Consider the following 144,179-nt stretch of genomic DNA (forward strand, 5'->3'; position numbering starts at 1 on the left):
CATGACCAAAAAGAATAATAAAGAACAACCATCCAAGAAAAAAAAGTCTTTAAAATCTGTAAAAACCCCAGGCTGTTCTCAGCATAACTTGTTCATTTTGAGGCTTTATGACAAACTGTGAAAAGGACAAATAAAGTGATGCTGGTAGTATCCCAGCTCTGCCTATCAATAGCCACTGTTGTGCCATGGTTAGCCACTCTGTGCTTCTCCTGATGTGTAAGGAAATGCAAAACCAGTTTGAGACACTGGTTTTCCCACAGAAATTGTGGAGTGACATATCCAGATTGCAAACAGTTGTTGCTGGCAGGTGAAACAGGAAAACAAGGCTTAGAGAAACAAGGCACAACCTCTGAAGCAGAGCCAGGTCTTCATTTTGAGAGAAAGAATTTCCCCGGGCATGATATAAAACAAATTGAAATAATCAGAAACCATATTAGAGCTCTCCAGCCAACTGATCCCATCCAGCAGTCCCACTTTTCAAAGAAGTCACTGTTTTGTTACTTTATCAAGACTAAACATCTCCAACTGAATTGGACTTTATGGACACTTGTCAACACCATGGGCTGCGGCTGCATTTGCCCTTGTTGTGTAATGAAGCTGTGACAGGACATGGAATTCAAAATGCATTACTCAGTGTACATAAAAATTGCCATCCTATAAAAGGTCATGACTTAAAACTGTGGTGTCAGGGCTGGAATGCTCAACAAGAAATGTACCTGTACAACTTGCTGTGTTGAGAGTACATACTGAGATAAACTGTCATCTTTTTAATGTGTTTTCCATCCACAAAGCATACCCAGTGTTCAAGCATCAGGGTGAATCACTGAATTAGTTTTCTACCCTTCTTTTAGCAAGGCAGTAAAACAAAAGCTTAAAAAAAAAATTGGGCTTTATTTTAAGTGTTGATATTCTAGAATATTTGCAGTTAATAATTTCCAATGCTATTTTTTCAACTAAAAATTCTTTGCACAGGATTTGGGCTAACTGTAATTATCCCAGGAAAATGTGAGCAGAAAAAGGATGCAAAATGAGATCAATTTGATCTGATTAAGTCTGTGTTATATTTTGCTTTCATGCAGTTTGGACACCTGTTTGTAACTGTAAGACATCAAATAATAGTGAATCCCAAATGACACCCAGTATGTGCTGACACAGAGATGGAGACATGAAGAAACACTTTGTTCAGTGTGTATTATGAATGCCCATTCTTCTTTTCTGAATTCTTCATGTTTCCAGACATCTTCTGATACGTATGTACCAGAAAAATACCTTATTTGCTTTAAAACAGTTCATGAAGTGCCTGTTGCTAGGCTAGCTGTACCTATTTCAGATATATTTGTAAGGATGGAAGCTTCCTCCCTCTTTGGTTTTTCAAAAGCAGTTAAAAAATGACGACTCTTGTCCTCAGCACACAAAGGGGTGTGCACAGCATTGAATAAAATATCACAAGCCTTAGAATGTTATCAAGTCTGACTTGGTGTATCTTCATTGCAACATGCAGCCAAGTACTGATCTGGCTGAAAGTATGTATTTAACCATCCGAATTTTTAAACTTAATTTGAAATATTTGGGACCTCAAGACCTTAGGCAGTGATCTAATTCTGCTTTTACATTCATTCTCTGTTTTACATTGTTGGGATCTATGTGCTTTGGTGCTCTTCCCTCCATATGGCCCCTCCCTTGGACACCATTTTTTAACAAAAGATGTTTGTACAACCTCTCCTCAAACTTATGTGCAATGGTAGGTCTTGTGCAGCCATTTCTATGTTTCCTACCACCTTTATGAGCTGATTCCATCAAAAGCTGGTTGAAAAACTGAATATGTGGCAACTTGAAAAAAATACTATTTGAGTTCATGCTAAAGGAAAAAAAATGTTTTAGGGCTTGTGTCTTTGTGTTGTCCAGTTTTGTGAGTGTGAAGTGATGGATGATAAGATTCACAAGAGCTGTTTGAAATTGCCTAAAAGAGATTTGTTTCTTGGACTGTTAAATGAAGACATAAATATATATAACTCATATTCCACCTCAACATTCTTGCTGCTGCTTCATCTCAGGGTTAGCTACACAACCAATGACTGTGGGGCCAAGAGTCACAAATTCTCACCTTCTCTTAGCAGTGCTTATTCTGAGACATATTTTTTCCTTGTTTAGTTTAAGTTCTGGGCTTCTGAACTGCTTGTTTACATGAACTATATTTCACGTTTTGTGGTTTGTGTTAGGCAAAGGTTGTTTTTCTTGTTGAATGTCATTTTCCATGGTCCTTGCATTTTCTGTGTGTGTGTGAACAGGGATGTCACTTAACTGACTTGCTAAGGTAGCATGTGTTTTTAAAAAATGACCAAGCCTTGTCACCAAGCTGTGACCTAACCATTCCTTGGAAATTACAGGAAAAATAATAAGAGCCTGACAAAAGCCCGGAATTTTATCCATCCAGATCTATAAAAAGCCTAACCTTACCACTCTGCTTGTGCTGCTCTACTATGTCAGATTTCCCACTCTACATGTAATGGAGTCAGGTTCTTCCCTGCTCCAGCCTGCTCTGCAGCCAAACACGGGTGCTGGCATAGCCTCCCAGTCCTGGGTGCCAGGAATACACCTGAGCCTTTTACAGTATCTCCCTTTAGAGCCATGGAAACAGGCAGGTGGGAAAGCCCCTCTGGAGATCATTTAGTCCAACCTCCTGGGCAAAGCATTCAGAGGTGGATTAGAGCCTTGCCTAGGCAAGTCCTGAAAAGCTCCGGGTTTAGAGTCTCCAAATCAGTCATCCAAGTAGTTTTCCATGGAACCTGAAGTGCAGTGTTACTGTGGCTAAACAGCCCAACCTCACCCAGCACCACTGACTCACTATTGATTTTGAGGAGCAGAGCTTCCATCCCTTCATTTCAGGTGGAGTGCTGAGGATTGACCTCCACAGGGCAGTGAGATGTGTTTCTCAAGGCTGATCAGCCTTCCAGATCTTTCTCCATCATCCTCTGTGATGGGGCTGGGTCTGCAAATGTGGAGATGGGGTGAGTAGGGGGAAGGAAATAGTCCCCAGCCCTTGGAAGACCCATGGGAGGTCTTGCTGGCTTTGTTCTGTACAGCAAATTGAGAAGAAAGTGCTTTCTCCTTCACTTCACCCACAGCTTGGTCTCCTTCCAATGCCACTGTCATGACCCAGTCCCAAACTAAGTTTGCCTTTTGTCCTTTTCTTGGTGTTTTTGTTTGTTTGGTTTGGTTTGGTTTTGGGGTTTTGTTTGTTCATGTGTGTGTGTATGTGACAGGACTGGTGGTGGTTTTGTTTTGGCTTTTTCACAGTTTCTTTAATTTTTGAGTTATATGGCCTTCTTAAACCTCCTATGTCTCTTAAAAAATAGCCTTCAGCTATTTCCTTCCCTGCTGCTTACCCCTACATCTTTTCCTCTCAGCTTCCCTTAGCATCCCCTTTCCTTCTTGAGCATCCTCTCCTGCTGCTGGTTCAAAGCCTTCTGCAGAAGGCAGTGAGGATGCCCCAAAACAGCCAGGCTGTTTTTTAAAGTTGTCTTCTGATGTCAGACTGATGGTGTCTGTGGGGGAGCCAGGCCAGGGGTGGACACTTCTGGGCTGCACCCATGGGACAGCTGTGCACTGTGTCCCATACTGTGTGTCCCAAGCTGTGTGCTCCTTATTGTATACATCACTGTGCCCTGCACTGTGTGTCCCTGTCGTGATTTGAAAGCAAAATGAGTGAGAGGCTCCAAGTCAGAAACACAATTTAATAAGAAGAAAGGTAAAAAGGTAAAAATAAAATAAATGCAATAACACAAAGGACCACTGACAGAGTCAGAATACAACTTGAGCAGGGTGGTAGAAGCAGTCCAGATGAGGTGGTCTTCCTGAAGCAGTGATCCTGTAGAAAGGTCTGGTAGCTCTGCTCCTCTGGGAATCCAGTAGGTAAGGGCTGATTGTCCCAAACCCCAGATTATATCCAGGTGAGAATGCTTGGCTCCTCCCCCTGGGCAGAGCATCTCACAATGGGATGATGAGTTGTGAAGTGGGTCCTTGATGGCCCATTAAACAGAGATAACTCCTGGAGGGAGTTACCTGTGACTCATGGGCAAGGCATTGATGGGCCATTAGCAGAAGAGAGTCCAAAGGCAGGGGCTTGGGAACACTAGAACACTGCCCCACTTGGTTTAACAGTTCATGAGGATGATGATAGAATAAATACTTTGTGTACATCCTACACTACAACCCAGGACAGTCCCTCACCATGTCCCGTGCTCTTTGTCCCCGACTCCCAGCATGCAGCCCAGAGCAGGCAGGCATGAGCAGGGTGTGGAGCAAAGTGACTCCTCCTGCAGTCCTTTCCCATCTGTAAAACATTTCCAGATTTCCAGCGGGACGAAAAGCAGGAGGAAGTGAAGTGCTGGATTATATATAGGCACAAGAGAACAGGTCTCTCTGGCATAATGGGGAGATTAGGATTCTTCCAAGCCTGCTCCAAGAACTTCTGCTGGGCTTCACACAGTAAAAGGGCTCCACAGTAAAACCCCGTGCTGGAGCTCTGCTAGCATCTTAGATGATAGTGATCAACCAGGCACAGGATTAACATTTCTTTCAGACTATTACATTCATTGTCACCGTTACTTGTGTCCTCACTCACTGTTTTTTGTGTCCTTCTTCCTTGTTTTATTCCACTCCCATCTTTTTCTCTGTCCTCAGGAACAGTATTAACCCTTTTAGACTCCACATGTGAAGTGATAATGTGCAGTGTGAAGCATCCCTTCTGTGATATGTCAGACCTTCTGAACCTGTTCTTGACGGTTGCTTTTTCTCAGTAAAGCCATTTATTCTCTCAAGATACTGGCAAACACTAGTAGGAGCTGCTGTTTACATGCTTTCATGACCTCATTCATTAAACATGCACACTGTGCAAGTACAAAGCAGCGTCAGGGAGAGAGTCTGTGGTTCTCTGTTACTGCCCTGTTTGTATTTATGGAGAGTTGTTTTTAGTCTGTGGTTCTAACATAAATTTTTCTGGTAGCAACTCGTTGCTAATACACGACAGCTGAGTCTGGCAGTTCACCTTGGAGATAAAACTAAGAGATAATAGAAAAAGAATGAGGAGCAGCTCCACTGAACTCTTAAATCTCCATACATTATAAAATTACTGGAATGGCTGCTAGGGATTGCACTGGTGCTCGTTCATTTCAGTAACTGAGCTCTGGATCAGCCCTTCTTCACTTTTTGTCCCATTTGAAATGTTTTGCTGCCTTGTATTTACCTTCCATGTTGATGGGTTTAAGCTACACCTGAGCCACCAACACCCCACTGTGCAACTGATCTTTTTGGAAACAAAAGGCAGGGCACTATAGTCAGCTCAGCCTCCACAGGGGGTGATACCAGGCTGAACAACTCAGCAGGTATTTTTGCCCACTGTTTTCAGTGTCTTCAGCTTTGCAACAGAATAGGTGATGATAAAAATAAAATTTAAAATGTTTATCCTATAATGTAACAGTAAAAAGCCACCTCAGTGGCACCTTTCCTCCCAGACCACCTTAAAAACAAAAGAAACCCGTTCCCTTCAAAGACGCCGGGCACCGCGCTGCCCCCGCACCCCAGGTCGGAGACGGGGCGAGGGAGCCGCAGCGGAGCCGCCGGCTCTGCCACTGACAGAGAGAAAAGAAAGAGCTGGCTGCCCCCCCCCCCCGCCCGGTTCGGAGCGGAGAAAAGCCCTGTCCGCCCGCAGCCGCGGAGCAGCCTCTCCCCAGCCCCAGCCGTTCCCCGTGCCAGAGCTGAAAAGAGCCCCGGCCGTCCAGCCGCCATGCAGCCCGCCCACAGTCAGCCGCCGCCGGTTTGGCGTGGAGAAACCCCGGCCGCGCCCCCCCGGTTCGGCGCGGAAAAGAGCCCCGGCCGCCCCGTCCACCCGCAGCCGCCATGCGGTCAGCCGCCGCGGCCAGATGGCGCGTCCCCGAGCCGGCCGGACCGCTGCCCTGTTTCAAGAGAAAAAAAAAAAAACAAAACCCCACACCCGCCACGTTCCACCTCCCACCGCACAAGCCCCGGCACAAACCCCCGCAAAACAGTGCCGCCGCTGTGAAGCGGCATGAGACCCCGAGACGCCATTACTGCGGCAGAACTACCACGTGGCCGCAAGAGCTCCAAGCGCCCGCCCCGGCTGATCCCGCATGCAAATTAAGGACTCCGAGAGGGTCTCGGGATGAAATTTAACATCAAAAAAATCCTTATCAAATAAAAACCAAGTAAAATTAAAACGAATAAGAACTAATACTCAGCCGTGTGGACCCTGGGGAATCAGAAGAGCTAATTTCTCCGGTTTTGCTTACTAGCCGTAAGTTTAAAAGACTAAACCAGAGATGAGACCACAGGAGAAAACAAAGAACTGTCAGGACTCTGGGGTTGCTTCCCAGCGAGGGTTAGTCCTCCAGCTCTGTTGAATTGCCTGCAGCAGAGCTGATAAGACCCTCCTCCTCCACGGCGACCACGGGCAGCCAAAAACCCCTCGGGCGAATATTAAAAGCTGATCAATAAAGGCGTTTATGGAGATTAATATTTTCTCCGCCCATTTTTATTCATAACAGGTGAGAACCCCATGTGCCTGTTACAGCTTCGACCCTGCCACATCTGGGGGGGTTGATGGAGTGGGTGTGGGGTGAAGCCATGACAGACTTCTCCCTTTCTGAGCTGAGAGCAGCTGGAGGAGAGGGACAGGTCTCCAGCTGTGTCTCTGACAGTGCAGCCTCTGATCCTCCCTGTTAAGGTGATTATGAAAAATGTTCACAAAATATAACAGGCCTATAGAGATAGGGGCAAGGGGGAAAACCTCATGGAATTGTGTGTTGTACCACACACAGTTGCAAAGGGGTTTATGGAGAAAGAAGGATGAGAGAGGGGGGAGCAGAGGAAAAGAGCTGCTTGTGTTAGGAAATCGTCTTTCAAACTATGCTACCCATTAACAAAAACATGTTTTTACAGTCTGGTAAATTAATGCATCAACTTTAAATAATTAATTCCATAATAATGTGTATAAATATATCCACTACGTCCAAAAACTGTGGTCTTGCATTCTCCTAATGAAGATATCTACTTTGCATAAAGGATATTATTATAGCCGTGGTGTAATACAATGAATTAAAGCTATTTTCATATGTTAGCTACATGTTCACCACTCATTCCCAATACAATTACAGCAGGAATTAATGAAGTCCAAAGGGACCAAACTTTCCATTTTTTGCAGTGCTGCATTGTAAGCAATAAAAGACTAAAAGAGAACAAAATCAAATCTTCAGGAAGGAAACAGCTTTTTTTTGGCTTTATCCTACAGAATTACTGCTTGAGTAGGTTTTGATTCAGTCCTATTTGCTCATCTCTAATTAATAACTACAGTCATTTTTTCCTCTGATCATCTGACATCATTGTGGTGGTTTTAATTATCTGTTTCACATGGATAATTCACTGCATTCACCTTAAGATTGAACATCTCATCATATTTATCAAACCTACACTTACAAAATCAAGGGAGCAATTGTCAGAGCAACAGAAAAAAAGTAGCAGCTTTTCACAGAAATGTGTCTTTTGCTTAAATTCTCTGGTATCTAACAAGGCACAAATTCTCATCCAAGTTTCTCCTCTATTTTATGGTGTCTGTCATGGTTTTTCCCTGTATTTTTTTCCTGATGCCCTTGTTCCAAACTTACTCCATTCCAGACTCATCTGTAACCTTCTGTCCTTTATGTACATACTTGTAATACTTGCCAGGCTTAATTTATTTGAGATTGATAACCTGTCTGTCAAACGTATCAAAAGTTCATTAAAGCCTCTGAGAATTACTGAGGTTGAACACAGGAACAGAAGAGGCACAAGCCTCACTCCTTTTTGATATCAGAATGAAAATCACCAGGCTAAGTTCTAATTTGGTACAGGCCCCATAGAAGGCATTCCTGCATCTTTTGCCATAGACTCATCCTAATTCTAACAAAAACTACTCTCTGGTTCTCCTCTACTGCATTTCCAGTTCTACTGTTTGTTCTACTTTTAAATATAGATGAGTAAATGATTTTGTGATTCACTGTTGGCATTAAAGAGCAAACAGGCCCAGAAAGATTAACTGAAGTGAAATAAAAAACCAGCTGTTTTCAAAACTTTTATGAAGCTCAGAAGCTAAGAAAAAATAGATTTACATTTTCAACTGTGGAACATTATTCTTTTCTGAATTACTAAAAATTCTTCAGCATTTTGAGATGACAGTATGCAACTGCTGATTTATTTTTTTCCCAACAAAAGTGCTTTACTAGGATTGAAAAAATTTGAAAGTTGTTTCAGTCATTCTGGTTATATTTGTTTCTACACAAAATGTTCCTAGAAATCACTTTATTCAGCTATAGCAGTATATATTCTGTGCAATGCTCCCATCTATTGATAGGTGTAGTATGTGCAATAAATCAGGGTATAAACCAATTTTCCACTGTCTTTGCATAATGGGTCACACAACACGGAGCCAGGAGTATCAAATAGCATATTGTATTCTTATGTTTGAACTAACAGCTTTCAGTCTGCTCCATGTTATATTCAAACAACCAGCCACCCCAGCTGACCATCTCAGACTGACAGAAACATTTCCTAACTTTTTGCCACGTTCTAGTAAAGACACCACTGGGCTCACAACTCCCATCTCCCACATGGTGAACTCACATCTTCTACCTTGGTTACAGGGATCAACACCAAACAGCTGAGCACACCTGGTTAGTCAAACACCAGATGCTTACACGCTTTTTAGTATAATTCAGTTTTTCTTTGCTGGTTAGGAAGAAGTTACCAAGCTGTACATCAGTTAAGGATCTGGACTCAGAAGACTCACATTGATCTGATGTTCTCCCTCCATACTTGGGGAGCTGTTGGACTGTGCTTGGTCTGGACTCATCCTGATAATGCATGAGCTAAGAGTTGCTGTCCCTGACACTCTTTTTCTGTTACTTTTTTTTCTAAGATTTTGTTGAGTTTTTAATTCATCAAGGAAAAAATGTGCTTAGCTCTCAATTTCTTTGCAGTACCAAGTGAATCAACCCACTTCCCAGATCCTAGATTATCATGCTGAACCCACGGAGAATTTCATTACAGATACACCAAACTGCCTGTTGGGGATCAAGGTACTTAGGTGACATGAGTAATTTTCACAGCTAGGAAGAATTTGCATTAAACATTATTGGAAATATAGTATCCTAATGAGTAAATTAATATCCTCGTGTTGCATTTCTTCTGAGCATAAAATGCTGGTATTGTGCTAAATTATGAAAAATCTTTCTATTACAAATTTAAATGAATATCCTGAAATGCTGTCTGATCATTTGTTACTTTCTGCCCTAGAATAATAGACAAACAAACATATTCTTTATGAAAAAGGTCTATTCAGGGTCATGGTAGAATGAGTATTTATTCTCCTGTCTTGAGGTTCTCTAGAGACACAAACAGATGACAAAAATTGGTTTTACATAGGAACTAGGAAGTTCTGTCCTTAAAGTAAAACTATGAGATCTGTGAGATCTTAAACTCATAACCACCAAAGACAAGAGCTCTGCTTTAATCTTTTAGACAATTATGTTTTTCATTTGTTTCAAATATTGGATCTCTTCTACAGGAAATTTGTTAATGCCTATAACATAGTGTCCTCATAGAATCTGAACCCTAAAGAATGAGATTCCAGCATAATTTTTAAAATTTTTAAAATTATTTTAATATTTTATATAAAATATTATTAAATTATTTTAATAATTGTAATTATAATCTAAATTTTTTCCATAATCACAGAAGACTTTCTGTGGTGTTTTTTTTAAATAAGGGCAACAGTTTTAACCCAAAATATATATATGAAATAAAGCCAACTTTGACAGTATAAGTTTTCTTCTCTGAAATTATGCATTATCAAATAGCATTAATAGATGTGTTTAAAGGATGAAAAGACATGATAAAAGCTAGAAGAATTCCCAGGTTCTGCTGATACATTTTGAATGAAAACTGGATTTCACACCAGCTTCTCATCAATCTTTGTACTGATAACTGCATGGCCCGGGGTCAGATAAACAGATTCAACAGAACTGGGTACTCACTTGCTCCTGTACCACTCTGTGTTTTTCCTTATTGAGCTGCACCTCCTCTTTCTTCAGATCACCTTCAGTGATAATTACAGATTAGCTGAGAGTCCCTTAAGAAGTGAAGTTGAAGGGAATGCAAATAATTAAGTGATAAAAAACCCCATAAACACAGTCTTCCTCATCCATTTTTAATTTTTGTTTTGGGCAATCTTTCTATATTTATTCTGGAAAATTTTCTGCTCCTTCATAAGGCTCTTGTACACTTTATCTCCACCCAAGCTGATAGAAATTAGAGGAAAAAAAGAGCAGCCCTCTTAAAGTTCTTCCAGCCTCCTTTGCCACATGATCCCAGATCTGTCTCAACAAACCACAGTATCCAGTGACCTTGTTGACAGGCAAGAGATAAACCAAATTTCCCATGTGAGCCAGCTGATTGCTTAAAGCCATTTTTCATATTTTTTGTAACAATTTTTTTTCCAGTACAAGTAAATAAAAGATTCCTTATCACTTGCCTTGAGCCAATATCAGTCCAAGACGAAGACTAAAAGAAAAGAAATGTGATACAAAACCCCTCACCTTTGAAACACGATTTAGACTCTCATGAAGATTAAAAGCCCTTAAATCAGATAGCATTTGCCAGACACAGTTATGATCTCCAACTCATCATAAGCCCTAAACCACATAGGCATGTCTGGAAAACCCACCCAGGATTTCAGCAGTAGTTCAGTGTTCTTCATTGACAGACAACAAAAAATAAATTAGAAAGAAGGATCCCTGCCTTGGGAAATGAGATTTATCTCACAGAAGATAGGTTTGGTTCCCTCACAATCTTAACTTACAAAAGGTTCTTCCAGGTGCAAGTTTCTCCCACAAACCAAACACTTACCCACATGTCCACTATGTCAGCACAAAAACATAGCTATGTGGCACAGCAGGTGTAGGACAATAAATTCTAGTTGACCACAATTGCTACAGTATTTAACCATGTCAAGTGTAAATCTCCCAAACACTTTTGGAGCTGATCATGCCAGTAGCTGGTTACAAACTTTAAAAGCCAGCCTCTGGATGGTAATAAAGGAATTACCAATGATGGCTTCTCTTCCCAAAAAATGCAGCCTTGGAAATATTTGTAAGGGCTCTGTGCTCCATCAGAAGTGGCCACTGAGTAAAGAATCCAACTTAACTGTGATTTTTTATGAACCCTGAGTACAGGAGGTAGTAGACTATTGTCCTGGATTTGTGAGATAAGAATGTATTCTATTTGCCATCTGTTGGAGGTGGGGGGCAGTTATCTTATCTCTTCCAAGAACAATGTCTCCCTCCGGGGAGATGTCTCCTGCTAATGGGCCATTAAGTGACTCACTGCATGACTGATAAGGTACATCATCCCATTGTGAGATGCTCCACCCAGAAGGAGGAACCAAGCATTCCTACCTGCATAAAATAAGCTTGGTCTAAGCCATCAGCCCAGTTTTTCTTCACTGGATTCCCAGAGGAGCAGCCATCTTCGCTGGATTCCCAGAGAAGCAGCTTCTTCCCTGCTGGATTCCCAGAGGAGGACCAGGCCCATCTACTCTATCACCAGACCTTCACAGAGAACTATACCCTTCTACAGGATCTCTGCTTCAGCAGCATTTCATCTGCCACTGCAGGAGGCACAGCCACCATCCAACTGGACTTTTACCAACACCCTGACTCCTCAGGGTGTCAGGTTTTCTGACTGTAACAGTAGTTTTGTTTGTACTAATTACATTTGTTGTTCTTTTTTTTTTTATTTTTAGTTTTTTCTAGTAAATAACTATTATTCCCATTCCCATACCTTTGCCTGAGAGCTGTTTTTTTTTTTTATTTTGAAATTGTGGTAATTCGGAGGGAGGGAGGGGGTTTACCTTTTCCACTTCACAGGAGGCTTTTGCCTTCCTTTACAGACTCCTGTCTTTTCAAACTAAGACAGATCTTGGCGCCCAACGTGGGGCTCGAGGGCATTGAAAGGAAAAAGGGAATAATAGTTCTTAAGTAATCTAATTGTGTGTACTGATATAGAAACATCTTTGAGTGTCACCATGTGGTCTAGCTTACCTTGGTTTGGGTGGCACGTGATCGTGGCTGTATTTCTCCCATTTGCAGGCCCTTATCTAGATATGGGTCCTATAACTAAGGCTACTGTGGCTGTTATCCAGTTTGGCTTATGGGTTAATAAGGTGAGGAATTCATGGATCTTTAACTTCCTCTGGAAGGCAGGTACATGGATTCAGAGCTATCATACACTAACTGTGTGTTTTTGGGGTTACCTTAATAATGGTACCTATTGTGAAGAAATGACACCAGGGGAGATTTTCTCCCAACCTTTTAACCATCTTTTTGGGTCTGCTCCACCAGTTTTTGAAGGGTTAAGATCCACTCTGAATGCTAATGATGTCATACAATGGGTGGTGTTGTTGATATGCCTGTTATATTTAGCACTCAGAGATAAGGGAAGATTAACATGGAGAACTACCCTGACACCTGCCCCAGAGACTAGAGATGCTGCTGTTCCAGAGCCTGACCCTGCCCCACAGTCTGTCTCAGAAATGAACCACCCAGATTGGGTGGGGGTTCTGGTTAAGGAGATGAGTCAGATGCTGAAGGAGTGCATTTCCCCAGCTATTGAGAAACCCTCACTTTGCCTTCAAGAGGGACAGCCAAATAGTACAGCAGTGGAACCCACAGGTGTTACAACTGTCCAGGGTCCAGCCGAACCACAAAGGCAGTCACAGCCAGCAGCAGTTGCCCCGGTAGAAACAAGGAGGTCTAAGATGAAAGCTGAGCACCCAGATAAGGATAGGAATGGAGGAACCTCACAACCCACAGGAGAGCCAGAGGTTGCAATCATCACCGAGTCCCTGAGGTACGAAAGTCTCCGTAACCTGCACAAAGACATTGTGCGACGGGGACGTGAGGCTTATACTACCTGGTTACTCCGGGTCTGGGATCTTATGGGTACAGGCGTGCAGCTGGATGGTGGTGAGGCAAGGAACTTGGGACCCTTGACCCAGGACTCAGGTATGAATCAGATTTTTGTAAGGGAGCCAGGGTCTCTTTCTCTCTGGGAGCGGCTTTTAATGAGTGTCAGAGAGAGGTTTGTCCACAGGGAAAGAATGCAGGAGCACCACCATAGGATGCGCTGGAAGACCCTTGAGGAAGGGATCCAACAGCTGAGGGAAGTAGCAATATTGGAGGTACTCTTCGGGAGGGATGGACAGCATGACAATGACCCCGACAAAGTCAGGTGCACAGGGCAAATGCTGTGGAGCCTAGCAAACCTTGGGCCATCTCAATACACCACTTTTATTGCAACAATTGATGCAGATACTAACCGAGAGACCGTGGGTTCTGTTGCCAACAAGCTGAGGAATTATGAGAGCATGATCAATGGCCCAATGCAGGCTCATATCTCAGCTGTGATTAAGGAGTTCAAAGAGGAGATGAGGGAGATGAGGGAGGAGATGAAGAAAGTTAATGCAGCCCCTGTGCGAGTTACAGGCCCCAAATTCAGTGCCCAACATTCCCCAGCTAGAGACAGAGGGTACACCCCAAGGGCCAATTTGTGGTCCTTCCTGCGTGACCATGGGGAAGACATGGGTAGGTGGGATGGGAAACCCACTTCTGTCCTGGCAGCACGGGTGCGTCAGCTCAAAGAGGGAAACTCTAATCGAGGAACTTCCACCAAGGTGAAGGTAGCCTCGACCTCCCATGACCGAGCTGCCGGGTATGATGTGTCAGATCCCCTTGAAGGAACCTCTAGTATGTATGCCCAGGAAGGGAATAATAACCAGTGTTAGAGGTGCCCTGTCTCTAGCCAGGGAGAGGCACGGGAAAACCGGATCTTCTGGACAGTGTGGATCCGATGGCCTGGCACATCAGAGCCACAAAAATATGATGCTTTAGTTGATACTGGTGCACAGTGTACTTTAATACCATCGGGACAGGTGGGGGCAGAGGCTGTTTCCATTGCTGGTGTGACAGGGGGATCTCAGCAACTGACCCTGGTGGAGGCCGAGGTGAGCCTGACCGGGAAGGAGTGGAAGAAACATTCTATTGTGACCGGCCCAGACGCTCCATGTATTCTAGGCATAGACTTTCTCCGGAACGGCTATTACAAAGACCCAAAGGGACTCAGGTGGGCTTTTGGAATAGCTGCTGTAGAGGCAGAGAACATTAAGCAGTTGAACACCTTGCCTGGATTATCAGAGAACCCGTCTGCAGTAGGACTCCTGAGGGTGGAAGAGCAACGTGTGCCAATTGCGACCTCGACAGTGCACCGCCGGCAATATCGGACAGATCGAGATGCTGTGATCCCCATCCACCGGATGATTCGTGAGCTGGAGAGCCAAGGGGTGGTCAGCAAAACTCACTCACCCTTCAACAGCCCCATCTGGCCTGTGCGCAAATCCGACAGAGAATGGAGATTGACTGTGGACTACCGTGGCTTGAATGAAGTGACTCCACCGCTGAGCGCTGCCGTGCCGGACATGCTGGAACTCCAGTACGAGCTGGAGTCCAAAGCAGCAAAGTGGTATGCCACTATTGACATTGCTAACGCGTTTTTCTCCATTCCTCTGGCAGCAGAATGCAGGCCTCAGTTTGCTTTCACGTGGAGAGGTGTGCAGTACACCTGGAACCGACTGCCCCAGGGGTGGAAACACAGCCCCACCATCTGCCATGGACTGATCCAGACTGCACTGGAAAAGGGTGAGGCTCCAGAACACCTGCAATACATCGATGACATCATTGTGTGGGGGAGCACAGTGGCAGAGGTGTTTGAGAAAGGAGAAAAAATCATCCAGATTCTCCTGAAAGCCGGTTTCGCCATTAAGAAGAGCAAAGTCAAAGGACCTGCCCGAGAGATCCAGTTCCTTGGAGTGAAATGGCAAGATGGACGCCGCCAGATTCCCACTGAGGTCATCAACAAGATCACGGCGATGTCTCCACCGACCAACAAAAAGGAAACACAAGCTTTCCTGGGTGCCATAGGATTTTGGAGAATGCACATTCCCGAGTATAGCCAGATTGTGAGCCCTCTCTACCTGGTTACCCGCAAGAAGAACGATTTCCACTGGGGCCCTGAACAGCAGCAAGCCTTCACCCAGATCAAGCAGGAGATTGCTCATGCGGTAGCCCTTGGCCCAGTCAGGACGGGACCAGAGGTGAAGAACGTGCTCTACTCTGCAGCCGGGAACAATGGCTTGTCCTGGAGCCTTTGGCAGAAGGTGCCTGGTGAGACTCGAGGCCGACCCTTGGGATTCTGGAGCCGAGGTTACAGAGGGTCCGAAGCCAACTACACCCCAACAGAGAAAGAAATCTTGGCTGCCTATGAAGGAGTTCAAGCCGCCTCGGAGGTGATTGGCACGGAAGCACAACTCCTCCTGGCACCCCGACTCCCGGTGCTGGGCTGGATGTTCAAAGGAAAGGTTCCCACTACCCACCATGCCACTGATGCTACATGGAGCAAATGGATTGCCCTTATCACCCAGCGTGCCCGTATTGGAAATCCGAATCGCCCTGGGATTTTGGAGATAATTACGAACTGGCCGGAAGGTGAAAACTTCGGTCTCACTGATGATGAGGAACAGGAACAAGTGACAAGGGCTGAAGAAGCGCCACCATATAACCAACTACCAGCAGAGGAAACATGCTACGCTCTTTTCACTGACGGTTCTTGTCGCATCATAGGGATAAACCGAAAGTGGAAAGCAGCCGTATGGAGCCCCACACGACAGGTTGCACAGGCTACCGAAGGAGAAGGTGGATCGAGCCAACTTGCTGAGCTCAAGGCTGTTCAGCTGGCCCTGGACATTGCTGAAAGGGAGAAGTGGCCAAGGCTCTACCTTTACACCGATTCGTGGATGGTAGCCAATGCTCTGTGGGGGTGGCTGGGAAGGTGGAGAAAGGCCAACTGGCAGCGCAGAGGAAAACCCATCTGGGCTGCTGATATATGGAAAGACATTGCCTCTCGGGTGGAGAAACTAACAGTGAAAGTCCGTCATGTAGATGCCCATGTCCCCAAAAGTCGGGCTAATGAGGAGCACCGAAACAACGAGCAAGTAGATCAGGCAGCAAGAATAGAGGTGTCAAAGATAGACCTAGATTGGCACCATAAGGGGGAGTTGTTCCTGGCTCGATGGGCCCATGATGCGTCAGGTCATCAGGGCAGAGATGCCACCTACAAGTGGGCACGAGACCGAGGGGTGGACCTAACCATGGACAGCATTTCTCAGGTTATCCATGACTGTGAGACGTGTGCTGCCATCAAACAGGCCAAGCGGGTGAAGCCCCTATGGTATGGTGGACGGTGGTCCAAGTACAAGTATGGGGAGGCCTGGCAGATAGACTACATCACACTGCCCCAGACACGCCAAGGCAAGCGCTACGTGCTGACCATGGTGGAAGCCACCACTGGATGGCTGGAGACCTACCCTGTGCCTCATGCCACCGCCCGGAACACCATCTTAGGCCTGGAAAAGCAAGTCCTGTGGAGACATGGCACCCCTGAGAGAATAGAGTCGGACAACGGAACCCATTTCAAGAACGGCCTTATCAACACCTGGGCCAGAGAACATGGTATCGAATGGATATATCATATTCCCTATCATGCTCCAGCTGCCGGCAAAGTTGAACGGTGCAACGGACTCCTTAAGACCACCCTGAAGGCACTTGGTGGTGGAACTTTTAGAAACTGGGAAATGAACCTGGCAAAAGCAACCTGGATGGTCAACACCCGAGGGTCCATCAATCGAGCTGGTCCTGCCCAGTCTGAACCCGTGCACACAGTAGATGGAGATAAAGTCCCTGTGGTACATATGAAAGGTATTTTAGGAAAAACTGTTTGGATTAATCCCACCTCAGGCAAAGACAAACCCATCCGTGGGATTGTTTTTGCTCAAGGACCTGGTTATACTTGGTGGGTAATGCAGAAAGATGGAGAAACCCGTTGTGTACCACAAGGAAACCTAGTCTTAAGTGAGAAATGGGTGTAAGATTTCATTGTGATGCAGATGGAAATAGAATAAGGGGTGGATAATGTCCTGGATTTGTGAGATAAGAATGTATTCTATTTGCCATCTGTTGGAGGTGGGGGGCAGTTATCTTATCTCTTCCAAGAACAATGTCTCCCTCCGGGGAGATGTCTCCTGCTAATGGGCCATTAAGTGACTCACTGCATGACTGATAAGGTACATCATCCCATTGTGAGATGCTCCACCCAGAAGGAGGAACCAAGCATTCCTACCTGCATAAAATAAGCTTGGTCTAAGCCATCAGCCCAGTTTTTCTTCACTGGATTCCCAGAGGAGCAGCCATCTTCGCTGGATTCCCAGAGAAGCAGCTTCTTCCCTGCTGGATTCCCAGAGGAGGACCAGGCCCATCTACTCTATCACCAGACCTTCACAGAGAACTATACCCTTCTACAGGATCTCTGCTTCAGCAGCATTTCATCTGCCACTGCAGGAGGCACAGCCACCATCCAACTGGACTTTTACCAACACCCTGACTCCTCAGGGTGTCAGGTTTTCTGACTGTAACAGTAGTTTTGTTTGTACTAATTACATTTGTTGTTCTTTTTTTTTTTATTTTTAGTTTTTTCTAGTAAATAACTATTATTCCCATTCCCATACCTTTGCCTGAGAGCTGTTTTTTTTTTTATTTTGAAATTGTGGTAATTCGGAGGGAGGGAGGGGGTTTACCTTTTCCACTTCACAGGAGGCTTTTGCCTTCCTTTACAGACTCCTGTCTTTTCAAACTAAGACAACTATGAAATTGCCTTTTTTTTTTTTTTTTTCTTTTTTTTTTTTTCTTTTTTTTTTTTTTTCAGTTGTTTAGCAAAACAGAAAAGGCCCACTGGAGAAGTGATCTAAGTTAGAGAAACAGAATTAACAATAATTGGTAACTAGTGGAGTAAACCGTTCCACTTCAGTGTGCACTTAATGCTATCAGACAGTTTGTTATGGGTTAGTTGTGATTCAAGTGAGCAGAGACACATTTTAATTGAGACAAATGGGAAAACAATTTGGACAAGAATACTGTTGGCTACGTGTGCATAGAACAGGTGGTGCCAACATGCCTTTTCCTCTCCCTCCTGCCCCAACAGTTGTACTAACAGAAATGCATTGGCAAAAGTGAGCACATTTCCAGGGCTTGTTTTTCTACTTGGTGTTGTTGACTTGCAAAGCTGCTTTTATCCTCATTTCTACACACAATGTCAACTGATGCTGCACCAACAGATATAGGTATAAAATGGAGTAACAGATATGCAGTAAAGGTTTCACACCAATCTCTGGTCCTTTTGCTGTCAGAATTTCCCTGGCACAGCTGCTGGGCCTGCATGTATTCTTGCTGAACTGCTTTTGAAACTAGCCAGCATATATTGAGAATTGCATTAACAAAGCATCAGCTGGGAGAAAAGATTGGTCTTTTACTGATTCCCAGATTCTGTATCTGATCTCTGACTGATAATCATGTTGAAAGGATAATTTGATTGTATCAGGCAAAGTGCATCATATGATGTTTCAGTGAAATCCACAGCACCAGATGCTCTAATTACACAGAATATCTATTTCCAGTCTTGAAATTCCTTCTGCAATTACTGCAAGTTTTACAGAAATATTGTAGGTTGTGGAAGTATTTTATGAAAGGGGAAATGTTTCCTTTTGTTAATACTGATTGTATGTTAATGTTTCAGTATGTTAATACTGATAGTATTTGCATAAAATACTGACTTTTTGATAAAATATTAAAATTTTGATTTTGATAAAATCCTCTGAATGCCTGATGTTGATTTACTTCCTTATAGCCATACAGTGACAACTCTATACCTTTTTCACTACCAGAATGCAACACTTGCATTCACTGATAAAAAGTCATAAAAAGTGACCAAGACAAGGCAGTCTATCCTATCTCTGACACAGACCAGTAGCAGATCCAGAAGAATGAGGCAAGCATCAGATAATACATCTTACACATCTTCCAGAGCTCCAATATTTACTTCAAACTGCTGGCCTTTTAGATACTCCACAGCTTCTCTGCATGCCATGTCCTCAGCCATTAGTTCCCGTGCTGCAAACACTTATATGCTCTCAGACCTGCTGATTCTCAGGCCAAATCAGAACATACACATTGCCTACATAAGCTAGCAAGAAACATGAGTAGCAAGACTTCATGTGACAGAAAGACATCAGTCACTCCTTAAAGAGAAATCAGTCTATGGAGGTGCCAAAAACTTGGAATTCAGCTGAGGTCTTTGAGGATTGAGTATTTTATCCACAGTGCCATCTCACTCAGTTTGCTGGATGGAGTCTCTGATTCAGTGCTGTGTTTGATCCCTGCTGGGTCCCTGAATGCTGGCACTGACTCTGTGATCTCTCAGTCCTGGGCTCCCTCGTGGTGCATTTTATGCCATGGGCTTGAACATCTGTGACTATCCCCACTACACACAGCTTTAAAAGCATGGATTCCTAAGGGGAAATCTGTCCATTTTGAAGGACAAAATGCTGTGGAGTATAAAGGGGCTAGAAGGAATATTTTTTGTGACACCCAGGCATTACACTAGTGTTGACCTTCTTCTCTTTCAGCTGTGTCCAAAATAACAGCATCTGCAGATGGTACAGAGAACAATCAAAATTATATGTTTCTCTGATACACTGTTGGTCAAGTAATCAGCAACCTGCATTTTCCCACAGGCCACTGCAAGACCACTGGCAAAACAATCTAATTGTTTTCACCCCTGTTGCTTAATCTATTCAACAGATAAAATGATATTTGCTTTAGTTCATTAGGTATTTTTGGATCTACAGATTAAAAGTATGTGAACACAATAGGAATGTGAAAAGGCAAATGGAATAAAATGACTGGAAAACTTAACTGAGTGGCTTCAAACCTCTGGAATTGTTTGAGTCTGATTTTCAGCTCTGATCCAAGTGGTAGTCTCTTTTTGTCACCATTTGTTGTTTAAGTCTACTTAAAATACATTTGCAAACATGTGCCAGAGCTAAATACTGCAGTCTGTTTTGAAATCCAAGATGCCTTTCCTTGGTTGGGCAACATTTTATTTTGTTGAACCCTTCCAGGGCAAATAGCAAGAGCAATTGCCCAAAATGCAGAAAAATAAGGGGTTTTACGACAAATTTGCACTTCAAACTTTAAACATGACAATATAAGGAGAAATGGTGGGCTGAGGGACTGTGATTGGGCATTGACAAGGACACTTTCACAGAGCCTTACAGAAGGGTTTGCTATTGTTTCTCTCACTAAGGCATTTTGATAGCAAGTGAGACAGGAAAATGCAGTCTCCATATGCAGCTGGGCCACTGAATTGGTGAGGTTCCATCTGCACTGCTCAAAACAGTTATTTCCACCAGCCTTTGATTCATCTGTGGTTTTACACAACCTGACTGACCCGTGGAGGAGTTTATTCAACCAGAGGAGAATCTACATTGAGGAAAGGGTGGTAGACTGGTGACACTGTGTGTGTTATGTACGTGCCCCTGTGTGTGACTGATCTCGTTAAGAGTCAATTTGTGTTGTGATCAGTTTATTGTTGCTCTGCTGCAATTCAAAAAAAAGAATTGAAAGGACTCAGGAGTGATGAGAGCTGTAGCAATAGAAGCTTTGAACAGAGTTTTCTATTAAGAAAAAAAAAAAAACCTACATTTTTTTCCTGCTATTTTCAAAAGCTGGGATGCATTCGTTTCTGTAAAGCTCTGAAGAAACTACTACAGCTCCTTGCAAAGCAGGAGGCAGATGTAAATCGCTTTTACTTCCACAATAGCACGGCGGCAGACAGAATTTTAAAAATCAGTGCAATTTTGCTGCCAGTCCGCTCTCCTTTGTTTGCCGATGTGGATCAATGTGATCGATGCTGTCATGACAGCTGTCTGAGAGCAGAGAGGGAGAGAGCAGCGTGAAGCAGAAAAAGTTCTCAGATCCCTCTGGTTTCACCTGCTGCTGCTGCTGCTGTCTCCACCCTCGGGGGCTGCGGCTCCTCCTGGCAAGCGGCGCTGCTGGAGAGCTCTGCCCTGGACCAGCTCAGCGCGGGGATGCTCAGCAGCTGCCAGGGCAGGGGGGCTTTGTTCCCTCACCTCCACAGGCTGCCTTTTTCATGAATGCTTCAAACCAGCTGTGGGAAAACAGCCTTTTAGCCTCTGCAAGTGAGCTGGAGTCTTAAAGGGATTAACCCATCTGATAGTTGACTTTTCAAAGACTGAAAAGTGCTTTAGGGGGAGTGGAGGACGGTGCAGGAATGGGACTGTGACTACATGGAGAATGTGTTCTGGGGCTGCAGCTCACCCACACTCTGCTCCACTGACCCTTTTGCAGGGCACCATGGAGAGCAGGTGCTGAGATCAAATGCTCGGCAGAAGCAGGAGCGGGCTGGTGAAGATGGAGAATGGCACAGGAGACGAGCAGAACCAGACTGGGCTGCCACTGTCAAGCCAGGAGAGCATTACAGCTGAATACCAAGTGGTTACCATCCTCTTGGTCCTCCTCATTTGCGGGCTGGGCATTGTGGGCAACATCATGGTGGTTCTGGTGGTCCTCAGAACCAAGCACATGAGAACTCCCACCAACTGCTATCTAGTGAGCCTGGCCGTGGCAGATCTCATGGTGCTTGTGGCTGCAGGACTACCCAACATCACAGAGAGCCTGTACAGATCCTGGGTGTATGGCTACGTGGGGTGCCTCTGCATCACTTACCTGCAGTACCTGGGCATCAACGCTTCTTCTTTCTCCATCGCTGCCTTCACCATTGAGAGGTACATTGCCATCTGCCACCCAATCAAAGCTCAACTCCTCTGCACTTTTTCAAGAGCCAAAAAGATAATTATTTTCGTTTGGGCTTTCACCTCCATATACTGTATGCTCTGGTTTTTCTTGCTAGACCTTAACACAGTAGCCTACAAAGAGATGACTGTTGTGTCCTGTGGCTACAAGGTCTCCAGGAGCTATTACTCTCCTATCTACATGATGGACTTTGGTATATTTTATGTGGTGCCAATGGTATTGGCGACTGTCCTCTATGGCCTGATTGCTAGAATACTGTTCCTGAACCCCATCCCTTCGGACCCAAAAGAAAACTCTAAGACCTGGAGGAATGATGTAGCTCACCAAAACAAGCCTGTGAATTCCAAGATGATTAACAGGAGTTTCAATAGCACTATTGCTTCTCGAAGGCAGGTAGGATAAGAATTTGAAATGTCTTTCTGAAACCACTTGTTTTATAGCTCACTTGCCTGAAGCTGTGGAAGGAGGTAAAATATATTCTTCTCATTTTCTAAGCAGTCAAGTTTAAAACCAGTGATACACATATATATAAAAATATGTGGTTTTTTTCTTGCCTGTACATTATTACCTACTGCAAGGACCAAAAAAAGAAACAGTCTTTTATTTGCTATATCAAAAAGCAATTAGGAAGTGTCAATTATGGATGAAACATTTTTAACTATTGTTTTTTTATATTACGGCTTGTTAGTAATCTCATCAAATATACAAAGTGACTCTCGACTTATTTTTGAGATTTGAAGGGAAGGAACTATCCTGGGAGTTTGAGAGACTTGAGGTTGAGTCCCACCTAAGGCACTATGTCACTCAGCAAATGCAGTCAAGCTGTAAATTTTCCTGTCTCTAACTCTCCTGTGAAAAGTCTGTTTAAGGAAGGATGTATATAAATTGCTTAGTAAATGCTAAATGTCTTTGTTACTCTGTCTCTCAAAAAATTTTTTTTATGTATTGATGGCTCAATATGGAGTCATATGTTTTTCTGTTGAATATGTGTGCTGCTGTGTGTAGTAATACCAGTGGGATATAGTTAGTAGATTAATTTCTGGCTATTTACAGTAAACCACATGGTGTGCAGCAGGTAGCACAGCTGGTGCAGTGATGGGAAACACAGGGTGCATCCTTTGCAGCTGGTTCTGGGGATATTCTTTTTATTCTTTATATTCTTCTTATTTTCTGTCAATTTCTACTGTTTATGAGAGGAACCATGTTCTCTTATCACAGAGATGGAAAAGACCTCAAAAGTTAACTGAGCTGCCTGCTAGAGCACCGAGCCTTCAGAGTGCACTAGAGCTATGCTTGGAAACACACAACAGAAATATGTGGGCTAGGTTAGAGTTAATTATGTTGCCAATTATACTTAATAGTCAGATAAGAAGTGTTTAATGTTGTTTTTCTTTGTCCATTAATTAGTAGAAGATAATCTGCACGTGAAGTTCTTAATATCACTTTATGCTTGATTACATGTGCTTAGTATCACTTGAAAAACAGACAAATCTTCTACATTGAACACTGATTAATAAGGATAGTTATATTGTGAAACCAAAAAGTAAAGATTATAACGTGATATCTTTTATGTTTTGTAAACACAGCAAGACTTTCTCTAAAAGCCTAAGCAACTTGATTGCTAAAGCAGCCTCATTATAAGTAAAGACAGAATTTGCATGTAGTAAAACACAGGAAGGAAAGCAAGGATAGCATGGCATAATCACTAATATTTTTTGTATAATAGCAATGTGCACAAGATAGGTAGTGGCATAAAATGAGAAAAAAACAAGTACATATTCAAAAAAATCTAGAATCTCAACAGTTAGTAAGACACAAAAGGGAAAGTTTCCTGTCATGCTGACAAGGACATGTATAGCTGACAATACAGTCTGGCCTGGCAGTGAGTCCTGCTGAAATGTGAAATTCTGTCTTCTCAGACCTGTGTTTGCATTAGAGGGATTGAGTAGTGTACAATACCCAGCCCATGATCTGTAGAAAAGGTGACTGAAAATGTGGCATACACTTCCTACTTCTGTAGCAGTTCTCATATTTATCCAAGAACATGTCTATAAAATCAAATGTATGCATTTTTCTGTAGGGGGGTTGGCTCCAGCTGAGAAGGGGGGACAAAATGGGAAATGCTCTAATTCTTCATGATCCAAGATAAGGACAGGCAGACAAACTATCAGTTATTGTCATGGGCAGTGCAGACTCAACTTGGCAAAAATTAATATTGCCAATTTATTGCCTGTTGTAATAGCCACAAGTTACACTCAGCTCCTTCCCTATGGCAGCCAGCAGTGTGAGGGCAGAGAGTGTTGCAGTCAGGTTGCAGAGGTTGGTCTCTTATCACTTCTTCCTTTTCACCCTTTCCCTCTGTTTCAGTGAGGGTTCTGCAGCTCACAGATCCCAGATTTTTTTACTTTCCATTCATAATGTTCATACTGAATAACATATTTGCATGTAGGTTTCATACTTTCCCCAAAGGAATTCCTACTTCCTCAGATATCAAGGTGACTGAGAAAAATAAATGCAGCCTTACATAGCAAACATGTTGGTTTATACTTGGGATGGAATCCAGCTCGCTTAACAGTATGTCTATCTCCCATTGTTAGTTGATTAGTCCAATCAAATCACCCAAGGTCGTCATGGCCATCATGGTCAGTTATAACAAGTAGATTGCCCTCTAGAGAGAGCCCTCTCTTAGCCATTGTTGCAGTCTGTGGTGACCCGCTCACCAGAGAAATCCCTGTTCTCTCACAGCAGAGCAAGCACAGATTCCAGCTTGCAGTGCAAGATAAGTTTTGCACTGCTTACTTGAAATCCTCAATCTTATCACTTGGTTTCACTTGTGGTGTTAGTATATCAAGACCTTAATCCTTCTATTTATTTAATCCTCTACCTCCTCCTCATTGCACAATTTCTTTCTGATTACAAAATCATGGGCTGGGATATACAATCTCTATGTGTTGTAATGAACATGACCAGACACAAGAAGAAAGATGTTATTACGTGGCTTTAAAACACCAGAGTGACTATTGCTTTTACCTATCAGTGTAAGAAAGATTAGTACTCAAAGGAGAAGGAAGCAACACTAAACCCTTTGTACCAGGATAATGAAAATGTTTAATAAAAACACTTCCTTAGAATAAGAAGCTTTTGGAGCAGGAAGGAAAAGGAGAATACTAGTTCAGAATTAACATATTGGGACTCTGTTTAGTAAAATATATTTTAAATATTTTTTAGAACATCCTCAGAACTAAAAAGATAGGGCTTGACCAATATTTATGTGCAGCCAGGACCATATTCAATCTTAAGCACTTTTTATCATTCAAACTACACTTGAAATTTAGACTAAGCTGAAATTGCTCAAAGTCTTTTTACCATGTTTTCAATTTCCCTATCTAAGAATAACGATTTGTACCCTGAGCATAGGACATACAGTGCACATCCACAAGAAAAGAGCAATCAGTGTATGCTTGCCTTCACTCAAGCACTGAAGGTGAGGATGTAGTGCTGCTGCTTTCAGGGAGCTTTGGTGTATGCTTACAGGTAATAAACAAAATGTTCTTTTAAAATTTGTCCTCTTAGCACTCCACTGATGTCAAATAATTAGCCTTCTCCCAATATATGTCTAGCTCTGTTTCATATGAAGTGATTTGAAAAAGGATATGACATTTTACTTAAACAAAGAGGACCAAACTTTCCTCTAAACGATTTGTGTTCAGCAATAAGTGATGTGTGGATAAGAATGCAGCTTTGTCCTCAGTCATGTATTTAGATAATGGGTTCACCTACAAAGCAAATTGGGGTGACTTTGTGTCAGAAGGCCTGAGTGGTGCCTCACCCTGCAGTGGGGTGACAACCCCCATTCTGGGATGAAGAAAGCCTTGCCAGAGCACCTCCTGAGAGCTGCTATTATTTGCACACAGGTCATGGTCTGAGGTGGCTGAGCATCAAGAACCACTCCAGAACCAGCTTAAGGAGGATTTACCAATGAGTAAATAACTACCTGAACTCAGGGCCTCATCATGTGTCTCACAACTGGTCAGATGGATCAAGAAACTGAATTTCTGACAGGCAATAGAGATCTTGTAAGAGGTTTGCTATTTTTGGCAGCTTTGGAAGGACATGTACTGCAGACAGTTTAAAATTATAGTGAATTCTCCTCATTGTCCTGCATGGACTGAACCACCAAGAGGTGCCACCAAAGAGATGCCAACCATGGGTTCTATCTCTTCTCCTCCACTGAATGAGGACTCTGTGGAGGCACATGAATACATGAGTTGATTCATTGACCTGAGCAAAATGAAAACCAGCTCTACTGAGTGCTTAGTTTCCAGCAGTGGAGGCTTATGGTGTTAGAAAGAAAATGAATGTCCAAATGCCAATATACATAAACTCAGCTAATAATTTGCACACTACATACATATATACATACATACATACATACATACATACATACATATATGTATATATATATTTGTGGTATATGAGATACAGTCACTTGAGGAGTGACAGTCTTTTTTCTTTGCTGTACAGTGTTAATTGTGTGACTCTGAATTACCCCCTCTTTGACAGTAAGAATAGATTATTTCTAGTTCAGATTCAAGCTGATAGCTGCAACACTGCAAATGATCCTCTGAGCAATTTTTCCTGAAAGAAATGTAAATTGCCAATGACTGGTAGGTACCATAATGGAGTGCCCTGCTGAGCTTCTGGTAGCAAAGTACTCTGATGCCTGTGTAGGCTGTTATGCACTGAATGCCTGAGCTGATGGAATACATCTGTTGGTTTGGCTCTGTCCCATTGTTCACCCAGGCTCCACAACTGGTGGCTTTTTTCCTTTAAATGTGGATTATTTTCTACAGTGAATGATTGTTCTCCACTGAATGGATTTGCTCAGTGTGGAGGCACAGACTGGAGCTGAACTAAAGGGATGAGAGCCAGAGTGGGTCAGTACTGGGTCAACTCTCTCCTTGCCACCATGTTCAAAGAAATGGCCCTTTCAGAAGTGGAGATAAGGAGAGATCATCCTTTTAGTTACCTGGAACATTCACATTTGTATTTTGCTCTATTACAAAGACTGTGCACAGAAAATTAGGGAAAAAAACCCAACAGTCTAGAAGTCATAATGAAATGTACCAGTCAAGTGACAAATAAGGAAATAATATTTCTCAGTCTTATTTTTTACTTCCACTGAACACAGCTGTAGAGAAATCAATAGTAAGGGTGAAGGGAGGAGAACTATAAGATAAAATTGCAGTCTTTGAATATGTACATTTAAAGACTGATAAATAGATAAAGATACATCAATTTGTAGAGTAACTTTGATTTTCATCACATTCTTTATTATAATACCTATAACAAACAAATAAATTGGTTTAAAAATGTGTCTTTCCAGTAGGTAGGAGAAAATACATTCATTAGACAATGTGATGGCAGGTTTTTATATAATGAGTTTATCTGTTCAGAAGACAAGAGAATTATATACTCAGTTCAAAGTAAAACCCACTTCTAAAACTAGTATGTGTTTGTGAATGATCTTAGTGAAGTTTTCTGCTCTTGAAATTCTTATCAATCTACGATCAAAGGAAGGAGTTGTAGCCCACCAAAATGTGTGCCAATACTTTCTATTTCACACAGTTAACCAAGTCATCTCCTGACCTCCATGAGGCTGTGCCACCGTATCGTCCCATGTCACATTTGTGTACTTTCTACCTTCTTTATTAATATCTTTCAAACTTTCTTTAATGTAGAGACTACTGAATGCTGCCTACATTACAATTAAATTATTTACAAAAGAAAGACTCGTTTTAAAGTGGGTTTAAATAATATTTTATTATTTCTTGTTCATTTCAGCTACCTAGGTATCCCCAAAAGTTGTTATTTTCTTTTTATAAAAGAAAATTACATAAAAGAAAAAAGTTCTTTTCTTAACAATCAAGTTTTACTGATATTCCTTTTTTTCCTGGCTCTAAACTTTATTTGATTTTTCAGAGTAAACATCAAATAATGAAGATCTAATTAAATATTGAGGATTTGAGGAATAGAAATTAATCTAATTGTTCTCATTTTTCCCTTCTTTTTGGCTTTGGGAAATAGTTTTAGACTGACTGTTAAACCAGATAACCTAAAAAGGCTTCATGTTCAATTACTCTACAGGCTATATCAGTCTAAAGGAAGAGATCTAGTGTGTCTGGGAAAAAATACTTTCTATCCTTTTTTTGCCATTTGAATCAACATCCCTTTCCAGCATAAGAAGTGGAAGTGGTCTACAACAGTTAGTTTACTGGGGTATCATCTGGAGACAGTAATTTAGCAAAAACTAGGAAGAATTTGAAACTGAGATTTTTGTACTTCCTACTGTGGAAAACCTTTCTGAATCAAATATTGATCAGAAATTCCTACTGAAGGATCTGTCCAGAGTCTTGGTTTGGCCCTAGAGGTGTAAGAATGCATGTGTTCATCCCAAGGGGAGTACTAACCTTCTGCCTCTCTTCTGTCTCCTCTGTGTTCCCTCAGGTTACCAAGATGCTGGCCGTGGTTGTGATCCTATTTGCATTCCTATGGATGCCCTACCGCACCCTGGTTGTGGTCAACTCCTTTCTCTCCAGACCCTTCCAAGAAAACTGGTTCCTGCTATTTTGCAGAATCTGTATTTATTTAAATAGTGCCATCAATCCCGTAATTTATAACCTCATGTCCCAGAAATTCAGAGCAGCCTTCAGGAAACTGTGCAACTACCAGCAGAAACAGGAGAAGAAACCTGCCAGTTACAGCATGGCCCTAAATTATAATGTCATCAAGGATTCTGATCATTTCAGCACTGAGCTAGAAGATATTACCAATACCTACCTGTCCTCTGCAAAATTGTCCATTGGTGATACGTGTTTGTCATCCAAGGTAACAGTTAATACATTTCAATGTCTGCTGTGGAGTCCTGCAGAAGCAGAGTGTGTTGCTGGGCATGGGGCTGTGCTGGGGGAGCTTTCAGCCAGGGCAGCCCTGCAGAGGGCTGGGAGGGCTGACAGTGACAGGGCATGCACCCAACAGGGCACAGCAGGGAGGGACAACTGCCCAGCTCTGGAGAGCTGTTTTCAAAGTGCCTTGTGCCCAGCATGATGGTATTTGGAGTGTCTGAGGCGTGGGGAAGGATGGGGAGAAATAATCAGATTAAGCCTTCTTTTCTGAGTGGGCTCTAGTGGAGCATCAGAAAGTGGTTCTTGGGCATGGTGCCTCGTACACATCTGGCAGGAGGGTGATGTTGGTGTCTGAGCTCAGTGATCCCTCTGGGCATGCTCTGGCTGGCTGCAGGGAGGGCAATGGGGCATTTTCTTGTGCCTGTTCCCTTGACTCCAGCCAAGGGTTAACTAACCTGGTGCCACCACAGAGCTGGTGCTCACACACCTGCACTCTTGTTCTGAGACTGCTGAAAGGCCCCTGCATTTCTGTGCTACCTGCAAGCATCCCCATGCATGTAGCACATCTCTTTAACCCAATTTTTTGATGATGCATGTTACTATTTTCATGATGCTTTTTTTTACACAATACTACCTAAATTCTGTCTGTGAACCCATACATTTAAGATCTTAAACATATAGATGATCTACAAAGAGGCTTATTTTTCATTTGTTTTTGCAGCTGAAATAAGAATGTAAAATATTTTTTTCTCAGTTTGCTTTTTCTCTCCTCATTTTCAGGCCTGAGGCCCACCTGGTTTTGAGTATGCAGCCATGTAAGACATTTGGATGCTCTATTCCCACCAGTTGTATGAATTGTAAGGACATTTCTGCTCACAGAATTCCAGAAGCTACCATAAATCTTTACATAACTGCCTTTGCCCTACAAGAAAATGCCTTGTCTTGGGGAGTGAAGAGTATATTACTGAGGGTAACTGAATGAAGTAGTTAACACAACCTAACTTTAGGCAGGTGAGTTGGCTTTGGTAGAATACGTAAATCCTTCTTTCCATTAACTGAAGAGTGGTTTGTAATCTCAGAACAAGCAAGGCTTGCCAGGACATGTCCATGGACACAGAGCAGACAGTGGATGATAGTCCCTGTGACGGTGAGAGGGGAGGAGAGGAGCTGCTCTGATGTGTGGCTGCACTGGGCAGTACCCGGGGGACCTTCCAACAGCAGCCAAAATTGCTGCTTGTAGCAGTAATTACCTGCCAGTGACTTCCTCATCCCACTTCCGTGCAAATATCATTGCAGCCATCATAGCATGCTTCAGTAAACAGGTATCTGGTGGCAAAGAGCACAAAATCTTTCTTTTCTTTGGTTTAATTTTACCTTGAGCAGTGTGAAATAGGAATATCGTTCGATGAATTTGCAGCAGGGAACAAACAAAATAAAAGGCAGTAGGAAGCACTTAAAATATCTTATTTTTTTCAGCAATCATGTTTATAGATGTACCACTTTAAATGTAAGTCAGCTATTACTGAATCCTGTTGGTGCCTGACAGGTATTGAAGAAGGTGCAACAGGCTTTTACCAGCTCCTTTTATCTTGGTTCAATACCAATTGTGTTTAAGAGCGCTAGAAGGGGTTTAGAGCTTTAATATTGATAATATCTGGGAAAAATAGGAAAATTCAGAGGAAAATGTCACTTTTAAAATGTTTTGTCTCAAGTTTTATCTATTAGAATACTTTAGGACATAAAATGTTGTTGGAAGAGAAGTTAGGTCTTTTTATTTCCCAGCATAGCCCCTTCCCTGCCCCTCCCACACAGGCCCATGATAAGCAGCCTGGGACTGCAGTCTCCCTGATGTAGCTGCACACAAAACATCATGTATTGCTTTGGCTTTGCTCTAGACCAGTTCTTGGTCTTGCTAGAAGCACACTTTCTCACTTCAGTGCAGCAGAAGCCCAGGAAAGTGCCTGTGTATTCCTGTTTGTCATGGACATTTTGCATAGCTTTTGTACATGACATTTTAAAACCTGATCCACAGAATAAGCTGGTTTGGAAGTGACCCACAAGGATCATCAAGTCCAACTCCCAGCCCTGCACAGCCCCATCCCAAGAGTCACAAACCTGCCCAGTGCGAGTGAAAGAAGTGGCCTCTACAGCATTGTAAGGCTTTCCTATCCAGTATTCTTTTGCCTACACAGCCACTTCCCTAATTCCAGCCACCTTCACTAATATTCAACTATATTTGCAAACGTAAAGAGAACTAAAAATACCCTGATAGACCTCAGATTTGAATGTTAAGATGGTGAACCTGTGTCTAATGCATTCAAAGGACTCTATTGGGCATTCTGTACATGGCAAGGAGGAAGCAAACAAATTGCCTAGAGAGGTTGTGGAGTCTCCCTCATTGGATGTATTCAAGAACTGTCAGGACTCAGTCCTGTGCCCTGGGTTGGCCCTGCTTGAGCAGATGACCCACTGTGGGCCCTTCCAACCTTACTCTGTGATTCTGTGATTTTGCAAACAGTCTGTATCCTGCTCTGTCTGCATCCTTGCTTTATCTCCTGTTCTACCTTTGCAGAGCTACACAGGCTCTTTCCAGCTTGGCAGAGTGATGGCAGAGAATGGCAGGGACCAACAGTAAGGAGGTTTTAACCAGCAATGTAGGTGTGACAAAATTCCAGAAGCTGGCAGAGCTTTGTCTGGAGCAGAGCCAGCAATGGGATCCATGTTGCAATCTTTCCCAAATCATCTGCATTTCCCAGCTTGCCAGGTTGTCTATCTGAGCAGCACAGGCCACCAGGCAGGCACATGCAGTGGAGTCTATTCCTGGGTGATGTCTGAACCCCCACAGGACTGGAAGGGCAATGTCCAGACTGCTTTGAAAATAATAAGGAAGAACTAAAATGACAAATTCGTGTCAGCCAAGTAAGCAAAATTGGCTGGGGCTCAAGGGTCAGAGAGAAGGATACCAATGTATTCTCAAATTAGTAGCTAGCAATTAATTAATCTCATAAATACAATTCTGTAGCTGTGATATACACTTTGGGCAAACCTTTCCTTTGCAGAGCTTGATGTGAAAATATGGAGCTCTACAGCATTTTACTGCTTACATTTGCTTAAAGCTACACTTTGCTTTAAGGAAAAAGTCAAGGAGAGGTACCACAACCTGTTTAACATTTCCTCCAAAGCACCAGTCACAGAGAAATTAAATTACCTGTGAACCTTACACAGGAATGTATGGTTGTTTAGCCAAGAGACATTCAAAGCAAAGACCAGTTCCTGTGTGTGACTGAGCAAAGCCTTTGTCTGACTTGGCAAACCCTGGTGATGAAGCCAGCGCCTCTTGCAGCTGCCCAGAGCTGATTCCCTGTCTGAGCCGCAGGGAGAGGCTGCAGGGGTGGCCACATGGGGGAGCTGATGCCTGGAAATCCTTTTGCCCTTCATACGCTGTTTTCAGCCAGGCACCTCATCGGTGCTTTCAGAGAAGGCACTTTCCAGAGTTTCTCAAGAGGTGCTAGAACCAGTTGCTTTTCATACTTAAAAAGCGAGATGTGCAGGACTAGCAGCAGGCAAAGAGAGCATTCTGTGGAAATTTGGCTGTCTGGTGAGGAGCACAACTGGCTGGGTAAAAACTGAGCTCAGTTTTTGTAAAATAACAGTAATACAAACTTACATTTTTATCTTAACAGTTTTAGAGCACAGACTGAATTACAGCTTTTATAGACCAACAGTTCCAGAAGCAGATTCTCTCCTTTATTTGCCTTTTTGCTCAAAAAGTAACTCTCTGCTTTCTCAGCCTCTGCTCCACCAGATGCTCAGGTGAGGTATTTGAGCCCACATTCTTTGTGATGCTTCATCAAGGGCTAAAATCTGTGTTGGTAACTTTGCATTCACCATCACTGGGAATAACAAAAATGAAATTATTTCATTCTCATATTTATTTGTGCTAACAGAAATAATTATGATTGCAAAATTGTGTGTAAAAATGCAATATTTAAAATTGTGTATTTAAGTTAAGGTGTGATTTTAGCTGATAATGTGATGTGACTGTGTCTTTATAGATGTTAGTTGTGAAATCCATGCTAATTTTATACTGACATACAGCTAACACTACAAAACCTTTTCAGACACCATGCTAATATGACTGTTTCTGTTTTCCCTCCTGTTTAGAACAGCAATCTTTTTTCTTGTACTCAGATGTTGTAAATCATATATGTGAGCATGTATTTTTTTAAAACATTGTGTGGTTTTAAATGTATTGATAATTATATTAAATTCTATTTTCTAGAAGTGAAAGTGGCTGGATGTCAACTACTGACTGCAGTAATATAACCATCTTTGCAGATTTATTTTGTGGACAGCAAACTTTTGGAACATTTAGTCTGAAAGATTTGTCTGGTTGGTAGCAATATTGAAATCCATGTCTATATCCTTATTTAACATCTTTTGTGTGAGGTATAGGATTCTTATTGGACTTTTATTTAGAAGTTTATCCAGAATGTGACAGAAGAGGTGCTGCTTTTGCATCTGGCTTGGGGAGCTATGCTGCTTCCTTTCTGAAATCCTGAGATTTCAGAACCTTCAGTGAAGGTAAATTGTGGAGCTGAGGAAGGTCAGGTGTATTTGTAACTTTGGTTCAAATTATTGAACGACCTCCCTGAATTCAGACTAAAGGATCGACCAAAGAAGCTCCAATGTGCTGTACAAGGATTTATGATGCTCCTGTGGAAATGAGTGACACAAGTCAAATTATAAAGATCTCACTAACATCCCTGCAAAAAAAATTATCCAGCAAAATGGACTGAAAGACTGATTCTACATCAGGAGCTGCTGCAGTACCTCTCCAGCTACACGGCAAAGGCTTGGATCGGTCACTTTGGAAATTAACTTTAAAAAAAACCCAAACCAGCTATTCTAAAAATAAATAAATAACACACTCACACATCCCCAGATCTGAGCACTGTCACCATGGAAAAAAATATTATTTCAATAATGTGGAAAGATAATTTGTTCTTTCAACAATTATGTCTGTGTTTATTTATTTCTCTGAGATTTGTATATACAGTTGTTTCTTTTGCTACAAACTCCAGTGAAATTCTTTCATTACTACTAGGATACAGTGACACAGCAAATGCCAATGAATTGTCTCAGTCAAAGCGATTTAGACTCCTGAATTAATTAATTTGGGAGCTGAATCTTGGAAATTTGAATTCAAACAAACTATGTAAGACCAACTGATTATGAGGGAATTTCTTCTTCATCTACCCAGAGTAATTCCACTTTCATTCTGTCACTTCATGTGGTTTATATGTTTATTTATTATAAATATTGTGGAATTGTTCAGAGAAATGTACTATTGATAGATGGAGAACAATTTTTGTTCAAAAGAAGCATTTTGTAATTCTTGGATGCATGCTACTGTGGGGATTAATTTCTAATGGATTTTTGTTGCTACTCTAATAAAATGTTGAGCAAGACAATTATACTGCAATTTAATTTTTTTTTAACAACCACTTAAATACACACCTTTTGCCTTGCTGTCCTTAACAACATCCTTTTTCATCTGTAGGAGAATGAGATCCTGAAAGTGCAGTCATTTTTCTGAAGGAAGAGCAGTGTGCCAATAGTTACAGTGCTTAAAAGGGAGGGGATTCGTATGAATCCTTGTCCCTGCTACAAGGATTATTTATGTATTTTACATTAGACAGCTTTAAGCAAAATAAACAAACAAATAATAAAGGAACAAACCCCCCACACATCTTGGGAGGGGCAAAGACCGGAAGCCATTTGGTTCTTTGGTCCCTGCAATCAGCATAGTTGGTTCCTGCACTCCATGGGTACTGCATGGCTTCCTGGTGATGTCAGCCCCATGTGCTTGAACGCAGCCTCAACAGGATGAGTGAAATTACTTGATCTGCTCTGATTTTCCTCAAGGTAATGTATAGGAAACTCAGCTTCCTGAGGATCAGGAGATAAAGAAAGGCTAAGCTTCCTAGAACTAGACTAAAGCCCAATTCTTGCCTCTCATTTCTTAGGCAGATGCTCTATCTCTAGTCATAAAGACAAGGGGCTCAATCTCCAGTCAGGTCTTGCTGATTTTTGTGCACTCCAGGTAGTAGGTTTCTTAATCTCTTCATTGGAACCCCACCCAAGTTATCTACATGGGGCTGGATGACCCCACACACTGGTAGGTGGTGGGGACTGATCTCAGAGCAGCTCTGGGGACACGTGGCACTGTGGATCCTGGTAGACACATTGACCACAAGGCAGCAAAAACCACCTGCAGCAAAGACAGCTGCATGATCCTCTTGAGCTATATTAGACAGAACATTGTCAGCAGGCCAAGGAAGGTGATCCTTGGCCTCTGCTCATCCCTGGGGAATTCTATCTGGAATACTGTGCTGGGGCCTCTCAGTACCTGAGACAGGGACGTGATGGGATAAGTCTAGTGCAGGGCCACAGAGGCTGTGAAGGAACTGCAGCATCTGACATATGAGAACAGGCTGAGAGAGTTGGGATTTTTCAACCTGGAGAAGAGCAGGTTCAGGAAATCTTATCAGCATGTATAAATACTGGATAGAGAGAAGCTCCAAGGCTCTTTTCAGTGATGCTCAGTGAGAGGGCAAGAGGCAGTGGGCACAGATTGAAATACAGCAAATTTCACCTAAGCATTAGGAAAAAGCCTTTTACTGTAAGTGTGGTCAAACACTGGAGTAGATGTCCCAGAAGTGTTATCCAGTTGTCTTGGTTTAGAAAGACAGGTATCTGCCAGGGAAAGCTGGAGCTTCCCTTGGAATGCAGAATGTAAACACCCTCACTCCAAATTATTATTATAATTTTGCAATTAAGGGGCTTTCAGGCAAACAAGATAAGGGAATAGGAATAACAGTTCTTCACTAGGAATATTAAAAAATACAAATGTAGTAGTACAAAAAAACCCAAGCAAACAAAAAAAATGCTAGAAACACTAACAGAGTCAGAATATGACCTGACACCCTCTTGGTCAGGGTGTTGAGAGCAGTCCAAAATGAGTCCTCCTGCAGTGACAATTGTGGTTCTGTTGGAGCAGAGATGATCCTGTAGAAGAGTCCAGTGGTGGTGAGATGGGTCCAGTCTTCCTCTGGGAATCCAGTGGAAAAGGCTTTCCTAGTGTTCTGAATCTCAGGTTTTAGCCAGGTAGGAATTCTTGGCTCCTCCCACTGGGTGGAACATCTCACAACGGGAGGATGTAATTGTATCAGTCATGCAGTGAGCCTTAATGGCCCATTAACAGCAGATATCCCCCAGAGGGAGAATGGGTTGTGGAAGAGATAAAGAAACACTGTCCCACCCGGTTTTAACAGCTGGCTCATTAACAGAAGGCACCTGTTATAACCCGGAGTTATGAGGAATGGGTCATAGAAGAGATAAAGAAAAAACACTTCTCCAACCAGTTACAGCAGATGGCAATAGAATACATACTTTTGGTTACATATTGCAACCCAAGACACAAGTCAAACTTAAGTTCTTCCCTACAAACTTCACTCTTTCAGCTTTCCCTAACAGCTCTTTTTTTTTTCCACTGAGATAAATTAGTTGTTTGGTAAGCATGTATAATTGTCCTATTCGTCCTGCATTTCTCTCCTACTTCAAATGAAAAAAAATATTTTTTTAATAGTTTCTATGAAGTTTATAATATGTGTGCTCTTATTGATGGTTTAATGTATAGAGTTAAGCAGGACACTGCAGAGGCCACATTCTGGTCTCAGCTGAAGGTGCTGGGCTGATGGTGGGGAGGAAATGCTTGTGGGGCAGGGCACTGGTGTCTGGCAGAGCATCAGCCCAAAGCAGGGCCCAGAGGGACCCAGCACCCTTCAGCCATGTGGAACTCCACCTCACTGAGCCTCCCTCCTGAAATACATGTGCTTGCACCTACCACTGGATATGGTTTCCAAAAGCAATATTGTGATATGATACAACACCCAACACTCTACAGAAATGCACCAGGGCAGCACTGACAAACACTTATTAGACCTGCCAGATGGACCATTCCTCTTTCATCAGAACTCAATTCTCTTCAGGCTTATGTTGGCATTCAGAGTCGCTCTCAGCACTTGATTTCAGTGGGGAAAAGTTAAGGGAAAACAAAGTTGCATCTGTGCTGAGAGAGCTGTAGCCTGAGTGCACAGTGTTCCATCAGACAGGGAGGTATTTCTGCCCTGCACATGTTTTGGATCCAAACAGGTAGAAGAGAAAAGTTCCTGGTCTGCCAAGGCCAAAGTGTGGGACAACAAAGAAAGTACAAGAAGCCATGGAAAATAATGTCAATCTCATATGATAAACTTCTGTTTTGTATAGAGGAGATAAATGCTTCTTCTCATTGTTAACAACCATTTATACCCTATAGGTGGGTTGTATACAAATATGGAAGAATGAAAATAAGATTGTAGTAATAGTCTTTCACCCAAAATCTTCACTTAACTCATAGCTTCTAATAAAAGCACAGAAAACAGTTAGTGTCTAAAAGAAGTGTCACCTATCCAAAACAAGACAATTTTTGAGATGAAGTCTATCTGTGATGGGCATACCTTGAGCTTATATTAATTTCAGAATGTAATTATGCAACTCTTCTGCCAGCTCCACAGCAGAAAGAGGTCTTGTAACAATGGATCAAATCCCTGTTGATCACAAACAGGTTCTTTTTTCAAGTTTTAGACAATAACTGTATGAAAGAAAACAAGCAACAACGCGATGCAGTTCACAGTGTCTGGGGAAAGTACAGACAGTAAATTGAGATAACAGATTTGTCTCATATGCCACTGATTTATATCTGAAATACAGCAAAGCACATTTAGAAGGTAATTATGGAAAGATCCAGGGTATCTTGAAAGGCAGGCTGTATTATGTTCAGGCAGACATTGTCATTCAGGAGAACAGGGAGCAGAAATTACAAAGGATTAATAAGTTATTTAGCACATTGGAAACACATTTAGGAAGGAAATGGGAAATGACAGCTGTGATGGGAGGAAGCAACTTCAAAAATTGACTCTTTATAATGTAAACATGATAATTTAAAATGTTACATTGTATCCTACCCTGTTTATGCAGAAGAATTAAGAGAGTGAACAAGGCTGTGAGAGGATACAGCAAATGTGTGGGAGAGGCAGATGGCCGTGTCTACTGCAGTGAGAGCAGGTTAGTGTAATTTTATAGAGTTCATATCTAGTAACAAGTTGCACATCAAAGAAACTTCATGAGCTGTTGCTGTTACACTAAAATAGCATGTGACAAGATGCTTGAAAGAGACTGTTGTGTCTGATGTACTAGAAAACATAAGGGACCACGGACTGAGCTTGCATAATAAGACTGCATTTTTCTAAATTACAAAATCTAGTTTCTTTTCCTCAGTGCTATGACATTCTGGACTGTCAGATTGAAGTTCAATAGGCTACTTCTATTATGACTTCTTAAAATAAATATTTTGGTCATAAGGAATACTATTCTACAGGTGATAATTGCCCATAGGGAATAGTAGTGGATGAAGCAGCAGCTCAGGCTGGGCACTGTCCTGCTGCCACCAACAGTGTTCTCTTGGGTTCAGTGCAAGATGTATTCTATTTCCCATCTGTCGAAACTGTTTGGGGAGGTGTTTTTTTCCTCATGGCTCTGGGGGGAAGGGATGGGTGCTTTCTGTTAATGGCCCAGCTGTTAAAACCAGGTAAGACAGTGTTTCTTTATCTCTTCCAGAACCCATCCTCCTCCCGGAGGATATCTGCTGTTAATGGGCCATTAAAGCTCACCAATGATTGATAAAATTACATCATCCCATTGTGAGATGCTCCACCCAGGGGGAGGAGCCAAGCATTCCTACCTGGATAAAACCTGAGATTCAGAAAACCAGGACAGTCTGCATTCACAGAGGGAAGACTGGACCCATCTCACCACCACTGGACCCTTCTACAGGACCATCTCTGCTCCAACAGAACCACATTTGTCACTCCAGGAGGATTCAATTTGGACTGCTCCCAACACCCTGACCAAGAGGGTGTCAGGTCATATTCTGACTCCATTAGTGTTTCTAGCATTTTTTTTGTTTGCTTGGGTTTTTTTGTACTACTACATTTGTATTTTTTAATATTCCTAGTAAAGAACTGTTATTCCTATTCCCTTATCTTCTTTGCCTGAAAGGCCCTTAATTGCAAAATCATAATAATTTGGAGTGAGGGTGTTTACATTCTCCATTTCAAGGGAAGCTCCAGCTTTCCCTGGCAGACACCTGCCTTGCCAAACCAAGACAGCTGTCAAACTGTTGTTCAGTCCCTGGAGTACATCTAGTCATCAGCAAAGTGACACTCTCACAGGGAGAAAGCCTGGCCTGGCAATATTCCCAATAAGCAGTTTGGGTGTTGCCACCCTCTTTGTGAGGGTAAAGGAATTTATATGATGCAGACACAGACCGTGTGGTGTGTGTTGGGTCTAGAGCTGGCAAGCAGATGGTGGTCTAGTCTGAGTGTTAGCATAAGCACAGCCACTCTACCTCATGGGAACTAAAGGACTTTACCATCCTTTATTTGTGATCCTCCTCTTCCCCAGTCTCCATAAAGAAGTTAAACTTAGAGCACTTGTTTTGTTCTGTTCCAGCAGTTTCATCCTTCACATCCAGATCTGAGACTGACTTGTGCACTGTTTCCTGCCTGGAATGACACCACAGGAGATAAAAGATACTACTACTACCTAAAAATATTATTCTTCTATTATAAACAAGAATAAGGAAATAAATGTCACTATAATATGGAATTAGGTTTTTCACAGAAAAATTGTTTTATAGTGTTTGTAGATTGTGTGGTTGTTCACCAGAGGCTAATGAAAGGACACAAGAAGTATTATGATGCAAAGAAAGACCAACCAGACATGGTTAAAAAACAGTGTTGAAGGGATAAATGCCATCTAATTACAGCACTAAATAATTACAGTTTTGTAAGTGCCTGTCTCAAAGATTCTGACTTTATGCTGAAGCGCTATTAAAATTCTCTCTACCACCAAATTCATCAAACACAAATATACTCTTGGTGACCTCTGTGTGCTTAAAAGCTTTTCAGAACAGCATTGGCTAATTAATTACAAATTTATTTTTAAATAAGAAGACATTGGAATGGATTTTCTTTTCCCACTTAATGAGAACTGTCTAAAGCTAGATTTTTCTGATTTTGATTTCAGCAAAGTAGCTGGACTTGTGTCAGTATTTCAGAAATCTTATCTCTAAGACAGTGTCAGGAGCAGCAAGTCTACATGAGCATATTAAATGCACAGTGGGGAATAAAAGACTGCATCAAAAAAATACCTCAAATGGGAAACACATTCTTTTAATTCTTTCTACTTCAATTCTCAAAAGACACTCTTTGAAGGGATATCCCTCAGTAAACCCAAGTGAACACCGTGGATATGTAGGACAGCTGCCATCAGCAAAGCAGCTAAATGTAAATTTAGAATGTATATCTCATGAGGCTAACAACCAAAACCTTGATTATTAACAGTGGGTGTAATCCACACACATTGACATCAGTAAGAGAAATGAAAAACAGGTCATCTCTGAGCTCTGCAGCATGGATTCCATCTCCAGACTTCTGGGTGAAGATATTTTTCTCTCTAATTTGTTCAGAAGGATTTATTTTTTATTTTTCCCCCAAAGGATACTATCTCATGCATCCTTTCCCTTTTGCTCTAGGCCATTTATGATCCCTAATTGTGTTGTTCATGCTCCAAATCTCATTTAATGGTTTTTGGCTGGGAGGAAGTCAAAGTTTGATTTCTGACTTCGGTTGGTTTCCTTTGTTCACTAACACAAAATATTGGAACTCTTGGGACACATTAAAATCCACACAAGCCCCCACAATCCAAGTGTCTTTTCTGCTCTCCAGAACATCTGCTTTGTGGAGCTGCTATTTTAAGAGACTGACTTTGCACAAGGCTTACCCTTGACAGGTACATATCTCTGGTAAATCCTGTGCCTCAGTTTCATGAAAGATGCTGCCCTCTTAATTCTGGCATCAGTGAGGACATCATAGGGGCATTATCCTGCAGCCAGTGCTCTCCATCATAATGGTTTTAAGAATCAATGAGTCTTTATGGGGATGCCCATGCAAAAATGTCTTGGAGCATTCATTTCCACGAGTGCTGCTCTGATGTTTTGTAACATGTTTATCACAATTTCTGGGAAGCTCATGATCTGTGCTGTAATTATTGCCACAGCACAGGCAGAGAGGGGCTGAGACTGTGCCCATGATGAAGGCATAATACATTTATAAACACAGAATCACAGAATAAGCTGAGTTGGAAGGAACCCACAATGATCATTGAGTCAAAATGCTGGCTCTGCCAGGACCATCTCCAAGACTCACACCATGTGCCCAAGAACATTGTTGAAACACTTATTGAATTCTGTCAGGTTTGATGCTGTGACCACTTCCCTGGGGAGCCTGTTTCCAGTGCCCAGTCACCCTCTGGGTGAAGAAATTTTTTCTAAAATCCAAACAAAACCTCCCCTGATGCAGCTTCAGTTCCTGTCACTGCTCACTGCAAAGCAGGGATCAGTTCCTGCCCCCCTTCTTTCTCTCATGAGGAAGTTGTAATTGCAATGAGGTGTCCCCTCAGTCTCCTCCAGGCTGAGCAGACCAAGTTCCTTTGGACACTCTCTAATAGTTTGATATCTCTCTTTTATTGTGGCACTGAAAACTGCCCCCAGCACTGGAGGTGAGGCTGCCCCAGAGCAGAGCAGGACAATCCCCTCCCTTGCCTGGCTGGTGATGCTGTGCCTGATGCCCCCCAGAAAAGGGTTGGCCCTCCTGGCTGCCAGGCACAGCCAGGCAGCTTCCTGCATCTGTGCTCAGCCCAAATTGGATCAACCAGAGGGAAATTTCTAATTCAGAGGCTGCCCCTCAGACCTGCTGCAGGGCCGGGTCTGCTGCTGAGGCATTGGCACAGCTCTGCACGGTGGGGTAAGTAAGGGGAGCCCTGCTGTGCAAGAAACAAATGTTTTGGAGAATTTTCCTGATGCCGGATGAGGCGTTGTATTGGAACACAAATTATTCTTGCAGTTAAAAGTTTCAATCTTCTTAATGTCTTGGGATTGTTTCCAATATAAATTTTCTCCCAGTTTGTTTATTCATTTTCAGGAAAGTTTCTGCTACTTGGAGTGGATCTATAGAGCATTTCTTTATGTCCTGGGTTCTATTTAACTTTTTTTTCTACAATTGTTTAGTTGTCGTTTCCCCAGTAACGTGTCTGGAATAGGCCAATGTATGAATTGCAAAATGTGTGGCTAAGCAACAGGTTCTTTGCATTACCGGGGACTGTGTCCTCATGAGGTTTGAGTACTTAAAGTTTGCAAAGTTCATTTGGCAAAGGATCAATAGAAGTCATGTTCAGATCCACCTGCTCCAGGGAGCTCTGTAAATGACAAACAAGTTCTGAGGGGGAAAGGGGAAATTTTCTCATTAATAAAATTATAAACCACTGTAATGTTTGCAGTGGTGTGTTACTGTGGCGTCTTTTACAGAATAACTAAGGGGTTCAAAACCTAATTTTTGTGACATGGAGAGAGAATGTCACATGAATCATTCCTTGTCAGCCTGACTAGGAGCTGTGCCAAACTAATCCATCATTGCTCCAATCTTCAGAATGTCATTTTCCATAGCCCATCATTTGAGAAAATTAATTGAAAATTAATTAGAATTAATTGAAAATTGCTGTCATGTTTTACTGATCAGGAATGGAAGGACAAGGCAAAGACACCTTCTGCTTCTACATCTGTTACCATCAATAAATAGAAATACATCAAAAATTTGTTGGTTTTTTTTTCAAATTGGTTGGAATCTAGAGTATTAATTAATTCTGCATAGAATAATTACTCTCAGTGTTGATCCAGCTGGTAATAAAAATGAAAGAAAGCACTGAAAAGCTTGTGTAGCACAGAATTTGCCTTTCAGGATGAGTAGTTTCAGAATTGCAGTGTTGGACCAAGGAACACCACAAGATTGCACTACACTGTATCTCCTTTAATAATGCCACATGAAATTGGAGAATAAAGATTGGTAAAATATATTTTTAATCTGAATTTTAGATCAAGAACTTGGTTCAGAACTTGCAAATTGAGGAGACAAGTATGTGAACCAGAGATAAAGACATCAGATAAGATTAAAGATACCAGAATCCATCACAACATGTACCACTTCCAGCTCCTTTTCCCTCCCTTCAGCTGCCACTGCTTCTTGAATAAATCAGCATGAGGACTGATCAAGGAACATCCTTGACTTTACATAAGTTAGTTGTTTTCAAAGAAAATATTTGCTAAGATTCCTGCAAATATAATCTTTCTGTATTAAAACTAAACTATTCCTAACTGGATGAGTAATCAAAGCTGCAAAATGCTTATGTTTTGGTGGCTAATCAGAGCTGTAAACTGTCTCATTGCTTAGAGCTAGACACACTTTCATGTTAAGCTGAATAATTAAAATTGAATATTTTCCTGTGCAAAATGAGATACTCAAGGCCTAATTTGCAAAATATTTTAGTGTTAGCAGCTTGAATCCTCTGTGAAGCTAGAGAGGAAGAACTAAAGAGCCCTGTAAGTATCTAGGCTTTGAATTAAGATTTATTTTCTGTCAGTAAAAGTTCAGCTTTTCAAAGTAATCAAAGCTGGGGGAAGAGATCTCTTTAACAGTGGCTGTCTCAGGGATTCCATCTGTTTCAGCTAGGAAACATTAAAAATAAATCCATACAATTAATAATCCATACATTAAAATTAAATCCATACAATTAAGCAGTGCACCTGCTTCAGTCACAGTAACTATTAGAGTAATGGAGGACTTGGGAATTTTTGTCACCAGTGCCTGGTACTTGAGGGAGTGCTTTTCAGTTCTAGACATTTCAGACACAAAACAGGGTCACCAGGCAGGGTGGGTGCATGTGAGGAAGGGACCTTCAAAGCAGTTCAATGGATCATCCAAGACCTATAGGATAAAGCATGCAACATCCAGATATGAAGTTACAGAAAACAGATATGAGCAGCATGGAAGGAAAAAAACCCAACAAACCATCAACAGGCATCTGGGTCAGGACTTGAAAAGGCAGAGGTTTAATTAATTCAAACCCAGATAATTTAGCTATATTTTTAGCTATGATAACTTGGAGTGTAATTTGTGATGTCTTCCCGTCATCACTGCTGAAAGTGAGCTTAAACAAATCCACTCTCTCTAAGAAAATAAAGGGAATCCATCTAAATGAGCAATGAGTACTTGTGTTCTGCAGCTCTCCTTCACTACATTTAGCCAAGTACTAACTGAAGCCAAGGTAGTCTTGTTCTCCAGTCCTAATCTCATCTGAAAATCCCCTTGTATATCAGATGTGCCAGCACAGATGAAGGGGAGACAGAATTCCATCTGTATGATGGTGGTTCTGCCTGTGTGTTGCAGTGTGCATTTTGGGTTTTCTAAAGTTCTGTATGATTTTTGTTTTTGAGTTTCTGTAAAAGTTCATCCATCCTCACCCCTCTTTCCTTAATCCCTGTTGGTATACCACTCAACAGGCCTAGCCCTCTCCATTGTATGTCGCTTCAATAGCCCTCTCTCAGTCTATTGTACCTTCTATTGTATTTTATCAATAGACACACCTAGTACTTGATGGCCTTGGCTAAGCCAGAGGCTCAGCCAAGGCTTCAGGTACCCCCCCATCCCTTTTGCCCCAAAATGGCAATGTCAATGCCCCCTGTACCTAAGTCACTCCCCCTCATTTCCATCAGTAACGCCCCTGTTCATAAAGGCAAGTAAGAGCCCAAATCAAGACTCACACTCTCTCGCACACACTCACACTCACGAATAAACACCTTCTTTACCACCAAGTGTGAGTCCGCTCCTTTTTCCAAGCAAGGTCACGTCTCTGTCTGAAATCTGGACCCAAAGGAATAACTCGTTTATATGGTATCTGAAGAGCAGAGCTAGCTGGAGAGACAAGCTCGGAAGAACCATACCTGTGTAAATTATTCCCCTCTCTGTGCTCAGTGTTACAGAGCACATGCAGGTCTCTGTCCAGCTGCGTTCACTCCCAGTGCTGCCTGTGACAAGAACAAACGGGGCATTTCATGCAGGGAGGTCCAACTCCTTGGGCAAGACTGGGCCTAGGGATACCACATCTGAAGTTAAGTTTCTAAAATTTCCACAAGCAGCCTGATTGCAAAGGCTGGTTATAGCAAATCTTCACCATCATCCTGTTTAAAACTCTCTTCCAGGTCCATGCTGTCCAGCAGTCTGGTGTCCTTTCCATCCCCATGCACTTTCATGCTGTCTCTGCAATTCAGACTCCAGACTGGACACAGATTACACCTATGTGTATTTAAGTGCTTAGTTAATAATATGCACACTCTTTGGAACAAATTGTTGCACAATTATTAAAAAGAGAGAAGTCAATCCTGTTTCTTAGAAATTTCTTTAAGGGACTTCCTGACACTGGTGCAAAAGAAAAGTAGCTCTGACTAAAGATGTCAGACCTTTGCCTTGGCTGTGGCATTACTAGGGTTTCTTTCTTCTTCTCAGTATCTTATTTTGGGAAAATTTATAGAAAACGTACTTTGTAGAGTTCTTCATGTCACTGTTGAACTGGGTTGAAATCAATCAATGTAGAAAACCAAGTAAAAACTAAGCTAATTTTTCATTTAGTAAGAATGTATATTTTTTTTAATTTAGTAAGAATATATGGGTTTTAATTTAGTTGAGAGCACAATCAAGCTGAGAGCAGCCTTTGCACTTAGTGAAAAATATATCTCTTCCAAAAATTCAGTGCGTAACAATTGTAAATGGCACTTGAATGCCATGGCATAGCAAAGGATCAAAGATTTCTCCCACAGAGGATGAATGGCTGGTGTGCAACATGCTAGACATAGTCTTTTGTGGTGTCCCCTTTGTGGTGAGCATACCACAGAAAGCACAGCAATTTCCTTCTGTGGATAAAAAGATGAAAAAAGAGAGAGGATAAACCAGGCTGCCAAGATCCATCTTTTTTTGATGTAGTGAAAACAAACCCCTGTCAACTAGAGTCTCTCCACGTGTCACAGAAAGAAAGGTAATAGGTTTATTCCTACAGAGGTGATGCTTCTAGGACATAAAAGATCTCTCTTTTGTGCTTCTTTTCAGGTTCAGACTGATTTTTTTTTTCCTTCTCCCCTCAAGTCTTTCTAGTAGCCCACTGCAGGTATAAACCTCCTCAAGCAGACAAAAAACAATCTCCCATGGCCTGGCTTGCTGCCCCTAAAGGCACATGAAAACCACAAAAATGATGTCTCAGTTTTGACTGTCTTCAATATTTTGTTCTGTTCTGGCAGCAGAAAAGGAAAAATTCTCTGAGGAATTATCCCTCAGAATGAATGCACACCTGGTGGTCTCTGAGTGAGGGTCTCAGAGGGCAGGACAGAGCTGGGAATGGCAGCAGGGACAGGTCAGAATCCATGGAGGGAGAACAACACACTAAAAAGGAGAGCTTTCCAGAATAATTGAATTGTCAGATTTCAAATAAAATACTAAAAAAAAAACCCCAAAGGTTCTTGTTGTGGTTTGAAAGCAAAACGAATGAGAGGCTCCAAGTCAGAGATATAATTTAATAAGAAGAATGGTAAAAAAGTAAATGTAAAATAAATGCAATAACACAAAGGACCACTGACAGAGTCAGAATACAACCTGAGCAGGGTGGTGGAAGCAGTCCAGGTGAGGTGGTCTTCCTGAAGCAGTGATCCTGTAGAAAGGTCTGGGAGCTCTGCTCCTCTGGGAATCCAGTGGGTCAGGGCTGCTTGCACTGTCCCACATACCAGCTTATATCCAGGTGAGAATGCTTGGCTCCTCCCCCTGGGCAGAGCATCTCACAGTGGGATGATGAGTTGTGAAGTGGGTCCTGGATGGCCCATTAAACAGAGATAACCCCTGGAGGGAGTTACCTGTGACTCATGGGCCAGGCGTTGATGGGCCATTAGCAGAAGACAGCCCAAAGGCGTTAATGGGCCATTAGCAGAAGAGGCAGGGGGCTTGGGAAAACACTAGCCCACCTGGTTTCAACAGTTCATGAAGATGGTGAGAGAATAAATACTTTGTGTACATCCTACACTGCAACCCAGGACAGTTCTAAATGTGCTGCTCAACTCCTCTCACAACGAAACTTTGCTGTGAGCTTCCAGGGCTTTCTAGGAGAATACCACCATTTCTTTTCAGCTACTTAACTGAGGAGCAATCATATAGCATTTGAGGCCAAGGGAAAATCCAGCACAATACAATTTAGCATGAGAGCCGCAGCCAAACAGGCATCATCTGAGCCACGCCTGCCAGCAGAAAAAATCTGTCATGGTTTCACATACCTGTGTTTAAAATCTTAAAATGAGAATAGACAAAGAAGCTCTGCCAAGCAAGATACCAAATTCATGTTATCAGCAAGCACCATAAATAAATGGCTCTACATAAATAGGAATCATTAAATCTTCTACTTTAGGCAACCAGTTGGGAAGCAGTGTGAAAATGTAATTCATTCTAAGTATTAATCCTCAATAAGTGGTAGCTAAATAATTTCTATCATTTGTATATAGAGCTAGGTGTACAGAGTACTTTACAAATACATGGATCCCAAACAGCTGATGATGTGAAAGTCTGAACTTGCCAATATTTACTTTCTGGCATGCAAATGAAAGCCAGCAGAAAAAAGAAGTGAGATCCATATGGAGAATAAGAATTGAACCAAGTAATTGATGATTCATGTCATATCTTTACAAGCAAGAGCTTTCAACCCATACTGAAATTTGACCTATGGTTTCCCACTCTTAACCTGAAGATTTCTAACAGACTTTGACTCTTTAGTTCATTGAGGAAATCACTTGTGAGGACAGGTTATTGACAGTCACATCAGCAATGGATCTGAGCAATGTGTTGAGACTAGAGCACATTCTTTACATTCACCACTTAGGCACGAGTCTATCCAGGCCAAACTGGAGCTGGCAGAGAGGCTCAGCAAGCCACTCTCCATCATTTACCAGCAATTCTGAGTAATCCAGGGCATCCCAGTTGGCTAGAGGTCAGCAAGTGTGACAGCCAGGGACAAAAGGGTGAGAAAGAGGATCCAGGGAACTACAGGCAAGTCGTGGAGCAGATCATCTTGAGTGGCATCACATGGCACAACAAAACAACCAGGGGATCACATTCAGCAGGTGTGGGTTTGTGAGAGGCAGGTCCTGCTTGGCTGACCTGATCTCCTGTGACAAGGTGACCTGCTTGGGGGATGGGGGAAAGACTGTGGATTTTGTCTGCCTGAACTTTAGAAAAGCCTTTGACATGACTTCCAATAGCACTCCCTAGGAAAAGCTGGCTGCTCATGGCTTGGACTTCTTCAGGTTACTGGAGACATTGAATGCTGCTGGTTGTCTGTTAATTAATATCTGATTAACATCTCCTTATAAGTTTAGTGATACCACTCTCCAGTCTCACATGAATATGATGTGATTTTTAATATTCCTTCAGAGTAAAACTACACAAACAGTGTGATGCTCTGTCACTGTTTACCACGCCTGTTCCTTTTCTTTCCTAGGAAAGCACAACATTAAGAAGTCCCATCATGTGGGTTAGGGCATATAGACCTTGCAAGGTGTCAACCTCAGTGCAAAGAAACATTACTGAGCAGCTTTGCTGGTCTGTTTATATTCTGCTGTGGAGATTTTACCTTTGTGCAGTTCCCAGTGCATGTCTTTCCTGATAAATGTTTCGTCTTCTGAAAACAACAGAGGAAAGGAAGGAATCTTGTATACAAAATTTTATCATTTTTTATGAAGGTGGAAAGCCTGTATTTTGACTAAAAGTGATTGATGCCTCTGAAGGATTCTTTTAATTACTCCATTTCAGTAATTAAAGAAGTTAATATTGATGTAAATACAATATTTTTAGAGGCTAAGACAAAAATCCTGTAAACAGCAGGAAACATACTTAGTCTGTATAGTAGCTAAAGAACAGCAAAATATGTAAAAATAAACAAGCTCATTTTAATCTTATGTGTGTTTCAGTCTTAGCAGAAGCCCCAACCTTTTTTCTAAGTCCTTTTAAAGTGTATCTTCTCTGAATTTTTACACTGGATCCTAGGTGAGTGTTTTGTCTTTCAAATGTTTTTTTATGGATTCAGCTGGTTTCTTAAAGCACCAGCATGAGAACATCTGAACCCCAGCAGGCTCATATATATCAAAGCTTAGAGTTATTAATTTCCCTGAGCAGTAGAGCCACTTGTAACCCACTGCCATATGGCTCTCTTCTCCCCCCATCTTCCATGCACATTTGCATGCATATAAACACATATGATACTCAATCTATTTAAAATACACCCTTGTCTTCCTCTGAATAATTTTCTTAGTTGGCAGTAATCATATATTCTGTTTCCATTCAATTTTAATGAGAAAAATTTAAAACAGCTTAAAAGACAATGTAGCTTCCTTGGCCTAGCTTTTGAAGAATTTCCCTGAATATGGGCTCTGTGCTGTAATCACAGGAACTCTAACCCACACCACAGCTAAAGGCACAAAAGTTGCCACCATTAAAATAGAGAAGGTAGTGAATTGGCTCAAAAGGGACATTAAAGCAGCACAGCCTAGCCATGGCTCTAAAAACTGCACTGTCTCTCACAGAAACCCTTTGGACCAGACCTGCTCATACCTATCATGCTGCCTTTAAACTCATCTTCTTACAACTATCCCCATTCCCAACATCTTTTAGCCTTCACTCCCCTGTCGCTGGAAACATGTTTAGAGTTTACCTGTGCATGTAGATGGGGAAATCCTCCAGCAATCCCCAGTGGGCAATTCAGCAGTTCCCTCTGGGCTGTTCAAGCACACACCCATTGATTGCCCGGGTGTGCCTGGGGTGCACAGAGCCATTGCCTGAAGCCCAGGAGGGCTCAGTTTTGCCATTGTCCTGGTTTTGGCTGGAATAGAGTTAATTTTCTTCCTAGTTGTTCGTGCTGTGGTTTGGATTTAGGATAATAATAATTTTAATAACACACTGATGTTTTAGTTGCTGATGAGCAGTGCTGACACTAAGGCAAGAACTTTTCAGCTTCTCACCCTATCCCGACACTAAGGAGGCTGGGGGTGCCCAAAAGGCTGGGAGGGGACACAACAGGGACAAATGAGCCCAAATGGCCAAAAGAATATTCCATATCATATGGTATCATGCTCAGCATATAAAGCAGGGGGAAATCTGACAGGGGACCACTGCTCAGGAACTGGTTGAGCATTGGTCAGTGGGTGGTGAGCAATTGCATTTTGCATCACTCATTCTGTAAAACAACAACAACAAAACAACAACATATTGTTGTTATTTATTATTATTATTATTATTATTAATTTTCTCTTCAGTTTTTAAATTTTAACCCATTTTAATCTTAATCCACAGATTTTACTTCCTTTCCCCTAATTCTCTCCCCCATCCCACTGGCAGTGGGGAGTGAGGGAGTGACTGTGTGGTGTTCAGCTCCCTGCTCTGTTTAACCTCGACAGCCACAACCACACAAGGCAAACCCTGGCTGTGGTGTGTGGTTGTAACTCCCAGCACATGACAGGTTCCTCTGAATGGCACAGACACCAAGAGCTGGGCACAACCTGGCATGTTCTGTGGAAAGCTGGAGCTGTGCCATTTGGTACCACCACCACAGGTGGCTACAAAAAACCAGCAGCCTAAGGCTGAAGGGCTCAGGGCTGCAGACAGCAGAGCATTGCTTGCCTATTTGCTCGTGACAAAGCATGAGGAATCATGCACCCAAAAGTAGTTCCTTAAGGGAAATGAGAGATGCACAAATTGAGCTTTGGCCTGACCATTTTTTATGTTTTATATCCCACATACAACCACATACATTTCAGAGGAATGTGCTGTGGGTATGGACACAGTTGGACATCACTGGTGCAAACACATTATTGTTTTAATTCACACAGTCAGAATCTCTGCAGGGCTGTAAAGCAGGAGGGGTTGGGCTCTGCAGGACGCTTCTTCCTAAGCTATAATCTTGCTTTGGAACAATGAGGGCTGCTGAACTCAGGAAGTATTCAGAAGTGGTGGGATTTTAGCATCTGCAATCCCTTTGCATTGGTAGGTTGCTTTTAACAGGATACTTTTAAAGCACCATGAAATTCTCTTTAGTCCTCTCTGGCCTTGTGGGCTTTGACCACTCCCAGTTCTTAGGAGGCAAAGCTCCACTTTCTTAGTTAGTATCACTTAAGATTGCAAAGTGAACTAGTTCTTATAGGTTTCAAGAAATTTAGTTCAGCTAATGAAGGCAGAATAATCAACTGAAAACTAAATGAGAAGTGCTTATTATCTCCAGTTCTGAATTAATTTTCTCATATGTTTGCTTACAAATCTGTGAATAATTCCAGCAGAAAATGTGAGTTGTGGGAATTCATTAGTTGTAAACATTGATCAACTTGAAGTCAAAACCATGTAACTGATTTGTCATGGTGTACGCCACATTAGATGTAGAAATATATCTTCGAGAATCTACTGTGTGCTCTTTCCTTCCACAGCAGATACTGCAGACAGTCAGGAAGTTAACTTTTTTCTGTTATCAAATAAAACAGACAGTGGAAAATAATTTGAGATGCAGGTAACTGAGTAAGAGCACCAAACTGTGTATAGGTTCACACAGTGATATGTGCTCACAGCTCCCTGTTTGGGCACCCAAACCTTCCAGGATGTTGAATTATATGGACCTCAGAGAGTGCAGCTATGCAAACAGACACAGTGAACCTATTAAAATAAACTGACTCCACTCCTCCCCACTTCCTAAGGGAACAGCTGGCAGTCTACCCAAGTTGCACACTAATTTATCCCTGAAATGCTACTGATCCCGTGACAGATATCCTGTGGTCCCCACGGCATAAAGAGACATGAGGTTTAAACCTAGAGGATATTGCATCTTTCTGTATAGCACAGGAAAACATTTCTAAGAGCAGAAAGAAAAAACATTATTAGTGTACTTCCCAGAAAAAAAAAGTGAAACAATAAAGTACTCTGAGTTTTAGGTATTTGGAGGGCGGGGGGGGGGGGGGGGGGGAGTTATTTCTTTGTTTGTTTTAGTTTTTTGATTTGGGTTTTTCAGTTTGTTCAGGGGGTTTTGGTTTTGTTTTGGGGTGTTTTTTTGTCTTCTTTTTTGTTCATTTGTTTTATGCGAAAAGGCAGATTTTATCAGATGTCACACTGGATGCAAAGAGGCTCAGAACTGTGTTGCCAACAGCAGCCAATTCTTCTAGCTTACAACTATTACCTCTATATTATGTAACTTTAATTATATATATATCATTATACTTATATCTATAGCTATTTCTGTAATTAATATAACTATTAACTATATATTATAGCACTATTAACTGAATTTTTCAGCCAGCAGCAACCACCTGGAGCTACACTAGGCAAGAATCAGGACAAAAGGAGTGACTCCACACCAGCATCCAGGCAGTTTTACTGATACCTTACCCTTGGCACATGCAAAGAAAATGACAACAGAAGAGGTCTTGATAACAAACAAGTTCTCTTTCTGATTGATCCAGCTGCTTTGAGTAGAGTATTGCATATATCCCCAGATTTTAAAAGGGAGCCTGTGTATGTTTTATTTTGCCTAAGCAAGCTTATTCTCCTGTAAAGACAGGCAGAGTGTTCAGCCCAGAGAAGAGAGGGCTCCAGCAAGACCTTAGAGCACCTTCCAGTCAGTACCTAAAGGAAGCCTATGAGAGAGTTGGAGAGGAACTTTGGACAGGGACATGCAGTGATTAGGACAAGGGGTAAGGATATTGACTGAAAGAGGCAGGTTTAGATTAGATATTTAGAAGAAATTCTCAGCTGTGAGGATAGTGAGGCACTGGAACAGATTGCCCAGAGAGAAGCTGTGAATGTTCCATCTCTGGAATTGCTCAAGGCAGGTTGGATAGAACTCTGAGCAACCTGGTCTAGTGAAAGGTGCCCCTGTTCATGGCAGGAGTGCTGTAACTAGATGATCCTTAAAGTCCTTTCTAACCCAAACCATTCTATCATTCTGTAATGATTTTCCACAAATTCCCACATTTTTACTCTTTTTAGAATCTGAAACTGCAACTCATGAAAATGTCTTCAAAGCATCCATTTTTATTTCTGCTCAGATGGTCACCAGCCCTTGATGAAATCAAGAGCCTGAGTTCCTGGTCTCTTTATGAGTAGGTGTATCCATCTTGTACCTCATGCCTGTATTTTAGATACCATATATGCAGGCATAATTCAGTTATTCAGAAAATTCCCATAAATTGCTCAACCTTAAATTACCATAAGGTACTCTACATTTATTAGAGGGGGACACACGCAACAGAGAGAATGAGTAACTTTGAAGAGAAAAATCATTAAAGGCCAATCAGCTGCAATTTCAGTTCTAAAAGTAACTGAATTCGTATTCAGTGAGTTTTTTGTTTTGTTTTTTTTTTCCTCTAAACATCACTTGTTCTGATAAAAAGAAATGCTTATCACTTCTGAATCAATTCTGTCAAGTTGAGCTACTCAATCAATTGATCTACTCAATACTTGGCCTCTGAGCTATTTAGGTTTGGGTAAAATGAAATACTGAGATATCTCATATTTAATCCTCAGCAGAGGAAACCACCACAGGATTTATGACTGTTGTTTTCACATGAAGCAGTTATCATGACACTACAACACATGTATGGCAGACTCATGGACATGTTAATAAAGAATCCAAGCTTTGCTGTCAGTAAAGCTAAAAGATTCTCCTCTCCAAAAGCCACCTCATCCTCCCCACTACTTTAAGGCCGTATGAATTCATACAGGTGTGTGCAAATACAGATGGAAAATACAAGTCCTACACATTCAGAATATAACAAATACATTAAGAAATGTATTATTGGAACACACTATTAGAAAGTGTATACTCATCACAGCATAATGAAAGTCACGTTCTAAGATGATTAATTTTTTAAAATTTGCTTTCCTGTGTTTTTTGTGGGTTTTTTTGAGAATTCCTTGAACTGACATTAGATTGCAAAAATGCACTAGAATGGTTTATAAAGGATATTTTGCATAGAGCATTAGATTGGTAAAGACTATGACAAGTATTTTCCAGATGTGCATCTGAAACTGTAATTAGACCTATTTTAATTAATATCCAGTTACCACTTCATGACAAAGACCTTTTTGTAAAGAGTTTTTCAGAAAAACCTTAAACCTTTTACAAAGGAAAAACTGTTACTCCAGCAAACACTTCTCTAAGAAAAAGGGACTACACCTTGAGTCTGAAATTACTGAAATAGTCTTGATGAAAAGGCTTGCTTGATGCTTGGCTCTTCTACGTCAAAGATGTTGAGTTCTCTTTAGACCTTGCTGATTTCTATCCATAGCATAAATGAACATGTATTGCATAGGGAGGAGGCAAAATAAATCCCATCAGATTTCCAGAATTATAGGCCCATAGGACTGACAGCACAAGATTTTAAACCAAAATTTTTATTACATGGCTAATATGTGATTGACTGCAGGCTTCAAGTTCATTTAATCTGCATAACAAGAATAGAAAACATAAATTGACAGAAGGCAAGGAAATGAAAAAGCTCTAGTGGCTCTTTTTTGAAACAAAGCACAAAAAATTGAAATAAAATATATGCTTTAACCTTGTTTGATATTCTCATAGGATCTGTTGTTTCATTAATGAAGAGCCACTTTTTGACAAAGGACAGACATACAGAACAAATCCTTCCTCTTTTCCTTCACTTTCCTGCAAAAAGTCTGAGGTAGGAGGAGAGGAAGGAAGGACAGATCTCTCTCTTGCATCTAGAAGGCCTTGTCCAGATAATTGGGTTTTGTACATAAAGAAGACACAGAATCAGAGGCACAGTGTGCATTTTAACACAAGAATACACCTGAATACTTATCAACTTCCTCCATTAACTACCTCTGTAAATTCGTGTGTTGGCAGAAATGGAACATTAGCAAGGCTGTACAGAGGATTTCAAAGAGATAAACAAGGAATGCAATAGTGCATGTCTTGGCAACAGCCCCGGCCCTGCAGTGCAGACATCTGCTAGAACTTTGCCCTAGCAGAAAACTCCTTAACACAAGTTTTATTTTAAGGAATTTCTTATTTCTATTTTTTTTTCAGTAGCATAGGAAGGCTACACATTTAAAATTGCTATAAATCCCTTAAAATAATTTAAAAATTTTAATGTTTTTTCCATTTATTTAAACTTGTAGAAGAATATATTATGCATTCCAAACATGCAGTCAAGGAAAGCACTGAAAAAGAATACTACAATCACATAATGCAGTAACAGCCAAGTAAGCCTGTAATAGTCAAATATTTTCTCTGAAATTCTCTGAACAGATTGTGATTGGGACTTCTCAGGATGAACTGTCTAAAAAAGTAAGATTTCCAGAAACAAAATCCTATAAAAAGTGAAGCAAGGTTGTCAGAAAATCTTCTCTTAAATTCCACATTTTATACCTTGCATAAGTCTATTTAGGATATCCTGAACAAATGAGCCTTAAGAGTGACTGAATACAGAAATGGAAATGCTGATAGGAAGTCTCTCCTGGTGGCTTGCAGCCATTTAATTATCATAGAACGGTTGGAAAGAGACCTTAAAGATCATCTAGTTCCAACCCCACTGCATGGGCAGGGACACTGTAGGTGTGCACCTCACATGGTGGGGTCTGCACCACCACAGTACCAGGGGTTTCCATTTTAGGAAAGGATTTGGGTTTCATTCTTTGTTTTACTTACAAGATAAAAAACAGAGAGTTGGATACCTTACTTGGCCGTGTTCCAGCACAAAGACACCTGTTGGATCCTTGAAGCTGTACCTCAAAACTCTGTTAGTATTTCTATTGGGCAGGATGCCAAGAATCCTGCCTTACTCCTTTATGTACTCAAGAGTGCACAAAGACTTTCAGTGCATTTTTGGAGTGTTGTAGCTGGTGCAAGGAGAATCCTTGCACCTGCCACAGCTTTTTTTTCTGTATGGTTTGTTATTTTCATCTTAATTAAAACATTTTTGCTTTTCAAACACCTCTGATGATGCCATCTCGCATAATAAAATTTTAAGCCATGCTGGGACTGCTGGCCAAACCCAGAGGTGACACACCTGTGAGGAGCTTATAAATATCTGGCTCCCCCTAAATGTGTCAGGACACCTTGCACCAGGCCAGGCTGCTCAAAGCCCCATCCAGTCTGGTGCTGAACTTTGAGGGATAGGGCATCCACGACTTCTCTAGGCAACTTAGTCCAGTGCCTCAGCACTCACACAGTAAAGATTTTCCTCCAGTATCTAATCTAAACCAACTCTCTTTCAGTTTAAAGCCATTATCCCTTGTCCTACCAGTACATGCCCTTGTCCAAAACCCCTCTCCAACACTCCTGCAGGCCCCTTTCTGTACAAGGATGCTCTAAGGTGTCCCAGACACTTCTTTCCCAGGCTGAACAACCCCAACTCTCTTAGCCTATTGTCACAGAAAAGGTGCTCCAGCCCTCTGAGGAGCTTCATGTCCCTCCTCTGGACTTGCTCCAACAGGTCCATGTCTCTGTTATGCTGGGATCCTCAGAGCTGGATGCATTTCTCCAGGTGGAGTCTCACCAGGGCAGAGCAGAGGGGCAGAATCACCTCTCTGGACCTACAGGCCATGCTTCACATGAAGCAGTCCAGGCCATGCTTCACATGAAGCAGCCCAGGACATGTTTGGGTGCACATTGCTGGGCCAGGTCCATCCTCTCATCCACCAGCACCCCCAAGTCCTTTTCTCCAGGGCTGCTCTCAATCCATTCTCTGCCCAGCCTGCTTTTGTGCTTGTGATTGCCCTGCCTCAGGTGCATAACAGCTTGCCGTGCAACAGCACTCCGGGTTCCTTAAGGTAAAAAACAATTTAAATAATGAAATATCCTTGACTCTCATAGCAGCAAAATAAGAGAGATACTACTTTATACATCGCTCCTGGGAGCCATGATTACGAACAGATGAGTAACATGGAAAAGGGATGAACCTTTTCTCTGTGTTCAGTTATTTCCAGATGCAGACAAGAACTCCCTTGAAACAGACAAACATTTGGAATGTGAGTTGTAATCATTGCATATTGTAATACCTGTGAAGAGATAACCATTTTACTTGACTTTGTTTCCTCTGTTGAAGGAGACAGCGGAGCATGTTTCCAAACATGTAACTCACAGCAAGAAGAATTTGACAAAGAACAGCTGAAATTCTCATCTACATTGAAGCTGTCTGCAGTAGACCAGAGGTGACAAAGGCATGTTGAGTATGATTCCTTTACTCTTTCATTCCTCCATTTCCAAATATAACATTCTTAACGTTGTGTCCCCAACGATTAAATCTCAGGTTACTAAGTAATACCCATATACATCTAAAAGAACTTAATTTATGCTGCAAAGTAATAAGCTACGTCATTTTTTCTATAGGACCTCTGTAGGACTTCTACTACCTTGTCTGACATCATTGGCCAACAAATAAAATTTAGATGCAGAACAGTCATGCAATGGTAATACATTCACTGAGCCTTTCCAAAAAGCATTTTCAAGACAGTTTCAAAAGAATAGAATGAAAAGAGGTTTACAAATCCTGTCTGTTTTAACTTACTCAAGTAAAAGTAAAGAAAAACTTTCCAATATTGCATGTACAATATAATCCTGCTATGAGGAGAAGGAATATCAGGTTCCTTGAAAACCTTCTGCATTTGGAGGGTTTTTGCAAGCCACAACTTGACTCCTTCTTGTTATTTAATCAGTTCACTAATGCAAATCTGGAGAATTTACAGTAGAGTCAAAACAATCACAACTAAAGAAACACTTGTCTCAATAGATTCTTACAGAGTTCTGAAATAATATTGGCAGGGAGATGCAAACTAAAAGGCCTCCTGTGTTTGTGTCTCTCAGGACTTTAGTACCACAGATGACAGCAGCTTTCTTGCCAGTACACAACATGTTAAGCATTCTTTGCTATGGATTTGTAAGCCAACTATGAAAAAACCCAACTCACGGTGGAGTTGTCACAACTGACTCTTTGGTTTAAATGCCAATTTAAAATAAGAAACAGAAATCTTCAGATACAACTATTCAGCTCAATTAACCATAACAGTTTGTTAAACTAAAGCATCCTCACTGGCCTGAGTACTCTTACATTGCAAATATACCACATTTTGACTTAGGCATCACAGACAGAACAGTGAAGTGACAGTGCAGCATTTACAGTGGCATCTGAGGCAGACGCAGCACCTCTGAGTGCCCCATCCCAGATTACAATACTGGTGCTTTTTCTGTCAGCCATTTTCTCATTGTAAATGAGTCACTTGAAATGAAGAATAAAGTCAAATGAAAATGGCACAACTGAGAGAATGACAAGAGCTTAACTAACAGCACTAAATGTACAATTGCCAGCTATACATTGACCCTTACTTTGCTGCTGGAAAAAGCTACTGAAACATATTCTAGAATTTGAACAGATTTTACAGCAAGTACAGATAAGCCCCAAACCAGTAATTTAAAATGTGCATATACAGTAAAACTGCTCCATTTAATTACCTGTATAAGAAACACAAAACCCCATTCATTTCACTCACATTTCACTCAAAACTACTGAATGTCAAAATATCAAATCAGTTTTTTGGTCAACAGTATTTGAACGTGAGTTTTTTTTTCTTTATTATATGTTCTACATTGCACATCATAGGCTTGTAACTCTTTATCTGACTACTTTTTTCATAGGTAAACAGTGGCACTTAAAAACAGTAGTGAATTCTCAAAACTCAGAAGTATAGCAAATAAAGTCTTGGAAAAAGCAATGCATAAATCTATTCACCTATGCAATAGCAGCATCTGACAACTACTCTGACAAAAATGTTAATGCAGAAGACATTTTCCCATAGCTCTGTAAAAGCTTACTTCCATGGCAGCAAAGTCAAAAACCTCTCACTTTCCTACAGAAAAATTCTAATGAAGAAATTTGATTCTCCTGTAAAACATCCCCCTTTTGATTTCCAGCAAATTGTAGTGCACTTGTCAGATCATCCACCAATTCACTTCTATAACAAATTCTTAACACAAACTACAGCAGAGCACACTGAATAATTAATTTCCAGAGTTCACCTTTATTAAAAACAAGGTTTTTGTTGTGAGAACAAATAATCTCTCACTCGTAGCTTGAAAGCCTAAGATAGGATCACTGGCTTCCAGGGTTGCTACCAGCTGCTTAGCAACCTGTCCTACTTGTCTTCCTTCCTTCCTGTTGTAGAGAACTGTGGCCAGAGGAGTTGGCTGGCGATAGATGAAAACTCGCCGCAAACACTCGCAGAGAGCAGCGTAGGAGTAATCTGGAGCACAAGCCATGAACTTCTTGTCTTGCTTTGATGCTTGGACATAACCTATATAGCCCAAAACCAAGGAGAAGGGATAAGGAATAGATGGGTTTCAACAGAATTTTAACTGGCTGATAAAAATCCAAGCTAAACTTAAAAAATAATATGCAATTTTAACCAAAAAAAACCCAAAATAAACAACAACAACCAACCAAGCAACCAACCCCAACACCAACAAAAAAACCCCAAACCACTAAACCACTCTTATTACATAAGCCAGTACTTTCTGAAGGGATGCATTAACCAGTTTAATACCAATATACAATTCTCATATACCTCATCTTAACTGGTGTTTTGGATACATAAGTACAGCAAGATACTCTTCCCACATCTGGCTCCTTTCTGCCTCACAAGGTCTTTCATTTCTCAGCAGGATCATAAGGCCACAGATATGGTCCATATGGGCAATCTTGGCCTAATATTAGCAGTCTAAGTAAAGTAAATCTCTTCTCTCTCCTCATCTCCCAGTGTGAAATTACGTTTAAGAATTAGGATTTCCGAGTCTACCTAATCTTGAACAGACACTTAAAATCTGTCTTCTGTTTAGAACTGACCAAAAAAACATTACTTTTTAACACACTGTAATTTCTGTTAATATTCACTCAGAAAGCAAAAAACCCTCCCTTTTTCCACTTTCATTCCAGGACTCTAGTATCAAATAGATACAGTTCAGACTGATTTCCTTTCACACTTCTGTAAAGAGAATTGAGATACAATCTTTGCAAAGTGATCTACCATCTTTCTGCAAGGTTATTTGCTTCACTTCCATTATAAAATGCATGCCAAAGGTTATCACATGGGTCAACAAGACAGGAAAAATCTAAAAGTCACTTACTAAAATACCTTACCGTAAGATTACACACACCTAGACATGTAATCAGTTAACTGCAGCTACTGCCCTGATGATGTCTAAGTGTTAAGGTGGTGATTATGCTTTTCAGTCTCTAACTCAAGGTAACTTATCCAAGGAGCTCTCCTTTTTACTATGTAGTTCTGTGCTTACATCCTATGCATGATCTGAAAAGGCTTGTTTTCTCCACAGGGCCTAAATATTTCATTTCTATGTTCTCTTATTTCTAAAATTGAGCTACCATGCTGCTATCAACAGAATTTCAAAAACTTTCAATTCAGATTTAAGGAAGTGAAATATCAACATAAGCCATAGCAGAAGTATTCAGATAGAAAAGTCTCAGAGGTGTGTGACACAGAAGTTAATTTCTTACCTAAAGCATTAAAAGTTGCAGTGTGTTCCCACATATTCTCTGGCTGGTCAGAGTGAGGCTGCCAGAGAAGAGCATCAACGTCATGCCTCAGGCAGAAGCACGGCATTTCTTTGGGATTCACAACAACTGAGAAAAGATACTGGTTGCTTCCAAGATTAATCTGAAAACAAAGCAAATACAAAATATTGATTCAAAGCACAAATAGCAGATTCTGTTACACATACTGCCTAAGTTAGATGATAAACCATTTCATGCTTGTTATTTGACAAAATGTTTGAATACATTATCCTGCATCTCACTGATCAACAGCTCAATATATCACAGGTGCCTCACATATTTCAAGGAGATGCAATTAAGTTTGTTGGAGTAATATTCAGAGAAAACATTATGCCCACTACACAAGCAAATGGGAATGTGTTTTGTGCAGAAATGATTTTCTAGAACAGACCCTAACCTACAACTTCTCATGTTAGGAAAAGATTCTCTCTAAGTAATCACATCTGGTTTTCTGCAGGGCTAATAGGGAAGGAAATACTGTCTGTCTCAGGTAAAAGCTGGCAAGCATTGAAACGAGGATTAATTAGAATATTAAAATTACGAAATGTCAACATTTTTTAATTTACTCACAATCAGGTAATTACTAAATTTCAGATTAGCACACTCTTCAATAAAAATGTTTGTAGGAGTTGTTGCTAAAGAGCTGTACCAGCCCCATTTCTGAAGGAAAAGGCCTCATAATTGCTAACAAGAAACCCCAAATAACTTGAAAGAAGAACTAAATCAAAGTAAAAATATATTCGTGAATGCTGAAAAATATACTGAAATACTCATATTTCTACAAACTCTAACAAGGACCAAGTTCCCATAGAAGAGGCTGAAATCATGATTTCCTACCCCCAGTAACTGTCCTTTGACCATGAGGCTTTAAATACATTAACCTTCAAAATACTTTTATGCCACCCATCCTAACTTGCTCCACAATGTCTTGCTGACTGCTAGAAAGCAGCCCTTTGTGATCCCATGAGCTTATGTTCCTCCTGAGCTGTGAAATGTCTCTGCGGCATTTCTTATCCTTCAGTATGAGAAGCAGTAGTTTTAGGCTGAGTTATTTAGAACTTTATCCACTCTGGTCTTGAAAATATCAAGAGAGGTGGCACAACTTACTTACCCATGCTACAACCATGATGAAGTTTTTGCTTTCATCCAGTTTCAAAAAAAAAAAAAAAAAACAAAAAAAAAAAACAAAACAACAACCAAACAACCCCATGACAACAAGTTAATCTGTAATGTTTTCATATGATTTTGTTGTTTCCAACTCCAGATAACAGACCAGATCAAATCCTAGCTTACTGTTAATCATGGTTACTTACAACCCAAATTGAGCCTGGTATTGAAGAATTTTGCCCCCAGTCTGTTCTTTTCAGTGTGACTGACAAAGAAGTATTATAAAGTGATCTATGCTCCAGCTTCTTAGTAAAAAAGGTCAGGTTTCTACTAGGCTGTCTGAAAAACTACTGAGGAAAATGCAAACTAAGTCATCTAAAGAATTTTATGCCACTGAAAAAGACCCCTTTCTTATAATTACTCTGATGTAACTTTGATTTTTAAAGTGGCTCACTTGTGGAAGTTTATGCATTTTTTTATCAGAACAAAAGGAGCCTTGTTTTTATATTAAAATGACATTGAAGGACACATAGGGATTGACAATTTCTGTTGCTACTATGATTTGATATTATGGCAGAAATTTGTATGATTTCAACAGTCTACAGATTTTTGTACTGATAATAGAGGTCAAATTTCAAACAAAAAATGTTTTAAAATATTTCTGTAATAATTTGCAGTACTTACTATATGAGTGACTTTCAATGTATCACCATCAAATCTGCACAAGCTTGCACCATCTTCAAGAAAAGCATCACATTCTTCTAACTCTTGAGCATTACAAGGTGGGTTTTCCTTTTCAGGGTTTGGATTCTGAAAAAAAGAATGAACTATTGAAAAAATAATATATGAATCCTTTTTATAACACAAAAAAAAAAACAAAACAAACCCAAAGAACAATTGAACATGAAGAATTATTTGCATTATCCATACTGAATAATTAAGCTGTTATGTACTTACACAAAATTAAGAGAACGATTTCTGCTGTGGAGGACTGCAGAAGTGGTAGGTACAATAAAATCAATTTCAGTTTGAGGAAAGGTACATAAGCCACTAAAATATGGACAATAAATTCCCTTCTCTAAGTAGCAAAAGTATACAATCCTGAAAATATATGCACATTTACTAAATGTACATACATCAGTGTAAGCTTGTTTCAGCTTGCCATCAGTAATGCTATTAAAAATGGATTAATTAATTTTATAAGCACGACACATTTTAGTTTTTCTAATAATAATTTATTAAAATCTATTTAAAATTAATAAAAGCTTATGATTAAAAATAATCAGTTTAATCTCAGTATGAAGTACAAAAGAAAATAAATTTGAAGTTCCAAATAAATCTATGGTCAAAAGATTTACTACAATATCTTGCTCACAAATACTGAGGGAGGAAGGAGAGAAATCAATCTGGAGTACTAAATAGAATTTATTTTAATAACACTTTCCAGCCTTATTAAAGACAAAGCAATAATCTAAATCCAAATATATCAAAAGCCACAGGAAGGCACACTTCACAAGTTTCAGATGAGAGGCCATTTTCTAATTAAACGAAGTAGCAAGCAAATAGCAGCTAAAAACTACACTTTACTTTAAGTAGACTTCCTGTACAACAAAAATGCCAGAAAGTTCATGAGTCATGTTTATAGTTTCCTACATTTTCCTTTTAAACAAGTCATTTACACTCACAGTCTCTAGGTCAAGTACAGCATCCCCAGGAAGACAGTACAAAAGTTTTGCTAACCTACTGATAAACAAGAAACAGACATCTTTTAAAATCATTTAATTAATTGCTTTAAAACAAAGTGGCCCATCCTAACTGGTGGGAACAAATAATGGTAAATCAGGCTTCTGTTTGGTGCCTGATCACATAAGTTAAATTCAGTCCCCCTTGAAGGTGGTTTTACTGCTCAAAGTACATTCACAACTCTAGTGCCAACAGTTTCTTACAGTTGGAATTAAAAAGGAATGAATAGTAAATGAACTGATGAGCTGGGCCAATGCAGCGCAAGTTAAGGAATCGAGAAAAGACAACATGCAAAAGTACAAAAATTTTAGGTGTTTGATTCTTGACTCTTTACCATAACTTCAGAGGTAAGATGCATCAGGCTTTCAGCTATTTCAGAGCATTGGGAAGGGTCCATAATGAATTCCCCTCGTGTGTCACCAATGATGAGCTCTGGCCACCGGCATCCCTCATTTTTCTTAATCAAGGAGATTTCCAAACTAAAATGCAAAGAAAAGACAGAGAGTAGCACATGAAAACCCTCCATCCACTTGTCAGATTAGCCAAAAAGCTCTAAATGTAGATAAGAGCATTTCTGCTCTTCAAACTGAATAAATAATGAAAATTACAGAAACCATTAGCATTCAAATAATAAAATACACTATACTAACAAAAAATATTCTAAAGAAAAATGGACCAAGTATGTGATTTCTAATAGCCTAAACACAAACCTTGAGGTGTTCAATATAAGTGTAATTTACCCTGAAGCAATCTCATTAAAATATTTCAAATATGGCAAGAAATAACTTGTAAAGCAATCTATTCAAAGACTGGCAGAATTTTACTACAGAGGTTTATTTGAAACACAAGTAGTACTTCTTAGGGCTATTTAAGTGTGCCCTACCTCTATATAACATTTGGGACAAAAATATTTGTATTTTATAGACCTCAGAAATACTAAATCAATTAATTATCTATACTATCTATCTAAAGTAATATCTCAGAAGGTTTCTGTAATATATATAAAAAACCCCAAACAACAACAACAACAAGAACCCAGTATAATCACTAAACTATTAGGAATAACTAATTAACGTGAATGAAAAATAAGAGACAGCCCGATGCACCAACATAGTAATTCCATTTAAATACTATGTTGGACAAACACATTGATATACTGATAAAACTGAAGTCAGATTTATTATACTCACTTTTTAGATACACTTACAGGTTCTCCAGCAATGATAGCTGCAGTGTTCCTGACAGAAAACCCTCTAAGTTACTAATTACTGCACCATAGCAGCAGCTCTTCAGTGAACTCTGAATCAGTTTCTAAAGTAATTACTCTGGTATTAGGAACAGCAAACTTTTACAGAAAACATTTGGAGCAAGTTTTTGATTTTTAATCAATAGATTTATAGCGGTGCTGCACAACACTAAGAACTGAATACAACTTATTACATTGAAATATGGAATTACTCTTTCTCAATAAAGTAGAAGCCTGAGATTCATGCAATAACACTCACTTGAATGAGTAATAAAAAAAATCAAGTTATTCAGCTGAGTTGTTTTTCAGCATGATACCTAAAAACCAACAACCCACACATTTTAATTAGTCAAATTTTAATATACAGTTATAGTATAATCTATATAAAAATATTAGTCCTTCTAATTTTCTTTTTGAGAATTATTGTCCTTTACATTTAACCTTTTGGGAACTGCAAAAAGCCGAGGGTAGCTTTTGTGTTAGATAAACAGCTGAGAGCTGTTGAGTGGATCACCTGGTGGTGTTCATGTTCCTTCTTGAGTTCATTAAAGAGTGTGAATATCTCTGAGATAACCAGACCAGCATGGCTAAGTGAATACATGGCTCAGCCCAGCCAGAGAATGAAAATTAGACAACACACATAAAAAAATCCTGACTATGTTTTAGGGAGCTCTAAAATTTTTTTTGCACCCTTTTCATTCTTTTGTAATTTTATTTCATAATGAAAAAATCCCTCTAAAATTTACTTCTCAAATAAAAGCAGGAACATTTCTATTTGAGGTCTACAGCATGTTAAGTTCACACAGATTCATTTTCTATTTTTCTATAATGCACACACTATATAATTTTTTTAGGAAAAAATAATAAAGGTTTTTTAAGTCAAGCCTAAATAATTTCTGTTGAACTATTATTAAAAAGATTGTTTGTGGAAAGCAGAAGAGAAAATAACACAAACAGCAAGGTACATTCAGACTAATCAATCCTGAAACATAGTGAAAAAAAATTGTTGAACCAATTAAGTTTACTCTTCTTACAAATCTATGTTTAACATTTTGGTACTGGGTGGGTTTTTTCCTGGAAAATAATTGCAAAAGGAAGGAATTACTTTCACAATTAGATAAAGCAACAGTACTGAGACAGCAAAAGCCAGTGAACTGTTTTCAGGAGAGGAAACATTCTTGCAAAAAGGGACATGGGGTGTAGAATTAAACAGACCATTCCAGAAGGGCCAGAAATCAGATCTGGTGTATGTTTGGAAATCAGTTCCTATCAATAGAACTAAAAATATATACAATACCTTTTGTCCTCTTTAATTATCCATGTGCAGCTTTCATGGTCCACAGATGAATAGAGATTTCCTTCCATCAAAGGAGTCTGGTCTTTCAGTGTAACACATATGTTGTCAGGGGAAAAATGTATTTTTATGTCATCTTTCGTGATGTCTTGAGGCAGGTGAACTGTTATTGTCACATCATCTTCAGTCTGCTGCCAGTAGTAGACAAGGTCTACAATTGGAAACATGCAGGAAAATACAAACTAGATTACAAGGATTACTGGATTCCACAACATTCAATGCTGAGACATCTGGAGACTTGTGAAAGAAACTGTGGTTTTGAAAGAGTGGAAATTAAATTTTACTCTGAAAAATTTACACAAAATATATTCTGATTATACAATGGAGAAACACCTTTTTAGCAATCAAATTCATTTGTATCCCTCAATTCAAAAGTAATTTATGTCTATACTCAAATATGCTGGTAGTTATACAATGGACATTAACTATTACTCTTAAGTTTACTGTAGCATTATGAAATTGGAACCTAAAATGTACTTAAAACAATGAAACATTAATGATTAATAATTTGGTTAGAGGCATCAGGTGCAGTACACTGACAAACTACTGCATGCTAGAAGTACATGCCGTTTAGACGTGTGAACACTTTTTTCCTATATATTTTGCCAGAAGCTACGTTGACTACTCAACAGAAATAAGACTAAGTAGTCTTAATCTGCCTCAGCTAATGGAGATGAAATAAAACTACCTGCCCAGAGGTAGTGATTGACTTTTTCTACTGTGTCTAGAATCTGTCTGATTATTAAACTGCTAGAAAAAATGGCATTTTAAGAGAAATGTTTATAAAAAAGGAAGGCTATGACAGCATCAGTGGGTAATGCATAGAAAATACAAATAAATATATTCTCTGAAGAGCAATCTTGTACAAGTTACCTTTCTATTCTGAGAAAAAGTAAAGTATGGGTTCCCCTTGAAAGCTCTCAAGTTGTCACAACCCAACCCAAGATTCCACTGATCAAAGCCTCATACCAGCAAACTGTGACTCTGGAAGGACTCCTGCACCTTGCCACTTGCCACAACTGCCCTGGTTGCAATGGATCGGCCACAGGTGCTACAATTATACTTCCCCAGAAACTATTGCTGAGACATGACAGCCTCCACAATTTTGAACACTGACACAAACTGTATCTGATATTAAAAGTCCATTGTGAATGCAATTTTATGTAACTGTGCAAATAAAACTAGAGCCTACATTACGTTTAGCAAAAGGGAACTGCATTATGGTGCTCAGTGCACTGAAGAACTCCTCTGCCTCAAGATTTGTATGTACAGACTATTCTTAATAAAATTACATGTACAATATCACTGTTGTCATAGTGTTTAACATTAACACATTCCAGAAATTTGATCTTTTTGTATTACTTTCCAAAAAAGATTTTCACACTTTCACAAAGATTGTGCTACTATCCTTCAGTTAGAATTGGTTCACTAACCAATGCCTCATAAGCAGAAACAGAAATCAAACGTGAAATAATCCAACATAATTACATAAACATAGACATTACAGAACTTAGTGATTTGTAGGAATAAACTACTCTATTAATAGGCTTTTACATACTAGTTTTGACTGCAATGAAAAAAAAAATGTATGAATGCATTTTGTTCGAGTTTTTCTGAACTGTTTTGCCACTGGAAAAAAGAGAATCTTTTACAGGAGTTTCATTCTTTAAAAAGATTTTTCGAAGTAATTATTTATATTTTATAAAGGCAAGAATAAATTACATATCAAAAAGCTTTCTGATGAATAATAATAATAAAAAAACACAGCAGTTTGGGGAGGTCAGTGCCCCCCTCCCAGCTAGGAAGACTGATTTCTTAATCTGAGTACTTCAGATAGATGCCTAAATTTAGGCATTAGAAATCCAACTAATACTAAAAACTTATTATACATCTGTCTGCAAAATATCCTTTTCCTTAAGATAACAAAATTCTTTAAGCGTCTCCTATCCAAAAAAAGCCCCACCCAATATAGGTCCATGCACAGTAGAACTTCCAAGAGTAAAGACAAACTGAAGTCAATCTGTCCAGAAGACAGATATTAAAACATTTATTGCTAGAGTTTCCAAACAAATGCTAAACTAATGATGTATGTCCTAAGTCAAAGAAGAGAGCAGCCTAAGACTGCTGTCAGACTGAGTCTTACCTTTCTTTTCATTTGATACTTTTGCATCATCATTTTCTTCTAATTTGTCGCTTTCACTTTGCATAAACGTGAATGGTTTGTGGGAAACAATCATTAGACCATCCCCACTTGGCTCTATTGCTGCATAATGGGGGACTGATTTTCCTTGCAAAACTCTCCTTTTAATGATTTCGTATCTATGATCACCTAGAAAATAAAATTTTTAAAAAGTCACAATATATTTCTAGAAGACAAATTATTATCTAAGGCACTCATCACATTTAAAAATACTATGCAATTGTACCTGTTCACTCACAGTACTATGGTTTTCCAATGAGTTATACTGGATTAATCTAAGTCTGTCTTTTATTCTTAGGATGTCTTTGCTGATCACAGCTAGCCCAGCACAGCCTGTATGCAATTTTTTTTTCCTGTAAAGAAGGTCAGAAGACAGCTAAGCATCTCACATTCTCTGAATGCCATAAGGCAGCATGGTGGTTCCTCATTTCAAGCTTTTACAGCAAGTATTCCTAAATGTTTGGTTAATGAAAAAAAAAACAACTTGGAAAGGGTATACCTTTGTTACAGTCCTCTGAAGTACCACAGAAGATAAGAAAAGACCTAACCACTGCCTTCTGATTTGTTTTCATGCTTTCATTTTTTTGTTCTTTGGTAACACAATAGTGTTGATCCCTTTGTCCAGTCTGCCAAACAGGGCAGAGATCTCACATTTGTTGGCTGTCAACAGACATAACCATGTTTTAAGGCTTTGTTTTGATGAAGCAGAGATTTTGGTAATTTAAGAAATGGCTTGTTGATTAACTTTTACTTACTTTTACTAAAATCTGATTTGATAAACTGCATCCACAGACAGAGTTTCAAGGAAAGGCAAGCAACAGCAATTGATGACTGATGAAAGAGATTGTCAAGTATTGTAATTCCTCAAAACAGTTTTTATATTTTAGACTGGGTCATACATCAGTCTGATTTTTGAGATGTTTGTTTAAATGAAATCAAAATTTATTTCTCTCTTCATAATTAAAGATTGCTTTGCATTCTGTTATTTGCATCTCTACTGACAGTAATTTCAAAAATTTTCTGTTCTCCGGAAATGCTGGAGAACTGTCAAGACTTTTTGAAAGATTTTTAAATCCACTTTTAGGGATTCCTAGAAGAATATTTGTCATAAGTTATAACACACACAATGTAAAAAAGAATTTTTTATGAAAGTGTACAGTATTAAAAATATAAGTCTGTGTTGGTGCTCTCATGAGTAACAGTCTTCAGTTCTAGACTGGCAGTGCTAGTGATTTAGTTTTCCTTCTAAGTTATAAACAGGAATGTTCAGAGCTTTCTTTCCCTTGTTGAGCTGGCCACAAGAGCATAAGGCAGTTGGTCTCATGTGGCTTTCTGAGAAATATTTCCATCATTGAAGGTTTCAACAGCAGAAAACACAACTAAAGCCACTGAGGGCAACACAGCCCGTGGAAGGGCTGGAAAGAATGTCCTGTCAAGACTAGCTGAGGACTTCAGGCTGGTCTGGATTGGAGAAAACGAGGCTGAGGGGCAACCTCATTGCTGTCTACAGTCATAGAGAGGGGAAGTGGAGATGGAAATGCTGAGCTCTTCTTGGTATCCATTAACAGGACATGTGGGAATGCTCCAAAGCTGCACCAAGAGGAGATTCAGACTGGACATTAGAAAGCATTTATTTCCTGAGAGGGTGGTTAAACACTGGAACAGGCTTCCTTGAGAGATGGTCAAAGCCCCATCTGTCGGTGTTCCAGAGGCATTTGGACAATACCCTTAACAACAGGCTTTAACTGGTCAGGCAGTTGGATAGATGACAGTTGTAGGTCATTTCCAAATGAACTATTCTATTCCATTCTATGTTATCCATACTATGTATGTAGAAGATGGAAGAACATTGGGCTCGTAGCATCACTAGTATCACTAGTTAAAGATCTTGTTTCTGTCAGTACCAAAATTTTATTTCTTGGAACATAATGAGCAGGACTATATCACAATCATTCCAAGAATGTCTATTAATTTAATCCACACATCTTTAAATCAGACAGTGACACTTGGGGTCTTGTATCCTTCATGTATATAATGACATTTAATGCACATATATACTGTACATATTTGACGTACATATATATGGTCATACATATATGTATATATTTAATGTAAATATATACGGTCATATTGACTATATAAAGAATCATTTGTCAAACTATTAGGGTAAAATATTAATTAGTGGGTATTAATACTAACTGTTTATTAATCTACTAACTGTTTTCAATCTGTTGGTCCAAAATTAATGGAATAACTTCATACTCCTATTGCAGGAAAACCTAGAATATGCAATATTTACTTCTTATGCTACAGGTCTTACATTTATCTCATACTACTTCCAATCCCACTACATCATTAATTGGAAGCTAAAAAACAACAAAAAAAATATAACCAAAGAGCCATATCCAGCTGTACAATATTGTAAAAAATACAAAAGACGTTAGTGAGAAATAGTTCCGTACAACCACAATTTTACAAAACCAAGCTAAACAGAAATTGCATTTCATAACAGTTAATAACTTGATCTCAAAATATAAGGAAAAATTACCTATGTAAAATCTAAGCTGTGGAAAAGAAATACCAGAACCTGTGGAAAAATAACTTCTAAGACTAAAAAGAATAAAAACATGATTTTTTTTTAACATTACTCACCAGTAATTTAAATGTAAAACACTTACCCTCTTTTCTTTCTGCAATTGTAACCCATTCCAAGGTAACATGAAATCCACTTCCTTTTGTGTCCAGCTCATCTTTTTCTACCCTAAGCAGCAGCACAGTTAGTGAATGTGCATCAGATTTTATAAATGAAACACTGTGTGCTACAATAAATGGACTTCCCAGTTCTTCATTAAACACAATCTAGAAAACAAAAATGTAATAAAAAGGTGGACAGTTAAAGCTGGAAGCCTTGCTCTTTCACATAAAGCAGGGAAGGGCTTCAGTGAATGTCAAATCAGTAACAGCCTCCTGCATGCCAATATGAACCCACAAAATTATTTATATAATATGAAAATTATTTCATCAATTTCATACAGAAGGATTCCATATCTTATAGCATGAGCAATTTGGTACCTACAGCTGGAAGTTTTAATTCTAAAAAACATTTATTCCAGCTTTTTTCAAAAAGTACTCATTCAGCAAAAAACCTAAGATAAAAACAAAATTAATCCAAACAACAGAGACAAAGAAAAGAAACACTATTTGCTAGAAGATTAACAGGTGAAAATGAAAGAACAAATGAAAGAATAAATTACAAAGAATTCAAGCTGCAGCAGTTGAATGAATATAGACTCAATCCAGCTGTTGTTACTGAAACCTGATAGTTTGAGGATTTATAGAGTTGTCATATTAACACAACTCTAAACCACTGCGTGCTCTACATACTCAACAAGTCAATTTAAATGATGACAGGACCTCAGATATAAATCTCATATTTTTATTACACTGACAATTTCAATGTAACTTATTTATGTGTCAGCATTCTCACACAGAACAAAATAAAAACCAGATGGTATTTATTACCAAGCATCTAAAACCAGGATGATCAATTTCCTTTACTGAACTCTCAAAAGATGTAGAGAAAGGAGCTAATCCATCATGCTGAAATCTTCTACTTCAGTATATACACGTAGATTTCTGCCAATAGTAAAATATCTGTGGTTTCTTAGGAAACTACCTTCTAATAAAGAAAACAGATGCAAAATGTGGGCACTTTTTATCAGATTCGTCTTTCAAAAACAAAGAGGAACTAACCACAGAACATGAGAGACTCACGGCTTCAGGTAGAAATGTAACATTTATATTTGCTGTGTGGAAGCAGGATAACGAATACCATTATTAATGCAGTTAGATGACTTTGAGAGGGATATATGTACAACTCCTAAACACGTACCTCCCACTTTTCAGATGCACTGCTTCCACGCTTGCCTGATTTAATTAAATACAGTCTTCCTGTTCCATCAGAAAGGGTAACCCACGTGGAGGATGGGAAATGCATCGAGGCACAAAGGCGACTATCACACGCACTCAAGTCCGTAGGCAGCCTGAAAACTTCTCGTGGCTTTTGTAGAGCAGTGTCCTATAAACAAACAGTGATGAACTAAGACTTTATGAAGTATTTATTAATTCCAGTAAATACTATGGGCAAATTAAGAATAATAAATCTCAATAGCAATGTACCAGTTTTGTGTATCGTTGAGCATATTTGGAAAAAAGCAGGTAGCAAGCATAATTCCCACACATGTGAAAAAGGTGGTGGAAATTCATCCAACTGGTTTCTATGAGTGTTTTCTAATTGATATTTCAGCACTCTTTTTCTTCAATTTTAAGCAGTAGTTATATTTTGCATTAGAAAAGGCTTTTAATTTCCCCTAGCATTTCTATATTATAATCACTTACCTCAAATAACTCTAGTCCCAGGAAAAATGTGGACACTTAAAGAGAAATGAAAGCCACAGAATTGTACTCAAACTAGTACATACAACTCACCTGTAAATTTAAAAGAATTTCAGCTTATTCTGTTGCACAACTGGCAAATACAATTTCTCAACTTTCCTAGAGTGATCACTTTATTCAGTAAGTTAAGAGATGTAGCACCTATGATTAGTCAGCAAAAAAAAAAAAAAAGCTGTGCTAGTTCATACCACATTTTCAAATAACTTTTCTATCACATTATTATTATTATACTTTGGAATTAAATCCATTTGGTGGCCGGTCAGTAATGGTGTTCCCCACACCTCAGTATTGGGGCCAGCCCTGTGTAATATTTTTATCAATCATTTGGATGAGGGATTTGAGGGTACCCTCCACTATAAGAAATACACTGAGGGGCTGAAGTGTGTCCAGAGAAGGGCAATGGAGCTGGGGAAGGGATGGAGCACAAGTCCTGTGAGGGGCAGAGCAGCTGAGAGAGCTGGGGTTGTTTTGCCTGGAGAAAGAGGGAACCCTATGAGCTAACCTGAAAGGAGGTTGTAGTCAGACAAAGGTTGGTCTCTTTTCACTAATAACAAGTAACAGGACAAGAGGAAATGGCCTCAAGTTTCTCCAGGAGAGGCTTAGATGATATTAAGAAAAATTTCTTCACCAGAATGAAACAACCCTGGAACAGGCTGCCCAGGATAGTTGGTACAATCACCATCCCCGGATTCATTTCAAAGATGTGTGGATATGGCACTTAGGGACACGATTTAGTGATGGACTTAGCAGTGCTGGGTGACTGGTGGGACTCAATGATCCTAAAAGGCTTTTTTGACCTCAACAATTCTATGATTCTACTATGTCAGGATAAGTTTATTTAGCACCCTGTTGCAGTGCCACATTCTTTTTTTACACTGCTTTTGAGCAGGAATAAATGGAGACACTACGGTGAACAAATTGCACAGATGATGTAATTCTTCAGTGAACAATTAAGACATAAGGATTTTCTAAAAATTATTATTTCTAAAACATTTTACCTCCAAAAAATTCCATTATTTCCTGCTCTGTTAATTTTACACAAATCAGCTTGATTCAATAACAATGCAAAATGGATGTTAGATTAACAATTTCATCTATATTTCTAGTAATTGTTCCCATAAGTCCTGCTTTAGTTCTGTGTTGTGTTCTCAATTTCCTGCTAATTCTAATGGAAAAAAAACTGGTTTTATGCTGAAAATTGGATTTCCAACTGTTTTCATTAAGTACAGCGGCATGTCTTCCAGCATATCTTTCAGGGATTATTCTTTATCTTCTGCCTTCACTCTCACATACAGCTTTTTCTTTGCTGAATAACACTTTGTGACTGACTTTTTGCTCATTATTTGGCTCATGGAATGCCAGCCATGCTGCTGCCTGCTTAAGACTAAGATTTACCTCCATTTTTTGTGTTCAAGTAATCTCCAAATTCCCAAGAGGCTTGTTAGGTTAAAAGAAAACTCTAACAAAATCTTTATGATTTGAAAAGAATTTGGCTGACAGTTTAAAAACCAGTTAGGACATGCTTTATCAGCAATACAGCTTGATCAGCCACTTATGAAGTAGATAAGGCTGCAGTGTTACGAGAACAAACAAAATATTCTCACAGAAAAATATAAGATGTAAACTTATTCACGAACATCACAGTCACATCTCTATAATCTTTTAAATCACTGAAATAGAAGTTAATAATTTGAAGTTTTTCACCCAAACTAAGAAACTGTTAAATAAAGTGGGCTGGCAGTCTATCACAAGTGGGGTCCCTCGGGGATTGATAGCAGTCCCCAGAAAATCTTCACAAGGTACCTGGATGATGGGACTGAAAGCACCCTCACCACATTTGCTGATGGCACTAAACTAGATGATGAGGTAGATGTGTACCTACAAGGGAAAGCCTGGAACAGTGGGGCAGCTGAGAAAAATAAGCCAAGACAAGCATGGTCCTGCATGGGAATGAACAACCAGAGAGCTCAAACAGGCCAGGATCTGTGTGGAAGGGAGAAGCCCTGATTGTGGTGGTGCTTAAATTCAATTCCAATTGGGTTTTCACTGCTCCAGTTTGGTTTTATAATTTGTGTTTTATAATTTGTAATTATTACTATTGTTTAAGATGGCCTCTCCTTCCCTCTCCTTCTCTCCTTCTCCCCTTCTCTCCTTCCCCCAGACTTTCCCGCCAAAACCTTGGTTGTCCTGGTAACCCTATCCCATAATAGTTGTTTACCACTTTTCTGTTAAGTGTCAATCTTTAAGTTACATAACTTCCCCACCCCCTCATCATGTATTCCTCCTCCCCAAGTTACTTATTACTGGTTCAAAAGTTGTGCATTCCCTCATTATACGTTGGCAAAAGGTTGTGATTGGTCCCACGCAATCCCACCCCTGTAACCCACTCAATAAAGAGCCGTGGCATTCCGAGGTCAGCGTCTCTCCTCGGAGCGCTGCCTTGGGGAACACGCACCCCTTGGTTGCACATCCTGAGAGTCCCGCCTTTCTATTCTGCGCACTATCCGCACCGTTGTCGGGTTTGCCCACGCCTCTGGCAAAGTGGCCCCCTGGATGTAGTGGCGGCAGGGCTGGCCGGAGCTGCACCCATTGGAGAAGCCGAACCACTGCACCTGATGAAGAGGACCTGAGGCCAACAGGGATAACAAGCTGACCATAAGTCAGCAGTGCAATGCTGCAGCACCAAAGGTAAATTGGATCCTGGGCTGCATCTGCACAAGTATCACTAACAGAGATAAGAGGTGTGATCATTCCACTCTAGCCAGTGGTTGTCAGGCCCCACCTGGAGTAATGTTGAAAGAAGGCACGGACAGATTGGAAAGGGTGCCAAGGACTGCCATGAACACCATCAGATGACTGGAGAATCTCTCCTATGTGAGAAGAGTGAAGGAGTTAGGCCTCATCTCCCTGGAGAAGATTCAGGGGAGACCTCATCACAGTATTCCAGGGCAGCCATAAAGAGATCAGGGGCTCTCTCTTCACAAGAAGTCACACAGAGAAGACAAGGAACAACAGCAAAAAGTTGCATCAGGAGAAGTTTAATCTAGACATAAGAGAAATTTTTACGAGAACAATCAATGACTGACACAACCTCCCCAGGGACATGGCAGAAACTCCATCAATGGAGCTTTTCAAGACAGAACTGGACAGAATGCTAGATAACCTCATCTAGGCTCCTTCTGCCATGAAAGCTTGGACTATATGCTCTATATCTAAACCCACATCATAGTCACCACTTTGTCCCTCTCACAGATTCACAGGCTGCAGAATCTGATTTCCAGTCTTCAAAGACGTCTTCCAGTAGTAACAAAGAAAAGCAATTCCTGTTCTTTTCTGTATCTTTGGGGAAACATGTCTCAGGAAGTTATGGTCATTTCCCCTATTTTTACAGAGAGTTTTACTTATATATATATATATATATGTGTATCATATAGGAAACAAAATTAGATACAATGGATTTCATAGGTATTTTACAAGCTAGTGTACCTACATATATTTGAACAATAAAATTATTTCTGAAAAAAAAGAGGTGCCTGACTGGCCTTCAGAGATCATATCTTTTTAAACCCGATCTATCTTCTTAATCCAACAACAAATAGACCATGTTGAAAACATAAAATATGGTTATAGAGCCAGTGAAACTATTTTTTGATTTATTTTACTAAGCTTATTTCCAGTCAGTTGGCCTACAGTTATTTATGAAGGTTCACAAATCAGAAGCCTCTGTTTAAAAAGAGGGAAAGTCTTCCTTCATTACTAAAAATCAGCATTGCTGTCACTAAGATGAAAATGTATTTACAAAGAAAGGTGTTTGTAAAAATAGAAAAACAAAATTTGAAAAATATTACAGGGACTGTTTTCAAGATATTGACAAGTATGTAAAAGGAAGCACAAACAGAAGCATATTTTTGTATTGACAAGCTGGGTGGGAAACAAATAATCATAGATTCTGTGACACAAAATGTTTCTTAGTCTTAGGCCCATCCTTAACGTCATAAAGCACGAGAACTAAGAAACAGCAGTGAAAACATTCAAGATTAAAACTGTGTCTCATTACAGACCTTGAATATTCAGCCACAAATCATTTAAATATTTGTTCTTCTATTTTTCACTCAAACAATCAGTACCTTGGGGGGAATAATCTACTTCTAGCAAAAGAAACTTTCTCATTCTGCTCTGTGAAATAAGGCAGTCAAAAATATACATAAAAAGGACCATCTCCAAAAGAGTCCTCTGCACTTGGGCACATGAATGCAATACAGAGAGAGCACACTGTGCATGCACAGAGTGCAGTGGCCTCATTTATTGAGAATCCCACCCTCAAGGGGATTTTAAATCCTTCCCATTTTCCACATGTTAGCAAAATCAAATGTGCACTTAACACCTGCTAAAAGGTAAGCAAGAGAAATTGCATTTGGGTAAAGTACCATTTTAATAAGCAACAGCAAAAAAAGGCCAGATAACAAGAAGATAGTCAGCTTGCCTTTTGGGCCGACTTAAATTCGTATTAGAGATTACTGTGTGCTACAAGAAGATTATGAAACCTGCAATGGAAAATTTGCAAATTTTTAATTATTAGAAGCATGCAGGGTCAGTTTCTCGAGTCAGCTGTATCACTACATTCCTTGGACTATTCTGCAAATTTATAAAACATTCAGAATTGGAGAATGAAAGAATTAAAAGGAAAAAAAAAAAAAAAAAAAAAAAAAAAAAAAAAAACAAAACACACCAAAAAAAAAACCCAAACCCACAACCCAAACAAATATCACACAATCACTAGATACAATGAATTTTGGCTGCCTCATATTTTATTTAATTTTTAGATTACACTGAAAGGCACATTTTCCCTACAAAATAGAAAAGTTTTCCATTGTAACTAGCAATAATTACTGAGCCTAGGAGAAAAAAGAAGTAAAAATCCTGTGTATCTTATCATGGACAGAGGAAGCATCACTCCTCTTAACAGTGACTTACAGGGGTATACTACATAACATTACAGAAGACCACACTTTTGTCAGCCTTTAAGTGAATTTTAACAGTAAGCTTCAAATAGTTTTGGATACAATTAAAATAAAAAACTATCAACTGAAGCTCACATCAGATTTATCAGCATTGAGCAGGAATTTCAGAACTCAATCTCCTGAAAAAATGAAAAATAATCTTTACTACAAAGCCTCTCTTTCAAAAGGCAAGAAAGGAAATTACCTTATTCACAACCTTTCTGTTTTATTTCTCTCTCTTTTCACTATCATTATTATTTTTGTTGTTATTATTATTAAGTTTTGTTTTATATAAATTGTTAAAATGTTCTTATCCCAACCTGTGGGTTTTACCTTTTTCTGGTTCTCCTTCCCATCCTTCTGAGGATGGAGGAGCAGCAGTGAGCAAGCAGCTGCATTTTACTTAGTTGTCAGCTGGGCTTAAATGACAAACACGAGATATTTTATAAAAGATTTAAAATAAAAAAATAATTTTTTCAAGGAAATAACAGAGACTAAGAAAGGAATAAAGGAATAAAAAAGAAAGGAAAAAAAAAAAGTTATGTCATATGGCAATTCCCACAAAGTAGAAACAACAAATACAAGACTATGTTTCTATAAAAAGTCGGCATTTGACACGTATCTTCAACTGAAAAAATGTCCTTACCCAGAATTCTGAATAACAAAGAGACAAGTATTTAAAACCCTGAAACGTAACACTGAAGGATTTTTTGTTCTCTATCTGCTTTCTTATTCTGATTTGTTTCAAATTCCCATATTTGTGTCTGATGCCACTAACAGTTGTTCTCAATTGAAGTTAACTGAAAGTTACAGAAACAGTATTCCACAGCTAATTCTTATTGGAAATTAAAAAGATGAAAATATATTCACCATTAAGGATTTTAATTAAGTGTGACAAGAGTTCCTACTGCCACAACTTTTCAATTGATTATTTCAGCATAAAAAGAAACCAAGTTGTCTTTGCAAGACAAGAAGAGCTTAAGGTCAAGAAATCAAGTCCACTGCTAAAGGAAAAACTTTGAATGTTTTGCAGCTATGTTTGAATGCTACAAACATGAGCAATCAACGAAGTTGAGTCAGATGTAAAAAAAAAAGACCAATTAAAAAATCTCAAATCAGTAATCCCATCACTACCCTACCCACTGGGTGTTTACTGATTGCTGCTGGCACACCGAATAAAAAAAATCCAACAGCTGTAATAGGAGAAGGTTAAAGCTATTATACAGTATTTCCAGCCAAGTCAGAGTAACAATTTCCTCAGTCTGGTATAAAAAACCCACCTGAATACTCATCCATCAACACAGAAGAACTGTTTGTGTTGATCATTTTTCAATTATGTGTGATTTTGAGCAAGGGGCAAGGTGTTATATGCCCTTCTTTTCCTTCCTAGATGACATCTTTTTAAACATCTAAGTTGCAGAGATATTTCATGATATATGGATAACCAACACATGGTCATATTAGAATCAAAGCTGCAAGTAAAATAAGAAGTAAAACTAGAAATAATGATGTGTTAGAAAGCCTATGTGTTCTTTCACTCTGATTTTAGGATGAACACATTACCCTGTTCCATCTTCTGTTTTAAAGACTGACATCCATTTTAATTGTAAGCTGTACTTGGCCAAAACCAATCATTTTTAATATACATTTGACTAATATATGGCTGAGCACATTTGTAATGGGACACCTTGTTGATGTTTCTGAACACACATTCCTTTTAATTCATATGCAAACCTGTTTCCTTTGCAAAACAGCACAGTATCATGTATTAGGACACAAGATGGTGCCTATTTATTTCACAATTTAATCAGTTTTACTTCCCCCTTCAGGTGGAACCAAAACTTGTGACCAGGTATTAATCAAGTGCCATTATCCTGAAATAGGTCCTGGGGAAGAATATTTCTTATGTGAATTTATAGCCTGTTGTAAAATGCTTTATCTGCCAGGAAATCAATTTACACACATAGTGCCCTGCTAACAAAGGAATGTATTGGGTGTGTGCGCCGTGCAGGCAGAGGGGACCTGCAGGGTCCTCAGTGAGGAGGGGCCAGGGCTGCCCTGTGCACCTACAGCCACTTCCAGCTGGCTCCACTGGACTCTCATGGGAGGGAGTAGAGCTGGTCAGTGAGACAGTGGTGTGGAACAGGGGTTTGCCTTAGAGCAAACTATGGAAAAGCAGGCTGTCCTCCTGAAACCCACAGAGGACAGATATCCACACTGCTGCCCATGGAAAAGCATACAATGGAGCAAATTCCTGCTACAAGCTTTGTGGGAGTTTCTTTCTAATCATCCTACACTAGTTCTAACGGTAATAAATTAAATAATTTTCCCCAAAATTAAGTCTGTTTTGGCCATCATGGTAACTGGTAAGTGATCTCCCTGGTTTAATCCTCATCCACAAACTTTCCTCTCATTTTTTCTCATCATCTTGTTGAACTGGGGGAGTGAGAGAGTGTTTGGGTGGGTGTCCAGCAGCAAACCAGGGTGAATCAACCTCAAGGATAAAACAAAAAACGAGATTGTGACAAGCCACTGTTAAGAGAAGGCTTTCTTTTAAATGTTTCTACTAGGAATCCAGATGATCGCCAAAGTTTTGGAAGAAGTCCTAGATTATTTTGTCACAGTAAGAGTCTGCCAAAGTCTCCAACTGCTATATACTATGAAAAGCAAAGGAACTATTTTGCAGCTTCAGTTCTCACCCTGTCATCCGCTGGAAACCTGTATTTCCTGAAAATCTAAAACTACAATTTCAGAATTTTTCTTAGTTTAGTCCTGACCTAGTAATTTCTGTCCCCAGAACCTTGCACAGGCTAAGCCACATGCTCTCAAAAACTCACACATAGCCCTGTGTTTTAACTTGTCTGACAGGGTTACAACATAAACTCTCTGGTAGTATGACAATGGGTATTTTCCTTTCCACACAGTCTTTTTTTCCTTAATGCCCAAGCACTACAATTGTATGTGCCAGAAACGTGGTGTCCATAGAACCATGTCCTTCCCTCTCTGAAAAGAAATGTAGTTTTGTAAAGGAAACTAAAGCACCTGTGCATTAAAATGGCTCAGAAGAAATACAAAGTTTGATTATTTAGGACCTTCAGTATAAAAGCAGGAATTTCAGACTTGGCTTAGCTAGCTTACACTATTTCAAGTTCCCTCATGGCCACCAGCATCTTTTTGCCTCCAACAAATGATGTCTGGATTAAGCATTTGTAATTCTAACATATATACAATGACTGGGTTTTCAAGTTAGCAAACAAACATCAAGTACTGTCAGGGAGAAAGAGAAAAGCAACTAGAAAAGAAGCATCTTCCCCTTTCTTCAGCTTGTTGTCATGTCCATCTCGCCCAGAACGGAAGCAGATGTAACACTATGTAGAAGGTTAAAAGAAAAGACTAATGTGTATGTCTCCAGCAGTGACAGCCATAGGCTGGGGACTCAAGCAAGGTTTGCTGGTAATAACACACTGTGAGAAAGAACAGGATGTGGCTGGAGACAGGGGCCATACAGAGCAGGACAGCACTTTTCTGGGACAAACGTCCTTGTTCTGGCTCCTAGAGATAATCACAGCACAGTATAGCACACATAGAGGAATAATGTGGAGAAGTGGATGTGGACATGGACTGCAGGGGGGACATCAAGACCACCAGAGACCCCTTAAGCCCTCCAACCCATTTCCAGAAGGGACTGGAAGAACAAACTGCACATGATAACTAACTTGTACAGAAAGTGAGTCACCTATTTTCCAAATAGAGAAACTGACCCATAAACAGGTACCCCCAGCAAGCCCAGGTAGCACCTCCAGGACTGGACATCCCATCAGCCCTGCTGTGTGTTTGTACCAGGACATCAGGGACTAACATTTCAATTTCCATGCTAAATGTGTAACTCACTAAAAAAACTCTGTAAGCTGTTATGAACCCTTTTGGCCACAGACATCTTCAACTCCTGAGTGCTCCTGTCCCCTTAAGGGTAGGATGCCACACACTATTGCAACACTAATGCAATATTATTAACACAAAAAGTTAGAAACCTCACTTAAAATCCTTTTATTCTTCCTGGTGAAATGAATTTTTGTTGACCAACCTGTCTTCCTGACAATAGCTTCCCCCAGTTTTTGCATTTGGATCCTACTTGCAATATTTTCTATCTCATTTGCTCCCATCTTTTCCAAATTAGTGGTTGAAAAAAAAATTATTCTTACCAGAGTCACTGACAGATTCATAACCCTTCCAAACTGATCAACATAGTAGACATTATCCTGGTACCAGGAATCAAGGTGAAGGTAATTATACATGCCAAAAGCACGCATGTGGTCAAGGGTATATTGATCATCACGAAGCTGCACTTCTGCTACAGCTGGAAGGAAAAGAAAAAGACTGTTTTAACAATTATTTATTTACATTTTAGTAATTTAAAATTCAAACCAATAATTAAAAAATAATTCTTCCATTTTCATTCCATAGGTATGCTTCATTTGAAGAAAAATACATTATGTGTACATAGTTCAAAATTTCACCATAAACTGGGAAAGCAAGTTCCCTAAAGGCAACTGTACTCATTTGCTTTGATTATCTCATCACCATTACCATACACAGTGACCTACTGTGGTGGGTTTGCCCTGGCTGGATGACAGATGCCCATTGGACAGGAGAGAGAAAACATAATGAAGGAGGAGCTCATGAAGGAGGATGAGCACAAAGAGACATCACTCACCTATTACTGTCACAGGGAAAACAGACTCAGTCTGGGGAAATTAGTTTAATTTACTGTCAATCAGACTAGGTAAAAGAAAAATAAATCCAATCTTAAAACACATTCCCCCCAGCCCTCCCTTCTTCCCAGGCTCAACTTCACTCCCACTGGTCACTCCCTCCTCCCCTCTCCAGTGGCACAGGGGACAGGGAATGGAGGTTGAGGTCAGCTCATCACACCTCTCTGCTTCTTCCTCCTCATTCTCTTCGCCTGCTCCAGCATGGGGTCCTTTCCACAGGAGACAATCCTTCACAAACTTCTCTAAGGTGACTTCTTGCCACATGCTGCAGCTCTTCACAAAGTGCTCCAGAGTGGCTCCTTTCCACAGGTCACAGTCCTTCAGGAAAGACTGCACCAGGGTGGGTGCCCAGTGGGGTCACAAATCTTGCCAGCAAACCTGCTGCAGTGTGGACTCCCCTTCCCAGGAGTTCAGAGGTCCTACCTGGAGCTTGCACATGCCATCACAGCCTCAGTAAGGTGCATCCCCCTGCTCCAGCATGGGGTCCTGCACAGGCTGCAGGTGAATCTCTGTGCCCCTATGGGCCTCCAGGGGCTGCAGGGGAACAACCTTTCCCCACCATGGTCTGCACCACAGCCTGCAGAGGACTCTCTGCTCTGGCACCAGGAGCACCTCCTTACACTTCCTCCTCACTGACCTTGGTGTCTGCAGAGTGGTTTCTCTCTCGCAGGCTCACTCCTCTCTCTGGCTGCAGTTCTTGTGCAGCAGCTTTTTATACTTTTCCAACACATTACCCCAGAGGTGCTACCACCATGGCTGATGGGCTCAGCCTTGGCCAGCGTGGGGTCCACCTCGGAACCAGCTGGGATTGGCTCTGTCAGATGTGGGGGAAGCTTCCAGCAGCCTCTCACAGGAGCCTTCCCTTGTGGCCCCCCACTACCAAAACCTCACCAAGCGAACCCAAGACACCTCCACCCTGCCTCTCACCACCATGTGTTGAGGGCCAACCTATCAACAACCCTCACAGGATGAAACACACAGCTACACTCATGCAACAACAATGTCAAACCTACTTTATGTTACAGTAAGGGAAAAAAAAGTCTGCTCTATAGTAAATCTAGGAAAACAGCAGCCAAAAGAAATATTCCACATGGATTTCATAGTCTTGAATTCTGAACTAATCTACCAACATTTGCAAAGAAAAAGATTAAAACAGTACAAAGAAGAATTAGCTCGCAGTATTTAGGAAAAAACAAGAACAAAAGCACAAAACAAAATAACAACAAAAATCAAAAGCAAACAAACAAAAAACCCCCATCATGTTCTTAGCACTCTCACTGAGGCTGAAATTTCCAGAAATGCCCAAGATACCATCAAAATTTCAGACTAAGTTTTTCTAATTAAAAGAGGCTGCAAAGAATGGCTAAAGGTAGAACACTACCTTCTTCAAGGCAAGAAGCATGCTACCTACAGTCATTCACTTGAGCAAGGTTTTTCCAAATAGAAAACATCTACTCAACTACTGACGCCAGAAGTGCTAGCAGAGAACCCTGAATTCACTGCTCCAGAGTTAAAAACACCTCTGTTCCTGAGACAACTGGAAAACAGAGACTGAAAGAAATCAAGATGATGTGATTTAAAGTGTTCTTTTGTACCTCGTATCTATGTAGCTGGTAACCATAATTCCAATTTGGCCCTAAAAATTTGCATGTAGCTCTAGTCCAAAATGTATCCAAAAACTCTTCATAAGAACAACTTGTCAGAGGGCAATTGGATATGAAAATTTGGCCTGGTAGGTTTTGCCCCTAGACAAAGACCAGGTCTGTGTCCATGAAGCTGTGATTCCAAATATAATATTTAATCATATTAAGGCTATTAACAAAACAGAATGGCTCTTAATTTTCTACTAACCACAAAATCAGTAACGCTGGTTGTTGTTCTTATGCAGATCAGAGTGAAATAATTGTTAAGGATTTGGTTGAAATTTGAAAGTAAACTCATTCTACACCAGGCAGCTCTCAAAGGAGCTCAATGAACCCTAAGTATCTCCAATACATTCACATCATTGTTACCAAACTGAGCCTGGATAAAAAAGTATTCAGAATAGCTGTAGCTCTAGTTGGCATCTGCATAACAACCAGTGGGATGACTGATTATATAAAGTGGTAGTATGGCTAAATATGGAGTAGAGAGTAGTCAAGATGGAATCTTGTTAGTCTATAAAAAAAGGAGGGGAAATGATGTTGTTTGGGTTTTGCTTTTTATTCTATGTTTTGTGTGTTCTTCACACATAACATTTGTAGCTCTGTAGCCTATTGTATTAGTGACCAGTTTTCCCAGTAATTTTCCATGGCCTTTCCCTAAGCAGAAAGACAAAACAAATTCCAGAGCTCCAAGCCCCAGGAGGTACAAGGCTCTGTAATATCTTGGTTTTTCCTGGGAACCAAGGCTGAGAATAACTCTTCCAGATACATTCTGATGGACGAAGTACAACTGGTGCTGAAGGGGGGCTCCAGAGAAGGGGCTTGACCTGGGGGGGAAATGGCATCACCACTTGTCCTCCTAACTGGTGCTTTCTATCAATTATAATTTCCTAAAACCTATAAATGTGTATTCACCCCTGGGAGAGTGGGCTTTTGTGGGCATCTTTCCATAACTGCCCCTGAAGTTCTTCAAATAAAGATCCCCTTTTATATTACCTTCCTACTAAAATAATCATGAGTTTCATTTCCAGGTTGGGAAAAAGGGAACACTACCAGTAATGAGAACTGGATTATCTGTCACAGACTAAGCACGTTTTCATTAAAATTAGGTGCAGCTTTTTTCCTCCTATTCCATATCTATACAGAGATGAAGCAGCTGTAGTCCAAACACCTCAAAAAACTTTAGCAGAGGTCTAGTCCCTCCTTTTGTAAATAGTCTTAGATAGACCAAAACTCCATTTCATTCTCCGGTACAGTTGATGCCTTAAGCTGTAGCTCTCATATTTTCAGATTCTGTGCTGCTTAGGTGTAGTTCAGAGCCTCATAATAAGTGTCAGTAAGCTCTTTTCACAGAGTAGGTAGACAAAACAAATCCTTTTCCTGCTGAGGACCAGGGACATCTTTCAGCCCAACAGCATAAACAACAGTGGACTGAAGGGAGAAAACAAGAAGGATGGGACCTCACAACCTGAAGCTGCATTTGGACAATTAAACCCCAATATGAAAATGGACCAAAACTTATAAAAATGTAAGACCTTGTGACCAGTCATCCCTTTTGTGACCATCCTTAGTCCACCCTGGGTGTAGCCCTGGTCAGGCTCCTGTCCTGCCCAAGGTGGATCCTGGAGGCCTTTCAATAAATACCTACTTTATTTTTTAACTCTGTCCAGTCTCCGTTTCAGGTCAGCCTTCCCAAGGCATCAGTCAACCCAGGATTCTTAGCTTTCCTGCAGGGAACTTATCTTGAAACTCACACACAAAAAACCCTTTAGAAAGTTACAAGAAAACTCTGTCAGTCCATGATGACTAGCACTCAAGCCCAAAGTACAGCGAAACCACCTCAAGGCTAATCCTTCTCATAGCAGCAGTTCAGTTATTTTAGTTCCTCACCTTTCAACTTCTACTTCCAATATTTCACCTCCATCCCACCCCATAACAGGGACCATTCACAACTCTCTGCAGCAGCACTCAGACTTTTTACTCTTCTTTAGCATCTACTTACACCCTACTGCAGCAGAAGTAGTTTACTGGGTCAGAACACCAATTCCTGCTCAGAGCAGCTCATTGGGGAGTGCCATCAGCACCACTGCACAGCCATCACAAACTCAACAATCAGACAATCACTGTATGGCTCAGAGCAGACCCCAGCAGAGACACTGGCTATTGAGATAAAAGTGGCTTTAGGAAACACCCTGCAAGATTGAACTGCCTGATTAATAAAAAATCCAGTCATACTACACAAAATGCTCGCAAAATGATAGCATAATTAGCAATTAATCTCCTAATCACTGTTGATATTTGCAAACCGGCAGTTTTCATTTCACCCAGATCAAATCATTATTCTTATTCACCAGACAGGAGGGATTTCTGTACCTCTGCAATTAATAAATTACTGTTTCCACAAGCTATGGCTCTTCAAAACAAGCTAGAATATCACCAAAGGAGCAACAACAAAATACACCTGTCCTAATGGCAAGGATTGCTACCCATTCCAATTCCTAATTTAATTAATCAGAATATTTTACTGTAAATAACACTGTAAAAAAATAGACTCTATTGTGAAAATGCATTTTAAAGGTCTTTGTGTAACTAAGTTTTATCACAGAGGTATTCTTCCCAACAGGAGATGTTCTGAGTGTTTTGTAAATGATTAAAGACAAAACCAAATATAATCCAGGATAATTATTTCAGTGACACCAAGCACATATCATCTACTTCCTGTATGGCTGATCCTAGGAAATTAGACCATACATGCAGAAACATGTAAAGACTTTTTAGCACAAAAAACCTAAAACAGTAAGGTTTCCTTTCTCTACTTCTCCCTTCCCACTCCCCTGGTTATGTTGCTCCTGTCAGAACTGTAACTAAACAAACAGTCTAAATACTCCAAACTAGATGATTCCTAAAGTAAATGTACAACTTTGCACGAAAATTCTTGGAACAATAAACCATGGATTAGCTGATTGTAAGGTGATAAACTTTATAAAATCTGGAAGCACATGAATTCTCTGTCCTTGAGTCTTCTAGACTGTGGTTCTGATAAGCCCTGAATAATACAGGGGGTCAGGAGCAGGAGATCCAAATCCCTTGTATTATTGCAATATTTATTAATTACACATAAACACAAGTCAAAAACTATACAATTCACAGATGATTTTAAACTAGAGAAATCTGACAAATGTGTACTGTCTTGTCATGAATCACTTCCAATGAGGTGGCCAACTGCTTCCAGAATGTATCATACATTTGTGTAGCTCTGCCAAGATGAAGCAATTAGGGAACCTATTCCATTCTCCATTAATTGAAACCCATACTGTGACCAAGTGAAATCTGCACACAACTGCCATCTGCTATCACATACCATGTGCTTAGATAGTTTATACAAGATTCTACACTAGGGTGAAGTTCATTCCTTCCTTTCTACAGCCTTCAAGGTTTCTTGATGGTCCTTTGATAAAAACAAGAGAAAACCAATAGAGCTGAGTGCAAAAAAAAAAAAAAAAAAAAAAAAAAAAAGGAGAAAAGAAATTGAGACTTTTAATAAAGTAAATTCAGAGAAAGGTAAGTTAATATAAATGAAGAAGAAGAAATACTTTGATCAGGTCATCACCTTATTCAGTCTCACATTTACGGTTCTATGAGTTTAAATTTGGTTGTTTAGTCAGGATTTTTTTCTGATTTGTTGTTACTTGGTTTGGGCCTGTTTTGTATTAGGGTTTTTAATCTTTTTTCCTGCTTTTTTGTTTTTTGGGTGGAGGGTTTTTTGTGTGTTTGTTTTTTGTTCTCTTTTCTTTTTTTTGTTTATGTAATTTTTAAGAGTCAGACTAATTCACCAGTCTCAATGGGTTTACTAGTTTGTTTGGCAACAGCAGCCATTCAACAGAAAGATACATGGTCTCTTTCAAATTTCTGATAAATACACCTGCACCCTGGTAACCCAGAAACATTGATTCATACACTGTTATTCATACCAGAAAAGAAAGCAAGTATACAGAATGTATAAATTAAATCTCAGCTTTCAATATTACTTCCCAAAAATCCTGGTTATGTGGGATATTTTGGACCCATATAAAGAAAACTATGCTACTTTTCTAGAGTTGAAAGAAGTAGAAAAAAAAAGGTGAGAAACACCCCCCAAACAGCTCCCCCATTTTTAGATGTTTTCCTTGATACATCAAAGCAACTTTACTGAAAAATATGCAAAGTAATTTTACCAGCACATTTTGTGGCATCAAATATTATACGCTTGTATGTCATGGCTTGTTTTGCAATGCCACCCAGTGGATGCAACTCTGTATTGCAGATACAGTCTATTAGTGGGAGAGGTAATTTATTTTCTAGTATCGGTATTCAAAGATCCTTCTAACTCTGCATTAATACTTTTTCTTTTAATTATAAAAATCTTGGTTTTATTGTTAAAGGCAGCATCTCGTTGTTGCTGTTGACTAAACATGTGCCTGAGACCTAAACTGCTATGAATTATAGCTGCAAATGTCAGAAAAAGCTCCCAATTTCTTACTATTTCCCATACATTGAACACTTTTTTTATATTTAATTTTTCAAATGCAAATGGAAAATGCAAATTAAAATCTCTGTAAATCTTGAAACATACCAGTGCCTCTTGCTCCATAAAGTCACAAACATGTTTTCCATGTAGCACTACTAATGAGCAACTCCCCACTGAAGCAGACCTTCTAAACAGCACCAATTACCACCATTTTTCAAAAAAAGTGACAAAACTTATAAATGCATGTGATCAAGGGAATGCATTCTCTGTGTATTCTCCTGGCTTGTAACAGCAGCTCCATCTCTGAGCAAATGTTTACTGTGCCTTCCAGCTGTAGCTATATGGAAAAGCATCCACTGCTACATTATAGGCATGATGGTCCTGCCAGAGACAAGATAGAGAGGAAAGAGATCAGGGACATCCACATCTGAATGAATTCCAAGCCTCTGGAAAGGAAAAGGAATTATGAGACATCTAACCAGTAAACAGCAAAGGTCTCAATCCTTTAAAAATGTTGTGCAACTTGGACATGTTCCTTGCTAGAGACAAGGATTTGCCCCACAATCTCCTCTTTGGACTCTGCTGAGATCAGATCAGGGCAGAAGAGATAACAACAAACAAGATGCTCATTTGTCCCTCCTAAATGTTCAGTGATCTAATAAAAAGACATTATAAAACTCAATGCAAAGGAAACATTTGAAAATAAGTTAAGGAAATAAACTAAAAAAAGTAAGAAGAAAGACAAAATTTACAATGAAGAGCTAGGAATTAAAAGCATAATAATATAGGACTCATTACTAGTAGAAATATATTACCAGGAGGAGAGATGAGAAAACAAATGTCTGTGAGAGTTTAGCATTAACTAGGACAGAACAGGTTGGAATAAGGAAGAAATAAAAGAAGAACAAGCAAATCATAGTATTTAAAAGAGAAAAGAGAAGAGAAGAGAAGAGATCACACTTCCCCATTCTTCTTCACTGTGACCATACATTTAAGAAAATTTACTAGAAAAATCACCTTCTATCACAGACCTAATAAATAAATCGTTTCTTAAAATGTATTTCTTTGTCAGCCACACATCTGACCACAGCAAATAGCAAATTCCTAGCAACCATAGTCAAGCAGTTGAAGGCATATTAGAACTGAACACTAAGTTGTACATGATGGTCACAAAATGAAGCTCACTGCAGTCCTCAGGAACATGACAACCACCACAAGCTGTCACACAACACCACATGCTGCTGTCCACCTGCTCCAGGGGCAGAAAATTGCATCAATTCCTCAGGGCAATTTTATTTTATAGCTAGCAGTGAAATTCATAAAAATATAAAAATATAAAAATATAAAAAAATATATAGAAATATTGACAGAAGATTGATACTCTAAAGTTCACTATGCAAGTTTGTAATAACTCTTCATAAACACTTGAACTACTTGAGTTAAAACTCAGTTCTACTTAAGAAAAAGCACTTATTTCTTTTTATAGTCACGTATTCCAAGTATTCTAAAACTCACATATTCCTCTTAACTGCCACCAGATTTGGGATGCCACACAGGCAGAATTACAAATCTCAGGTCATTTGAGACAAACACTGATTAAATCTTTTTCTGTAAAACAAAAGAATCAATCACCTTTTTACATTATTCTTCTAGATTCTACTACAATATTTTTGCAAACAGTTGTGAATAAAATCAGAAACAATAACACTGACAGTGTTCCTAAACATTTGACTTTTTTTTCAGCTATTGCACCCAATCCCACTTTAAGGAAATGAAATCAAATTCTTCACGCAGTGACAAATATTGATTTAATACCCCAAAAACTACTAAGCTCTTCACCATGTTCCAGAGGCTTTGATTCTGCACACAAGTGTGCTGGAAAGCAGAAGTTCTTGGCCTTCCCACACAACACTGGTTTTCTTCTCCCATGAAATAATTTGAAAAAGCCACAGCCTACACACCATCCACAGTCTGTACAACTCAACCCATCACTCCTGTACAACACAAAAATCAAGTTTAGGGAAAGATGCCCTAAATCTAACACGTGTGTAGACCACTGACACTGGGATATACAAAAGCCAGGTGCAGAACAGCTCTGCACTGTGAGCAAACTGCTTTGAAGGACACAAAGGAAAACCAACAAGGAGAAAGGCAGCTGTATGGCCAAAGTGCAGGCTGCAATCAAAACATCTGGAAGACAAATATAAGGCCTGATACATTTCTTGTCATTAATTCCAAAACACAAGAACAACAATAAAAGCTTTCCACTCTCCCGAGGACCACTATCTATATCTACATATGTGCAATCAGAACAGAAAAAGTGACTCAGTATTAGTGACTCTGTAGCACAGCTGAGTAAGACTGAAAGGAGTTGGGGTCTTTGTGCTGTGGGAAGTGGGGAAAGAAAAGAACAGCCACACATATCAATCCTCTATTGCAGGAGTTACCGTAACTATTCTGTAAAATATCTGAAGGGACAAGAACTGAGTAGATCCAGCTCTCCATTAGCAACTCCACTATTCATGTATTTTAATGAAGATCTGTAATTCTCTCCTATTTAGAACAGGGGCACACCTGACTGCCCAAGAAAAACAAAGGCTGCTTGACCACTGGCAGAACAGCAAATAAGAGACAAGCTAAGGGAGTGCACCAGTGCCACACTTGCTATCTCTGACACAACCACAGCACACTCATAACACACACTCACTCATCTGCATTTGAGCTGAATTTCCAAAGGTGACGCCTAAAACAATCTTACAGTAAAAATGTTACTCCCGTTAAATTTTCCAGTCCTACAATAGATACATTCACAGCCTCACTCACTTAAACTTCAATACAAAATTTATCTAAAAACTTCCTTCCTACTGCTGACAATTCAGCATGGCAAACATACATTTCTGATCTACTACGAAGACGATTATGTTGTACACAAAATTAAAGTAACATGTAATGGGTAACTCTGTAAACAGGTATATCATTCAGTGAATATATAGAGACAGAGATCAGTTCACGCAAATTGTGCTTAGTGTTTCAGCTTTTCAAAGAAAATCAAACTTATTCATCCACCTTACAGAACGACACGAATTTAACAAATCAGTAAACGCGGAATGCTGAGATATTTCAAGGCGTGGCTAAGATTGTAGACACATATCCAACAGGATTTTGTGCTAATGTACTCCTCAATGAATTAACCTGTTAAAGGACCAGAATCTGAAATACTAATGATGCTCGGCAGAGAAAGCAGGGCATGGAATACTGTAGAAGCATCCGTAACTTACAGGGACAAGGTATTCTGCAAACCTGAGATATTCTAGAATACGTGGTTTTATTGCAAGGGTCGTGGGTAGAAAGGGCCTTCCCTTCAGCCACCAGCCTCGGCTGAAGGGAAGTCCCAGAGAGAGAACGAGAGAACAAGCAAGAGGGTAAGCTGGCAAGAAGAGGAGAGAGAGCTAGAGAAACGTGGCAGGGGTCAGGGTGCAGGGGGGAGAAAGAAGAGAAGAGCAGAGAGGGGAAAACCAAGAGAGCAGGGACCAGAGCGTGAAAAGAAGAGCGGGAAAGCTAAGAGAGGAGAAGAGCAAGCCAAGAGGTCCAGGTTACAATACATTATATCTCCTTTTGTGATGAATATTCTAATTTACAGTGACCAACCAATACAAGACACACAACCCTATAGAATCTACATACAGCCTATAAGAACTACTACATTACCATGTGTTATATTTTAAACCCTAAAAACTACTCTTTAGACTTTTCTGTTTTGCTACACTGACCTTTGGATTCCTTAGCCAGCAGAAAGGCGTTGTTCAATCAAAAGGGATTCTCCTTCAGCTGGCTAGGCTATTGTCTTCAGGTTATACAGCAACTAAGACTTAGTATCCTACAACTCAAAGTACGCTTTCATTTCGATTACAGGTTTCATATTTTCAGAATCTTTTGCTAAGCAATCATATTTATAAGGTTTCCCTGATTCATCTTTCCCAACAGAATACATGGCATGAAGATCCACCTCCGAACTGTGGGCAGAGTAAGCAAGAAAAGCAGCTCATTTGCTGAAGTTTGCATAAGATGCTAACACAGTATGTACTTCTCTAAACCCCACGAGCTCCATTCACACTCCGCTTTGAACCACCTCGGCTGCTTATCTGGCCTCACCCTGTCTGCACAACCAGACTTAGGACACAGGTTTCCTTACTCCTTTAGGAACTAAGCGCAGCAGGAGCTACAAGGCAGAGGATGTCTGACAAGTGAGACACCTCGATGCACCATGAAACCACCCGGCCACCTGCAGCAACCAGCGAGAAAAGCCGAGAGGAAGCGCTCGGTGTCAGGAACCCCCGGGCCGCCCCAGAGGGGGTCTGTCCCCGGCTCGGGGCACTCTGCACCGAGGGCCGCCGGTGAAGGGGAACGCTGCGGGATCCGCCCCCTCCCGCTGCCCAAGGGATGCCCGGCGGGACCGGCCCTGCTCCTCACCCGCGTCCAGCCCCAGCTGGTAGCAGGCCAGCGGCTCCAGCGACAGCTTGTATCCCTCGAACTTGGGGTCCAGCAGCAGGCGCTTGGCCCGCAGGGAGCAGTGGGCGGCGCCCGCCATCCCGCGGCTCCGGGAAAACTTCGGGAACTCCGGGCCGGCAACTCCGCGGGCCCTCGGGGAACGCGCGGCAGCGCCCGCGGAGCACCACGGGAACAGCGTGCGCGGTGCCCGGCCGCCGGAGTGCATGCTGGGAGCCGTAGTCCGGGCACGCAGGCAGCCCTGAGCCCGGGGCGCGCCGGGAGCTGTAGTCGCCCAGCCCGGACTACGTTTCCCGGCGCCGCCCGCGCCCAGGGGCGGAGGGGCTGGTGGCGCGTCTTGCGGGCGGCTCCGCCTCTGCCGCACGGACCGGCGGCGCTGCGGCGGGCGGTGAGCCGGGAGTGAACCGGGAGCCGGGAGCGAACCGGGACGGGCCTGCCCTGCCCTGCCCCGCGCCGCTCCCTCGCTTCAGGGCGCCGCCGGGCGGGCCGAGTGCCGGGGGCGCCGGGCGGGAGGGCCGGGCTGCGGAGAGGCCGCGCCCGGAGAGGGTGGGCCCTGCCCGCGCAGGCGGCCCGGGCACCGCCGGTGTGTGGGTGTGTACCGTGCCCAGCTCGGCCCCGGAGCCGGGCACACACTGCTGCTCCGGTCAGTAACCGCGGGGGTGTGTCAGTGGACAGAACACTGCACCTCGTTCTGTTTTGGTGCCACTTTTTTTTGTTGTTGAGTGAATGACACCCAGCGCTTATCGAAACTCTGCTTTGCTCTGTGTAGGTTTGTGGAAAACCTAGATTTCCAAAATGAATAAAGATGCGCAGATGAGAGCAACCATTAACCAGAAGCTAATAGAAACAGGAGAGCGAGAACGGTAAGTTGACTTTTTGCTCCGTGCCGGTGAGAGGCTTGAAATGCATCAAATCCTTACTTGCACCTAGAAGCAAAGTAAACTCAAATAAAGTAAGCTCAACTCTAAATTTTTAAAATGCTTGTACATGAAAATCTTGAGTTATATAAGCTATTTTTAAAAATGCCTTTTGAACAGTTTTATTTTAGTTTTCCAATTGAAAAGAGATGTTGGGGAAATAAAGGATGGGCCAATTGGCTTAAGAACTGTAAAGCTTCCTCTTATGCAGGCATTTTGTGTTGGAATGGCCTGGATTCATGTAAGAATCATCGTTCCATACAATTTGTTGCAGTTAAATCTTGTTATTTCCTGATAAGGAGAATGGATCAAAACTTTCCTTTGTGCTTTTAAGTTTTTCTTGTGTTTCTAGCTCTTCTCTTGGTAAAGCAATACATAGCAGAGTACACAAAACAGCACTTGTGCAAGTCAGTGTAGAGATACCAATAAAGGCAAACAAGTAAATTGCAGGATATTTCTGACCTACTGTTGCCTCTTCAGTCTGTTCTATTGATGCTGTATTTACATATCACTGGAGTGATAGGACATTTCTCTCCTCATTGTTTCACTGTGCACCAAAAGCTCTATTTCCCTCATTTTTATAGGCCTGCATGAGAAGAAATTTTTTCCTGGGTCATGGCACAGCCTCATACCTGGTGTAACCTTTTGTAGCCTGATGTGGTATCTCTGCTCTACATCTTTCCTGGTTGTGACCATCCCCTTGGAGCTTGCACAGAGCTTCAGCAAAGCAAGCAATTTCTTGAAATGGTATTGAGAGGTATTTTATGCTAATTTAAGAGTAGGAAGGGTTTTATCAGGATGTCAAAAGCTGTCCTATAAACAGCTTTATCAGAGCTATACTGTGATCAGAGGCAGAGCACCTGGATTCCTTGAACTGAGAAATATCCAAAGGCAGCCAATTTCACCTGTACTCTTACTCTGCTTTTTGTCACCAGTTCATCTGCCCTCTACACAATTCACTGAGTAAAAAGGGTTAGACCTACACTGTTCTGCCTCTTGCTACAATCCTTTCATAAAAACAGGGTTTTGATAGAGTTATTTAGGATAGTACAAGATAAGCAGGCTTGCTAGCTAATGGAGAAAAGGGAGATATTAAAGTTATTTATCATATCTTACTTATTTATCATATCTCACTTTCATCTTCCCTTCTTCTGTTTTGTAGTACGAATTTTCACTTTTTTAGCTAACTTTGAGTATTCTGTTTTGATATATGTAGTAGATGCTTCAATGTAGCAGATTGCTGTGTCTTTTCCATTAATGCCTGAATCCTTGTTGCTTAAGCTTACATAGCTAACTGTGCCTAGGAAAGTGAGATACAGGATCCTTCATTTTCAGCCAGAATGAGGTCATGTGTAACTGGGGACATAAACCTGCAGTTGGATAGTGCAGAATTTTTTCCTGAAAGGTGTGGGAGAAGGTTTTACTTATTTTAAAGATGTGGTATCAGGTGAAATACTCCAATTTCAAAAGTTTGCATACATCTGCTACCAGAGTAGGCTCAGTCAGTTTGGGTAATTCAAGGGCTTCTACCTTTTTCTCTGTGGCTGTAGCATCAACATCACCTGAGGCACCACATCCTCATAGTCCAACATGGTAAACTGAAATTGGAACTCAGTTGGGTTTGGATTCACCTGCTGTTCAGACATTGCTACTGCTGGTCTGGGAGCTCTTGGGTAGTAATAGTAGGCTTTACTTTCAAACTGGAGCATATTTAAGCTGTCAGGAATGTTTGCTGTTCTAACAAGTTTTATCTTGTCTTAACAGCCTTAAAGAGTTGCTGAGAGCCAAGTTAATTGAGTGTGGCTGGAAGGATCAGTTGAAGGCACATTGCAAAGGTAACAGTGGTCAATTAATTAATTTCCTTTATAGTCAACTGAGATTCTGGCCAAATAAAAGTCCCAGATTTATGGCTTTACTGACAGTTTAAACAAGACCTGGGCAAGAGGAATGTATCCCTGGCAACTTGACATTTATGTTTAAACATGCTGCTGAATTGAGATTACTTCTCAGATTTGACTTGTGCATTTTTCAGTAGTGTGCAAGGCACTATAAACAGTTGTGTCAATACTGATGTGTATTAATAATAGCCTTTATTTTGCTATAGATTTATTCCTTCCTCTCTGACATACTTTTTGACTGAAATATGTACAGAAATCTCGTATAAACCCACTGAAAGAATAGTAAGGATTTACTGTCTGTGTTCTTCCTTATTGCATGTTCCAAAGTGTTTTTCCAGCTGCGCCTTTCTTACTACTGTGTAAGTAATGTGTTTTAAGAGACCAGTGAGCCAACTTGTGAACAGCTCCAACACTCCTGTAACAAGCACATCTGGTAATGCACAGACGAGATAAAATGTTCTAATGTTTGTTTTTAAAATATGAGCTGATCAAGATGCATCAGCAGTGACAACTTCCCATCCTTAAACCTCTGGCATGAGTGAGAGACTAAAATCCACTGTACAGTGCAGTAGGTACTGAGCTAATAACCTACATTTAGGTGCCTTGCTAGTTCATATTCCCTCACGACTATGTAGGCAGGTTCTGTCTCTTCATCACCAGCATGGGTTTTGTTGTTTTATGAATGAATTAAAAGACTTAAAATATCCGTCTTGGTCTTCCCCAGATGTCATTAAAGAAAAAGGATTAGAGCATGTAACTGTTGATGATTTGGTGGCAGAAATCACTCCTAAAGGCAGAGGTAAGAAAATGCAAATGTGGATGGAGTAGTACATCAATAAACATACATATTTCTATTTCATTAATATTTTGAAAGCAACATCATGAGCTTGCCTGTGTTGGATTCAAGGAAAAATGTTAATAGCTTGATATTAACTACAAATTAAACATGTGAATTTGTATTGTATAGCAACCTTCAGATTACTTTTGCAGATTACATTATTTAGTCATGTCTATATTCATTTTTATAATTGACTTAATGGTCCCAAGCTGTATATGCTACACAGATGTTTTAAAATTCCAAATCCTTAAAGATGAAAAATCAGAACTAACAGTTCTAATGTAATGGGAATAGGAAGAGTAAAGGACATAACATACAGATAGAAAAAAAATTAAATCACTTAAGGAAACTGCAGTCCTCTTTGTATTGTTCCTTTTGGGATCTCTAGCAGGATTTGATGTTAGTGGTAGAAACTTCATTAAGTTCTAAATGAAAATAGGCATTCAAAATAGCTTGCTTGAGACCCTTACTCAGAGGCCAGGGTTGAGATTTTTTTTTTGTCTTAAATCTGTGAAGAAAAAAGGTAGGATAATCACACTTGTTCTGGTGATTATATCCTGTTTCCCATTGAATAATCCTTTTCCTCAAACTTTCCAATTTCTGGACTATGAATAGGCAAAAAAAAAAAATTACCAGTAACAACATTGTTCTCAATAAATCCCAATTTTAGCCTATTTTAAATGAGAAAAATATAAATGTGCTATATAAAAATCAAGTCATTTCAGTTACTTTAGGTATTAACAGAATTGCAAGAACAATGAAAGAATAGAAATGGCTGTTGTAAAAATATGGTTTTAGAATATTTTTAATTTTGTCGTTTTTTTACTTTTTGCTTTCTTATTTGTTTCAGCTTTGGTACCAGACAGCGTAAAGAAAGAACTCTTGCAAAGAATAAGAACCTTCCTTGCTCAGCATGCCAGTCTTTAACTTTGACATTCATCTGGGATACAGTTTCCTGTGTTACATCAATCATGTCAGGATTGGAATGCAGTTTACATACTTAAGGATGAAAAATCATTAAATTTTTCTTTGCACTGCATCAATTTCTTAAACTTGGCGTTATTTTAATAAAAAATTTTGTGGACTCATGTTTCTAAGGTGGTTCTCTCTCTCAGTGGACTGTAATGTGGTGTCACCTGTTCCAGTTTTTAATAATCCATAACTTTATGCAATTGTGGAACCTTTTATGCAAAGATTTTCAGAAAAGAAGCACAGTTAACAAGTATCTTGACCAGAAATGCAGAAAGGTGTAAAGGAAAGTGTGGAAAATGGGATATGGCATAGTGCTGAGCATAGCCTTTCTGATTTTCCCAGAGTAAGTAGGAGGAAGTTAAGACTATGTGAAACTGTTGGTGAAATTCCTTTTGTACTGCTTTTCTAAAGAGTGAGTTGTTAGAAGTCTCTGACATGGGCTGCAAGTATTTACTCAGCAATTCATAAGAGTTTGAATTCTTCAAGAAACAGGCAGTTGTATCTTTCATCAGCAGTTCCCTTCACATTTACTTTAAGTTGGTGTTCCAATTCTCAACAACTACTGTTTTCTAGCTTTGTCCTATTACTAGTATTTTTTTAATGTGGATCTCTGGGGCCTTTTGAAATTGAAGTATAGTTCAATAATTTGTCACCATATGTCTCGTAACATGAGACACTGCGGGGACACAGCTGCGGGGCCGTGACACAGAGCACAGGGATGCTCCCCTTGCTGCCTCTCAGCCCCCAGCACAGTGGCAGCGGCAGTGCCAGGCTGAGAGGGCTCCAGTGCCTGCTCAGACGGAGGACAGCTCTGAGAGAAGTCTGGCAACAGCCAAAGGTGATGTTCCGTTGTAGACAAGGAGTTGGTATAAACAGGGCAATAGCAACACCAACAGAACAAGATGTAACTGGCCATGAACAGCTTTTGTCTACGTTCCTGCTAAGCCTGAAACAACACTGGAGCCAGGATCGTGAATCTGCTGCAGATAGTCCTCCTGAGGTCTTTGCCTGTGCTGTTTTAAATCTACCTGCATGTCAGTTTGAGCATATTTGCTGTAAGTTGTTGTCTCTATGTTGTTAAAAATGGTAGAGGTCGGAAAGAAGACAATTCTTTCACTTAAAGATCCATCTTGTTTTTTAAAATGTGTTTTTGCATTCAGGATGTATCATGGATTAAACCCTGCTGGCAACTCAGCCCCACACAGCTGCTCACTCACACCCCCAAACACCCAGTGGGATGAGGAAGTGAATCAGAAGTGTAAAAGTTAGAAAACTCATGGATTGAAATAAAGGCAGTTTAACAGGTAAGGAAAAAGCCATGCACACAAGCATAGCAAAACAAGGAATTCATTCACCACTTCCCATTGGCAGGCAGGTATTCAGATACCTTCAGGAAAGCAGGGCTCCATCCCTGGTTACTATGGAAGACAAATGCAACCACTCAAAATATTCCCTCCTTTCAATCTCCCTCCAGCTTTATGTGCTGACCCCCATTTGTGGTCAGCTGTCTTGGATGGGTCCTCTCCCCAGTCCTCATGCATCCCCAGTCCCCTCACTGGTGGGGTGGGGTGAGAAGGAGAAAAGGCATTGATGGTGTGTCAGCACTGCTCAGCAATAATGCAAACACCCCTATCTTAACACCATTTTGAACACAGCCTGTAAAAAATTGAAAACAGCCCTTAATAGCTACTGTGAAGAATATTGTCCATCCCAACCAAACCAGCACAGGATGTTAATTCAATGTTTGTAACTTTGTTTGCTGTACGTTCTATTTGAATTGCATATACATGTAATTATTATGAGTGCTTCATTCCAGACTTGGTATAACCAATGCTAGTACTTGATGGAGTACATTATGTTTCTTCACACAATCTAGCAGGATATATGCTACTGAGTGTGTTTTACATATGTCAAAGCTGTAATAAACCATCAGTAGTTTTACCCTTTTGTTCCTAGAGTTCTTTGCTAATGTTCTTCAATATTTTGCACATGACTTTCAAAATCTCTGCTCAATGAATGGCTGCAGCATGTCATGGGCACACAATTAACTTGCTCCAAAGCTACCAATTGACTGCCTTCACTGTGGTGGGAGAGGGCCAGATTTAAGGTATTCAGACACTCAACTGTGGAAGACTTGTCTCATCTGTAAACATTTGAAGCTCCATCTGGAAACGTGACAGCTGAAGTGCAGATGCTGTAAGTGCAATGTAGTCCTTGCAGCTCAAACTTGGCACAGAATAAAGACTGAATGCTGTACAAATTTTCAGAAAATTGTGCTGACCAACCTGAAGCTAAAGCCTTGACAACAAGCTCTTTCACATGCTGCCAAAAATAAGCTGTAAAGTTTTGCCCAGACTGGCTTAAAATTCAAGAGTGTTCAGAGACCAAGGAGGAAGAGGAGAGTGACTGCATTCCAGAGACACACCAGTGGCTCCTGTCTCATGGTACCACTGGCTGCTCTCTGCTGTAAGCAGCCCAACACCACTTGTTCCCCACGTGAGTTCTGTTAATCAGAAGTGCAGCCTCCATTCAGTAGCCAGGCAAAGAGAATGTTGGACAACATGTGCAGATCCAAATGAGACTGGAGTGTCCTGGTCAGAAGTATCTCAATAGATTGTCTAAGAATGAAGTTAGATCTGCAGTGATATCAGCAATGAGAGAGGGTTTCTTTGTGGCCTCATATTTTTGTTCTAACTGCAGGTTTAGTCTCAGATGCATAGGCTGGCTTGTTTTGGAAACTGGTCCCTGCACAGTCTCAGTTTCTACTAGTTTGTTTGAGTACTGAAAACAGTAACATTTAGGATTCAGTCAGAGCATTGTCCTGCTGAGGTTCTTTTTCCCATACTGAAAAATACAATGATTTGTGTTTTACCTCTAGCATATACAGACAGATAGATCCATTAACTAACTTTTCTTCGAAAGTTCCACATTTTCAATGTCATGATTCCTTACAAAGGCAGACAGCACCCAGAACTAAACAGCCATGAAGTGAGAATTCAGGACTGATGTAAATTACCTCAACTGTGGGAGTATATTTCTTTTAGCTGGCCCAGTGCATATACATTCCTGTAGATGGTTCAGCAAAAAATAAAACAGTTTGTAAACAGACATGGAAATAATGGGTTGGATAACAGCTAGAGTAAATTGGTACAGCTCTGGATGTGCACTAATCCAAATTCCACATGACAGCAAATTGAAGAGTTCTACTGCTGTCAGTAAAAGACCAATAGAAGAAAGTTAACTTAGCCTATCTGTTAGTCAGGCCCTGAGGGGTCTGAAATGCACAGTGCGCTGAAATTTGTTTGATTCTAATTTGTTAGATAATTATTCCCCCATGAATACTTCTCTACATTGACATAGCCCAGTCAAAAAATGTTGCAAGCCAGTGACATCACCAATAATTTCTGCTGGGATGTCAAACTTTCACTCACATCTTAGAATGATTTTGCTATCATACGTTTTTCCTTTTCTTCTTTTTTTTTTTTTTTTGGGGGGGGGGTGGGGAGGAGTATTATTTATCTTCTTTTCTCCCCATTCCTTCTTCATTCTTGTTTACTGCCATGTTTCAGAGTTGTGTTTTACTTGGCCTGTTTTCTCAGCTATTCATTTTCCAAAAAAGAAACAGCTGTGGCTGCAGAGCCAAATGTGTAATGACTGGAGCTCAAAATGAGGAAAAACAAATTCCTTTCCTCATAAATAATTTATATTTTACCACCTTAGTGTAATAAATAGGTTAATTGGTATTCTGCTTGGAATAACAAAAGGCCTAATCTCACTTTAGTGCATTTCACATTTATGATGATGCTTTCCATCTGAACAGTATTATTCTTAAAATGTTTTTGTGCTTAACTTTTAACTAGTGATTTAGTAACAGATAATAAAAAAATGTCCCTCTAAGAAATCCATGCTAATTTCTGTTGAAGTCACGAGGAAAGAGGTTCCATTCTTTCAATCACTGATCCTGAGGTAAGATATAAAGTTGCTGTTGATCAAATCTGTGTTTGTCAGGCCGTGGGTGAACCCTGACAAGGGCAGAGCAACCTCTTCTGCAGCCCGGCTCTCATCCACTGTCTGTGTACAAGGTCAGCACACAACTGGGGTTTTGCATCTAGTGCTCAGGGCAAAAGCAACACAATTCCCTGAAAAGAAAAGACACTGGAAATTGTAGGGGGAAAAAACCCCTCAGTATCTGCTTCCAAGGCTTTTCTAAATACATATGAGCAGAGATGAGCATAACACTCATCCTAGCTTTGTAATGCTGCATTGGTCTAATGCTCAATTTGCAATTTTGAAAGAAAATAGGAAAAAAAATGGAGTACTGAAAGAGAAAAGGGAATTATTGAGGGGTAGCTCTGCTAGCTAAGCTTGAAAAATCTCCCAGTGTTATTCTATGGAAGAGAAAGCTGATACAAAATATGGTGTGATAATCTTCTGAGGGAGAAAAAAGGAAACAAAGCAAACTTTAACAGAGAAAGGATTAGAGTACATGAAAATAGATGACAAAATTTAAAAGAAGAACTGCTTAATCACTAGAACAAACAGTGAAGAAGTATGGTGAATCCTTCATCTTTCAATGCTTCCCTGAGTACAACATGCCTTTAAGAAGAACTGCTTTAGTTGAGAGTTAATCAAATTTTCTGGAAATACGTACTTACCTATTCATGCTCCCTGGAGCTGGCAGCAGCAGTTACTCAGTTTCTTCCAGAAGAGAAAGGAAACCCAGAATACACATTTACCACAAAAAGAAATGCTTCTTTAGTTGTGTAGAAGCATCTGTGACTTACAGGGACAAGGTATTCTGCAAACCTGAGATATTCTACAATATGTGGTTTTATTGCAAGGGTCGTGGGTTGAAAGGGCCTTCCCTTCAGCCACCAGCCTCGGCTGAAGGGAAGTCCCAGAGAGAGAACGAGAGAACAAGCAAGAGGGTAAGCTGGCAAGAAGAGGAGAGAGAGCTAGAGAAACGTGGCAGGGGTCAGAGTGCCGGGGGAAGAGAGAAGAGAAGAGCAGAGAGGGGAAAACCAAGAGAGCAGGGACCAGAGTGTGAAGAGAGAGGAGAAGCCAAGAGAGAGAAAGCCAAGAGCGTAGGGGCTAAGAGAGAGGAGAAGAGCAAGCCAAGAGGTCCAGGTTACAATACATTATATCTCCTTTTGTGATGAATATTCTAATTTACAGTGACCAACCAATACAAGACACACAACCCTATAGAATCTACATACAGCCTATAAGAACTACTACATTACCATGTGTTATATTTTAAACCCTAAAAACTACTCTTTAGACTTTTCTGTTTTGCTACACTGACCTTTGGATTCCTTAGCCAGCAGAAAGGCGTTGTTCAATCAAAAGGGATTCTCCTTCAGCTGGCTAGGCTATTGTCTTCAGGTTATACAGCAACTAAGACTTAGTATCCTACAACTCAAAGTACGCTTTCATTTCGATTACAGGTTTCATATTTTCAGAATCTTTTGCTAAGCAATCATATTTATAAGGTTTCCCTGATTCATCTTTCCCAACAAGTTGAACACAGGCATAAGTTGTTAGCCCCACACACAGGTGTAGCTGGGTGGAATGCATTGTTCTCAGAATCTACAATGGAAGAGGCAGTAAAAAGTGAAGCATTACTAAATCTTTTTTTGTAACCTGGATTAAAAATGCTGTCTCTAGCTAATCTGTTAACATTTTCATGCACATTTAATTCTGAGTTAAGGTTCTCCCCAAACCCTGGATCAATTTGCTAATATTTGAGTTGTTCAGTTTACATTTCAAAATACCTGTTGATGCATATTTTTTGGAGGTGTTTCATGTAATAATCAATGGCCAGAAGAGGGCTGTTCATCCTTTGTTGAATAAAGATCCAAAAGAGTGTGATCTAAGCCTGGTTTCAGCCTACTGACTGCTGTAATGATAAATATAACTTCAAATGCTTCTTGACTATCATGAAGTGAACAGGAAAACATGATCATCACAGAATCACAGAATAAGCTGCATTGGAAGGGATCCACAAGGATCATCAAGTCAAAATCCCAGCCCTGCACAGGACCATCCCCAAGAATCACACCATGTGTCTGAGAGCATTGTCCAAGTGCTTCTTGAACTCTGTCAGTGGTTCTGTGACCAATTCCCTGGGGAGCTGTTCCAATGTCCAACCACCCTCTGGGTGAAGAACCTTCTCCTGATGTCCAACCTAAACCTCCCCTGGCACAACTCCAGGCCATTCCCTTGGGTCCTGCCCCAGGTCACCATAGAGAAGTGATGAGTGTCTGCCACTCCTCCTCCCCTCATAAGGAAGTTGTATAATGAGTGAAAAAAATGTATTTATTTTACTTCCTCATATCCCTTCTTTGATTGCTCTCTCTTTAAGACTGTACATGAGGTTACACAGTTTTATTCAAAATGACCTGTTGATTTTTTCCCACATCAAAACTGGGATCTAGTTTCCCAGTCCAGATTTTACTGAGACACTAAGGTTTGTCTGAAGCTGGCATTGTTTCAGATAAATTCTGGGAACTCAACATTTCCAACAGCCACTTCATCTTGGCACACTGGTGTTCAGATAAGGATGCAGGTTTTAAATTTTTTGGGCTATAACATAGGTCTTTTTTGCTGAACTGATTTTTTTTTTTAATGGGAAAAGCAAGGACTCATTATTAATATTTTTCTATTACATTCTTTTCCTAACTTCAGAGTAAACCTGCTTGAAATGAGACCATTTGATCTGGCAAAGGGCATAAATTAAAGGAACTTGCATTTTCTAAATTTGTAGAAATTCCTCTAACAAATGCTGAAGTATGAAGAAATAAAGAACAGCTTCATTATTCTCTCCCCTCAAATACCAGCCGTCCGACTGAAAGACCAAAAACAACCCTTGGAAGAAATCCTTTGCTTTCTTAAACACTTTTTCCAATAAAATTTCATGACGTTATGTTTCCATGCTATGCCCTCTCTCTCCTGTTTTCTTGCAAATAATACATTTGCAGGCATGCACACACAAACACATCCAGATAAATAAATATTTTCATAAAGCAACATGCTAGATACTCGAGTATTTAGAGGATTTGAATTCAAATGCTGACACGGTGCCTAGGATCCAGTTTCTGATAACTTCAACATCATGCATTTTTTTAACCTTATAAGAACAAGAGTATAAGAACAAAAGACAGGCTGTGTGTTTAGGTCAGGAAAGATTACTTAATGGCTGCATGTGATAGGATGGAAGGAAGATTTTCTGTTTAATAATGAAGTGATAAATAAGCTGTATAAAAAAAGAGGTCCCATTATCCTCTCCCAAAAATTTTAGTTTCAGAAATATAATAATATTGCATTGGTACCATTCCTACCATTCTGCATATTAATTTATCATATTAAATACAGAAACAACCTAGGAAGAAGGAGCTGATGCTGTCAGCAGAGAAGAGAACTGAGGATCGTCTCTTCAGGACATTAGTAAGCACTAGGCTAAAATCCCACATTCCTTTTTACTCCTAAGTTCTTCTAACACTGAAAAATCCAGCCCGCCTGTTTCAACCTGAGATGGGCATTCCTCTAGGCTGACTGGAGATCCTGCCTCGTGAAAGGTCCTGTCAGCTGTGAAGGTCAGGGCCCCAGAGAGAGATGCTTAAAGGAGAGAGAACCCCTGAAACATTATCAGGGGGCAATGAAACTGCCCAGTCCAGCAGAAGACCAGACCTAAACCAATAAACACGTGACACCCCAACCCGGAAGTGGGAAAACACGTGACACCCCGACCTGGAAGTGGGAAAACACGTGACACCCCGACCCAGAAGTGGGAAAACACGTGACTTCCCAACCCAGAAGTGGGAAAACACGTGACTTCCCAACCCGGAAGTGGGAAAACTAGTGACACCCCTGGGAAAACACGTGCCGGAAGTGGGAAAAAACGTGACACCCCGACCTGGAAGTGGGAAAACACGTGACTCCCCGACCTGGAAGTGGGAAAACACTTTACATTTCGGACCGGAAGTGGGAAAACACGTGACACCCTTGTAAAAACAAGTGCCGGAACTGCGAAAACACGTGACACCCCGACCCAGAAGTGGGAACACACGTGACACCCCGACCCAGAAGTGGGAAAACACGAGAATTCCATACCTGCAAGTGGGAAAACACGTGACTCCCCGACGTGGAAGTGGGAAAACACGTGACTCCCTGACCTGGAAGTGGGAAAACACTTTACATTTCGGCCCGGAAGTGGGAAAACACGTGACCTCCCAACCCGGAAGTGGGAAGAAACATGACATTTCGACCCAAAAGTGGAAAAACACGTGACACCTCGGGGAAAACACGTGCCGGAAGTGGGAAAAACTGTGACTCCCCGACCCGGAAGTGGGAAAACACGTGACTCCCTGACCTGGAAGTGGGAAAACACTTTACATTTCGGCCCGGAAGTGGGAAAACACGTGACCTCCCAACCCGGAAGTGGGAAGAAACATGACATTTCAACCCAAAAGTGGAAAAACACGTGACACCTCGGGGAAAACACGTGCCGGAAGTGGGAAAAACTGTGACTCCCCGACCCGGAAGTGGGAAAACACGTGACCTCCCAACCCGGAAGTGGGAAAACACGTGACTCCCTGACCTGGAAGTGGGAAAACACATGACACCCCCAACCCGGAAGTGGGAAAACACATGACACCCCGGAAAACACGTAGAAAACACATGACACCCCCAACCCGGAAGTGGGAAAACACTTGACTCCCTACTCGGAAGTGGGAAAACACGTGACTTCCCCAAACCGGAAGTGGGAAACAGGTGACACCCTCAACACGGAAGTGGAAAAACACGTGACGCCCCCTACCCGGAAGTGGGAAAACACGTGACGCCCCCAACCCGGAAGTGGGAAAACACGTGACACACCGGAAAACAGTGGAAAACACGTGACACCCCCAACCCAGAAGCAGGAAAACATGTGACACCCCCAACCTGCAAATGGGAAAACACGTGACACCCCAAAACCGGAAGTGGGAAAACACGTGACACCCCGGAAACACACGTGGAAAACACATGACACCCCCAACCCGGAAGTGGGAAACCACGTGACACCCCAAAACCGGAAGTGGGAAAACACGAGACTCCCCAACCCGGAAGTGGGAAAACACGTGACACCCCCAAAAAGGAAAGTGGAAAAACACGTGACACCCCGGAAAACACGTGGAAAAAACGTGACACCCCCAACCCGGAAGTGGGAAAACACGTTACACCCCGGAAAACACGAGGAAAACACGTGACACCCCCAACCCGGAAGTGGGAAAACACGTGACACCCCGGAAAACACGTGGAAAACACGTGACACCCCCAAAAAGGAAAGTGGGAAAACACGTGACACCCCAAAACCGGAAGTGGTAAAACACGTGACTCCCCAAACTGGAAGTGGGAAACAGGTAACACCCCGGAAAACACGTGGAAAAAATGTGACTCCCCAACCCGGAAGTGGGAAAACACGTGACACCCCCAAAAAGGAAAGTGGAAAAACACGTGACACCCCGGAAAACACGTGGAAAACACGTGACACCCCGGAAAACCCGGAAATGGGAAAACATGTGGCACCCCCAACGTGGAAGTGGGAAAACACGTGACACCTCAAAACCGGAAGTGGGAAAACACGTGACTCCCCAAACCGGAAGTGGGAAACGGGTAACACCCCGGAAAACACGTGGAAAACACGTGACTCCCCAACCCGGAAGTGGGAAAACACGTGACACCCCGGAAAGCACGTGGAAAAAACGTGACTCCCCAACCCGGAAGAGGGAAAACACGTGACTCCACAACCCGGAAGTGGGAAAACATGTGACACCCCGAAAAACATGTGGAAAACATGTGACACCCCCATCCGGATGTGGGAAAACATGTGACACTCCCAACACGGAAGTGGGAAAACACGTGACACCCCGGAAAACACGTGGAAAATACATGACACCCCCAACCCGGAAGTAGGAAAACATGTGACACCCCGGAAAACACGTGGAAAACACATGACACCCCCTACCCGGAAGTGGGAAAACACGTGACTCCCAAAACCGGAAGTGGGAAACAGGTAAAACCCCGGAAAACACGTGGAAAACACGTGACAGCCCCAACCCGGAAGTGGGAAACCATGTGACACACCCAACCCGGAAGAGGGAAAACACGTGACACACTGGAAAACACGTGATACACCCAAACCGGAAGTGTGAAAACACGTGACAGCCCCAACCCATAAGTGGGAAAACATGTGACACCCACAACCCGGAAGTGGGAAAACACGTGACACCCCGGAAAACACGTGGAAAACACGTGACTTCCCCAACCCGGAAGAGGGAAAACACGTGACACTCCCAACCCGGAAGTGGAAAAACACGTGACACCCCTAACCCGGAAGTAGGAAAACACGTGACACCCCCAACCCGGAAGTGGGAAAACACGTGACTCCCCAACCCGGAAGTGGGAAAACACGTGACACCCCGGAAAACACGTGGAAAACAAGTGACACGCCAACCCGGAAGTGGGAAAACAAGTGACACCCCCAACCCGGAAGTGGGAAAACACGTGACACCCCCAACCCGGAAGTAAGAAAACACGTGACACCCCCGAAAACACGTGGAAAACACGTGACACCCCAAACCGAAAGTGGGAAAACACGTTACACCCCCAACCCGGAAATGGGAAAACACGTGACTCCCTACCCCGAAAGCGGGAAAACATGTGACATCCGCAACCCGGAAGTGGGAAAACACGTGACTCCTCAACCTGGAAGTGGGAAACACCTGACACCCCAAAAAACACGTGGAAAACACGTGACACCCCAAACCCAGAAGTGGGAAAACACGTGACTCCCTACCCCGAAAGCGGGAAAACATGTGACATCCGCAACCCGGAAGTGGGAAAACACGTGACTCCTCAACCTGGAAGTGGGAAACACCTGACACCCCAAAAAACACGTGGAAAACACGTGACACCCCCAACCCGGAAGTGGGAAAACACGTGACACCCCCAACCCGGAAGTGGGAAAACCCGTGACACCCCTAAACCCAGAAATGCGAAAACACGTGACACCCCGGAAAACACGTGGAAAACACATGACACCCCCAACCCTGGAGTGGGAAAACACGTGACACCCCAGAAAAGACGTGAAAAACACATGACACCCCCAACCCGGAAGTGGGAAAACGCGTGACGCCCCCAACCCGGAAGTGGGAAAACACGTGACTCCCAAAACCGGAAGTGGGAAACAGGTAACACCCCGGAAAACACGTGGAAAACACGTGACACCTCCAACCCGGAAGTGGGAAAACACGTTACACCCCGGAAAACACGTGGAAAACACGTGACACCCCCAACCCGGAAGTGGGAAAACACGTGACACACCGGAAAACACGTGGAAAACACGTGACTCCCCAACCCGGAAGTGGGAAAACACGTGACACCCCCAAAAAGGAAAGTGGAAAAACACGTGACACCCCGGAAAACACGTGGAAAAAACGTGACACCCCCAACCCGGAAGTGGGAAAACACGTTACACCCCAAAACTGGAAGTGGTAAAACACGTGACTCCCCAAACCGGAAGTGGGAAACAGGTAACACCCCGGAAAACATGTGGAAAACACGTGACACCCCAAACCCGGAAGTGGGAAAACAGGTTACACCCCGGAAAACACGTGGAAAACACGTGACACCCCCAACCTGGAAGTGGGAAAACACATGAAACCCCCAACCCAGAAGTGGGAAAACACGTGACACCCCGGAAAACACGTGGAAAACACGTAACACCCCCAAAAAGGAAAGTGGGAAAACACGTGACACACTGGAAAACACGTGATACACCCAAACCGGAAGTGTGAAAACACGTGACAGCCCCAACCCATAAGTGGGAAAACATGTGACACCCACAACCCGGAAGTGGGAAAACACGTGACACCCTGGAAAACACGTGGAAAACACGTGACTTCCCCAACCCGGAAGTAAGAAAACACGTGACACCCCCGAAAACACGTGGAAAACACGTGACACCCCCAACCCGGAAGTAAGAAAACACGTGACACCCCCGAAAACACGTGGAAAACACGTGACACCCCAAACCGAAAGTGGAAAACACGTGACACCCCCAACCCGGAAATGGGAAAACACGTGACACCCCAGAAAACACGTGGAAAACACGTGACACCCCAAACCCAGAAGTGGGAAAACACGTGACTCCCTAACCCGAAAGCGGGAAAACATGTGACATCGGCAACCCGGAAGAGGGAAAACACGTGACTCCTCAACCCGGAAGTGGGAAACACCTGACACCCCAAAAAACACGTGGAAAACACGTGACACCCCCAACCCGGAAGTGGAAAAACGCGTGACACCCCCAACCCGGAAGTGGGAAAACACGTGACACCCCAGAAAACACGTGGAAAACACATGACACCCCCAACCTGGAAGTGGGAAAACACGTGACACCCCAAAACCGGAAGTTCGAAAACACGTGACTCCCAAAACCGGAAGTGGGAAACAGGTAACACCCCGGAAAACACGTGGAAAACACGTGACACCTCCAACCCGGAAGTGGGAAAACACGTTACACCCTGGAAAACACGTGGAAAACACGTGACACCCCCAACCCGGAAGTGGGAAAACACGTGACTTCCCCAACCCGGAAGTGGGAAAACACATGACACCCCCAACCCGGAAGTGGGAAAACACGTGACTCCTCAACCCGGAAGTGGGAAAACACGTGACTCCCCAACCCGGAAGTGGGAAAACACGTGACACCCCGGAAAACACGTGGAAAACACATGACACCCCCAACCCGGAAGTGGGAAAACACGTGACTCCCCAACCCGGAAGTGGGAAAACACGTGACACCCCGGAAAACACGTGGAAAACAAGTGACACTCCCATCCCGGAAGTGGGAAAACACGTGACACCCCCAAAAAGGAAAGTGGAAAAACACGTGACACCCCGGAAAACACGTGAAAAACACGTGACACCCCCAACCCGGAAATGGGAAAACACGTGACACCCCCAACCCGTAAGTAGGAAAACACATGACACCCCCAACCCGGAAGTGGGAAAACACGTGACACCCCCAACCCGGAAGTGGGAAAACACGTGACACCCTGGAAAACTTGTGGAAAACACGTGACACCCTTAACACGAAAGTGGGAAAACACGTGACTTCCCCAACCCGGAAGTGGGAAAACACGTGACACCCCGGAAAAAATGTGGAAAACACGTGACTCCCCAACACGGAAGTGGGAAAACACGTGACTCCCCAAACCGGAAGTAAGAAAACACGTGACACCCCCGAAAACACGTGGAAAACACGTGACACCCCAAACCGAAAGTGGGAAAACACGTGACAGCCCCAACCCGGAAGTGGGAAAACACGTGACACCCCGGAAAACACGTGGAAAACACGTGACACCCCAAAACCGGAAGTTCGAAAACACGTGACTCCCAAAACTGGAAGTGGGAAACAGGTAACACCCCGGAAAACACGTGGAAAACACGTGACACCTCCAACCCGGAAGTGGGAAAACACGTTACACCCTGGAAAACACGTGGAAAACACGTGACACCCCCAACCCGGAAGTGGGAAAACACGTGACTTCCCCAACCCGGAAGTGGGAAAACACGTGACTCCCCAACCCGGAAGTGGGAAAACAAGTGACACCCCGGAAAACACGTGGAAAACAAGTGACACTCCCATCCCGGAAGTGGGAAAACAAGTGACACGCCAACCTAGAAGCGGGATAACACGTGACACGCCCATCCGGAAGTGGGAAAACACGTTACACCCTGGAAAACACGTGGAAAACACGTGACACCCTTAACACGGAAGTGGGAAAACACGTGACTTCCCCAACCCGGAAGTGGGAAAACACGTGACACCCCGGAAAACACGTTGAAAACACGTGACTCCCCAACACGGAAGTGGGAAAACACGTGACACCCCCAAAAAGGAAAGTGGAAAAACACGTGACACCCCGGAAAACACGTGAAAAACACGTGACACCCCCAACCCGGAAATGGGAAAACACGTGACACCCCCATCCCGGAAGTGGGAAAACACGTGACTCCTCAACCCGGAAGTGGGAAAACACGTGACTCCCCAACCCGGAAGTGGGAAAACACGTGGCACCCCGGAAAACACGTGGAAAACAAGTGACACTCCCATCCCGGAAGTGGGAAAACAAGTGACACGCCAACCTAGAAGCGGGATAACACGTGACACCCCCATCCGGAAGTGGGAAAACACGTTACACCCTGGAAAACACGTGGAAAACACGTGACACCCTTAACACGGAAGTGGGAAAACACGTGACTTCCCCAACCCGGAAGTGGGAAAACACGTGACACCCCGGAAAACACGTGGAAAACACATGACACCCCCAACCCGGAAGTGGGAAAACACGTGACTCCCCAACCCGGAAGTGGGAAAACACGTGACACCCCGGAAAACACGTGGAAAACACATGACACCCCAACACGGAAGTGGGAAAACACGTGACACCCCCAAAAAGGAAAGTGGAAAAACACGTGACTCCCTACCCGGAAGTGGGAAAACACGTGACTTCCCTAAACCGGAAGTGGGAAACAGGTGACACCCTCAACCCGGAAGTGGGAAAACACGTGACACCCCAACCCGGAAGTGGGAAAATACGTGACACCCCGGAAATCACGTGAAAAACACGTGACACCCCCAACCCGGAAGTGGGAAAACACGTGACTTCCCTAAACCGGAAGTGGGAAAACACATGACACCCCGGAAAACACGTGGAAATCACATGACACCCCAACCCGGAAGTGGGAAACCACGTGACACGCCCAACCCGGAAGTGGGAAAATACGTGACTCCCTACCCGGAAGTGGGAAAACACGTGACTTCCCTAAACCGGAAGTGGGAAACAGGTGACACCCTCAACCCGGAAGTGGGAAAACACGTGACACCCCAACCCGGAAGTGGGAAAACACGTGACACACCATGAAAACACGTGAAAAACACGTGACACCCCCAACCCGGAAATGGGAAAACACGTGACACCCCAAAACCGGAAGTGGGAAACAGGTGACACCCTCAACACGGAAGTGAAAAAACACGTGACTTTCCAAACCCGGAAGTGGGAAAACACGTGACTTCCCCAAAACAGGAAGTGGGAAAACAGGTTACACCCTGGAAAACACGTGGAAAACACGTGACACCCCCAACCCGGAAGTGGGAAAACACGTGACTTCCCCAACCCGGAAGTGGGAAAACACGTGACTCCCCAACCCGGAAGTGGGAAAACACGTGACACCCCGGAAAACACGTGGAAAACAAGTGACACTCCCATCCCGGAAGTGGGAAAACACGTGACACCCCTACCCCGGAAGTGGGAAAACACGTGACACCCCTACCCGGAAGTGGGAAAACACGTGACTCCCCAAACCGGAAGTGGGAAACAGGTGACACCCTCAACACGGAAGTGAAAAAACACGTGACTTTCCAAACCCGGAAGTGGGAAAACACGTGACTTCCCCAAAAAAGGAAGTGGGAAAACACGTGACACCCCGGAAAACACGTGGAAAACACATGACACCCCCAACTCGGAAGTGGGAAACCACGTGACACCCCAAAACCGGAAGTGCGAAAACACGTGACTCCCCAACCCGGAAGTGGGAAACCATGTGACACCCTCAACCCGGAAGAGGGAAAACACGTGACACCCCCAAAAAGGAAAGTGGAAAAACACGTGACACCCCGGAAAACACGTGGAAAACACATGACACTCCCAACCCAGAAGTGGGAAAACACGTTACACCCCAAAACTGGAAGTGGTAAAACACGTGACTCCCCAAACCGGAAGTGGGAAACAGGTAACACCCCGGAAAACATGTGGAAAACACGTGACACCCCAAACCCGGAAGTGGGAAAACAGGTTACACCCCGGAAAACACGTGGAAAACACGTGACACCCCCAACCTGGAAGTGGGAAAACACATGAAACCCCCAACTCAGAAGTGGGAAAACACGTGACACCCCGGAAAACACGTGGAAAACACGTGACACCCCAAACCCAGAAGTGGGAAAACACGTGACTCCCTAACCCGAAAGCGGGAAAACATGTGACATCGGCAACCCGGAAGAGGGAAAACACGTGACTCCTCAACCCGGAAGTGGGAAACACCTGACACCCCAAAAAACACGTGGAAAACAAGTGACACCCCCAACCCGGAAGTGGAAAAACGCGTGACACCCCCAACCCGGAAGTGGGAAAACACGTGACACCCCAGAAAACACGTGGAAAACACATGACACCCCCAACCTGGAAGTGGGAAAACACGTGACACCCCAAAACCGGAAGTTCGAAAACACGTGACTCCCAAAACTGGAAGTGGGAAACAGGTAACACCCCGGAAAACACGTGGAAAACACGTGACACCTCCAACCCGGAAGTGGGAAAACACGTTACACCCTGGAAAACACGTGGAAAACACGTGACACCCCCAACCCGGAAGTGGGAAAACACGTGACTTCCCCAACCCGGAAGTGGGAAAACACGTGACTCCCCAACCCGGAAGTGGGAAAACACGTGACACCCCGGAAAACACGTGGAAAACAAGTGACACTCCCATCCCGGAAGTGGGAAAACAAGTGACACGCCAACCTAGAAGCGGGATAACACGTGACACGCCCATCCGGAAGTGGGAAAACACGTTACACCCTGGAAAACACGTGGAAAACACGTGACACCCTTAACACGGAAGTGGGAAAACACGTGACTTCCCCAACCCGGAAGTGGGAAAACACGTGACACCCCGGAAAACACGTTGAAAACACGTGACTCCCCAACCCGGAAGTGGGAAAACACGTGACACCCCCAAAAAGGAAAGTGGAAAAACACGTGACACCCCGGAAAACACGTGAAAAACACGTGACACCCCCAACCCGGAAGTGGGAAAACACGTGACACCCCCATCCCGGAAGTGGGAAAACACGTGACTCCTCAACCCGGAAGTGGGAAAACACGTGACTCCCCAACCCGGAAGTGGGAAAACACGTGACACCCCGGAAAACACGTGGAAAACAAGTGACACTCCCATCCCGGAAGTGGGAAAACAAGTGACACGCCAACCTAGAAGCGGGATAACACGTGACACCCCCATCCGGAAGTGGGAAAACACGTTACACCCTGGAAAACACGTGGAAAACACGTGACACCCTTAACACGGAAGTGGGAAAACACGTGACTTCCCCAACCCGGAAGTGGGAAAACACGTGACACCCCGGAAAACACGTGGAAAACACATGACACCCCCAACCCGGAAGTGGGAAAACACGTGACTCCCCAACCCGGAAGTGGGAAAACACGTGACACCCCGGAAAACACGTGGAAAACACATGACACCCCAACACGGAAGTGGGAAAACACGTGACACCCCCAAAAAGGAAAGTGGAAAAACACGTGACTCCCTACCCGGAAGTGGGAAAACACGTGACTTCCCTAAACCGGAAGTGGGAAACAGGTGACACCCTCAACCCGGAAGTGGGAAAACACGTGACACCCCAACCCGGAAGTGGGAAAATACGTGACACCCCGGAAAACACGTGAAAAACACGTGACTCCCCAACACGGAAGTGGGAAAACACGTGACACCCCCAAAAAGGAAAGTGGAAAAACACGTGACACCCCGGAAAACACGTGAAAAACACGTGACACCCCCAACCCGGAAATGGGAAAACACGTGACACCCCCAACCCGTAAGTAGGAAAACACGTGACACCCCCAACCCGGAAGTGGGAAAACACGTGACACCCCCAACCCGGAAGTGGGAAAACACGTGACACCCTGGAAAACACGTGGAAAACACGTGACACCCTTAACACGAAAGTGGGAAAACACGTGACTTCCCCAATCCGGAAGTGGGAAAACACGTGACACCCCGGAAAACACGTGGAAAACACGTGACTCCCCAAACCCGGAAGTGGGAAAACACGTGACTCCCCAACCCGGAAGTAAGAAAACACGTGACACCCCCGAAAACACGTGGAAAACACGTGACACCCCAAACCGAAAGTGGGAAAACACGTGACTCCTCAACCCGGAAGTGGGAAAACACGTGACTCCCCAACCCGGAAGTGGGAAAACACGTGACACCCCGGAAAACACGTGGAAAACAAGTGACACTCCCATCCCGGAAGTGGGAAAACAAGTGACACGCCAACCTAGAAGCGGGATAACACGTGACACCCCCATCCGGAAGTGGGAAAACACGTTACACCCTGGAAAACATGTGGAAAACACGTGACACCCTTAACACGGAAGTGGGAAAACACGTGACTTCCCCAACCCGGAAGTGGGAAAACACGTGACACCCCGGAAAACACGTGGAAAACACATGACACCCCCAACCCGGAAGTGGGAAAACACGTGACTCCCCAACCCGAAAGTGGGAAAACACGTGACACCCCGGAAAACACGTGGAAAACACATGACACCCCAACACGGAAGTGGGAAAACACATGACACCCCCAAAAAGGAAAGTGGAAAAACACGTGACTCCCTACCCGGAAGTGGGAAAACACGTGACTTCCCTAAACCGGAAGTGGGAAACAGGTGACAGCCTCAACCCGGAAGTGGGAAAACACGTGACACCCCAACCCGGAAGTGGGAAAATACGTGACACCCCGGAAAACACGTGAAAAACACGTGACACCCCCAACCCGGAAGTGGGAAAACACGTGACTTCCCTAAACCGGAAGTGGGAAAACACATGACACCCCGGAAAACACGTGGAAATCACATGACACCCCAACCCGGAAGTGGGAAAACACGTGACACGCCCAACCCGGAAGTGGGAAAACACGTGACTTCCCCAACCCGGAACTGGGAAACAGGTGACACCCTCAACCCGGAAGTGGGAAAACACGTGACACCCCAACCCGGAAGTGGGAAAACACGTGACACCCTGGAAAACACGTGAAAAACACGTGACTCCTCAACCCGGAAGTGGGAAAACACGTGACACCCCAACCCGGAAGTGGGAAACCACATGACACCCCCAACCCGGAAGTGGGAAAACACGTGACTCCCCAACCCGGAAGTGGGAAAACACGTGACACCCCGGAAAACACGTGGAAAACAAGTGACACTCCCATCCCGGAAGTGGGAAAACAAGTGACACGCCAACCTAGAAGCGGGATAACACGTGACACCCCCATCCGGAAGTGGGAAAACACGTTACACCCTGGAAAACACGTGGAAAACACGTGACACCCTTAACACGGAAGTGGGAAAACACGTGACTTCCCCAACCCGGAAGTGGGAAAACACGTGACTCCCTACCCGGAAGTGGGAAAACACGTGACTTCCCTAAACCGGAAGTGGGAAACAGGTGACACCCTCAACCCGGAAGTGGGAAAACACGTGACACCCCAACCCGGAAGTGGGAAAACACGTGACACACCGGAAAACACGTGAAAAACACGTGACACCCCCAACCCGGAAATGGGAAAACACGTGACACCCCAAAACCGGAAGTGGGAAACAGGTGACACCCTCAACACGGAAGTGAAAAAACACGTGACTTTCCAAACCCGGAAGTGGGAAAACACGTGACTTCCCCAAAACAGGAAGTGGGAAAACAGGTTACACCCCGGAAAACACGTGGAAAACACATGACACCCCCAACCCGGAAGTGGGAAACCACGTGACATCCCAAAACCGGAAGTGGGAAAACACGTGACTCCCCAACCCGGAAGTGGGAAAACACGTGACACCCCTACCCCGGAAGTGGGAAAACACGTGACACCCCTACCCGGAAGTGGGAAAACACGTGACTCCCCAAACCGGAAGTGGGAAACAGGTGACACCCTCAACACGGAAGTGAAAAAACACGTGACTTTCCAAACCCGGAAGTGGGAAAACACGTGACTTCCCCAAAAAAGGAAGTGGGAAAACACGTGACACCCCGGAAAACACGTGGAAAACACATGACACCCCCAACTCGGAAGTGGGAAACCACGTGACACCCCAAAACCGGAAGTGCGAAAACACGTGACTCCCCAACCCGGAAGTGGGAAACCATGTGACACCCTCAACCCGGAAGAGGGAAAACACGTGACACCCCAACCCGGAAGTGGGAAAACACGTGACACCCCGGAAAACACGTGGAAAACACATGACACTCCCAACCCAGAAGTGGGAAAACACGTTACACCCCAAAACTGGAAGTGGTAAAACACGTGACTCCCCAAACCGGAAGTGGGAAACAGGTAACACCCCGGAAAACATGTGGAAAACACGTGACACCCCAAACCCGGAAGTGGGAAAACAGGTTACACCCCGGAAAACACGTGGAAAACACGTGACACCCCCAACCTGGAAGTGGGAAAACACATGAAACCCCCAACCCAGAAGTGGGAAAACACGTGACACCCCGGAAAACACGTGGAAAACACGTGACACCCCAAACCCAGAAGTGGGAAAACACGTGACTCCCTAACCCGAAAGCGGGAAAACATGTGACATCGGCAACCCGGAAGAGGGAAAACACGTGACTCCTCAACCCGGAAGTGGGAAACACCTGACACCCCAAAAAACACGTGGAAAACACGTGACACCCCCAACCCGGAAGTGGAAAAACGCGTGACACCCCCAACCCGGAAGTGGGAAAACACGTGACACCCCAGAAAACACGTGGAAAACACATGACACCCCCAACCTGGAAGTGGGAAAACACGTGACACCCCAAAACCGGAAGTTCGAAAACACGTGACTCCCAAAACCGGAAGTGGGAAACAGGTAACACCCCGGAAAACACGTGGAAAACACGTGACACCTCCAACCCGGAAGTGGGAAAACACGTTACACCCTGGAAAACACGTGGAAAACACGTGACACCCCCAACCCGGAAGTGGGAAAACACGTGACTTCCCCAACCCGGAAGTGGGAAAACACATGACACCCCCAACCCGGAAGTGGGAAAACACGTGACTCCCCAACCTGGAAGTGGGAAAACACGTGACTTTCCAACACGGAAGTGGGAAAACACGTGACTTCCATACCCGTAAGTGGGAAAACACGTGACAAGCCAAAACCGCAAGTGGGAAAACACGTGACTCCCCAAACCGGAAGTGGGAAACGGGTAACACCCCGGAAAACACGTGGAAAACACGTGACACCCCTAACCCAGAAGTGGGAAAACACGTGACACCCCCGAAAACACGTGGAAAACACGTGACACCCCCAACCCGGAAGTGGGAAAACACGTGACACCCCGGAAAACACATGGAAAACACGTGACTCCCCAACCCGGAAGTGGGAAAACATGTGACACATCCAAAAAGGAAAGTGGAAAAACACGTGACACCTCGGAAAACACGTGGAAAAAACGTGACGCCCCCAACCCGGAAGTGGGAAAACACGTGACACCTCGGAAAACACGTGGAAAACACATGACACCCCCAACCCGGAAGTGGGAAAACACGTGACACCCCAACCCGGAAGTGGGAAAACACGTGACTCCCCAAACCGGAAGCGGAAACAGGTGCACCCTCAACACGGAAGTGGAAAAACACGTGACTTTCCAAACCCGGAAGTGGGAAAACACGTGACCCCTCAAAACAGGAAAAGGGAAAACACGTGACACCCCGGAAAACACGTGGAAAACACATGACACCCCCAACTCGGAAGTGGGAAACCACGTGACACCCCAAAACCGGAAGTGGGAAAACACGTGACTCCCCAACCCGGAAGTGGGAAAACACGTGACACCCCAGAAAACACGTGGAAAACATGTGACTTCCCAACCCGGAAGTGGGAAAACACGTGACACCCCCAACCCGGAAATGGGAAAACACGTGACACCCCAAAACCGGAAGTGGGAAAACACGTGACACCCCGGAAAACACGTGGAAAACACATGACACCCCCAACTCGGAAGTCGGAAACCACGTGACACCCCAAAACAGGAAGTGCGAAAACACGTGACTCCCCAACCCGGAAGTGGGAAACCATGTGACACCCCCAACCCGGAAGAGGGAAAACACGTGACACCCCAACCCGGAAGTGGGAAAACACGTGACACCCCGGAAAACACGTGGAAAACACATGACACTCCCAACCCAGAAGTGGGAAAACACGTGACACCCCAAAACCGGAAGTGGTAAAACACGTGACTCCCAAAACCGGAAGTGGGAAACAGGTAACACCCCGGAAAACACGTGGAAAACACGTGACACCCCAAACCCGGAAGTGGGAAAACAGGTTACACCCCGGAAAACACGTGGAAAACACGTGACACCCCCAACCCGGAAGTGGAAAAACACGTGACACCCCTACCCGGAAGTGGGAAAACACGTGGCTCCCCAAACCGGAAGTGGGAAACAGGTGACACCCTCAACACGGAAGTGAAAAAACACGTGACTTTCCAAACCCGGAAGTGGGAAAACACGTGACTTCCCCAAAACAGGAAGTGGGAAAACACGTGACACCCCGGAAAACACGTGGAAAACACATGACACCCCCAACTCGGAAGTCGGAAACCACGTGACACCCCAAAACCGGAAGTGCGAAAACACGTGACTCCCCAACCCGGAAGTGGGAAACCATGTGACACCCTCAACCCGGAAGAGGGAAAACACGTGACTTCCCCAACCCGGAAGTGGAAAAACACGTGACACCCCGGAAAACACGTGGAAAACACATGACACTCCCAACCCAGAAGTGGGAAAACACGTGACACCCCAAAACCGGAAGTGGTAAAACACGTGACTCCCCAAACCGGAAGTGGGAAACAGGTAACACCCCGGAAAACACGTGAAAAACACGTGACACCCCAAACCCGGAAGTGGGAAAACAGGTTACACCCCGGAAAACACGTGGAAAACACGTGACACCCCCAACCCAGAAGTGGAAAAACACGTGACACCCCTACTCGGAAGTGGGAAAACACGTGACTCCCCAAACCGGAAGCAGGAAACAGGTGCACCCTCAACACGGAAGTGGAAAAACACGTGACTTTCCAAACCCAGAAGTGGGAAAACACGTGACCCCTCAAAACAGGAAAAGGGAAAACACGTGACACCCCGGAAAACACATGGAAAACACATGACACCCCCAACTCGGAAGTGGGAAACCACGTGACACCCCAAAACCGGAAGTGGGAAAACACGTGACTCCCCAACCCGGAAGTGGGAAAACACGTGACACCCCGGAAAACACGTGGAAAACATGTGACTTCACAACCCGGAAGTGGGAAAACACGTGACACCCCCAACCCGGAAATGGGAAAACACGTGACACCCCAAAACCGGAAGTGGGAAACAGGTGACACCCTCAACACGGAAGTGAAAAAACACGTGACTTTCCAAACCCGGAAGTGGGAAAACACGTGACTTCCCCAAAACAGGAAGTGGGAAAACAGGTTAAACCCCGGAAAACACGTGGAAAACACATGACACCCCCAACCCGGAAGTGGGAAACCACGTGACATCCCAAAACCGGAAGTGGGAAAACACGTGACTCCCCAACCCGGAAGTGGGAAAACACGTGACACCCCTACCCCGGAAGTGGGAAAACACGTGACACCCCTACCCGGAAGTGGGAAAACACGTGACTCCCCAAACCGGAAGTGGGAAACAGGTGACACCCTCAACACGGAAGTGAAAAAACACATGACTTTCCAAACCCGGAAGTGGGAAAACACGTGACTTCCCCAAAACAGGAAGTGGGAAAACACGTGACACCCCGGAAAACACGTGGAAAACACATGACACCCCCAACCCGGAAGTGGGAAACCACGTGACATCCCAAAACCGGAAGTGGGAAAACACGTGACTCCCCAACCCGGAAGTGAGAAAACACGTGACACCCCTACCCCGGAAGTGGGAAAACACGTGACACCCCTACCCGGAAGTGGGAAAACACGTGACTCCCCAAACCGGAAGTGGGAAACAGGTGACACCCTCAACACGGAAGTGAAAAAACACGTGACTTTCCAAACCCGGAAGTGGGAAAACACGTGACTTCCCCAAAACATGAAGTGGGAAAACACGTGACACCCCGGAAAACACGTGGAAAACACATGACACCCCCAACTCGGAAGTCGGAAACCACGTGACACCCCAAAACCGGAAGTGCAAAAACACGTGACTCCCCAACCCGGAAGTGGGAAACCATGTGACACCCTCAACCCGGAAGAGGGAAAACACGTGACACCCCGGAAAACACGTGGAAAACACATGACACTCCCAACCCAGAAGTGGGAAAACACGTGACACCCCAAAACCGGAAGTGGTAAAACACGTGACTCCAAAAACCGGAAGTGGGAAACAGGTAACACCCCGGAAAACACGTGGAAAACACGTGACACCCCAAACCCGAAAGTGGGAAAACAGGTTACACCCCGGAAAACACGTGGAAAACACGTGACACCCCCAACCCAGAAGTGGAAAAACACGTGACACCCCTACCCGGAAGTGGGAAAACACGTGACTCCCCAAACCGGAAGCGGGAAACAGGTGCACCCTCAACACGGAAGTGGAAAAACACGTGACTTTCCAAACCCGGAAGTGGGAAAACACGTGACACCCCAACCCGGAAGTGGGAAAACACGTGACTCCCCAAACCGGAAGTGGGAAACAGGTGACACCCTCAACACGGAAGTGAAAAAACACGTGACTTTCCAAACCCGGAAGTGGGAAAACACGTGACTTCCCCAAAACATGAAGTGGGAAAACACGTGACACCCCGGAAAACACGTGGAAAACACATGACACCCCCAACTCGGAAGTCGGAAACCACGTGACACCCCAAAACCGGAAGTGCGAAAACACGTGACTCCCCAACCCGGAAGTGGGAAACCATGTGACACCCTCAACCCGGAAGAGGGAAAACACGTGACACCCCGGAAAACACGTGGAAAACACATGACACTCCCAACCCAGAAGTGGGAAAACACGTGACACCCCAAAACCGGAAGTGGTAAAACACGTGACTCCAAAAACCGGAAGTGGGAAACAGGTAACACCCCGGAAAACACGTGGAAAACACGTGACACCCCAAACCCGAAAGTGGGAAAACAGGTTACACCCCGGAAAACACGTGGAAAACACGTGACACCCCCAACCCAGAAGTGGAAAAACACGTGACACCCCTACCCGGAAGTGGGAAAACACGTGACTCCCCAAACCGGAAGCGGGAAACAGGTGCACCCTCAACACGGAAGTGGAAAAACACGTGACTTTCCAAACCCGGAAGTGGGAAAACACGTGACACCCCAACCCGGAAGTGGGAAAACACGTGACTCCCCAAACCGGAAGCGGAAACAGGTGCACCCTCAACACGGAAGTGGAAAAACACGTGACTTTCCAAACCCGGAAGTGGGAAAACACGTGACCCCTCAAAACAGGAAAAGGGAAAACACGTGACACCCCGGAAAACACGTGGAAAACACATGACACCCCCAACTCGGAAGTGGGAAACCACGTGACACCCCAAAACCGGAAGTGGGAAAACACGTGACTCCCCAACCCGGAAGTGGGAAAACACGTGACACCCCAGAAAACACGTGGAAAACATGTGACTTCCCAACCCGGAAGTGGGAAAACACGTGACACCCCCAACCCGGAAATGGGAAAACACGTGACACCCCAAAACCGGAAGTGGGAAAACACGTGACACCCCGGAAAACACGTGGAAAACACATGACACCCCCAACTCGGAAGTCGGAAACCACGTGACACCCCAAAACAGGAAGTGCGAAAACACGTGACTCCCCAACCCGGAAGTGGGAAACCATGTGACACCCCCAACCCGGAAGAGGGAAAACACGTGACACCCCAACCCGGAAGTGGGAAAACACGTGACACCCCGGAAAACACGTGGAAAACACATGACACTCCCAACCCAGAAGTGGGAAAACACGTGACACCCCAAAACCGGAAGTGGTAAAACACGTGACTCCCAAAACCGGAAGTGGGAAACAGGTAACACCCCGGAAAACACGTGGAAAACACGTGACACCCCAAACCCGGAAGTGGGAAAACAGGTTACACCCCGGAAAACACGTGGAAAACACGTGACACCCCCAACCCGGAAGTGGAAAAACACGTGACACCCCTACCCGGAAGTGGGAAAACACGTGGCTCCCCAAACCGGAAGTGGGAAACAGGTGACACCCTCAACACGGAAGTGAAAAAACACGTGACTTTCCAAACCCGGAAGTGGGAAAACACGTGACTTCCCCAAAACAGGAAGTGGGAAAACACGTGACACCCCGGAAAACACGTGGAAAACACATGACACCCCCAACTCGGAAGTCGGAAACCACGTGACACCCCAAAACCGGAAGTGCGAAAACACGTGACTCCCCAACCCGGAAGTGGGAAACCATGTGACACCCTCAACCCGGAAGAGGGAAAACACGTGACTTCCCCAACCCGGAAGTGGAAAAACACGTGACACCCCGGAAAACACGTGGAAAACACATGACACTCCCAACCCAGAAGTGGGAAAACACGTGACACCCCAAAACCGGAAGTGGTAAAACACGTGACTCCCCAAACCGGAAGTGGGAAACAGGTAACACCCCGGAAAACACGTGAAAAACACGTGACACCCCAAACCCGGAAGTGGGAAAACAGGTTACACCCCGGAAAACACGTGGAAAACACGTGACACCCCCAACCCAGAAGTGGAAAAACACGTGACACCCCTACTCGGAAGTGGGAAAACACGTGACTCCCCAAACCGGAAGCAGGAAACAGGTGCACCCTCAACACGGAAGTGGAAAAACACGTGACTTTCCAAACCCAGAAGTGGGAAAACACGTGACCCCTCAAAACAGGAAAAGGGAAAACACGTGACACCCCGGAAAACACATGGAAAACACATGACACCCCCAACTCGGAAGTGGGAAACCACGTGACACCCCAAAACCGGAAGTGGGAAAACACGTGACTCCCCAACCCGGAAGTGGGAAAACACGTGACACCCCGGAAAACACGTGGAAAACATGTGACTTCACAACCCGGAAGTGGGAAAACACGTGACACCCCCAACCCGGAAATGGGAAAACACGTGACACCCCAAAACCGGAAGTGGGAAACAGGTGACACCCTCAACACGGAAGTGAAAAAACACGTGACTTTCCAAACCCCGAAGTGGGAAAACACGTGACTTCCCCAAAACAGGAAGTGGGAAAACAGGTTAAACCCCGGAAAACACGTGGAAAACACATGACACCCCCAACCCGGAAGTGGGAAACCACGTGACATCCCAAAACCGGAAGTGGGAAAACACGTGACTCCCCAACCCGGAAGTGGGAAAACACGTGACACCCCTACCCCGGAAGTGGGAAAACACGTGACACCCCTACCCGGAAGTGGGAAAACACGTGACTCCCCAAACCGGAAGTGGGAAACAGGTGACACCCTCAACACGGAAGTGAAAAAACACATGACTTTCCAAACCCGGAAGTGGGAAAACACGTGACTTCCCCAAAACAGGAAGTGGGAAAACACGTGACACCCCGGAAAACACGTGGAAAACACATGACACCCCCAACCCGGAAGTGGGAAACCACGTGACATCCCAAAACCGGAAGTGGGAAAACACGTGACTCCCCAACCCGGAAGTGAGAAAACACGTGACACCCCTACCCCGGAAGTGGGAAAACACGTGACACCCCTACCCGGAAGTGGGAAAACACGTGACTCCCCAAACCGGAAGTGGGAAACAGGTGACACCCTCAACACGGAAGTGAAAAAACACGTGACTTTCCAAACCCGGAAGTGGGAAAACACGTGACTTCCCCAAAACATGAAGTGGGAAAACACGTGACACCCCGGAAAACACGTGGAAAACACATGACACCCCCAACTCGGAAGTCGGAAACCACGTGACACCCCAAAACCGGAAGTGCAAAAACACGTGACTCCCCAACCCGGAAGTGGGAAACCATGTGACACCCTCAACCCGGAAGAGGGAAAACACGTGACACCCCGGAAAACACGTGGAAAACACATGACACTCCCAACCCAGAAGTGGGAAAACACGTGACACCCCAAAACCGGAAGTGGTAAAACACGTGACTCCAAAAACCGGAAGTGGGAAACAGGTAACACCCCGGAAAACACGTGGAAAACACGTGACACCCCAAACCCGAAAGTGGGAAAACAGGTTACACCCCGGAAAACACGTGGAAAACACGTGACACCCCCAACCCAGAAGTGGAAAAACACGTGACACCCCTACCCGGAAGTGGGAAAACACGTGACTCCCCAAACCGGAAGCGGGAAACAGGTGCACCCTCAACACGGAAGTGGAAAAACACGTGACTTTCCAAACCCGGAAGTGGGAAAACACGTGACACCCCAACCCGGAAGTGGGAAAACACGTGACTCCCCAAACCGGAAGTGGGAAACAGGTGACACCCTCAACACGGAAGTGAAAAAACACGTGACTTTCCAAACCCGGAAGTGGGAAAACACGTGACTTCCCCAAAACATGAAGTGGGAAAACACGTGACACCCCGGAAAACACGTGGAAAACACATGACACCCCCAACTCGGAAGTCGGAAACCACGTGACACCCCAAAACCGGAAGTGCGAAAACACGTGACTCCCCAACCCGGAAGTGGGAAACCATGTGACACCCTCAACCCGGAAGAGGGAAAACACGTGACACCCCGGAAAACACGTGGAAAACACATGACACTCCCAACCCAGAAGTGGGAAAACACGTGACACCCCAAAACCGGAAGTGGTAAAACACGTGACTCCAAAAACCGGAAGTGGGAAACAGGTAACACCCCGGAAAACACGTGGAAAACACGTGACACCCCAAACCCGAAAGTGGGAAAACAGGTTACACCCCGGAAAACACGTGGAAAACACGTGACACCCCCAACCCAGAAGTGGAAAAACACGTGACACCCCTACCCGGAAGTGGGAAAACACGTGACTCCCCAAACCGGAAGCGGGAAACAGGTGCACCCTCAACACGGAAGTGGAAAAACACGTGACTTTCCAAACCCGGAAGTGGGAAAACACGTGACACCCCAACCCGGAAGTGGGAAAACACGTGACTCCCCAAACCGGAAGCGGAAACAGGTGCACCCTCAACACGGAAGTGGAAAAACACGTGACTTTCCAAACCCGGAAGTGGGAAAACACGTGACCCCTCAAAACAGGAAAAGGGAAAACACGTGACACCCCGGAAAACACGTGGAAAACACATGACACCCCCAACTCGGAAGTGGGAAACCACGTGACACCCCAAAACCGGAAGTGGGAAAACACGTGACTCCCCAACCCGGAAGTGGGAAAACACGTGACACCCCAGAAAACACGTGGAAAACATGTGACTTCCCAACCCGGAAGTGGGAAAACACGTGACACCCCCAACCCGGAAATGGGAAAACACGTGACACCCCAAAACCGGAAGTGGGAAAACACGTGACACCCCGGAAAACACGTGGAAAACACATGACACCCCCAACTCGGAAGTCGGAAACCACGTGACACCCCAAAACAGGAAGTGCGAAAACACGTGACTCCCCAACCCGGAAGTGGGAAACCATGTGACACCCCCAACCCGGAAGAGGGAAAACACGTGACACCCCAACCCGGAAGTGGGAAAACACGTGACACCCCGGAAAACACGTGGAAAACACATGACACTCCCAACCCAGAAGTGGGAAAACACGTGACACCCCAAAACCGGAAGTGGTAAAACACGTGACTCCCAAAACCGGAAGTGGGAAACAGGTAACACCCCGGAAAACACGTGGAAAACACGTGACACCCCAAACCCGGAAGTGGGAAAACAGGTTACACCCCGGAAAACACGTGGAAAACACGTGACACCCCCAACCCGGAAGTGGAAAAACACGTGACACCCCTACCCGGAAGTGGGAAAACACGTGGCTCCCCAAACCGGAAGTGGGAAACAGGTGACACCCTCAACACGGAAGTGAAAAAACACGTGACTTTCCAAACCCGGAAGTGGGAAAACACGTGACTTCCCCAAAACAGGAAGTGGGAAAACACGTGACACCCCGGAAAACACGTGGAAAACACATGACACCCCCAACTCGGAAGTCGGAAACCACGTGACACCCCAAAACCGGAAGTGCGAAAACACGTGACTCCCCAACCCGGAAGTGGGAAACCATGTGACACCCTCAACCCGGAAGAGGGAAAACACGTGACTTCCCCAACCCGGAAGTGGAAAAACACGTGACACCCCGGAAAACACGTGGAAAACACATGACACTCCCAACCCAGAAGTGGGAAAACACGTGACACCCCAAAACCGGAAGTGGTAAAACACGTGACTCCCCAAACCGGAAGTGGGAAACAGGTAACACCCCGGAAAACACGTGAAAAACACGTGACACCCCAAACCCGGAAGTGGGAAAACAGGTTACACCCCGGAAAACACGTGGAAAACACGTGACACCCCCAACCCAGAAGTGGAAAAACACGTGACACCCCTACTCGGAAGTGGGAAAACACGTGACTCCCCAAACCGGAAGCAGGAAACAGGTGCACCCTCAACACGGAAGTGGAAAAACACGTGACTTTCCAAACCCAGAAGTGGGAAAACACGTGACCCCTCAAAACAGGAAAAGGGAAAACACGTGACACCCCGGAAAACACATGGAAAACACATGACACCCCCAACTCGGAAGTGGGAAACCACGTGACACCCCAAAACCGGAAGTGGGAAAACACGTGACACCCCAACCCGGAAGTGGGAAAACACGTGACACCCCGGAAAACACGTGGAAAACATGTGACTTCACAACCCGGAAGTGGGAAAACACGTGACACCCCCAACCCGGAAATGGGAAAACACGTGACACCCCAAAACCGGAAGTGGGAAACAGGTGACACCCTCAACACGGAAGTGAAAAAACACGTGACTTTCCAAACCCGGAAGTGGGAAAACACGTGACTTCCCCAAAACAGGAAGTGGGAAAACAGGTTAAACCCCGGAAAACACGTGGAAAACACATGACACCCCCAACCCGGAAGTGGGAAACCACGTGACATCCCAAAACCGGAAGTGGGAAAACACGTGACTCCCCAACCCGGAAGTGGGAAAACACGTGACACCCCTACCCCGGAAGTGGGAAAACACGTGACACCCCTACCCGGAAGTGGGAAAACACGTGACTCCCCAAACCGGAAGTGGGAAACAGGTGACACCCTCAACACGGAAGTGAAAAAACACATGACTTTCCAAACCCGGAAGTGGGAAAACACGTGACTTCCCCAAAACAGGAAGTGGGAAAACACGTGACACCCCGGAAAACACGTGGAAAACACATGACACCCCCAACCCGGAAGTGGGAAACCACGTGACATCCCAAAACCGGAAGTGGGAAAACACGTGACTCCCCAACCCGGAAGTGAGAAAACACGTGACACCCCTACCCCGGAAGTGGGAAAACACGTGACACCCCTACCCGGAAGTGGGAAAACACGTGACTCCCCAAACCGGAAGTGGGAAACAGGTGACACCCTCAACACGGAAGTGAAAAAACACGTGACTTTCCAAACCCGGAAGTGGGAAAACACGTGACTTCCCCAAAACATGAAGTGGGAAAACACGTGACACCCCGGAAAACACGTGGAAAACACATGACACCCCCAACTCGGAAGTCGGAAACCACGTGACACCCCAAAACCGGAAGTGCGAAAACACGTGACTCCCCAACCCGGAAGTGGGAAACCATGTGACACCCTCAACCCGGAAGAGGGAAAACACGTGACACCCCGGAAAACACGTGGAAAACACATGACACTCCCAACCCAGAAGTGGAAAAACACGTGACACCCCTACCCGGAAGTGGGAAAACACGTGACTCCCCAAACCGGAAGCGGGAAACAGGTGCACCCTCAACACGGAAGTGGAAAAACACGTGACTTTCCAAACCCGGAAGTGGGAAAACACGTGACACCCCGGAAAACACGTGGAAAACACATGACACCCCCAACCCGGAAGTGGGAAAACACGTGACTCCCCAACCCGGAAGTGGTAAAACACGTGACACCCCGGAAAACACGTGGAAAACAAGTGACACTCCCATCCCGGAAGTGGGAAAACAAGTGACACGCCAACCTAGAAGCGGGATAACACGTGACACGCCCATCCGGAAGTGGGAAAACACGTTACACTCTGGAAAACACGTGGAAAACACGTGACACCCTTAACACGGAAGTGGGAAAACACGTGACTTCCCCAACCCAGAAGTGGGAAAACACGTGACACCCCGGAAAACACGTGGAAAACACGTGACTCCCCAACACGGAAGTGGGAAAACACGTGACACCCCCAAAAAGGAAAGTGGAAAAACACGTGACACCCCGGAAAACACGTGAAAAACACGTGACACCCCCAACCCGGAAGTGGGAAAACACGTGACACCCCCAACCCGTAAGTAGGAAAACACGTGACACCCCCAACCCGGAAGTGGGAAAACACGTGACACCCCGGAAAACACGCGGAAATCACATGACAACCCCAACCCGGAAGTGGGAAAACACGTGACTTCCCTAAACCGGAAGTGGGAAAACACGTGACACCCCGGAAAACACGTGGAAAACACGTGACACCCCCAACCCGGAAGTATGAAAACGCGTGACATCCCGGAAAACATGTGGAAAACATGAGACACCCCAACCCGGAAGTGGGAAAACATGTGACACCCCGGAAAACACGTGAAAAACACGTGACACCCGCAACCCGGAAGTGGGAAAACAGGTTAAACCCCGGAAAACACGTGGAAAACACATGACACCCCCAACCCGGAAGTGGGAAACCACGTGACATCCCAAAACCGGAAGTGGGAAAACACGTGACTCCCCAACCCGGAAGTGGGAAAACACGTGACACCCCTACCCCGGAAGTGGGAAAACACGTGACACCCCTACCCGGAAGTGGGAAAACACGTGACTCCCCAAACCGGAAGTGGGAAACAGGTGACACCCTCAACACGGAAGTGAAAAAACACATGACTTTCCAAACCCGGAAGTGGGAAAACACGTGACTTCCCCAAAACAGGAAGTGGGAAAACACGTGACACCCCGGAAAACACGTGGAAAACACATGACACCCCCAACCCGGAAGTGGGAAACCACGTGACATCCCAAAACCGGAAGTGGGAAAACACGTGACTCCCCAACCCGGAAGTGAGAAAACACGTGACACCCCTACCCCGGAAGTGGGAAAACACGTGACACCCCTACCCGGAAGTGGGAAAACACGTGACTCCCCAAACCGGAAGTGGGAAACAGGTGACACCCTCAACACGGAAGTGAAAAAACACGTGACTTTCCAAACCCGGAAGTGGGAAAACACGTGACTTCCCCAAAACATGAAGTGGGAAAACACGTGACACCCCGGAAAACACGTGGAAAACACATGACACCCCCAACTCGGAAGTCGGAAACCACGTGACACCCCAAAACCGGAAGTGCGAAAACACGTGACTCCCCAACCCGGAAGTGGGAAACCATGTGACACCCTCAACCCGGAAGAGGGAAAACACGTGACACCCCGGAAAACACGTGGAAAACACATGACACTCCCAACCCAGAAGTGGGAAAACACGTGACACCCCAAAACCGGAAGTGGTAAAACACGTGACTCCAAAAACCGGAAGTGGGAAACAGGTAACACCCCGGAAAACACGTGGAAAACACGTGACACCCCAAACCCGAAAGTGGGAAAACAGGTTACACCCCGGAAAACACGTGGAAAACACGTGACACCCCCAACCCAGAAGTGGAAAAACACGTGACACCCCTACCCGGAAGTGGGAAAACACGTGACTCCCCAAACCGGAAGCGGGAAACAGGTGCACCCTCAACACGGAAGTGGAAAAACACGTGACTTTCCAAACCCGGAAGTGGGAAAACACGTGACACCCCGGAAAACACGTGGAAAACACATGACACCCCCAACCCGGAAGTGGGAAAACACGTGACTCCCCAACCCGGAAGTGGTAAAACACGTGACACCCCGGAAAACACGTGGAAAACAAGTGACACTCCCATCCCGGAAGTGGGAAAACAAGTGACACGCCAACCTAGAAGCGGGATAACACGTGACACGCCCATCCGGAAGTGGGAAAACACGTTACACCCTGGAAAACACGTGGAAAACACGTGACACCCTTAACACGGAAGTGGGAAAACACGTGACTTCCCCAACCCAGAAGTGGGAAAACACGTGACACCCCGGAAAACACGTGGAAAACACGTGACTCCCCAACACGGAAGTGGGAAAACACGTGACACCCCCAAAAAGGAAAGTGGAAAAACACGTGACACCCCGGAAAACACGTGAAAAACACGTGACACCCCCAACCCGGAAGTGGGAAAACACGTGACACCCCCAACCCGTAAGTAGGAAAACACGTGACACCCCCAACCCGGAAGTGGGAAAACACGTGACACCCCGGAAAACACGCGGAAATCACATGACAACCCCAACCCGGAAGTGGGAAAACACGTGACTTCCCTAAACCGGAAGTGGGAAAACACGTGACACCCCGGAAAACACGTGGAAAACACGTGACACCCCCAACCCGGAAGTATGAAAACGCGTGACATCCCGGAAAACATGTGGAAAACATGAGACACCCCAACCCGGAAGTGGGAAAACATGTGACACCCCGGAAAACACGTGAAAAACACGTGACACCCCCAACCCGGAAGTGGGAAAACACGTTACACCCTGGAAAACACGTGGAAAACACGTGACACCCTTAACACGGAAGTGGGAAAACACGTGACTTCCCCAACCCGGAAGTGGGAAAACACGTGACACCCCGGAAAACACGTGAAAAACACGTGACACCCTTAACCCGGAAGTGGGAAACCACGTGACACTTCCAACCCGGAAGTGGGAAAACACGTGACTCCCTACCCGAAAGTGGGAAAACACGTGGCTTCCCTAAACCGGAAGTGGGAAACAGGTGACACCCTCAACCCGGAAGTGGAAAAACACGTGACACCCCAACCCGGAAGTGGGAAAACACGTGACACCCCGGAAAACACGTGAAAAACACGTGACACCCCCAACCCGGAAGTGGGAAAACACGTGACACGCCCAACCCGGAAGTGGGAAAACACGTGACACCCTGGAAAACACGTGGAAAACACGTGACTCCTCAACCCGGAAGTGGGAAAACACGTGACATCCCAAAACCGGAAGTGGGAAAACACGTGACACCCCGGAAAACACGTGGAAAACACATGACACCCCCAACCCGGAAGTGGGAAAACACGTGACTCCCCAACCCGGAAGTGGGAAAACACGTGACACCCCGGAAAACACGTGGAAAACAAGTGGCACTCCCATCCCGGAAGTGGGAAAAGAAGTGACACGCCAACCTAGAAGCGGGATAACACGTGACACCCCCATCCGGAAGTGGGAAAACACGTTACACCCTGGAAAACACGTGGAAAACACGTGACACCCTTAACACGGAAGTGGGAAAACACGTGACTTCCCCAACCCGGAAGTGGGAAAACACGTGACACCCCGGAAAACACGTGGAAAACACGTGACACCCCAAACCCGGAAGTGGGAAAACACGTGACACCCCCAAAAAGAAAAGTGGAAAAACACGTGACTCCCTACCCGGAAGTGGGAAAACACGTGACTTCCCTAAACCGGAAGTGGGAAACAGGTGACACCCTCAACCCGGAAGTGGGAAAACACGTGACACCCTTGAAAACACGTGGAAAACATGTGACACCCCCACCCGGAAGTGGGAAAACACGTGACACCCCCAACCCGGAAGTGGGAAAACACGTGACACGCCCAACCCGGAAGTGGGAAAACACGTTACACCCCCGAAAACACGTGGAAAACACGTGACACCCCCAACACGGAAGTGGGAAAACACGTGACTTCCCAAAACTGGAAGTGGGAAAACACGTGACACCCCGGAAAACACGTGGAAAACACATGACACCCCCAACCCGTAAGTAGGAAAACACGTGACTCCCCAACCCGGAAGTGGGAAAACACGTGACACCCCGGAAAACACGTGGAAAACAAGTGACACTCCCATCCCGGAAGTGGGAAAACAAGTGACACGCCAACCTAGAAGCGGGATAACACGTGACACCCCCATCCGGAAATGGGAAAACACGTGACACCCTTAACACGGAAGTGGGAAAACACGTGACTTCCCCAACCCGGAAGTGGGAAAACACGTGACACCCCGGAAAACACGTGGAAAACACGTGACTCCCCAACACGGAAGTGGGAAAACACCTGACACCCCCAAAAAGGAAAGTGGAAAAACACGTGACACCCCGTAAAACACGTGAAAAACACGTGACACCCCTAACCCGGAAATGGGAAAACACGTTACACCCCCAACCCGTAAGTAGGAAAACACGTGACACCCCCAACCCGGAAGTGGGAAAACACGTGACACCCGGAAAACACGTGGAAAACACGTGACACCCCCAACCCGGAAATGGGAAAACACGTGACACCCCCAACCCGTAAGTAGGAAAACACGTGACACCCCCAACCCGGAAGTGGGAAAACACGTGACACCCCGGAAAACACGTGGAAAACAAGTGACACTCCCATCCCGGAAGTGGGAAAACAAGTGACACGCCAACCTAGAAGCGGGATAACACGTGACACCCCGGAAAACACGTGGAAAACAAGTGACACTTCCATCCCGGAAGTGGGAAAACACGTGACTTCCCCAACCCGGAAGTGGGAAAACACGTGACACCCCGGAAAACACGTGGAAAACACGTGACTCCCCAACACGGAAGTGGGAAAACATGTGACACCCCAAACCCGGAAGTGGGAAAACACGTGACTCTTCATCCCGGAAGTGGGAAAACACGTTACACCCCCAACCCGGAAGTGGGAAAACATGTGACACCCCTAACCCGGAAGTGGGAAAACACGTGACTCTTCATCCCGGAAGTGGGAAAACACGTTACACCCCCAACCCGGAAGTGGGAAAACACGTGACTTCCCTAAACCGGAAGTGGGAAACAGGTGACACCCTCAACCCGGAAGTGGGAAAACACGTTACACCCCAACCCGGAAGTGGGAAAACACGTGACACACCGGAAAACACGTGAAAAACACGTGACACGCCCAACCCGGAAGTGGGAAAACACGTGACACCCCCAACCCGGAAGTGGGAAAACACGTGACACGCCCAACCCGGAAGTGGGAAAACACGTTACACCCCCAAAAACACGTGGAAAACACGTGACACCCCCAACACGGAAGTGGGAAAACACGTGACTTCCCAAAACTGGAAGTGGGAAAACACGTGACACCCCGGAAAACACGTGGAAAACACATGACACCCCCAACCCGTAAGTAGGAAAACACGTGACTCCCCAACCCGGAAGTGGGAAAACACGTGACACCCCGGAAAACACGTGGAAAACAAGTGACACTCCCATCCCAGAAGTGGGAAAACAAGTGACACGCCAACCTAGAAGCGGGATAACACGTGACACCCCCATCCGGAAGTGGGAAAACACGTGACACCCTTAACACGGAAGTGGGAAAACACGTGACTTCCCCAACCCGGAAGTGGGAAAACACGTGACACCCCGGAAAACACGTGGAAAACACATGACACCCCCAACCCGTAAGTAGGAAAACACGTGACTCCCCAACCCGGAAGTGGGAAAACACGTGACACCCCGGAAAACACGTGGAAAACAAGTGACACTCCCATCCCGGAAGTGGGAAAACAAGTGACACGCCAACCTAGAAGCGGGATAACACGTGACACCCCCATCTGGAAATGGGAAAACACGTGACACCCTTAACACGGAAGTGGGAAAACACGTGACTTCCCCAACCCGGAAGTGGGAAAACACGTGACACCCCGGAAAACACGTGGAAAACACGTGACTCCCCAACACGGAAGTGGGAAAACCCGTGACACCCCCAAAAAGGAAAGTGGAAAAACACGTGACACCCCGGAAAACACGTGAAAAACACGTGACACCCCCAACCCGGAAATGGGAAAACACGTGACACCCCGGAAAACACGTGGAAAACACGTGACACCCCAAAACCGGAAGTGGGAAAACACGTGACACCCCGGAAAACACGTGGAAAACACGTGACACCCCCAACCCGGAAGTATGAAAACGCGTGACATCCCGGAAAACATGTGGGAAACATGAGACCCCCCAACCCGGAAGTGGGAAAACATGTGACACCCCCAACCCGAAAGTGGGAAAACACGTGACTCCCTACCCGGAAGTGGGAAAACACGTGACTTCCCTAAACCGGAAGTGGGAAACAGGTGACACCCTCAACCCGGAAGTGGGAAAACACGTGACACCCTCAACCCGGAAGTGGGAAAACACGTGACACCCCCAACCCGGAAGTGGGAAAACACGTGACACCCCGGAAAACACGTGGAAAACACATGACACCCCCAACCCGGAAGTGGGAAAACACGTGACTCCCCAACCCGGAAGTGGGAAAACACGTGACACCCCGGAAAACACGTGGAAAACAAGTGACACTCCCATCCCGGAAGTGGGAAAACAAGTGACACGCCAACCGAGAAGCGGGATAACACGTGACACCCCCATCCGGAAGTGGGAAAACACGTTACACCCTGGAAAACACGTGGAAAACACGTGACACCCTTAACACGGAAGTGGGAAAACACGTGACTTCCCCAACCCGGAAGTGGGAAAACACGTGACACCCCGGAAAAAGCGTGGAAAACACGAGACTCCCCAACACGGAAGTGGGAAAACACGTGACACCCCCAAAAAGGAAAGTGGAAAAACACGTGACTCCCTACCCGGAAGTGGGAAAACACGTGACTTCCCTAAACCGGAAGTGGGAAACAGGTGACACCCTCAACCCGGAAGTGGGAAAACACGTGACTCCCCAACCCGGAAGTGGGAAAACACGTGACACCCCGGAAAACACGTGAAAAACACGTGACACGCCCAACCCGGAAGTGGGAAAACACGTGACACGCCCAACCCGGAAGTGGGAAAACACGTGACTCTTCATCCCGGAAGTGGGAAAACACGTTACACCCCCAACCCGGAAGTTGGAAAACACGTGACTCCCTACCCGGAAGTGGGAAAACACGTGACTTCCCTAAACCGGAGGTGGGAAACAGGTGACACCCTCAACCCGGAAGTGGGAAAACACGTGACACCCCCAACCCGGAAGTGGGAAAACACGTGACACGCCGAACCCGGAAGTGGGAAAACACGTGACACCCTGGAAAACACGTGGAAAACACGTGACTCCTCAACCCGGAAGTGGGAAAACACGTGACTCCCCAACCTGGAAGTGGGAAAACACGTGACACCCTCAACCCGGAAATGGGAAAAAACGTGACATCCCAAAACCGGAAGTGGGAAAACACGTGACACCCCGGAAAACACGTGAAAAACACATGGCACCCCCAACACGGAAGTGGGAAAACACGTGACTCCCCAACCCGGAAGTGGGAAAACACGTGACACCCCGGAAAACACGTGGAAAACAAGTGACACTCCCATCCTGGAAGTGGGAAACTAAGTGACACGCCAACCTAGAAGCGGGATAACACGTGACACCCCCATCCGGAAGTGGGAAAACACGTTACACCCTGGAAAACACGTGGAAAACACGTGACACCCTTAACACGGAAGTGGGAAAACACGTGACTTCCCCAACCCGGAAGTGGGAAAACACGTGACACCCCGGAAAACACGTGGAAAACACGTGACTCCCCAACACGGAGGTGGGAAAACACGTTACACCCCCAAAATTGAAAGTGGAAAAACACGTGACACCCCGGAAAACACGTGGAAATCACATGACAACCCCAACCCGGAAGTGGGAAAACACGTGACTTCCCTAAACCGGAAGTGGGAAACAGGTGACACCCTCAACCCGGAAGTGGGAAAACACGTGACACCCCAACCCGGAAGTGGGAAAACATGTGACACCCCTAACCCGGAAGTGGGAAAACACGTGACTTCCCTTAACCGGAAGTGGGAAACAGGTGACACCCTCAACCCGGAAGTGGGAAAACACGTGACACCCCAACCCGGAAGTGGGAAAACACGTGACACACTGGAAAACACGTGAAAAACACGTGACACCCCCAACCCGGAAGTGGGAAAACACGTCACACGCCCAACCCGGAAGTGGGAAAACACGTGACTCTTCATCCCGGAAGTGGGAAAACACGTGACACCCCCAACCCGGAAGTGGGAAAACACGTGACTCCCCAACCCGTAAGTGGGAAAACACGTTACACCCTGGAAAACAGGTGGAAAACATGTGACACCCTTAACACGGAAGTGGGAAAACACGTGACTTCCCCAACCCGGAAGTGGGAAAACACGTGACACCCCCAAAAAGGAAAGTGGAAAAACACGTGACACCCCGGAAAACACGTGAAAAACACGTGACACCCCCAACCCGGAAATGGGAAAACACGTGACACCCCCAACCCGTAAGTAGGAAAACACGTGACACCCCCAACCCGGAAGTGGGAAAACACGTGACACCCCGGAAAACACGTGGAAAACACGTGACACCCCCAACCCGGAAGTGGGAAAACACGTGACACCCCGGAAAACACGTGGAAAACACATGACACTCCCAACCCAGAAGTGGGAAAACACGTGACACCCCAAAACCGAAAGTGGGAAAACACGTGACACCCCGGAAAACACGTGGAAAACACGTGACACCCCCAACCCGGAAGTATGAAAACGCTTGACATCCCGGAAAACATGTGGAAAATATGAGACACCCCAACCCGGAAGTGGGAAAACATGTGACACCCCCATCCGGAAGTGGGAAAACACGTGACACCCTGGAAAACACGTGGAAAACACGTGACTCCTCAACCCGGAAGTTGGAAAACACGCGACACCCCCAACCCGGAAGTGGGAAAAAACGTGACATCCCAAAACCGGAAGTGGGAAAACACGTGACACCCCGGAAAACACGTGGAAAACAAGTGACACTCCCATCCCGGAAGTGGGAAAACAAGTGACACGCCAACCTAGAAGCGGGATAACACGTGACACCCCCATCCGGAAGTGGGAAAACACGTTACACCCTGGAAAACACGTGGAAAACACGTGACACCCTTAACACGGAAGTGGGAAAACACGTGACTTCCCCAACCCGGAAGTGGGAAAACACGTGACACCCCGGAAAACACGTGGAAAACACGTGACTCCCCAACACGGAAGTGGGAAAACACGTGACACCCCCAACCCGGAAGTGGGAAAACACGTGACACCCTGGAAAACACGTGGAAAACACGTGACTCTTCAACCCGGAAGTGGGAAAACACGTGACTCCCCAACACGGAAGTGGGAAAACACGTGACACCCCCAAAAAGGAAAGTGGAAAAACACGTGACTCCCTACCCGGAAGTGGGAAAACACGTGACTTCCCTAAACCGGAAGTGGGAAAACACGTGACACCCCTACCCCGGAAGTGGGAAAAAACGTGACACCCCAACCCGGAAGTGGGAAAACACGTGACACCCCGGAAAACATGTGAAAAACACGTGACACCCCCAACCTGGAAGTGGGAAAACACGTGACTTCCCCAACCCGGAAGTGGGAAAACACGTGACTCTTCATCCCGGAAGTGGGAAAACACGTGACACCCCCAACCCGGAAGTGGGAAAACACGTGACTCCCTACCCGTAAGTGGGAAAACACGTGACTTCCCTAAAACGGAAGTGGGAAACAGGTGACACCCTCAACCCGGAAGTGGGAAAACACGTGACACCCCAACCCGGAAGTGGGAAAACACGTGACACACCGGAAAACACGTGGAAAACACGTGACACCCCCAACCCGGAAGTGGGAAAACACGTGACACGCCGAACCCGGAAGTGGGAAAACACGTGACACCCTGGAATACACGTGGAAAACACGTGACTCCTCAACCCGGAAGTGGGAAAACACGTGACTCCCCAACCCGGAAGTGGGAAAACACGTGACACACCCAACCCGGAAATGGGAAAAAACGTGACATCCCAAAACCAGAAGTGGGAAAACACGTTACACCCCGGAAAACACGTGAAAAACACGTGACTTCCCCAACCCGGAAGTGGGAAAACACGTGACTCCCCAACCCGGAAGTGGGAAAACACGTTACACCCTGGAAAACACGTGGAAAACACGTGACACCCTTAACACGGAAGTGGGAAAACACGTGACTTCCCCAAAAAAGGAAGTGGGAAAACACGTGACACCCCGGAAAACACGTGGAAAACACGTGACTCCCCAACACGGAAGTGGGAAAACACGTTACACCCCCAAAAAGGAAAGTGGAAAAACACGTGACACCCCGGAAAACACGTGAAAAACACGTGACACCCCCAACCCGGAAATGGGAAAACACGTGACACCCCGGAAAACACGTGGAAATCACATGACAACCCCAACCCGGAAGTGGGAAAACACGTGACTTCCCTAAACCGGAAGTGGGAAACAGGTGACACCCTCAACCCGGAAGTGGGAAAACACGTTACACCCCGGAAAACACGTGAAAAACACGTGACACCCCCAACCCGGAAGTGGGAAAACACGTGACACGCCCAACCCGGAAGTGGGAAAACACGTGACACCCTGGAAAACACGTGGAAAACACGTGACTCCTCAAACCGGAAGTGGGAAAACACGTGACACCCACACCCGGAAGTGGGAAAACACGTGACTTCCCTAAACCGGAAGTGGGAAAACACGTGACTTCCCTAAACCGGAAGTGGGAAACAGGTGACACCCTCAACCCGGAAGTGGGAAAACACGTGACACCCCGGAAAACACGTGAAAAACACGTGACACCCCCAACCCGGAAGTGGGAAAACACGTGACACGCCCAACCCGGAAGTGGGAAAACACGTGACACCCTGGAAAACACGTGGAAAACACGTGACTCCTCAAACCGGAAGTGGGAAAACACGTGACACCCACACCCGGAAGTGGGAAAACACGTGACTTCCCTAAACCGGAAGTGGGAAAACACGTGACACCCCGGAAAACACGTGGAAAACACATGACACCCCCAACCCGGAAGTGGGAAAACACGTGACTCCCCAACCCGGAAGTGGGAAAACACGTGACACCCCGGAAAACACGTGGAAAACAAGTGACACTCCCATCCCGGAAGTGGGAAAACAAGTGACACGCCAACCTAGAAGCGGGATAACACGTGACACCCCCATCCGGAAGTGGGAAAACACGTTACACCCTGGAAAACACGTGGAAAACACGTGACACCCTTAACACGGAAGTGGGAAAACACGTGACTTCCCCAACCCGGAAGTGGGAAAACAAGTGACACCCCGGAAAACACGTGGAAAACACGTGACTCCCCAACACGGAAGTGGGAAAACACGTGACACCCCCAAAAAGGAAAGTGGAAAAACACGTGACTCCCTACCCGGAAGTGGGAAAACACGTGACTTCCCTAAACCGGAAGTGGGAAACAGGTGACACCCTCAACCCGGAAGTGGGAAAACACGTGACACCCCAACCCGGAAGTGGGGAAACACGTGACACCTTGGAAAACATGTGAAAAACACGTGACACCCCCAACCTGGAAGTGGGAAAACACGTGACTTCCCCAACCCGGAAGTGGGAAAACACGTGACTCTTCATCCCGGAAGTGGGAAAACACGTGACACCCCCAACCCGGAAGTGGGAAAACACGTGACTCCCTACCCGTAAGTGGGAAAACACGTGACTTCCCTAAAACGGAAGTGGGAAACAGGTGACACCCTCAACCCGGAAGTGGGAGAACACGTGACACCCCAACCCGGAAGTGGGAAAACACGTGACACACTGGAAAACACGTGAAAAACACGTGACACCCCCAACCCGGAAGTGGGAAAACACGTCACACGCCCAACCCGGAAGTGGGAAAACACGTGACTCTTCATCCCGGAAGTGGGAAAACACGTGACACGTCAACCTAGAAGCGGGATAACACGTGACACCCCCATCCGGAAGTGGGAAAACACGTTACACCCTGGAAAACACGTGGAAAACACGTGACACCCTTAACACGGAAGTGGGAAAACACGTGACTTCCCCAACCCGGAAGTGGGAAAACACGTGACACCCCGGAAAACACGTGGAAAACACGTGACTCCCCAACACGGAAGTGGGATAACACGTGACACCCCCAAAAAGGAAAGTGGAAAAACACGTGACACCCCGGAAAACACGTGAAAAACACGTGACACCCCCAACCCGGAAATGGGAAAACACGTGACACCCCCAACCCGTAAGTAGGAAAACACGTGACACCCCCAACCCGGAAGTGGGAAAACACGTGACACCCCGGAAAACACGTGGAAATCACATGACAACCCCAACCCGGAAGTGGGAAAACACGTGACTTCCCTAAACCGGAAGTGGGAAAACACGTGACACCCCCAACCCGGAAGTATGAAAACGTGTGACATCCCGGAAAACATGCGGAAAACATGAGACACCCCAACCCGGAAGTGGGAAAACATGTGACACCCCTAACCCGGAAGTGGGAAAACACGTGACTTCCCTAAACCGGAAGTGGGAAACAGGTGACACCCTCAACCCGGAAGTGGGAAAACACGTGACTCCTCAAACCGGAAGTGGGAAAACACGTGACACCCACACCCGGAAGTGGGAAAACACGTGACTCCCAAAACCGGAAGTGGGAAAACACGTGACACCCCGGAAAACACGTGGAAAACACGTGACACCCCCAACCCGGAAGTGGGAAAACACGTGACACCCCGGAAAACACGTGGAAAACACGTGACACCCCCAACCCGGAAGTGGGAAAACGCATGACATCCCGGAAAACATGTGGAAAACATGAGACACCCCAACCCGGAAGTGGGAAAACATGTGACACCCCCAACCCGGAAGTGGGAAAACACGTGACACCCTACCCGGAAGTGGGAAAACACGTGACTTCCCTAAACCGGAAGTGGAAAACAGGTGACACCCTCAACCCGAAACTGGGAAAACACGTGACACACCGGAAAACACGTGAAAAACACGTGACACCCCAACCCGGAAGTGGGAAAACACGTGACTCTTCATCCCGGAAGTGGGAAAACACGTGACACGTCAACCTAGAAGCGGGATAACACGTGACACCCCCATCCGGAAGTGGGAAAACACGTTACACCCTGGAAAACACGTGGAAAACACGTGACACCCTTAACACGGAAGTGGGAAAACACGTGACTTCCCCAACTCGGAAGTGGGAAAACAAGTGACACCCCGGAAAACACGTGGAAAACACGTGACTCCCCAACACGGAAGTGGGATAACACGTGACACCCCCAAAAAGGAAAGTGGAAAAACACGTGACACCCCGGAAAACACGTGAAAAACACGTGACACCCCCAACCCGGAAATGGGAAAACACGTGACACCCCCAACCCGTAAGTAGGAAAACACGTGACACCCCCAACCCGGAAGTGGGAAAACACGTGACACCCCGGAAAACACGTGGAAATCACATGACAACCCCAACCCGGAAGTGGGAAAACACGTGACTTCCCTAAACCGGAAGTGGGAAAACACGTGACACCCCCAACCCGGAAGTATGAAAACGTGTGACATCCCGGAAAACATGCGGAAAACATGAGACACCCCAACCCGGAAGTGGGAAAACATGTGACACCCCTAACCCGGAAGTGGGAAAACACGTGACTTCCCTAAACCGGAAGTGGGAAACAGGTGACACCCTCAACTCGGAAGTGGGAAAACAGGTGACACCCCAAACCCGGAAGTGGGAAAACACGTGACACACCGGAAAACACGTGAAAAGCACGTGACACCCCCAACCCGGAAGTGGGAAAACAGGTGACACCCCAAACCCGGAAGTGGGAAAACACGTGACTCCTCAAACCGGAAGTGGGAAAACACGTGACACCCACACCCGGAAGTGGGAAAACACGTGACTTCCCTAAACCGGAAGTGGGAAAACACGTGACACCCCGGAAAACACGTGGAAAACACGTGACACCCCCAACCCGGAAGTGGGAAAACACGTGACACCCCGGAAAACACGTGGAAAACACGTGACACCCCCAACCCGGAAGTGGGAAAACGCATGACATCCCGGAAAACATGTGGAAAACATGAGACACCCCAACCCGGAAGTGGGAAAACATGTGACACCCCCAACCCGGAAGTGGGAAAACACGTGACACCCTACCCGGAAGTGGGAAAACACGTGACTTCCCTAAACCGGAAGTGGAAAACAGGTGACACCCTCAACCCGAAAGTGGGAAAACACGTGACACACCGGAAAACACGTGAAAAACACGTGACACCCCCAACCCGGAAGTAAGAAACCACGTGACACGCCCAACCCGGAAGTGGGAAAACACGTTACACCCCCGAAAACACGTGGAAAACACGTGACTCCTCAACCCGGAAGTGGGAAAACACGTGACTCCCCAACCCAGAAGTGGGAAAACACATGGCACCCCCAACCCGTAAGGAGGAAAACACGTGACTCCCCAACCCGGAAGTG

The 144,179-nt window shown here is 43.8% G+C and overlaps 3 protein-coding genes across 4 annotated transcripts; 2 read left to right on the top strand and 1 right to left on the bottom strand.

Moving 5' to 3' along the window:
• Window positions 1-21,482: 21,482 nt before the first annotated feature.
• Window positions 21,483-29,575, top strand: TRHR (thyrotropin releasing hormone receptor; the record flags this gene model as incomplete). The annotated part of the gene is made up of 3 exons (XM_083860404.1): window positions 21,483-22,277; window positions 28,392-28,772; window positions 29,570-29,575. The coding sequence occupies 3 exons, from the start codon at window positions 21,483-21,485 to the stop codon at window positions 29,573-29,575; spliced, it is 1,182 nt and encodes a 393-aa protein (XP_083716530.1).
• A 24,737-nt stretch (window positions 29,576-54,312) lies between these two features.
• Window positions 54,313-93,181, bottom strand: NUDCD1 (NudC domain containing 1). Its single transcript, XM_083876717.1, has 10 exons — window positions 92,983-93,181; window positions 81,793-81,947; window positions 72,028-72,213; window positions 70,814-70,994; window positions 68,079-68,264; window positions 65,879-66,086; window positions 63,670-63,814; window positions 62,277-62,402; window positions 60,429-60,588; window positions 54,313-59,211 (listed from the first exon to the last, which is right to left on the bottom strand). The coding sequence occupies exons 1-10, from the start codon at window positions 93,098-93,100 to the stop codon at window positions 58,919-58,921; spliced, it is 1,758 nt and encodes a 585-aa protein (XP_083732843.1). The 5' UTR covers window positions 93,101-93,181; the 3' UTR covers window positions 54,313-58,918.
• Window positions 93,182-93,300: 119 nt separating this feature from the next.
• Window positions 93,301-97,768, top strand: ENY2 (ENY2 transcription and export complex 2 subunit). Of its 2 annotated transcripts, none has more exons than XM_083876727.1 (5): window positions 93,301-93,406; window positions 93,788-93,881; window positions 95,700-95,770; window positions 96,558-96,632; window positions 97,522-97,768. In XM_083876727.1, the coding sequence occupies exons 2-5, from the start codon at window positions 93,814-93,816 to the stop codon at window positions 97,596-97,598; spliced, it is 291 nt and encodes a 96-aa protein (XP_083732853.1). In that variant the 5' UTR covers window positions 93,301-93,406; window positions 93,788-93,813; the 3' UTR covers window positions 97,599-97,768. The 2 variants fall into 2 exon arrangements, with proteins under 2 accessions (XP_083732853.1, XP_083732854.1); XM_083876728.1 differs by lacking the exon at window positions 93,301-93,406 and adding an exon at window positions 93,525-93,661.
• Window positions 97,769-144,179: the final 46,411 nt, after the last annotated feature.

The sequence above is a fragment of the Zosterops lateralis genome, assembly GCF_965231275.1.
Source record: "Zosterops lateralis genome assembly, chromosome: 1".
NCBI lineage: Eukaryota > Metazoa > Chordata > Aves > Passeriformes > Zosteropidae > Zosterops > Zosterops lateralis.

Excerpts from the sequence above, each read along its gene's own strand:
- NUDCD1 (XM_083876717.1), bottom strand. The coding sequence starts at position 93,100 with ATGGCGGGCGCCGCCCACTGCTCCCTGCGGGCCAAGCGCCTGCTGCTG. Across the intron at positions 66,087-68,078 it reads AGTATCAAATGAAAAGAAAG|ACCTTGTCTACTACTGGCAG; the intron begins GTAAGACTCAGT and ends TTCCAATTGTAG. Across the intron at positions 59,212-60,428 it reads TGCAACTTTTAATGCTTTAG|GTTATGTCCAAGCATCAAAG; the intron begins GTAAGAAATTAA and ends TGGGCTATATAG.
- ENY2 (XM_083876727.1), top strand. The coding sequence starts at position 93,814 with ATGAATAAAGATGCGCAGATGAGAGCAACCATTAACCAGAAGCTAATA. Across the intron at positions 93,882-95,699 it reads GAAACAGGAGAGCGAGAACG|CCTTAAAGAGTTGCTGAGAG; the intron begins GTAAGTTGACTT and ends TTGTCTTAACAG. Across the intron at positions 95,771-96,557 it reads GTTGAAGGCACATTGCAAAG|ATGTCATTAAAGAAAAAGGA; the intron begins GTAACAGTGGTC and ends GGTCTTCCCCAG.